The sequence below is a fragment of the Anomaloglossus baeobatrachus genome, chromosome 4 (genome assembly GCF_048569485.1).
Source record: "Anomaloglossus baeobatrachus isolate aAnoBae1 chromosome 4, aAnoBae1.hap1, whole genome shotgun sequence".
Classification (NCBI taxonomy): domain Eukaryota; kingdom Metazoa; phylum Chordata; class Amphibia; order Anura; family Aromobatidae; genus Anomaloglossus; species Anomaloglossus baeobatrachus.
This window is the reverse complement of record NC_134356.1, coordinates 677987440-678131618: the sequence shown is the minus strand read 5'-3', so window position 1 is coordinate 678131618 and position 144179 is coordinate 677987440. Positions and strand designations below refer to the sequence as shown.

The 144179-nt window shown below is 47.3% G+C and overlaps 2 protein-coding genes and 9 non-coding genes across 15 annotated transcripts; 6 read left to right on the top strand and 5 right to left on the bottom strand.

The window, feature by feature from the left end:
* The first annotated feature begins 13691 nt into the window (after positions 1-13691).
* Positions 13692-30229, top strand: LOC142302115 (transcription factor HES-7-like). Its single transcript, XM_075343203.1, has 5 exons — positions 13692-13756; positions 22458-22583; positions 25267-25353; positions 27885-27972; positions 29571-30229. Exons 1-5 carry the CDS (start codon positions 13706-13708, stop codon positions 29951-29953), a joined length of 735 nt encoding a protein of 244 aa, XP_075199318.1. The 5' UTR covers positions 13692-13705; the 3' UTR covers positions 29954-30229.
* A 15864-nt stretch (positions 30230-46093) lies between these two features.
* Positions 46094-46178, bottom strand: TRNAR-UCU (transfer RNA arginine (anticodon UCU)). The gene is given in 2 exon segments: positions 46094-46129; positions 46142-46178. It is a non-coding gene; the product is annotated as a tRNA-Arg (tRNA).
* A 2330-nt stretch (positions 46179-48508) lies between these two features.
* Positions 48509-48593, bottom strand: TRNAR-UCU (transfer RNA arginine (anticodon UCU)). The gene is given in 2 exon segments: positions 48509-48544; positions 48557-48593. It is a non-coding gene; the product is annotated as a tRNA-Arg (tRNA).
* An 8596-nt stretch (positions 48594-57189) lies between these two features.
* Positions 57190-57274, bottom strand: TRNAR-UCU (transfer RNA arginine (anticodon UCU)). Its single transcript is given in 2 exon segments — positions 57190-57225; positions 57238-57274. It is a non-coding gene; the product is annotated as a tRNA-Arg (tRNA).
* A 2393-nt stretch (positions 57275-59667) lies between these two features.
* Positions 59668-59752, top strand: TRNAR-UCU (transfer RNA arginine (anticodon UCU)). Its single transcript is given in 2 exon segments — positions 59668-59704; positions 59717-59752. It is a non-coding gene; the product is annotated as a tRNA-Arg (tRNA).
* Positions 59753-66563: 6811 nt separating this feature from the next.
* Positions 66564-113656, top strand: TMEM107 (transmembrane protein 107). Of its 5 annotated transcripts, none has more exons than XM_075346698.1 (6): positions 66564-66652; positions 97758-97849; positions 98354-98421; positions 99241-99341; positions 102561-102657; positions 110824-113656. In XM_075346698.1, exons 1-6 carry the CDS (start codon positions 66574-66576, stop codon positions 110891-110893), a joined length of 507 nt encoding a protein of 168 aa, XP_075202813.1. In that variant the 5' UTR covers positions 66564-66573; the 3' UTR covers positions 110894-113656. The 5 variants fall into 5 exon arrangements, with proteins under 5 accessions (XP_075202813.1, XP_075202812.1, XP_075202809.1 ...); XM_075346697.1 differs by lacking the exon at positions 102561-102657 and adding an exon at positions 102382-102478; XM_075346694.1 differs by lacking the exon at positions 110824-113656 and adding an exon at positions 108979-110329.
* Positions 69374-69458, bottom strand: TRNAR-UCU (transfer RNA arginine (anticodon UCU)). Its single transcript is given in 2 exon segments — positions 69374-69409; positions 69422-69458. It is a non-coding gene; the product is annotated as a tRNA-Arg (tRNA).
* On the bottom strand, positions 71242-71326 carry TRNAR-UCU (transfer RNA arginine (anticodon UCU)). The gene is given in 2 exon segments: positions 71242-71277; positions 71290-71326. It is a non-coding gene; the product is annotated as a tRNA-Arg (tRNA).
* A 3227-nt stretch (positions 113657-116883) lies between the features above and the next one.
* On the top strand, positions 116884-116957 carry TRNAT-AGU (transfer RNA threonine (anticodon AGU)). The gene has a single exon. It is a non-coding gene; the product is annotated as a tRNA-Thr (tRNA).
* Positions 116958-121097: 4140 nt separating this feature from the next.
* Positions 121098-121232, top strand: LOC142304871 (U8 small nucleolar RNA). Its single transcript, XR_012753515.1, has one exon. It is a non-coding gene; the product is annotated as a U8 small nucleolar RNA (small nucleolar RNA).
* Positions 121233-126380: 5148 nt separating this feature from the next.
* TRNAI-AAU (transfer RNA isoleucine (anticodon AAU)) lies at positions 126381-126454 on the top strand. The gene has a single exon. It is a non-coding gene; the product is annotated as a tRNA-Ile (tRNA).
* The last annotated feature ends 17725 nt before the right edge of the window (positions 126455-144179 follow it).

The following is a 144179-nucleotide window of genomic DNA, read 5'->3' as shown; positions in this document are numbered from 1 at the left end:
GACACATCTGCAGGTTTTTCCCTCCACTCTCTATAAAGACACATCTGCAGGTTTTCCCTCCGCTCTCTATACAGACACATCTGCAGGTTTTCCTTCTGCTCTCTATACAGACACATCTGCAGGTTTTCCCTCCTCTCTCTATACAGACACATCTGCAGGTTTTTCCCTCCGCTCTCTATACAGACACATCTGCAGGTTTTTCCCTCCGCTCTCTATAAAGACACATCTGCAGGTTTTCCCCTCTGCGCTCTACAAAGTCACATCTGCAGGCTTTTCTCACTATCTAACATGAAATCACAATAAACCTTTCCCGTTTTAGGTCAGTTAGGAACCAAAATTATTTCTATTTGTCAAATGCCAGAATAATGAGAGAGAGAGAGAATGGATTCAGGTATTTTTTATTACTTTCTGCAAAGTGAAGTTTCCATACATTTCTGCTAGCGCATTAAGACGAACAGCTGTCTGCAGCACAACAAACATCCAACAACTACACCACAAACGAGGGGAAACACCATAACAATGGTGGGCCCTGGCGCTAGTGAGAGGGTAGATGGACACCCCCTGCCTAATTCTGGCACTGTACCCTTTTTTTTTTGTAGGCCAAATCAGCTAACAATATTATTATAATCGTGTAACAACTATTTTCTTAATGTAATTCAACTTTTAAAGATGTAAAATAAAACTTTTATATAAAAAATACTTATAATTGCCAGTAGGGGAGCATCTTCCTGTGTACACATCAAAAAGCTATAGTAATCCTTAGTAGAATTAGGATAGCGGCAAATTTGGGCAGTCACTAGATGACATGCCTATTCTCCTCCCCTTTTGGGTGTTACACTGCACCCAAAAGGGGAGGAGGTGTATTTCATAGTAATGTGTTGCCATTTTCTGGGTGACTGTATATGAATTGTACAGCTCCACCCGGAAGTAAAGTGGAAACACATTTATACATATATATATATATATACACCTGTATGTATATATATATATATATATATATATATATATATATATATATATATATATATATACACAGACTGCGGTCATCGGATCCTCCCGGTACCGCCACCGCTGCTTCAATCTCCCGTGCGGCCGCAGGCCTGCTCCCGTGCGGGAGATGAAGCAGCTGCGAAATCAAACGTGAACAGTAGAAAAAAAAATACCTGTCTGCAGACTCCCGGTGCCATGCCCGCTCCCAGCACCTCTTCCGGTACCGCTGCTCCGACTGTGTGCCGGCTCCAAGGCTCATCCGATGGATGCAGGACCTGGCGGAGGATCACCTGATGCAGTCACCTGACGCATCAGCTGATAGCAAGTCTCGCGGTGATGCTGGCTTTTTACCGCCCGGCTATCAGCTGATGCCGTCAGGAGACTATCAGCTGATCACCAGCAACTCCTGCAGCGATCGGACAGGAGCCAGCACGTAAGTGTGTAGGTTTTTTTTTTTTCACTGATGCATCAGCTGATTGTATAAAAGCAGTTTATACAATCAGCTGCTGTGTCATGTGATTCCGGCCTGTGAACCTGACACATCTGATCGGTATGCCTTCCAGAAAACCGATCAGATGATATTGGACGGCGCGGGACCCTTGACCCAGGATTATTGCGGAGGGGGGTTCTTTATTTCAATAAAGATGGAGTCACTAATTGTGTTGTGTTTTAATTCTAATTAAAATATTTTTCTGTGTTGTGTTTTTTTATTTTATCTTTACTAGAAATTCATGTTGGCCATGTCTAATATTGGCGAGACACCATGAATTTCGGGCTTAGGGCCAGCTGATAATATAAAGCTAGCCCTAACCCCATTATTACCCAGTGAGCCACCCATCACCAGGGCAGCTGGAGGAGTTGGATACAGCGCCAGAAGATGGCTCTTCTATGAAAGCGCCATTTTCTGGGGTGGCTGCGGACTGCAATACGCAGCGTGGGTGCCCAGAAAGCTTGGGCACTCTGCACTGCATATTCCAATCCCCAGCTGCCTAGTTGTACCTGGCTGGACTCAAAAATTGGGCGAAGCCCACGTCTTTTTTTTATTTTAATTATTTCATGAAAGTCATGAAATAATTAAAAAAAAGGGCTTCGCTATATTTTTGGTTCACAACCGGGTACAAATTGGCAGCTGGGGGTTGGGGGCAGCCCGTACCTGCCTGCTGTACCTAGCTAGCATACAAAAATATGGCAAAGCCCATGTCATTTTTTTGGGGGACAAAAAACTCCTGCATACAGTCCTGGATGGAGGATGCTGAGCCTTGTAGTTCTGCAGCTGCTGTCTGCTCTCCGGCATACACTATTGGATGAAGCAAGCTGAGCCTTGTACTTCTGCAGCTGTCAAAATCTGCATAGTGCACACAGCATTTTTTTTCCCATAGGTTTTGCTGGTGAATCACTGCAGAGATGTTATGAACGTTTTCTGCAGCGAAACATGCAGCAAATCCGCAGGAAATCCACGGCAAAAACTGGCAAGTGCAAACAGAGCCTTACACATATATACAGTGACTGTTACACATATATTTATACAGACTGCGGTCATCGCACCCACATATATACACTGACTGTTACACATACAGTATACGCTGTATGGCACTGTATGGTGGCTCAGTAGTTAGCACTGTACAGTGGCTCAGTAGTTAGCACTGTACGGTGGCTCAGTAGTTAGCACTGTACGGTGGCTCAGTAGTTGGTATTGTATGGTGGCTCTGTATGTTGGCTCAATAGTTAGCACTGTACGGTGGCTCAGTAGTTGGCACTGTATGGTGGCTCAGTAGTTGGCACTGTAACACACACACGAACGTGGACGGGGATAGCGCAGGGAGGGGCTTTCATTGCATACGGTAACGTCAGGGGGCTGGTGAGAGCAGAGGGAGGACACACACACACACCGGCGGCTGCCTGAACGGGGCTGGGGACAGCGGAGGGAGGGGCTTTCATTACAGACGGTAACGGCAGGGGGCGGGGGATGGTGAGAACAGAGGGAGGGAGGGGGTGTCATCGGTAACGGGGGGAGGGGAGGCGGCCAGGATTCACATCCCGGCGGTTGACAGGTGTAAAGTGGAGAAAAAAGCATGGCTTGAATCTCCACAAAAATGGCGCTTGCTTTCCTCCGTCTGCTGTGATCTGGACAGCCCAGGGGGTGCGTCCAGGTCACAGCATACGCCCACTGTAACGTTACACATAGGGTCGGATAGCGACCACTATTCTCTATGCACAGGGGCTGCCATAAAGGAGTGTGGAACTGTCGTTACACACACAGCAAATCCAACACAGCCCCCAGTGCATACAGTAAAATTAGAATAACAGAAAAAGTAAATAAGCTACGATTTTCATTTTGTATTAAAAATACTTCATTTCAGAATCACTATTTTTAATACAAAAATAAAAAAACACGATACTGTCCCTTAAAGGATGAATCCTCAGCAGCTCCTTCACCAAAGGGGGCCAGCATACAAATGGCTTTGTATAATCTGCAAGGCTTGCTGGGAAACCTAGCTATTTAAACACAAGGGGGGGGGGGCATCAGAACAGCTACAGCTGACCTAAACTGCAGAAGAGCTGCTGGTAGAAAAATTGATATTAACTACTTCACAACCAAAGGAAACGAAACAAATGAAGGGAATTTTGTTTACTTACCGTAAATTCCTTTTCTTCTAGCTCCAATTGGGAGACCCAGACAATTGGGTGTATAGCTACTGCCTCCGGAGGCCACACAAAGCAGTACACTTAAAAGTGTAAGGCCCCTCCCCTTCTGCCTATACACCCCCCGTGGGATCACGGGCTCCTCAGTTTTAGTGCAAAAGCAAGAAGGAGGAAAGCCAATAACTGGTTTAAAAAACAAATTCGATCCGACGAAACATCGGAGAACTGAAACCATTCAACATGAAACAACATGTGTACCCGAAAAAACAAAAATCCCTAAGAAAACAGGGCGGGTACTGGGTCTCCCAATTGGAGCTAGAAGAAAAGGAATTTACGGTAAGTAAACAAAATTCCCTTCTTCTTTATCGCTCCTAATTGGGAGACCCAGACAATTGGGACGTCCAAAAGCAGTCCCTGGGTGGGTAAAATAACACCTCGTGATAGGGCCGTAAAAACAGCCCTTTCCTACAGGTGGGCAACCGCCGCCTGAAGGACTTGTCTACCTAGGCTGGCGTCCGCCGAAGCGTAGGTATGCACCTGATAATGCTTGGTAAAAGTGTGCAGACTCGACCAGGTAGCCGCCTGGCACACCTGCTGAGCCGTAGCCTGGTGCCGTAATGCCCAGGACGCACCCACGGCTCTGGTAGAATGGGCCTTCAGCCCTGAGGGAACCGGAACCCCAGCAGAACGGTAGGCTTCAAGAATTGGTTCCTTGATCCACCGAGCCAGGGTGGATTTGGAAGCTTGCGACCCTTTACGCTGACCAGCGACAAGGACAAAGAGTGCATCCGAGCGGCGCAGAGGCGCCGTGCGGGAAATGTAGATTCTGAGTGCTCTCACCAGATCCAACAAATGCAAATCCTTTTCACATTGATGAACTGGATGAGGACACAAAGAAGGTAAGACGATATCCTGATTGAGATGAAAGGGGGATACCACCTTAGGGAGAAACTCCGGAATTGGGCGCAGAACCACCTTATCCTGGTGGAACACCAGGAAGGGAGATTTGCATGACAGCGCTGCTAGCTCGGACACTCTCCGAAGAGACGTGACCGCTACTAGAAAAACCACTTTCTGTGACAGGCGAGAAAGGGAAACATCCCTCATAGGCTCGAAAGGCGGCTTCTGGAGAGCAATTAGAACCTTGTTCAGATCCCAGGGCTCTAACGGCCGCTTGTAAGGAGGGACGATATGACAAACCCCTTGCAGGAACGTGCGTACCTGAGGAAGTCGTGCTAGGCGTTTCTGAAAAAATACAGACAGCGCTGAGACTTGTCCTTTAAGAGAGCCTAGCGACAAACCTTTTTCCAAACCGGATTGCAGGAAGGAAAGAAGAGTAGGCAATGCAAATGGCCAGGGAGAGACTCCCTGAGCAGAGCACCAAGATAAGAAAATCTTCCACGTCCTGTGGTAGATCTTGGCGGAAGATGGTTTTCTAGCCTGTCTCATGGTGGCAATGACCTCTTGAGATAATCCTGAAGACGCTAGGATCCAGGACTCAATGGCCACACAGTCAGGTTCAGGGCCGCAGAATTCTGATGGAAAAACGGCCCTTGGGACAACAAGTCTGGTCGGTCTGGAAGTGCCCACGGTTGGCCTACCGTGAGGTGCCAGAGATCCGGGTACCACGACCTCCTCGGCCAGTCTGGAGCGACGAGGATGGCGCGGCGGCAGTCGGACCTGATCTTGCGCAGCACTCTGGGCAACAGTGCCAGAGGTGGGAACACATAAGGTAGCCGGAACTGCGACCAATCTTGAACTAAGGCGTCCGCCGCCAGAGCTCGGTGATCGTGGGAGCGTGCCATGAAAGCCGGGACCTTGTTGTTGTGCCGGGACGCCATTAGGTCGACGTCCGGCATCCCCCAGCGGTGACAGATCTCCTGAAACACGTCCGGGTGAAGAGACCATTCCCCTGCGTCCATACCCTGGCGACTGAGGAAGTCTGCTTCCCAGTTTTCCACGCCTGGGATGTGAACTGCGGATATGGTGGATGTCATGTCTTCCACCCACGTCAGAATCCGCCGGACTTCCTGGAAGGCTTGCCGACTGCGTGTTCCTCCTTGGTGGTTGATGTATGCCACCGCTGTGGAGTTGTCCGACTGAATTCGGATTTGCTTGCCTTCCAGCCACTGCTGGAAGGCTTGTAGGGCAAGATACACTGCTCTGATTTCCAGAACATTGATCTGAAGGGTGGACTCTTGCTGAGTCCACGTACCTTGAGCCCTGTGGTGGAGAAAAACTGCTCCCCACCCTGAAAGACTCGCGTCTGTCGTAACCACCGCCCAGGATGGGGGTAGAAAGGACCTTCCTTTTGACAATGAGGTGGGAAGAAGCCACCACCGAAGAGATTCCTTGGCCGCCTGAGAAAGAGAGACGTTCCTGTCGAGGGACGTCGACTTCCCGTCCCATTGGCGGAGAATGTCCCATTGTAGTGGACGCAGATGAAACTGCGCGAAAGGGACTGCCTCCATTGTTGCTACCATCTTCCCTAGGAAGTGCATGAGGCGTCTCAAGGGGTGTGACTGGCCTTGAAGGAGAGATTGCACCCCTGTCTGTAGTGAACGCTGTTTGTCCAGCGGAAGCTTCACTATCGCTGAGAGAGTATGAAACTCCATGCCAAGATATGTTAGCGATTGGGTCGGGGTCAGATTTGACTTTGAAAAGTTGATGATCCACCCGAAACTCTGGAGAGTCTCCAGCACAACGTTCAGGCTGTGTTGGCATGCCTCGTGAGAGGGTGCCTTGACCAGTAGATCGTCCAAATACGGGATCACAGAGTGACCTTGAGAGTGCAGGACTGCTACTACTGCTGCCATGACCTTGGTGAAGACCCGTGGGGCTGTCGCCAGCCCGAAAGGCAGAGCTACGAACTGAAGGTGTTAGTCTCCTATAACGAAGCGTAGAAAACGCTGATGCTCTGGAGCAATCGGCACGTGGAGATAAGCATCCTTGATGTCTATTGATGCTAGGAAATCTCCTTGAGACATTGAGGCGATGACGGAGCGGAGGGATTCCATCCGGAACCGCCTGGTTTTCACGTGCTTGTTGAGCAGTTTTAGATCCAGAACGGGACGGAAAGACCCGTCCTTTTTTGGCACCACAAACAAATTGGAGTAAAAACCGTGACCTTGCTCCTGAAGAGGAACAGGGGTCACCACTCCTTCTGCCTTTAGAGTGCACACCGCTTGCAGAAGAGCATCGGCTCGGTCGGGAGGTGGAGAAGTTCTGAAGAATCGAGTTGGAGGACGAGAACTGAACTCTATCCTGTACCCGTGAGACAGAATGTCTCTCACCCAACGGTCTTTGACCTGTGGCAGCCAAATGTCGCCAAAGCGGGAGAGCCTGCCACCGACCGAGGATGCGGAGAGAGGAGGCCGAAAGTCATGAGGAAGCCGCCTTGGTAGCGGGTCTTCCGGCTGTCTTTTTTGGGCGTGACTGAGCCCGCCAAGAATCTGAGCTCCTCTGATCCTTTTGAGTCCTTTTGGACGAGGAGAATCGGGACCTGCCCGAGCCTCGAAAGGACCGAAACCCCGACTGTCCCCTCCTCTGTTGGGGTTTGTTTTGTCTGGGCTTAGGTAAGGATGAATCCTTACCCTTGGACTGTTTAATGATTTCATCCAAACGCTCACCAAACAGTCGGTCACCAGAAAATGGCAAACTGGTTAAGCACTTTTTGGAAGCAGAATCTGCCTTCCATTCCCTTAACCACAAGGCTCTGCGTAAAACCACGGAGTTGGCGGACGCCACTGCCGTACGGCCCGTAGAGTCCAGGACAGCATTAATCGCGTAAGACGCAAATGCAGACATTTGAGAGGTTAAGGATGCCACCTGCGGAACAGATGTACGTGTGACCGTGTCAATCTGTGTAAGACCAGCTGAAATAGCTTGGAGTGCCCATACGGCTGCGAATGCTGGAGCAAACGACGCGCCGATAGCTTCATAGATGGATTTCAACCAGAGCTCCATCTGTCTGTCAGTGGCATCTTTAAGTGCAGCCCCATCTTCAACTGCAACTATGGATCTAGCCGCAAGCCTGGAGATTGGAGGATCCACCTTGGGACACTGGGTCCAGCCCTTGACCACGTCAGGGGGAAAGGGATAACGTGTATCCTTAAGCCGTTTGGAGAAACGCTTATCTGGATAAGCGTGGTGTTTCTGGACTGACTCTCTAAAGTCAGAGTGGTCCAGAAAAGTACTTAATTTACGCTTGGGATACCTGAAATGGAATTTCTCCTGCTGTGAAGCTGACTCCTCCACTGGAGGAGCTGGGGGAGAAATATCCAACATTCTATTGATGGACGCTATAAGATCATTCACTATGGCGTCCCCATCAGGTGTATCCAGATTGAGAGCGGTCTCAGGATCAGAATCCTGATCAGCTACCTCTGCCTCATCATACAGAGAGTCCTCCTGCTGGGACCCTGACCAGTGTGATGAAGTCGAGGGCCGCTCATAGCGAGCTCGCTTAGGCTGTCTGGGACTGTCGTCCGTGTCAGAGCCTTCACCCTGGGATGCATGGGACACCCCCGGAGCCCGGAGCTGTTCCAACTGAGGGGGACCAGGGAGCAATGATTCAACAGTGCCCATGGTCTGAGTTACTGGTCTAGACTGCAAAGTTTCTAGAATTTTAGTCATAGTCACAGACAATCTTTCCGCAAAAACTGCAAACTCCGTCCCCGTCACCTGGACAGTATTCACAGGTGGTTCTCCCTGGGTCACCTCTAGCGGAGGCCCCGGCCGAGCAAGTGCCACAGGGGCTGAGCACTGCACACAATGGGGGTCAGTGGAACCTGCAGGTAGAGTAGCCTCACATGCGGTGCAAGCAGCATAGAAAGCCTGTGCCTTGGCACCCTTGCTTTTTGCGGATGACATGCTGTTGTCTCCTCTGAGTAATCTAGGAGGGTATATAGCCAAGAATCACCAGCGACCGTACAGTGCAATGTATTGCATGCAAGCATAAAAATACACATGTACACTTCGGCACTAGTGGGGTCAGCACCAGAGGTGCCGCTTACCGCCCGCGGAAACGCGGGTGTGTGGTCGCCAGAATCCCGTGTCTGGGTCTCCCAGAACTTGTCTCCCCTCTCCAGCTCAGACTGCACACAGGAATGGCTGCCGGCGTTCTGTGAAGAGGGGCGGACCGTGGGCGTGCCTCAGACAAAGTGCGGGAAACTGGCGTCCCACTGTGTCCAGTGTGAGGGCTGGAGTATGTAAAATAGACTCCAGCCCCCTGCGCTGATGTTCTGTACAGCGTCCCGCCCTTCCCCTGACTGGCAGGCCTGGGGGCGGGAACGAAGCGAAACTAGGCCGCAAAAGCCGGGGACTCGAGTAATAAGCGCGGCCGTCATATATGCACGGCCAGCGCGGAAGTCCCCGGCGCACCACAAGTCCCAGCCGTGCCGCAGTGTAAACTGACAGCAGCGGCCGGCGCGGCAGTTCCCAATACATTAACTCACTCAGCAGAGCTGTAGTGAGTAGTGGCACAAGCGCGCAGCGCTGTTGTCCCTGGCGCACTAACACACCCAGCAATGCTGCAGTGTGTCTGCGCGCGGTCTGTACGGGGACACAGAGTACCTTGACGTAGCAGGGCCATGTCCCTGACGATACTCAGCTCCATATCCAGCAGATTCCCCAGGGGCTGTGGACGGAGCACGGTCTCTGTGCCTGGAGACCTGTAAGATCCCACTTCACCCAGAGCCCTAAGGGGGATGGGGAAGGAAGCAGCATGTGGGCTCCAGCCTCCGTACCCGCAATGGGTACCTCAACCTTAACAAACACCGACGACAAAAGTGGGGTGAGAAGGGAGCATGCTGGGGGCCCAAGTATGGGCCCTCTTTTCTTCCATCCGACATAGTCAGCAGCTGCTGCTGACTAAACAGTGGAGCTATGCGTGGATGTCTGACCTCCTTCGCACAAAGCATAAAAACTGAGGAGCCCGTGATCCCACGGGGGGTGTATAGGCAGAAGGGGAGGGGCCTTACACTTTTAAGTGTACTGCTTTGTGTGGCCTCCGGAGGCAGTAGCTATACACCCAATTGTCTGGGTCTCCCAATTAGGAGCGATAAAGAAAAATGCAGAATCCCATATCAAGATGAGGGGTTCCAGTCAAAAAGCTGTCATAGTCTCCAAAAACAAGGAGACGACAGTGACAGTACCCCCACTTTAACGACAGGCCTTAGTACTCTCAAGACTGGCAATATCGTTCACCTTAAATGTGAACAGGTCGCTCAGATTACCAGTAGGAGGCACCACACGTTTCCGGAGCAAGGACCTGTGGACTACGTCATGGGTGTTAAGTGCTGGGGGTAGCGCCAGCCGTACAGCCATAGGGTTAAGGATGTCAGTAACTTTAAAGGGACCGATAAGGCTGCTTTCACACATCAGTTTTTTGGCATCAGGCATGATCCGTTGAAAAAACTGATGCGATGGATCCGGCGAAAAAACGGATCAGTTGCATCAGCTTTTTCCATCAGTTCCTTCAGTTTTTTGACAGATCCGGTGTGATTCTGAGCATGCTCAGTTCAAAAAAACGGATCCGGCAGCCAGATCCGTTTTTGCCGCATTACGCCGGATCCGGCGTCCATAGGCTTCCATTATAAAACACGATCCATTTTTTTGCCGAACACAAAAACGTTCACTTCAACGTTTCATCTGGCCGCCGGACAAGAACATTTTGCCGGATCCGGCAAAAAAACGGATGAAACGCAAGGCCATCCGGCACAATCCAGCACTAATGAAAGTCTATGGGGTAAAAAATGGATCCGGCGGCAAAAGACGCCGGATCCGTTTTTTCATGTTTTTGCCGGATTGTGCCTGATGGCAAAAAACTGATGTGTGAAAGCAGCCTAAGGCGGGCTTTGCACGCTGCGACATCACTAGCCGATGCTTGCGATGCCGAGCGCGATAGTACCCGGCCCCGTCGCAGCAGCGATATCTTGTGATAGCTGCCGTAGCGAACATTATCGTCCACAAAGCCTCCATACCCAATGACTTGTAGGGAGGTCTCCATGAGGTATCGCTTCACGTCCGCAGCCTTGTGAGCTTTACACGTTCTAATCATAGCTTTTCTGTATGCAAGGTGTCGATTCGTATTGAATTGATGATGCCCTACAACTTTATAATTCACTTTTTTTCTCTATCTCGTTCCATTTTTCAGATAAAAATGCTAACTCTGTTGTTTTCCACCAGGTGGCGCTATAGGTGGTTTCATTGTGTAGCGCATGGCTACTTTACTATTCCTAGACACCACTTCCATGCCTATAGCTGCCGCCGTTCTCAAGTTAATGGCGGTGGACAGGATATGGGTGGACACACTGTATATTCTCACAGGAGAAGCTGGGGCATATACATCATATCACATGCTGGAGGAATATACATCACAGGAGAGTCTGGGCGACTATGCATCGGAGAAGCTAGGGCATATACATCATAGGATGGACTGGGGCATAAACGTCACTAGGAAGGGCCGAGGCAGGAGCTGGGGCATATACATTATTCGGGAGCTTGGGGGGCATATACATTACTGGGAGTATATACAACACAGGGAGGCATAGACATGGCTTAAGGGTACAGACCGCACTGGGGCATATACATCACAGGAGACGTTGGTGCATATACATCACAATAGATGCTGGAGGAATATGCATAACAGGAGAAGCTGGGCCATATACTTCAGAAGAGGAGCTGGGACATATACATCACAGGAAACAATGAGGTATATACTCCACAGGAGACGCTGGGGCATATACATCACAGGAGACACTGGGGAGAATATACATGACAGGAGATGCTGGGGGGCATATACATCGCATGAAGGTCTGGGTGAATATACATCACAGGAGATGCTGGGGAATATACATCACAGGAGATGCTGGGTGAATATACATGACAGGAGATGCTGGGGGAACATACATCACAGGAGATGCTGGGGGCATATACATCACAGGAGATGCTGGGGGCATATACATCACAGGAGATGCTGGGGGAATATACATCACAGGAGATCCTGGGGGAATATACATGACAGGAGATGCTGGGGGAATATACATCACAGGAGATGCTGGGGGAATATACATGACAGGAGATCCTGGGTGAATATACATGACAGGAGATGCTGGGGGCATATACATCACAGGAGATGCTGGGGGAATATACATCACAGGAGATCCTGGGTGAATATACATCACAGGAGATGCTGGGGGAATATACATCACAGGAGATGCTGGGGGAATATACATCACAGGAGATGCTGGGTGAATATACATGACAGGAGATGCTGGGTGAATATACATGACAGGAGATGCTGGGGGAATATACATCACAGGAGATGCTGGGGGAATATACATCACAGGAGATGCTGGGGGAATATACATCACAGGAGATCCTGGGTGAATATACATGACAGGAGATGCTGGGGGCATATACATCACAGGAGATGCTGGGGGAATATACATCACAGGAGATGCTGGGGGAATATACATCACAGGAGATGCTGAGTGAATATACATGACAGGAGATGCTGGGGGAATATACATCACAGGAGATGCTGGGGGAATATACATCACAGGAGATGCTGGAGGAATATACATCACAGGAGATGCTGGGGGCATATACATCACAGGAGATGCTGGGGGCATATACATCACAGGAGATACTGGGTGAATATACATGACAGGAGATGCTGGGGGGAATATACATGACAGGAGATGCTGGGGGGAATATACATCGCATGAGGGTCTGGGTGAATATACATCACAGGAGATGCTGGGGGCATATACATCACAGGAGATGCTGGGGGAATATACATCACAGGAGATGCTGGGGGAATATACATCACAGGAGATGCTGGGGGAATATACATCACAGGAGATGCTGGGGGAATATACATCACAGGAGATGCTGGGGGAATATACATCACAGGAGATGCTGGGGGGAATATACATCACAGGAGATGCTGGGGGTAATATACATCACAGGAGATGCTGGGGGAATATACATCACAGGAGATGCTGGGGGGAATATACATCACAGGAGATCCTGGGGGGAATATACATCACAGGAGATGCTGGGGGAATATACATCACAGGAGATGCTGGGGGAATATACATCACAGGAGATACTGGGGGGCATATACATCACAGGAGATGCTGGGGGCATATACATCACAGGAGATGCTGGGGGCATATACATCACAGGAGATGCTGGGGGAATATACATCACAGGAGATGCTGGGGGGAATATACATGACAGGAGATGCTGGGGGGAATATAGATCACTTGGAGACTATACATCACAGGAGATGCTGGGCCATATACATTACAGGAGGGGCAGGGGGCATATACATCATAGGATGGACTGGGGCATATACGTCACTAGGGAGTGTCAGGGTAGGAGCTGAGGCATATACATAACAGGAAGGGCAGAGGCATATACATCAAAGGATGGACTGGGGCATATATGTCACTAGGGAGGGCAGGAGCTGGGGCATATACATTACTCGGGAGCTTGGGGGGCATATACATTACTGGGAGTATATACACAACACAAGGAGGCATAGACATGGCTATGGGGCACAGATATCTCCGGGGAACACAGAGAGCACAGAAGCATATACATCTCAGGAGACGCTGGGGCATATACATCCCAGGAGGGGCTGGAGCAGATACATCACAGGAGGGGCTGGAGCAGATATATCACAGGAGGGGCTGGGGGGTCTAAACATCATTGAGAGGCATAGCTATGTCTGGGGGGGGAGAACAGACATTTATGGGGGATGGACAGGACATATCTGGGGGTTATAAGCTTCCCTGGGGGGCACAGCAGCAGCGGGGAGACATGTCCAGCGCTGGGGACGGTGAGGCTGCCGCATCGCGCGCTCCCCCGCCCACAGAGGTCAGACTCCTCCAGTGTATGTGCCGCTGCCCGGAGCTGCAGGAGAGGTGATCGCGGTATGGAGGCTCCGTCCTCACCGCCGCTCTAAACCACGAGGAAGCGGGGGGCGGGGTCTTTCTATATTTGGGGGCGTGGCCCATAGTGGGGTATTTCACCCTTGAGCCGGCTCCGTCCAGGTGCAATGGTCGCGATGTCGGGCACGGAGTGGTCGGTGGCGGGCCCGCCCCGGAAGGTAGGAGCCGCCGAGTCTGCGCTCTCCGGAAGTCGCTCGTGATTGTACACAGATCAGGTCTCTGCCGCCGTCCTGCGTGGCCGCTTTTCTGGCTGGACGCGTTTAGTCTTGGACCTTTTGCTTCTCCATGTTGCCCTCTGTCGGCAGACTCTGCCCATCAGCGGATTAGTTTCCTAGCCTGGTGCAGACCCGAATCCTTCACCTTCCCGTGCTCCGGGACTGCAGGACGTCAGGTGCTCGGTTACCGCTGCAGCCGATCATTGTGAGAATTGAGGCAGATCGCAGCCTGTGAACACCGCCTGAGCCCGCTCCCTGCGCTGTGATCTCTCCTTCTCTTGTAGCACTGAATTGAGTCTGCGGAGCGTCTGACCTTTTTTCTCCATGCCCCTATGACAACTCTTCCTGCCTCTGAGCCCTCACTGATCAGTGTTTTCTTGGACATCTTGATCCTCGGTGTTATCAAAAGCAGATTGTCACTGTGATTTGTTCCCAAATATTACATACAGGTCTTCTGAAAGCTTTCCCCATGACAGTTCTGCTGGGCTGGTGAAATTTAGACTTCTGGTTTCATGGAGTCATGTTTGCAGCTTTCTGAATCCTGATTGTTGTGTGGTTCTCCCCCATTTTTTTTTTATTTATTTATTTTTTTTATATTCACTAGATCTTGGTATTATTATTCACTATTGGATGTGATTATATAAAATGTTCCTGGGGTGAGAATAATCTTATATGTGTGTCCCTGCTGTGTACTGTGTAATGGCTGTGTCTGACCGTACAGGGACATGGTCTGATCATATCACATCTGGACCGAGGAGAATGCAAAAGCGTATACAGACATTACAGAATAGGATCATGGATGCTTTCTGTGAGGTAAAACCTTTTTCCTGTTTTTTTAAAAAAAAATAAAAAAAAATTTTACCTCACAGAATAATTTGTGATTGTGTGCTTTTACACCCTCCCCGGTCCAGGAGGTGTGGTATGATCAGACCATGCCTCTGTATAGTCAGACACAGCCATTACACAGTACACAGCAGGGACACATATATGATTATCTCAGCACAGGAACATTTTAGATCGCCTCAAATTGTGGAAATTATTACTTCTGGATGAATTGGTTAAAATGCACTTTATGAGGAGACCTTTTTTTTTTTTTTGTTAGGGTTACTTGTCTCCTGCTCCGTCATTGTCTGTGCAGCGCTCCGTTATTCCAGCAGTCCCATAGACAATGAATGGAGCAGAGGCCGAGCGTAGCTGGACACAGGGAGCCCTGATCTGAGGATCCAGACTTATTAGCAGGGTGTCCCCTCTTCATGCTAGGCTATGTGTGCACAGTACACTTTTCGTGGTGTTATTGCGTGTTTTTCGGGTGCGGTTTTTGGGGTCAAAACTGCATGAATTTCTTTCCCCAGCAAAATCCAGGAGCTTTCATTTTTTTGATGTCTGCACACTTTTTTTTTTTTTTTTTTTTTTTTTAAGCTGCATTTTTGAGTTGAGAAAAAAAAATGTACATGTCAATTCATTTCTGCGCATTTTACTATTTTTTTTTTTTTTTTTTTCCTCCACCCATGCAATGCATTGCAAAAACGCAGAGATCAAAAACCCACCGAAACGCGGTAAACACACGTGTTTTTGCCGCAGGTGCGTTTTTCTGTGTTTTTAGTGGTCAAAAACGCTGTATCTTTGTAGTCACAAAAAATGGCAAGATGCGCACACAGCCCTATAGGGGTTAACTTGGTGTCTTGAGGAATAACCCTGTAATAAAACAGGTCACTGGGAGTTTTTCCTTCCCAAAAATAGTCCAGTTATTCCCCAACTGTGCTGGTGAGTGGCGGCCGGACTGCCGGGAGACGCAGCAATCCCAAACATGAGTTCAGAATGAAGGGGTGTCGACCCCTGCCCAAACTGGCTGTACTCCGCAGCCCCATTGACTATGAATGCAGTCAGCCCCCCCTTCCCTCCCCCCTCTACTCCAGTCTAGGCCCAGGAACCTCTATCTTTGGGCTCCGGAGTCCTGTTTTTGGGGTCACCAGGGGTGGTGGCACTTGGATCCTAAAGGGGGCTTTACACGAGACGAGCTATCGTGCGATGCATCGTCGGGGTCACGGTTTTCGTGACGCACATCCGGCTTGGATGGCGACGTCGTCCTGTGTGACTCCTCCGAGCGACGCAGTATCCTCACAAATCGTGAGTCGTGTACTCGGCGCTCGGTTTTAAAATATTGTTTATTTTTCATGGCGCCAGTTGTTCATTGTACCCCGGGTAGCACACATCGCTCCGTGTGACACCCCGGGGACGATGAACTCGGCTTACCTGCGTCTTGTGGCTCCCGCCAGCTATGCGGAAGGAAGGAGGTGGGCGTGTTTACATCCCGCTCATCTCCGCCCCTCCGCTTCTATTTGCCGTGTGGCACCGAACGTCCCTCCCCCTTCAGGAAGAGGATTTTCACAGCTCCCTGATGACCTCGCTGTGGGCAAAGTATGTGTGACATGGGCAGCGATTTTCCCGTGACTCTCACACGACGGGGGCGGGTATGATCACAAATGTGACCGCACGATAGATCGCATTGTGTAAAGCAGGCTTAACCATGGGGACATAAACCTTTAAGTTCCATCTACGCCCTCCACTTGATGCTTCCACCTTACCAAAGAGGCCCTGTCTGACCAAGGAAATGTCTATCTATCGTACCCGGCGTTGCCCAGGATAGTGTCTGTCTCCCTCCCTGTCGGTCTGCTCATTGACATCATTTTACCTCACACAGAAGCTTCTTATACTTACAATGTTCTTTGTTCCCATCGCAACCAATCTCTGCTGCTTTAAAAACCTATACCTCGAAGCTCCATTTACTTGAATGGATGCAGTTTTTTGGAGAGTAACTGTAAAGCGCGGGGTTAAATGTTCCTCTCAAAACAGTCTATGATGTTCCCTGAGTCACATGAGGTGTCTGTGCAAAATACCGAGATTGTAATTGCGACTGTGCGGATTCCTTTAGCGGCTATGCAAATAGATAGACAGAGGGATATATATATATATATATATATATATATATATATATATATATATATATATATATATATATATATATATATATATATATATATATATATATATATATATATATATATATATATATATATATATATATATATATATATATATATATATATATATATATATATATATATATATATATATATATATATATATATATATATATATATATATATATATATATATATATATATATATATATATATCTCTCTATCTCTATCCTGTATACAACCAGCTGAGTTTGAGACCCCTGCCTTAGACCACTTCACACGCACGTGTCTCTGGTACATGTTTGGTCCGTTCCTGCACGTACCGGAAACACGTCCACACGTACTCCAATGTTAACAAATGTATGGGGTTACACGTGCGTTTTTGCATACTTGTGAGATACATGTGTGTGTCTGTTTTCGGCTAGTTTCACACTTGCGTTGAACGGTATCCGTTGCATTGCGTTGTGTGACGGATGCAATGGATGTGTTGCATATAGTGGCGCAACGGATGCTGCAAAACAACGCAATTCTTTGTTTGTGTTTTTTTTTTTTTTTACAGTTTTACCGTCGGCAGACTATTGTGAACGATCAGCTGATCGCTCAACAGTAGCCGGCCGCCGGGTGATCAGCCGATCGCTCACAGTAGCCGGGTGATCAGCCGATCGCTCACAGTAGCCGGGTGATCAGCCGATCGCTCACAGTAGCCGGGTGATCAGCCGATCGCTCACAGTAGCCGGGTGATCAGCCGATCGCTCACAGTAGCCGGCCGCCGGGTGATCAGCTGATCGTTTGGTCGCTGACAATGTGTGTGGGGGCGGGAGCGCGGTGGGTGGAGCCGAGCAGGGCCATGGCTGAAGACGTCAGTGCCGCGTGGACTGCATCGCTGGGGACAGGTGTGTGTGTGTGATTGTGTGATTGTGATTGTGTGTGTGATTGTGATTGTGTGTGTGATTGTGATTGTGTGTGTGATTGTGATTGTGTGTGTGATTGTGATTGTGTGTGTGATTGTGATTGTGTGTGTGATTGTGATTGTGTGTGTGATTGTGATTGTGTGTGTGTGAGAGATTTTGTGTGTGTGTGCGCGCGCGATTGTGTGTGTGTGTGTGTGTATACATACGGAGTGCGGGGAGGGAAGTGTCGGGCTCCCAGCACACGTAACCAGGGTTCCTTGGTTACCCGATGTGTACCCTGGTTACGGGTGGAGGGAGCCAGAGAGAGCATGCGCAGTGAAATAAAAAAAACGTTACATGCTGCGTTCCTTCCGCCCGACGCAGCGTCAAAATAACGACGACGCGTCGTACGGCGGATGCATCGCTGACACTTGCATTACAGTGCGTCATCCATACAAGTCTATGGAGAATAGCGCAGTGCGGTAACGGACTGCGCTATTCTCCATAGTGACGGACTCCGCTTAACGCAAGTGTGAAACTAGCCTTACACGGATGCATGTCCGTTTTCGTCACGGAACACGGACACACGCACCCATTAAAGTCTGTGGTTCCGTGAGCACATGTACGTGACATGGATGCATCTCCGTATGGTCCGTATCCGTTTTGTGCTTTTTTTTTTTTAAGCGATGTCGGTCATTCTTTTTGTTCTGTGTATGTCAATCTCCCTTTGTCAGTCGATCAGTCTCTATTCGCTCTGACAGTCCCCCCCCCCCCCTCTCATATACTCACCGTTCCCCGATCACCGGTGCGGCGCTGCACAGCTGTTAAAAATACTCCGGTATCTTTTTCTATTTTGAAAATGCCGGCCGCTCATTATTCAATCTCGTATTCCCTACTTTCCCTGCCCACCAGTGGCTATGATTGGTTGCAGTTAGACACGCCCCCACATTGAGTGACAGCTGTCTCACTGCAATCAATCACAGCCGCTGGTGGGCGGGTCTATATCGAGCTGTAAAAAAATAAATAAAAAAAAAAACGGCGTGCGGTCCACCCCAATTTGGAAACCAGCCAGATAAAGCCATACGGCTGAAGGCTGGTATTCTCAGGATGGGGAGCTCCACGTTATGGGGAGCCCCCCAGCCTAACAATATCACACAGCAGCAGCCCAGAATTGCTGCATCCATTAGATGCGACAGTTCTGGGACTGTACCCAGCTCTTCCTGATTTGCCCTGGTGCGTTGGCAATTGGGGTAATAGAGTTAATGGCAGCCCATAGCTACCAATAAGTCCAAGATTAATCATTGCAGGCGTCTGAGATACCTTCCATGATTAATCTGTAAGTTAAAGTAAATAAACACACACCGTTAAAAAATCCTTTATTTGAAATAAAAATCAATTACAAATACCCTCGTTCACCACTTTATTAAGCCCCAAAAAACCCATCCAGGTCCAGCGTAATCCACGGAGGTCCCGCGTTGCTTCCAGCTCTGCTACATGAAGGTGACAGGAGCTGCAGTAGAACACCGCCGCTCCTGACAGCTCCATGCAGCAACTGAAGAGTCGCGCGATCAGCTGTGACCTCATTCAGGTGATCCTCCAACAGTGACAGCAAGTCGCCCGAGTGACTGAAGTGAGCTCCGTGAGCAGCGATGAAGTCACAGGTGAGTTGCGGTCTCGGGTGGAGGACTCCAGCTGGCCGCGGGTAGCTTGAGTGACGGCAGCGCTAATCGTGCTGCTCACTTCAGTCACTCAGGGGATTAGCGGTCACCGGTGAGTCCTTCACGGGTGACCGCTAATCAGTACGCGACACACAGAGCCTCGGTATGAGGATGAAGTCGGGTGAAGTTCATCCGAGTTCATTCTCAACGCGCAACCGTGTGTCTGCTGTCAGCGGGTATGTAGCAATGACATTGTGCATCACACACGGACATTCCACACGCACACACGGCGAGCATACGCCATCACACGGATGTCACACGTACCAGAGAAACGGACATAAAATACGGAACATGGACCTGAAAAACTGAATGAAGACACACACGTCAGTTTTATCATAGTGAACACTGAGTAAAATATCCCAAACACAACTATGCAATCGCACTTTTTTTTTGCAACTTCACTGCACTTGGAGTCTTTTTTTTTTTTTTTTTGTTGTTTTTCAGTACACTATATGGTAAAACTAATGGTTTCATTCAAAAGTAGAATTCGTCCTGCAAAAAATAAGTGAGCGAATACAAGCAATTTTGTTCTTCGTGTTCATATTGTCTTATAACTGATGTCATGGGGCTCAGCTAACCCTGATGGGCGGGGAGGTTTCACATTTCTACACACACCCCTGCGGCTCTCGTTGGTGCATGGTAATTTCTTTGTTTGAGGTACTATATAAGCTGGTCACATGATGTAAGAAAGCAGAAACTTTCAGTACATCGTAGAGCGTTTGTGCTGCTTTGATTTGCCCAAGTGCTTGTAAAACAAATCTTATTAATTTGAAGTTCCAGAGACACGGGAGTATATATTACTCAAATTAGCCCTCATATGGCAAGATTGACAGAAAAATAAAAGTTATGGGGCTCGGAAGAAAGGGAGCGAAAAAAAATGGAAAACCACCTGGGGTTGAAAGGGTTAAGACGCGACCATTATATGCATAGACTATATGTATTAATATGAAAAGCACTAGATCAGGCCTCTTACTCAATGCTTGCGGATCCCTGGTCTGTAAATGGTAGATCCCTTAGGATCCTCCTATGGTCTCCGTGGTTGGAAATGTAACTTTTTTTTTTTTTTTTTTCTCCACCCCCTTAATTTTACACATTGAGTCCCCCCCCCCTTCACCCATTATGCACTTGTTGTTTTTTTTTTTTGTTTAGCGGCATCTGATAAATGTCTGTGGATCTGGACCCTCGGCCTTGACTACTGTAACTCTCTATTAATTGATCTCCCCCTAACTAGACTCTCTCCTCTACAGTCCATCCTTAATGCAGCACCAGGGTCACCTATCTGGCCAACCGCTACTCGGATGCCTCTGCTCTGTGCCAGTCATTGCACTGGCTGTCCATATATCACAGGATCCAATTCACACTGCTTGTTCTCACCCACAAAGCTCTCCACAGTGCGGCACCCCCTACATCTCCACCCTCCTGTCTATCACCACAAAGCTCTCCACAGTGCAGCACCCCCTACATCTCCACCCTCCTGTCTATCACCACAAAGCTCTCCACAGTGCGGCACCCCCTACATCTCCACCCTCCTCTCTATCACCACAAAGCTCTCCACAGTGCGGCACCCCCTACATCTCCACCCTCCTCTCTATCACCACAAAGCTCTCCACAGTGCGGCACCCCCTACATCTCCACCCTCCTCTCTGTCTATCACCACAAAGCTCTCCACAGTGCAGCACCCCCTACATCTCCACCCTCCTCTCTATCACCACAAAGCTCTCCACAGTGCGGCACCCCCTACATCTCCACCCTCCTCTCTGTCTATCACCACAAAGCTCTCCACAGTGCAGCACCCCCTACATCTCCACCCTCCTCTCTATCACCACAAAGCTCTCCACAGTGCGGCACCCCCCTACATCTCCACCCTCCTCTCTATCACCACAAAGCTCTCCACAGTGCGGCACCCCCCTACATCTCCACCCTCCTCTCTATCACCACAAAGCTCTCCACAGTGCGGCACCCCCCTACATCTCCACCCTCCTCTCTATCACCACAAAGCTCTCCACAGTGCAGCACCCCCTACATCTCCACCCTCCTCTCTATCACCACAAAGCTCTCCACAGTGCGGCACCCCCCTACATCTCCACCCTCCTCTCCATCACCACAAAGCTCCCCACAGTGCAGCACCCCCTACATCTTCACCCTCCTCTCTGTCTATCACCCCACTCGTTCTCTACGCTCTGCAAGCGACTTTCGACTAACATCCACACTAATTCGAATCTCCCACTCCTGGATCCAAGACTTCTTCCGAGCTGCACCCACCCTCTGGAACGCTCTACCCCAAGTAGTTAGGACAAATCACAATTTACTCAGCTTCAGACGCACCCTAAAGACGCATCTTTTTAGGGCGGCCTATCACACCCCCTAATCAGATTCGATTCACACAGTCCCTCTACAACTTCTCACATAACTCCACAACAATCTCCATGGCACCAAAAGGCATCTCAAGGCTCTGGCCAACTGGTTGAGGAAACCACTATCTAGCCCCCATTTCCGTGAGATGGCTGGATTGTCATTGTAAATAAGCACTTGTACCTTGCCTCTCCCCCCCCCATCTCATTATAGATTGTAAGCTCTCACGAGCAGGGTTGTTTTTTTTGTATTTTTTTCTTCTAAATATTGTATTTCTATAACTGTTACTTGTTTGTATATTATCCTCCTGAATTGTAAAGCGCTGCGGAATATGTTGGCGCTAAAGAAATAAAGATTAATAATAATATTTTCTTGGCGACCTTGTGTGTACCTGGCTCTTCTTTAGGGATTAGGGGGCTCTTCTTTAGGGATTAGGGGGCTCTTCTTTAGGGATTAGGGGGCTCTTCTTTAGGGATTAGGGGGCTCTTCTTTAGGGATTAGGGGGCTCTTCTTTAGGGATTAGGGGGCTCTTCTTTAGGGATTAGGGGGCTCTTCTTTAGGGATTAGGGGGCTCTTCTTTAGGGATTAGGAGGCTCCTTTTCTTTAGGTTAATTTCTTGGTCTTCACTTACTGAATCTGTTGCACGGTTCCATGGATGGATGGCTTAACTAACTGAATCTGTTTCTATCTTTACAACATCCAGAGCGGACCACATGACCACACCCACTTGGCTAAAATACCACATTACTATACAGGAAAAAGTGGCCATATCTCTGGAACGCAGGGGTGCAGAAAAAGAAAAACAGAAAATCAGCAAAATTTACGAAAGGTAACAAAAATGTGTTTATTGCACTGACTCCTGAGCGGGAAGGATGGTACATTGCTGGCCAAAAGTATTGGCACCCCTGCAATTCAGTCAGATAATGCTCAGTTTCTTCTTGAAAATGATTGCAGTCACAAATTCTTTAATATTATCTTCATTTATTTTGCTTGCAATGAAAAAAACACAAGAGAATGAAACAAAAATCAAATCCTTGATCATTTCACACAAAACTCCAAAAATGGGCCAGACAAAAGTATTGGCACCCTTACCCCAATACTTGGTTGCACAACCTTCAGCCAAAATAACTGTGAACAACCGCTTCCGGTAACCATCAGTGAGTTTCTTATAATGCTCTGCTGGAATTTTAGACCATTCTTCTTTGGCAAACTGCTCCAGGTCCCTGAGATTTGAAGGGGCCTTCTCCAAAGTGCAATTCTGAGATCTCTCCACAGGTGTTCTATGGGGTTCAGGTCTGGACTCATTGCTGGCCACTTTAATAGTCTCCAAAAAGCACTAGAAAATGGTTTGAGAGAAAGCACTGAAGTGTGTTTTGGGTCATTGTCCTGCTGGAAGACCCATGACCTCTGAGGGAGATCCAGGTTTCTCACACTGGACCCTACATTATGCTGCGAAATTTGTTGGTAGTCTTCAGACTTCATAATGCCATGCACACGGTCAAGCAGACCAGTGCCAGAGGCAGCAAAGCAACCCCAAAACATCAGGGAACCTCCGCCATGTTTTGACTGTAGGGACCGTGTTCTTTTCTTTGAATGCCTCTTTTTTTTTTTTCCTGTAAACTCTATGTTGATGGCTTTTCCCAAAAAGCTCTACTTGTGTCTCATCTGACCAGAGAACATTCTTCCAAAACGTTTTAGGCTTTCTCAGGTAAGTTTTGGCTTTTTTTATGTCTATGGGTAAGAAGTGGGGTCTTCCTGGGTATCCTACCATACAGTCCCTTTTCATTCAGACGCCGACGGATAGTACGGGTTGACACTGTTGTAGCCTCGTACTGCAGGGCAGCTTGAACTTGTTTGGATGTTAGTCGAGGTTCTTTATCCACCATCCGCACAATCTTGCGTTGAACTCTCTCGACAATTTTTCTTTTCCTTCCACATCTAGGGAGGTTAGCCACAGTGCCATGGGCTTTACACTTCTTGATGACGCTGCGTGTGGAGACACAGGGCTCAGTGGGTGCTCTTGTCCACTAAAACCCGCTGCCTTTAGAAAGACAGCGTGGCTCAGCGTGGCTCAGGGCTCATCCCAACTGAACGCCGGCCTCCTTAACCATGGGCGTAACACTACTCAGACAACACAGGGTGACGGAACCACAATAATTAGACTTTATTGGATCCCCAAACAATTAACGGCACATAACACATAACCAGCAAAACACAAATGTAACAGGCAAGTGTTTCACCCTTCCGCTGGCTCACCAGGGATTAGAGTGTCCATGCCTCAGAGGTTCCAGGGCTATTTACTCCAATCCAGCAGCACCCCGCTTTTGGCGGGCACCCATCGAGAAAGGAATAATGCCAGATTCAGGAAGCTGTGTGAGGTCTGCAAAGTCTGTAACAGGTGACTGAACTGTCCCAACCGGAGTGTCCTCCTTAGGTAGTCCTGGTATGATGTTACAATCCTGGCAGCCGGAGTCGAAATCCCTAGGCTGTGGATATGGTCTCCAACCGGAACCGGAGTCCCTAGATTGAAGCCATAAGTTATCCTGATCCTCTAGTCGGCTCCAAAGAGCTTAGACTGGATCCATCAGCATCCCATCAACAACCTGGTGGCCTAAAGAAGTCCCTTTTATAGCCACAGCCTTCCACTTAGATACACTGCGTCCTCATCGATTGGTTGGAGAAGAGCGCCTCTCCCATTGGATGAATCTCAAGCTGCATGGACAATGTTCATCCAAATGATGTCTACAGAAAGACTGAGGGTATACATGTAGTCTGGGAGTCACCGACTAGACAATGGCTACTAAGGTAATCACATTCGCAATACACAACTACAATACAATGATTACTGGAAACGTCTGGAGAAACAATGCGTCTGGCTTTCAGTGGCCAACACAATTACATGAGTCAACAAGAGTCTTGTAAAAACAATGAGGGACTTATCCCCCGTCTATAAACAATCTGTCATCCTGTCTGGCTGAATTTTAAGAAACTTTAACCCATGAGAGTCCATGTCGTCACACTGCGCACCGTAGACACAGGAACTTTCAGGTCTTTGGAGATGGACTTGTAGCCTTGAGATTGCTCATGCTTCCTCACAATTTGGATTCTCAAGTCCTCAGACAGTTCTTTGGTCTTCTTTCTTTTCTCCATGCTCAATGTGGTCCACACAAGGACACGGGAAAGAGGTTGAGTCAACTTTAATTCATGTCACCTGCTGCAAGTGTGATTTAGTTATTGCCAACAGCGCCAATACTTTTGTCCACCCCCTTTTTATGTTTGGTGTGGAATTATATCCAATTTGGCTTTATGACAATTATTTATTTAATTTATTTATTTATTTATTTTTTTTCATTGAAGACAAATTAAATGAAGATAATACCAAAGAATTTGTGATTGCAATCATTTTCAGGAAGAAACGAAGTATTATCTGAAAGAATTGCAGGGGTGCCAATACTTTTGGCCAGCACTGTATCTTGCGCCTTAAGTAACTGGTGCGTCTTCTCCTCTTCTAGCATGTGCTGGAAAAGCATCGACGGGATCGAATAAATCGGAGTCTGGAGGAAATGAGGGTCCTGCTTCTCAATCTCACGGGAAATGAGGTTCGTGTATAAAAAAAAAAAAAAAAAAAAAAAAAAAAAAATCCTTCCGTAATCCCACCAGATCAACAGATCAATTTCTTCAATTGGCCATCCAGTAAATCCGAAAATCCTCTAGGCCGGCATTTTTATTTTTTTTTGTGCGTCCAGTAATCTAGAATATCTGATAATCCCGCTACTCTTCTATATTGGAGTCTTCATGTAGACAACACTGCCCCCAGTGGCTGCATCGCTTGTTTGCCGGCCTTTATTGTGGTTTTCGAAACTGTACACTTCACAGTCCAGTAATCTGGCAGATTTAATACGAATTAAAGGAATTTTCAGTTAGAGGAGGTTTGTTTTAATTTTTAAATGTTTTCTCCAGAGAACAATGTCAAGTTAACCGCACATTGTCACCCTTACAAAAAAAAAAACAGGTGAGCGCTCCATAGATGGGAAGTATTGGCTTTATTATTGAGTGTCTCCAACATATTACGGGATATAAAGGTGTTTCCCTTTAAGACAGTGACTGTCATAGAGCTGCCGCGTCCACTGGATGCAGGGACTTATTCAGTCCTTAATTATTCTTCTGAATCAATTCATCGACCAGACTGTACAAGGTTCTGGCCTGAGACAAAGTCCGAAGTGTAGTGATGGGCGATCCCGAACTGTAAAGATCGGGGATCGTACCGATCACATAGTGATCATGCACACTGTCCCGAACACGAGCTTTTCTGGGAAGCTCGTGTTACAGGTCTGGTCCAAATCGGGTCCAGGGGCTGTAAAGAAAAAACAACAAAAGAAAACCCACACTATTAAACATTATGATCACACTTACAGGTCCCGCGACACATCCTGCAGACTCCATCTCCCAGCCGCTTCTGCTTCCGGGTCCGATCATTGCTGTGCCGCCCGTTAAGCACCACTGCCTAAAGGACCTTGCATGACATCATAGCCATGTGACCAGTCTGGTGTGAATTTTGTACAGACGTTGGCTTACAGACTGGTCACATGACTATGACGTCATCAAAGGTCGTGCAAGTGCAATCATACCCTCACTGTCTGCCTGCTGCTTGCTCTGTACAGATGTTCTCTGCTTCTCTGTAGATGCGCATGTCTTTACAGAGTGATGAAGCAGAGCTGACATTGCTCTCCCTGTGGATTACATCGGACAAAAGATTTTTTTTTTTTTTTTTTTTTATAATAGAGGAAGTCTCTCAAATTGTTTTATTTCTATTTTTTTTTTCTTCATGGTAGCAGTGTCTAATTTTGGTATGGGCTCCCGCTGTATTTTGATTGCCAGTCAGGTAAAGCCAGGCAGCTGGGGGCTGGCATGCTCTGCAGCCACCCCTGTAAATGGCGCCATTTCCAGGTGCTTTACCCGGCTCGACCAGTGGCCCGGGTGGCTCGCTGGGTAATGAAAGGATTAATACCAGCTTTGTATTCTCAAATTGTACTAGGCCTGAAATTCATGGTGTCATGCCAAATTAGACATGGCCACCATGAATTTCTAGTAAACAGTAAAAAAAAAACAACTTTTTTTTTGACTCCTTTTATTATAAAAGCAATTTAGTCCGACGTAATCCACAGGGACAGCAATGTCAACTCTGATTCATCATTGTACAGACAGTCTATACAAAGTGAGAAGCAGGCTGACACTTGCGTATGACCTTGTGCTGTCTTGTATGGGCATCACCCCGCACGGACTGACACTCTCAGGACACGAGCGCCTGAGCTGCATGGAAAGACATGCAACCGACCGCTCCTGTCATCAGTGTGCGGCCATACCAGGTGATGCCGATGCGACACGAGCACAGTGACAGTCAAAGGTCCATTAACAGGACCTTCGATAACGTCATAGTAATGTGCCCAGTCTGTAAGCCAATGTCTGTACAACATTCACGCCAGACTGGTCACATGGCTATGACGTCACGTAAGGACCTATAACTCGGGGGCACAGCAATGATCGGAAGCAGAAGCGCTAGGAGACAGTCTGCAGGACGCTTTGCTGGACCTGTAAGAATAATAATGTTTAACTATATTCTTTATTTTACTGCTCCCCCGCCCCATCCCATAACTGTAAAGTCCAAGATCGGTGATGGGACGCATGTTTGTGTTATCTCGATCCCGATCTCTATCTTTACAAAACGATGGGGCGAGGCTCCTGATCCTGACCATCGTGGGGATCACCCATCACTTCCAAAGTGCCCTTTACATAAGGAGGTACACAAAGCTATTCTCACCACATTGCCACAGTATGGCTGGAGGTCTCCTAACCCAAACTCAAACTCAACCCTAACCAAACTCAAAAAGCAGCTTTATAGGCAGATGTTAAAGGGTGAGAAGACCCACGACCGGCCCATAGTGGGAGTTTGAAACAAGGACATGTGAATCCAACCTTTAAATGAGATTTGTACGAAGCCTTTAGTATTTTTTAGGGACTCTGTCCCCACCGATCCCTTGAGAGCTGAGGTAGGGCTACCTGAAACTAAACCACAGAGCAGTAGACTTCTGGTCATGGTATCTTCTCAATCTCTTTATCTTGTCATACACAGATACTTCAGAATCCTAAAGTGGAGAAGACGGAGATCTTGGAGCTTACCGCGTCGTATGTCCAGAATGTGATGCAAAAGAAAACACACGGTATAAGTCATTCCAGTCATGTCCTGTTAATGTGTATGTGAGACCCTAGATTGTCATGGACACTCGCTCCCCTTTCACTTTCTGGTAGGACCTTTAAGGTGGTGTCACACACAGCGACAACGACGTCTCTGCGAAGTCACCATTTTCTGTGACGTAGCAGCGACGTCCTGTTGCTGTGTGACATCCAGCAACGACCTGGCCCCTGCTGTGAGGTAGCCGGTCGTTGCTGAATGTCCTGCTTCATATTATTTTTTTTTTTTTTTTTGGACGTTCCTCTCCTGCTGTGAAGCACACATAGCTGTGAAGCACACATAGCTGTGAAGCACACATAGCTGTGAAGCACACATAGCTGTGAAGCACACATAGCTGTGAAGCACACATAGCTGTGAAGCACACATAGCTGTGAAGCACACATAGCTGTGAAGCACACATAGCTGTGAAGCACACATTGCTGTGTGTGTGACAGCGAGAGAGCGACAAACTGAAGCGAGCAGGGAGCCTGCTTCTGGCAGCCCGCGGTAAGCTGTAACCAAGGTAAACATCGGGTAACCAAGCGAAGTGCTTCGCTGGTTACCCGATATTTACCTTAGTTACTAGCGGCTGCCGCTCTCAGGCTGCCCGTGCCGGCTCCCTGCACGCGTAGCCAGACTACTCATCGGGTAAATAAGCAAAGGTTTGCTTATTAACCCGATGTGTACTCTGGCTAGGAGTGCAGGGAGCCAGCGCTAAGCGGTGTGCGCTGGTAACAAAGGTAAATATTGGGTAACCAAGAGAAGTTCTTTGCTTGGTTACCCGCTATTTACCTTAGTTACCAAGCGCAGCATCGCGTCCACGTGTTGCTGCTGCTGGCTGGGGTCTGGTCGCTGGTGAGATATTCCTGTTTGACAGCTCACCAGCGACCATGTAACGACGCAGCAGCGATCCTGATAAGGTCAGGTCGTCAGTCGTGATCGCTGCTGCGTCGCTACATGTGACCCCAGCTTTAGACAACACTGATTTAGGCCTATCGGAATAGAATAATTGCCTCTTTCCACTGTGGGAATGTGAGTTAATTATCAGACTCAGAAGTAATGTTACCATCGTGCGGCTGTAAATCTTTAATGAGTCCACCAAGACCAATTGTCCAACCTAACATGAGGCTGCCTTGGTGTAGGAGGATTGTTGAGGTTCTCTATGGATTACTTTTCGAGTAGTCCAGTCCTTTCATATTGGTTCACGGTGTAGAATGTTACAACTGCCAATGATTGGAGAAGTCATAGATGATCCAGTTACAAGACCGAGGTGTATTTCCTGGGTTTCTGTATTGACTTTCGTATTGGTTTTCCAAGGGGGACTAGTTCACATGAACAGGTTCTTCTGCTCATATGGTGAACAGGAGTAACCAACAAAGGTAGGGTGGCGGTATCCTTTAAGGGGTAGATAGTGAGGTTTACTGACATTTTTTAATGCCAATAGACCAACTCTTTGGTAAATGGGTGTTCAAAGGAAGGGGCCACTTATTTACTTTATGCGAACAGAAAGAATACTGGCTACTATTGAAAAGTTGTCTAAGCCACCATTTTGTCTTTATAATCTTTCACGTTCCTTTCTTCTACCAGAACAACAGCGATGGGTGTCTCCTGCTGAAAAGTGTTACCTCTCAGGGTTTAGAGACTGTTTGAACCGCACGGAAGACTTCATTCAATATATCCCGCCAGCTACTAAAGCCCGCTTCTTGGCTCAGCTCGAGACCCATCTTGAACACCGGCTAAGCGTCCCAAAACCATTGAGCCCGTGCAATCAAGTGAGACGACGAGAGGAGGACTTATCTTCTGATGGCAACGTCTCTCCGCACTCTATCGGGGGCGCTGTAAGCCCATACTCCCCGTCAGTGACCGGCTCAGAGACTTCCAGTCCACCAAGTTGGGAATCTTCAAGTTCAGGAGGGTTTCAAAATGACCCAAATCATGGCAAGCCCTTTTTCTGGAGACCTTGGCCTTAGGATCGAGAATGACTATTCCGATTCTTTTGCCTAATATTCCACATATTTAATGTACATAGAGATGTCAATAGTAGATTGCATATGTATGTGAGTGGCGCAGTCCTTGAAGATGTTGCCCTCAGAATACATTATTTCTTTTTTAGGCCTATCAAGGATGAGTATGTATAGCTGCTTATATACAGTATCTGTATGAGATTCCCCTGTATGTTGTGCATATGTATTCACGCCCTGATTTGCCAGTATATATCTCATTCACCTGTGTGTTTTTTGTTTTTTCACTGTTGAATAAAGGTTTTTATAAATTTTTGGGGTGAAATGTAATATTTTGCACCCTTTATACAAAGTGTTGCCAGTTATTGCAGACGGTCTAAGCTATGTTCATTCATGAATAAGCAGTGGATTTTGGCAAAGATTTGTTAATAGGCGCCATGAGAAGTCTGATCCTAACCATATGTGACTGTAGAAATTATCTTCTAGCGCCGTATATAAAATGGTTAAATAAAAAATATACAAATGTCTGAGGATCACCTGCTGGATGGGAAGGTATGAAAGGAAGGGATGTTTATACAACCGGCATGCATGATCCAGTCCTCCTCTTAAGAGCTCACACGAGAGTATATCGCAGGTGAGGGTTAGCCAATCTTTTATAGGATGGCGCTTGGACCAATGTTATACTATGAGGCAGTGACTGTTGTCTCATGGCAATTTGTCGTCAGACAAATCCCAGCATGCTGCGAGTGGCGGTGTATATATGATGAGGAGCCCATTCAGGTCTATGGGTGTGGACATCATCAGAGTGCAGTCCAATTTACGTGGACACAGCTGGAAGAGCTGGAGAAACTAAGTTTGTCTTTGCCCGGACAGAGGAAGTGCCCCCATGTCTTAAACATGAGTCTTGTTTTGACCATACTTGTTGTATGGGCGATTTATGCACTTACACAAACAAAAAATTTACGTGTGTGTGTGTGTGTGTGTGTGTATATATAAAACTGTCTGCTGAAGGAATCTGCACTGTCTCATTTACAATCACAAAATTTTGCACAGACGCCCCATGTGACTCAGAACATTATAGACTAAGTTTTGATGGGAAAATGTAACCCTTCGCTTTACAGTTACACTCCAAAAATCCTGCCTCCATTAAAGTCAATGGAGCTGTGAGCTATTAGGTCAATAGGAGCTGTACTTGGTATAGCAACCAACAATTTATTTTGTTCCTGTAACAAGCTTGTGTGCGGTAATAAAATGTTGGTGGGGAAAGAAACAGACACAATTACTACCCCGGGCAACGCCTGGGTACTACAACTAGTATGTATTGTATGACATTTTAGAGGTCTTTTCTCAAGACTATAAAATATATTATTCTATTTCCTTAACAGCTTTTGTATATTTTCAGCCTTCCTTACCTTGGCCATGTCCCCGAGTATGGCACACCTTGTGCTTTTTGATACTCTAGTGACGTTGCAGCTCTGAAATATGGCCAAACTTATGGCAAATGGCATCTTGGCAGCTTCACGCTTGATTTTCCTCAATTCATGGGCAGTTATTTTGTGTCTTTTTTTTTTTTTTTTGCCCAACACGCTTCTTGCGTTCCTGTTGGCTATTTGCCATGAAACGCTTGATTGTTCGGTGATCGCGCTTCAAAAGTTTGGCAATTTCAAGACCGCTGCATCCCTCTTCAAGACGGCGCACAATTTTGGACTTTTCAGAGCCCGTCAAATCTCTCTTCTGACCCATTTTGCCAAAGGAAAGGAAGTTGCTTAATAATTAAGCACACCTTATATAGGGTGTTGATGTCATTACACCGCACCCCTCCTCATTACAGAGAGGCACATCACCTGATTTACTTAATTTGTAGTTGGCTCTCAGCCTATACAGCTTGGAGTAGGACGACACTTTTTATACATGTCGTGATCAAAATATGCATTTGCCTAATAATTCTGCACACAGTGTATGAGGGCCTGCCAAGTAGTCCCCACAGTTTGATAGCCAACTACATTAGCTCCCTTGCTACAATCTAACCCCCACATTACTTCCCACGCTGTCGAAGGGCCCACATTCAGTGGCATAACTACAGTCTGAGCCTTGGTGCAAGATATGGATATCATATGACCCCATGCATGTTGGCCAACTGTATGGGCCATTGTAGCATTTTAAATCCTATAAAAATATACGAGTTGCTCCCCATCCCTCTTCATTATGGAGTAATGGGCCCCTTTCTTAAATATATATCTATATATCCCCATCCTGGTATCCATGTCCCCCATCATAGGCCCCTCCTGGTATACAGTACAGACCAAAAGTTTGGACACACCTCATTCAAAGAGTTTTCTTTATTTTCAGGACTCTAAAAATTGTAGATTTACATTGAAGACATCAAAACAGAATTAAAACATGTGGAATGAAATACTTAAAGTGTGAAACAAGTGAAAATATGTCTTATTCTAGGTTCTTCAAAGTAGCCACCTTTTGCTTTGATTACTGCTTTGCACACTCTTGGCATTCTCTTGATGAGCTTCAGGAGGTAGTCACCGGAAATGATCTTCCAACAGTCTTGAAGGAGTTCCCAGAGATGCTTAGCACTTGTTGGCCCTTTTGCCTTCACTCTGCGGTCCAGCTCACCCCAAACCATCTCGATTGGGTTCAGGTCTGGTGACTGTAGAGACCAGGTCATCTGGCGTAGCACCCCATCACTCTCCTTAGTCAGATAGCCCTCACACAGCCTGGAGGTGTGTTTGGGGTCATTGTCCTATTGAAAAATAAATGCTGGTCCAACTAAACGCAAACCGATGGAATAGCATGCCGCTGCAAGATGCTGTGGTAGCCATGCTGGTTCAGTATACCTTCAATTTTGAATAAATCCCCAACAGTGTCACCAGCAAAGCACCCCCACACCATCACACCTCCTCCTCCATGCTTCACGGTGGGAACCAGCCATGTAGAGTCCATCTATTCACCTTTTCTACAAAGACACGGTGGTTGGATCCAAAGATCTCAAATTTGGACTCATCAGACCAAATCACAGATTCCACTGGTCTAATATCCATTCCTTGTGTTCTTTAGCCCAAACAAGTCTCTTCTGCTTGTTGCCTGTCCTTGTGGTCTCCTAGCAGCTATTTTACCATGAAGGCCTGCTGCACAAAGTCTCCTCTTAACAGTTGTTCTCGAGATGAGAAGATGTGTCCAAACTTTTGATCTATACTGTATATAATATGTTTGGGCCCCATTCTGATGTACAGGTCTCCCATCCTAGATTTCTATTAATCCCATCCACTATGATTTAGCTGTAAAACACTGTAGATTTGGCGCAGTGAAAATACGCAGTAACTCGTAGGCCCAGAGCGAGTACAGGCGTACCAGTCCCTGCCGCAGCAATGTAATTTCTCATTGATATTACTATCTCTGTATGTATGTGTATTATGTATCTGTGTGTGATATATATACACAGTGCCTTGCGAAAGTATTCAACCCTCTTGAGTTTTTAAACCTTTTACCACATTTCTGGCTTCAAACATAAAGATAAAAAATGTTGTTGATTCTTCACCATAATATTAAGTGGACACAATTGTGAAGGTGAACGATATTTATTGCTTATTTTAAACTTTTATAAAAAATAATAAACTGAAAATTGGGGCGTGCAATATTATTTATCCCCTGTCAGTTAATACTTTGTAGCGCCCCCTTTTGTTGCGATTACAGCTGCAGTCGCTTGTGGTATGTGTCCATCAGTTTTGCACATGGAGAGGCTGAAATTCTCGCCCATTCTTCCTGTGTAAACAGCTGGAGCTGAGTGAGGTTGGATGGAGGCGTTTGTGAACAGCAGTTTTCAGCTCTTTCCACAGATTCTCGATTGGGTTCAGGTCTGGGCTGTGACTTTGCCATTCTAACACTTGGATACGTTTATTTGTGAACCATTCCATTATAGATTTTGCTTTGTTTGGGATCATTGTCTTGTTGGAAGACAAATCTCCGTCCCAGTCTCTAGTCTTTTGCAGACTCCAACAGGTTTTCTTCAAGAATGATCCTGTATTTGGCTCCATCCATCTTCCCATCAATTTTAACCATCTTCCCTGTCCCTGCTGAAGAAAAGCAGGCCCAAACCATGATGCTGCCTCCACCATGATTGACAGTGGGGATGGTGTGTTCAGGGTGATGAGCTGTGTTGCTTTTATGCCAAACCTATCGTTTGGCATTGTGCCCAAATAGTTTGATTTTGGTTTCCTCTGAGCAGAGCACCTTCTTCCACATGTTTGGTGTCTCCAGGTGGCTTGTGGCAAACTTTAAACAACACTTTTTATGGATATCTTTGAGAAATGGCTTCTTCTTGCCACTCTTCCGTAAAGGCCAGATTTGTGCAGTGTAGACTGATTGTTGTGCTATGGACAGACTCTCCCACCTCAGCTGTAGATCTCTGCAGATCATCCAGAGGGATCATGGGCCTCTTGGCTGTATCTCTGATCAGTCTTCTCCTTGTGTGAGATGAAAGTTTGGATGGACGGCCGGGTCTTGGTAGATTTGCAGTGGTATGATGCTCCTTCCATTTCAATATGATCGCTTGCATAGTGCTCCTTGGGATGTTTACAGTTGTGGAAATCTTTTTGCAACCAAATCTGGCGTTAAACTTCTCCACAACAGTATCATGGACCTGCCTGTTGTGTTCCTTGGTCTTCATGATGCTCTCTGTGCTTAATACAGAACACTGAGACTATCACAGAGCAGGTGCATTTATACGCAGACTTGATTACACACAGGGGCTTATATTTATCATCATCAGTCATTTAGGACAACATTGGATCATTCAGAGATCCTCAATCAACTTCTGGAGTGAGTTTGCTGCACTGAAAGTAAAGGGGATGAATAATATTGCACACCACAATTTTCAGTTTATTATCTTTTACAAAAGTTTAAAATAAGTAATACATTTCGTTCAACTTCACAATTGTGTCCACTTGTTGTTGATTCTTCACCAGAACATTAATTTTTTATTATCTTTATGTTTGAAGCCTGAAATGTGGGAAAAGGTTGAAAAAAAATCAATGGGGCTGAATACTTTTATAAGGCACTGTATGTGTGTGTGTATATATATATATATATATATATATATATATATATACACACATTTGTATATTTTTGCTTGTAGTAAATGGCCGCCCTTTACACAAAAGCATATAACTGTAGCCGGCCTCCATCTGTACTGTCTGAAAGGGGAACTGTCTTTGTTGCCCACAACAACCAATCAGTGCGCAGCTTTCATTTAAAAAATGGCTCTAGTGAGATGAAAGCTGTGCTGTGATTGGTTGCTATGGGGAACAAGAAGCCAGGAGAGCACACACTGTGAAAAATATGTCTAAAACACACATTTATATATATATATATATACATATATATATATATATATATATATATATATATATATATATATATATATATATATATATATATAAAATTATGGAGGATTATACTAAATATTTGTGGCTTATTTCCTGTCAGCTGTGCCCGGGCTAATAGAAGATCAGAGGCCTAGCTACTGGCAGCTAGGCCGGGAGCCTGGAGGGGAAGCAGGGTGCGCATGGGAAATGTAGTTCACTGTGGTCACATGATCCGAGGGACCACCCACTTCAAGTTCAAACTGAGCAGAGTCACAGCTATGGAGGAGCTGGAGCCGGAAAGAGGAGTAAAGATATAGTGTAGTCCAAGTATCTAAAGCCATAGCTTGGATCGTTTAAAGAGGTTAATAACCTACAGGGAGTTTTAATATAAAAATAAAGTTTTTGGAATACCCCCTTTTAATTCATGACAATATCCTGTCGGCTGTAGAAGCCCCTAATTAACATTTAATGGTGTTATTTAGTCTGTGATCTGATTGAAGAAAAGGGGGGAAGGGCACCACCTGATGGGATCTCCGGGTATACAAGTACGTATGCCAAGAAGAAGAAAAAGAGTATACCCAAAAAAGGGATCACCAAAAAATTATAAAATTAGAAAAACTTTATTACAAAATAGGAGTACATATAGGACTCCACACTGGGAGTGAACACACCATGGACAATTAAAAACATTTAAAACATACACATATCCCCTAAGCCAAAGCACATGTGAAATTAGTACTAGGTAGGTAAATATTAAATAACACCCCTTTAGTAGGTACAACCAACAATACTATGACTTGTTATACAATGTACACAATGATATTAGTTATGATGTTAAAAAATAATATACATTGTACCAGCATCACATTAGCCGATGCTGAAAAAATATTAGTCAGATTACAGATATATTAAGCACTTCTATAACATCTATAGATGCAACAGGGCTAGAGTAGTATACGTCAGGCTTCAGGTTCGGCGTGTAATAAATCACACAAGAAATAACCCTGAACTATAGAGCCTAGACCACACGATAGTATTAATAAGACTTCTGAAAAAAGGCTTGGCTATATTCAATGAGGTGTATAAACAGGGTTAGACATACCATCCATGCAACAATGGAATAGATAAATAAGATATATTTGACCGGTTCAAATTATCTATATAGATCAACCCTGCACAGACAGTCAATTTCTGAAAGTTAGTGCATCCACTGGGGCATATACACAGCACATAAGGCATAAGATAAGACTTGCACATGGAGGGATAGCACAATAAACACGTGCTGTTGCTAAGTAAGCTAACCGAATAGAAAAACCAAAAACCTCTTCAGTAGCCCAGGTGTTACAGAAGGCTCATACTCACTATCCTAAAATACCAAGGAGCACAGGCGTAAACCAGGTTGTATGAAGGGGTGAAATGCTTTGGCAAAGTTACCCCACGCGTATCGCCTCCAAACAGGAGGCTTCCTCAGGGGAAGAAAAATAGACAGTGTATAGTCCAGAGTGTGTCATATTTAAGTCATAACAAATTAGAGAATCACTCACCAGCTTGCAGCTTTAGAGAGTGCAGCGTTATAGTACATAGTGTTTCTGCATGGCGGCCGCCATTTTGGCCGAATCACATGGTTCGGCTGAAAGTCCTCCCTAAGTCTCTACGGCGCATGCGTCCACAAAACGGTACTGTCCGTAGTCAAAACTCATCTTACTTAGATGTATAAGTCCTAACAGGTAGAGCATAACTGTATACAGATAAAAAAGTACAGTTTTTATTGAGTAAAATAGCTTTTCAACAATAAGGTATATCAGACTCGGCGGCGCATGCGCAGTATCAGTTTGTTAGGACTTAGTGCATAGCTTGAGATATCACAGCACACTTTCACAGGGAATACCGGAGGCCACCACAATAAAACCCTAATCATATAGCATGCTTGTTTATGCTTATTCTAGAGCCCCAATTGAAAATATATAGGGTATTATAAATTACACCCAGCGGTATATAGGTAGGATTAGTCCAATTCTGTCCGAATCACATGATTCGGCCTAAAATCCTCCCTAAATCTCTACAGCGCATGCGTCCATAAGACCGCGCTAATCGCGAAACTCATCATACTCAAATGTATAGGTCCTTACAGGTAAAACATAATGGCATACAAGTAGACCAATACATTTTTTGAGTAGACTAACTCTACAAAGATAAGGCATGTCAGACTCGATGGCGCATGCGTAGTAGCGGTTCTTTGGGACTTAAAGCATAACTTAGGATGTCACAGCACACTTATAAAAGAGATACCGGTAGCCACCACCATAGATCCCTATTGGTACAAAATACTTATTTATGCCTATTTTAAATGTATAGGGTATTATAAATAACACCCAACAATATATAGATAGAATTAGTATAATTTCGTTCCATAAAGGTGCAGTCTGCCATCTTGTGCACCAAATGTGCAATAGTACCTTTATTGGGACCAAATGCATGACTTATAATAGCACCGCACACCATGTGCAGGGAATACCAGTTGCCAACACTGAAATACCCCAGTCACAAGGGAAGCTCATTATATAGCCCCATTAGACCTCTAAGACAAGAGATATTTTAGGAATCAATTACAGTCCGATATCACTCGAAGTACACAATCTTAGGGGAATGAGACTGGAAGAAAGCATCCTCCAATCCCATACAAAATAACGCTCTAATACAATGCTATCCGTAAGATCTTAAATGCTTTAGGGAAACATGTAGTATAAATACAGACGATGTTAAGGCCCCCATACGAAGGCTAAAAAGGTATCAATAACAGAGATAAATGTGTACCAATCACCCACATTGAAAGTTATTTGACAGCTTGAAAAAATTATTATAGAGCGATCCACAGAACTATTCTTGAGAGGAATATTAGTAAAGCGTCCGGGGCTCACAAACATAAGATTGTCAGCTGACCTCGACATAGACATAATATGGATACAGCCAACAAGGAATTAGTTGTAACGTCCAGAGTAGTATCCCATTACTGAGGCTCGAAGTTTAAATTTAAATTCTGACGGCCCACAAATTTTCATTATATTGTCCAAAAGGAAAAGAGGCATATCATCTGATATTCTTCATTCGGAATTCCAGGATCCACAATTCCAAATGGAGTCCTTCTTATCAAGCTGACCTCACTTAGTCAAGAGTACTGTAAAAATTCATCTTCACTCTTTCCATGGCCAGAGAACATCCCTTGCAGATATAAACAAGCGATGGAATGCTTCCAGGACCATCACTTTGTTTGAGAAGCCTCGAATACTGAAAGGCAAAGAACAAGAGTTTACACATGGTCAGGGATCACAGGTCTTTATAAAATCCAGTATATAGCAGCTCCTCATTTAGTCCATGTGGAGCCAGGCTTCTAAGGTTGTAAATCCTTTTCGACTCCTTTTGCAGTAGCTCCTTAATGGGGTTTCCTCCCCTAATGCTTGTTTTGACTGAGTCTACAACCATAACTCTCGCATTGGTATAGCGACCCCCATGGTGTATTAGAAAGTGTGAGGCCACCGAGGTAAGTGTCTTCCCTTTCTTCAGATCTGTATTAGCTGTATTTATATTGGAGAAATGCTGTTGGATTCTCTTTCTTACCTCTTGACTTGTCTGGCCTACATACAGCTTTGGGCAATCACAGATGAGTACGTAAATCGCATTTCTGGAACGGCAATTGAAATAGGAACTACTGGAAATCCGCCTGGGGAAAATCGATAAAAGGACATGATCACTCGCCTGCATATGCGGACACACTGAACAAGAACCATAGGGAAAGGTGCCTCTCAATCTGGTGCCCGTCCCCAGCCTCTGTATCGGTCTTTTAAAATGGCTACTGGAGAGGATACCCCCCAAATTTAGGGCCATCCTTGCCACCAAACTCGGTTTTTCTTCCAAAAAAGGGACCAATTTTTTATCGCTACGTAGAATGTCCCAATTTGATTGAAAGAGTTCATAAAGGTCCTGCCACTGATTATTAAAGGCAGTGATCATACTCACTTTTGCACCTCTTTGTCGTACTTTTGGCTGTAGTAGAGTCTCCCGTGTTAGAGCCTTGCAGTCCTGCAAGGCACTTGAAACCACGTTCCTCGGGTAACCTCTCTTCCGAAATCTATTGGACAGGTCAAGAGCATGTGACTCAAAATCAGTAAGCCTGCTGCAGTTCCTTTTAACCCACATAAATTGGCCCTTCGGTATACCATTTTTTACGTGGGCCGGATGGAAGCTATTATAGTGAAGCAGGCTATTCGTAGCCGTGGGTTTGCGGTACAGAGTAGTACAGATTCTGTCCTCCTCTCTAGACACTCGAAGATCCAAAAATTCAACTGAATCTTGCGAGATATTCGAGGTCAGCTTGATATTTAGATTGTTATCGTTCAGATTGAGTATAAAGTTCTCACACTCTTCCACTGAACCAGACCAGAGGAACAGTACGTCATCAATGTACCTGTACCATCTAATGACGTTGATTTTAAAGTTGTCCATAGTGTAGACCTGTGTCCCCTCCCACCACCCTAAAAAGATATTAGCATAAGGTGGTGCACAGCACGCCCCCATTGCTGTGCCAGACGTCTGGCGATAGTAGGTCCTATCGAACACAAAATAATTCTTGTCCAAAACCAGATGAAGTAAGTCTAGTAGGAAAGAATCATGTTTTCTATTGCCAGTTGTCTTCTGATCCAAAAAGAAGGAGACGGCCTGTAAGCCTAGGGTGTGTCGAATTGAAGTGTAGAGTGACTCTACATCCAACGTGACCAGAAGGGTATTGGGGGGAACCCTAAGACTGGCCATCTGCTCTATCAGGTGTGTAGAGTCCCTAACATACGAAGGAGAGGACTGCGCCAGTGGTTGGAGGTAGAAATCTAAATAAATGCAAGGTCTTTCAAATAAACCACCTATTCCCGAAACTATCGGCCTACCGGGAGGTTCCGACCTACCTTTATGTATTTTAGGTAACATGTAAAAGGTCGGTGTGACCGGATACCGTGTAGTGAGAAATTTCCTCTCTTTCAAGGATATAATGCCCTGGCCATGGGCTGCAGAGGTAAGTCTATCCAAACTCTTTTTGAAGATAGCAGTAGGGTCTGAGGGCAAAGCTGTATAGCACTCATTATTGGAAAGTTGTCGTTTGGCCTCTCTGATGTACATGTCTGTTGGCCACAGGACAACATTCCCCCCCTTATCTGCTTCTTTTATGAGGAACTCCTTGTTCTCTTTAAGTTTTGTTAGGGTCCGTCTTTCCTCTGATGTTAGATTATTGGCCCTGTTGTCTAAACGAAGCCCCTCAATCTCCCTGCAGACTTTGTTGAAAAAGATGTTAATGGCCGGGCATAATGAAAACGGTGGTGTTGCCTGGGACAGTAGTCGTCCAGAAAAGGGTATCTTCTTACCTTGTACATTTTCATTCTCCTCCAAGAGGCCCAAAAGATCTTCAAAGACTTGTCTGTCCTCAGATGGCAGTGTGTCCACAAGCTCTGGTTGGCTATACAGATATTTGAACGTGAGCTGCCTACAGAATAAATAAAGATCCTTCGTCACTGTGAATTTATCAAGCTTGTTCATCGGGGCAAATGATAATCCCTTAGAAAGTAACGTACATTCCACCTCAGATAGTTGATAACTAGAAAGGTTAACAATCTGTAAATCGAATTCGTTACCTACTACCAATTCCGCCTCCTGCTCCTCGTCTCCCTTTGTGGTGGGTTCTGCCATAACCGATTCCTCCTGCCTCTTCTCCTTGGGTTTGGGTTTACGGCGGCCCCTCCTGGTACGCCGTCCGCGTCGCTTGAATCCGTGGATAAAAAATCACTTGATGACGGCTCGGTTGTCACTTTAGCTGCGTCCGGTGCCCGATTTACTGGTCGGCGTTTATTCCCACGATGCGTCCACCTGAAGGCCCTATTCTCAGCGTAATCGCTCTTATCCCGCTGAAATTTGTTTTTCTTTCCCTTAATGATGTCTTTTTCGAACACATCAAGGATACTTTTCAGCCTACTCTGAAAAGGGGTCACTACCGTTACAGTATCTAATTGAAGCAGAATGTGCTCCTTATTCTTAATTTCCTCCTTCAGTTCTATCAGGAGAGAACGGTCATGTTCGATTAACATGTCCATTAGAATAAAGGAACATGTTTGTAGGCCCTTCTCCCAGGTAAGTCTGAACTGTCCATCAGTCTCCCAAGCTGGGAATATCTGGATACGTAATCCCCTTGGAGTGATTTTCAGCTTTTTATATTCTTCTAGTGTCCTCACATTCCACCATGTCTTAACTACCCTTTTGTGTAAATCGATTAATTCCTGCAAAAGCTGCTGGTTCTCATCACGTGAATCTGATGAACCACCTGCTACACCCGTATCTGGAGCTGCACCAAATACATCCAAAGATTGATTGGACCAATATTGTTCTCTCGCTGCTAGGTCCATATATTCACACAATATTATACCGTAATGACGTCAAAAATAAATAAATTTGCTTAGGCGTGCCTCCTTCCAGAACGGTGACAGAGTGCACCAAGGAAGAACACTGATTGAAGAAAAGGGGGGAAGGGCACCACCTGATGGGATCTCCGGGTATACAAGTACGTATGCCAAGAAGAAGAAAAAGAGTATACCCAAAAAAGGGATCACCAAAAAATTATAAAATTAGAAAAACTTTATTACAAAATAGGAGTACATATAGGACTCCACACTGGGAGTGAACACACCATGGACAATTAAAAACATTTAAAACATACACATATCCCCTAAGCCAAAGCACATGTGAAATTAGTACTAGGTAGGTAAATATTAAATAACACCCCTTTAGTAGGTACAACCAACAATACTATGACTTGTTATACAATGTACACAATGATATTAGTTATGATGTTAAAAAATAATATACATTGTACCAGCATCACATTAGCCGATGCTGAAAAAATATTAGTCAGATTACAGATATATTAAGCACTTCTATAACATCTATAGATGCAACAGGGCTAGAGTAGTATACGTCAGGCTTCAGGTTCGGCGTGTAATAAATCACACAAGAAATAACCCTGAACTATAGAGCCTAGACCACACGATAGTATTAATAAGACTTCTGAAAAAAGGCTTGGCTATATTCAATGAGGTGTATAAACAGGGTTAGACATACCATCCATGCAACAATGGAATAGATAAATAAGATATATTTGACCGGTTCAAATTATCTATATAGATCAACCCTGCACAGACAGTCAATTTCTGAAAGTTAGTGCATCCACTGGGGCATATACACAGCACATAAGGCATAAGATAAGACTTGCACATGGAGGGATAGCACAATAAACACGTGCTGTTGCTAAGTAAGCTAACCGAATAGAAAAACCAAAAGACCTCTTCAGTAGCCCAGGTGTTACAGAAGGCTCATACTCACTATCCTAAAATACCAAGGAGCACAGGCGTAAACCAGGTTGTATGAAGGGGTGAAATGCTTTGGCAAAGTTACCCCACGCGTATCGCCTCCAAACAGGAGGCTTCCTCAGGGGAAGAAAAATAGACAGTGTATAGTCCAGAGTGTGTCATATTTAAGTCATAACAAATTAGAGAATCACTCACCAGCTTGCAGCTTTAGAGAGTGCAGCGTTATAGTACATAGTGTTTCTGCATGGCGGCCGCCATTTTGGCCGAATCACATAGTTCGGCTGAAAGTCCTCCCTAAGTCTCTACGGCGCATGCGTCCACAAAACGGTACTGTCCGTAGTCAAAACTCATCTTACTTAGATGTATAAGTCCTAACAGGTAGAGCATAACTGTATACAGATAAAAAAGTACAGTTTTTATTGAGTAAAATAGCTTTTCAACAATAAGGTATATCAGACTCGGCGGCGCATGCGCAGTATCAGTTTGTTAGGACTTAGTGCATAGCTTGAGATATCACAGCACACTTTCACAGGGAATACCGGAGGCCACCACAATAAAACCCTAATCATATAGCATGCTTGTTTATGCTTATTCTAGAGCCCCAATTGAAAATATATAGGGTATTATAAATTACACCCAGCGGTATATAGGTAGGATTAGTCCAATTCTGTCCGAATCACATGATTCGGCCTAAAATCCTCCCTAAATCTCTACAGCGCATGCGTCCATAAGACCGCGCTAATCGCGAAACTCATCATACTCAAATGTATAGGTCCTTACAGGTAAAACATAATGGCATACAAGTAGACCAATACATTTTTTGAGTAGACTAACTCTACAAAGATAAGGCATGTCAGACTCGATGGCGCATGCGTAGTAGCGGTTCTTTGGGACTTAAAGCATAACTTAGGATGTCACAGCACACTTATAAAAGAGATACCGGTAGCCACCACCATAGATCCCTATTGGTACAAAATACTTATTTATGCCTATTTTAAATGTATAGGGTATTATAAATAACACCCAACAATATATAGATAGAATTAGTATAATTTCGTTCCATAAAGGTGCCAGCTGTAGAAGCCCCTAATTAACATTTAATGGTGTTATTTAGTCTGTGATCTACAAGCACAACCAGATCCTTCTCGACCAGTGACTCTCCTAGTTTTGCTCCCCCTTGGACATATGATAGCGGCATAGTATTAGTGCCCATGTGCAGAACTTTACATTTCTCAATGTTGAACCTCAGTTACCAAACCTGAAACCTCTGACCATCTTCCACACATCGCACCGTCCTACATGGCTGCTCCTCATCTGCACAAATAGAAATCACACTATTCATCTCGTCTTCTATATCAATAGTGAGGTGAATAATAGCAGATAAGCAAGGAACCCTGGGGTCACCATTTTTATTCAGAATAGCAGTCAATCACCATCTGTCACGCTAAGGACCGAGAAGTACCAAGCCAACAGCGAAAGCTAAGGGAAACCCTGAGTCTAGCGAAGGGGGAGATGGTACCACCTGACCAAACCTACCACAGGGCCCTGGCTTCACTCACTGCCCTAGATAGGTTACGCACCTATGCGCCGAGCAGGATACCTGACCCTGATCTGGGCCCTACGTAGGAAGCGGATGGGATTAGCTCTTCCTCAACCCCACTCAGCACTAAAGAACACAGGGATAACAAGGGAAGGAAAGACCAACTTATCGCCAGATGCCTCAGGGAGAGGAACTGAAAACAACCAGGTTACACCAGAAGAATGCGAGCCAACTGCTTGCACTGTAACTGAAGACCTGTAAAGGATAGAGGACTTATCACCAGCACTGAGAATGGGAAAATAAAGATACATATATAGACACCAAGGAAGTGCTAATGATTAATAGCTGAAAGAGTGAGGAACTCCGCAGGGTCCTAAAGGGATGAAAATAAAGCAGAGGAGATACATAGGATACCAAATAATAATAATAATAATAATCTTTATTTCTATAGCGCCAACATATTCCGCAGCGCTTTACAATTCAGGAGGCTCATATACATATCCATATCATATACATAAACATATACAAACAAGTAACAATTATAGAAGATACAATATTTAAAGGGAAAAATAGCAACCCTGCTCGTGAGAGCTTACAATCTACAATGAGATGGGGGGAGGGGCAAGGTACAAGTGCTTATTTACAATGACAATCCAGCCATCTCATGGGGGATAGATAATGGCTTCCTGGACCAGTTGGCCAGAGCCTATGATGCATTTGGGTGCCATGGAGTTTGACGTGGGGTTATGTTCTGAGAAGTTGTAGTGGGATTAGGTGAAACTAGTTTGGCTAGGGATTGTGATAGGCCACCCTAAAAAGATGCGTTTTTAGGGAGCATCTGAAGCTGAGTAAGTTGTGATTTGTCCTAACTTCTTGGGGTAGAGCGTTCCAGAGGTTTGGTGCAGCTCGGAAGAAGTCTTGCAGGAATGATAGAAGGTCAGGGAGCAGTTTGTGCAGTCGAACGCTGTAACCTTCAACTGCTGGACAACATATATCTGTCACCCATGACACCCTCGTGACACCACCACCCTGCATGCACTCTCTGAGACAGTTTTCGATCTATTAATGACCCTTACTTTCCAATCTTGTTCAGTTTAATTTATCTATTGTCGTGAGTGTGTAGCATTCACAGGTTGCCTTTGGGGGGATCTGGGATTAGGATATCTCAACATTTAATTGATTGCAGGCTCTCTGTAGAGCCTACTTGACTGTTTTCCAGTATTGGAGTGGTTTTACTTTCATTAAATGGTGAACAGGTTAAGGACCCTTTACCTTCTGGTTGAGATTACTCATAGCCCTAATTGCAATTGTAACATTTTCTCATCACTCCCTTCTGCGATATTTACCCACTCCTTGCTTCACTCCATGCCAGTTATAGATCCTCTATACTGATCACTTTGAAGGTGCCTGTCACTGGGGAAGCTCAGGTGTTCGTTTGTGTTGCAGCTGACAAGTTTTCTGCTGGAGAGGCCATAGAGTACTTTTTTTTGTGTCTTTACTCACCTTTTTTTCTTACCTTCCTTTTCTTGTTTTATTGCAGTAGCGAGACTAGTGTATTGATGGCCTACGCACTGGTTAGGGTGAGTTCAAGGGCCTAGGCATATGACGGCACATGGGGGGAATGACCCATCTAGGGATGTTGGGGAGTGCATGGATCAGACTCAGGTGTTAGGGGGTGACCTCGCTTCACGCACTGTTCCCATAGACAGTGAAAGCTAACCGTAACTATAATTGTAGGATATTTACTACGTGTAGTTTATATAGTATACTGCTAGCTGTATGGACATGTAGTGTATGCATTATGTTACTATATCTAGGTGGAGAGAGTAACAAAAAGCGACTCTGGTGGGACTCGAACCCACAACCTTTGAATGACTGCACCAGCTAGAAGTCCAATGCGCTATCCATTGCACCACAGAGCCAGTTACATATACTATGCTGAGTATATTTCTAGCAGTAGGTGATATACTGAGTGTAGTAATGTTACTAGCTGTTGATTATGTACCATTTACAGTATAATATACATGAATGCTACATAATGGTACAATGAAGTCGGGTGAAGTTCACCCGAGTTCATTCTCATCGCGCAACTCTGTCTGCTGTCTGCCGACATGTATCAACGACATTGTGCAACACACACACACACACACACGGATCATTTCACACGGGCAACACACACACGTCAGTTATTTCACTCACGCACACACGGACATTCCACACGCACATACGGCTAGCATACGGGATACACACGCAGGCCACACATACCATAAAAACAGACCTAAAAAACGGAAAACGGACCCGAAAAACGGCCCGTTTTACACGGACGTGGTTTTCACGGATGTGGGTTTTAGGCCTTATGTGTAGTATATTACTAGCTGTAGGATATGTACTATGTGTAGTATATTACTAGCTGTAGGATATGTACTATGTGTAGTATATTACTAGCTGTAGGATATGTACTATGTGTAGTATATTACTAGCTGTAGGATATGTACTATGTGTAGTATATTACTAGCTGTAGGATATGTACGATGTGTAGTATATTACTAGCTGTAGGATATGTACTATGTGTAGTATATTACTAGCTGTAGGATATGTACTATGTGTAGTATATTACTAGCTGTAGGATATGTACTATGTGTAGTTTATTACTAGCTGTATGATATGTACTATGTGTAGTATATTACTAGCTGTAGGATATGTACTATGTGTAGTATATTACTAGCTGTAGGATATGTACTATGTGTAGTATATTACTAGCTGTAGGATATGTACTATGTGTAGTATATTACTAGCTGTAGGATATGTACTATGTGTAGTATATTACTAGCTGTAGGATATGTACGATGTGTAGTATATTACTAGCTGTAGGATATGTACTATGTGTAGTATATTACTAGCTGTAGGATATGTACTATGTGTAGTATATTACTAGCTGTAGGATATGTACGATGTGTAGTATATTACTAGCTGTAGGATATGTACTATGTGTAGTATATTACTAGCTGTAGGATATGTACTATGTGTAGTATATTACTAGCTGTAGGATATGTACTATGTGTAGTTTATTACTAGCTGTATGATATGTACTATGTGTAGTATATTACTAGCTGTATGATATGTACTATGTGTAGTATATTACTAGCTGTAGGATATGTACTATGTGTAGTATATTACTAGCTGTAGGATATGTACTATGTGTAGTATATTACTAGCTGTAGGATATGTACTATGTGTAGTATATTACTAGCTGTAGGATATGTACTATGTGTAGTATATTACTAGCTGTAGGATATGTACGATGTGTAGTATATTACTAGCTGTAGGATATGTACTATGTGTAGTATATTACTAGCTGTAGGATATGTACTATGTGTAGTATATTACTAGCTGTAGGATATGTACTATGTGTAGTTTATTACTAGCTGTATGATATGTACTATGTGTAGTATATTACTAGCTGTAGGATATGTACTATGTGTAGTATATTACTAGCTGTAGGATATTTACTATGTGTAGTATATTACTAGCTGTAGGATATGTATTATGTGTAGTATATTACTAGCTGTAGGATATGTACTATGTGTAGTATATTACTAGATGTAGGTTATACACTATGGTAGTATATTATCAGCTGCATTTCATGTCTTATACAGTGTGTCCACCCATATCCTGTCCACTGTCATTAACTTGAGAACAGCGGCAGGTATAGGCATAGAAGTGGTGTCTAGGTATAGTAAAGTATCCATGCGCTACGCAATGAAACCACCTATAGCGCCACCTGGTGGAAAACAACGGAGTTAGCATTTTTATCTCGAAAACGGAACGAGATAGAGAAAAAAGTGAATTACAAAGTTGTAGGGCATCATCAGTTCAATTAACACCAATAACTTGCAGGGATCTGAAGTTGTTCTCTAATTTTGATCAGTCTTTTTCATTTATCTCATTTACATTTTTATTTGCTTTACAATAAATAAAATTTATGAAATAAGTGGAAAATCCTGCGCGTTTCCTCATGTTAGGATATAATCACATAGGATGACACAATGACCGCAACACTTAGGAATTTGTGCGTTGTTCTCAAATTTTGTTTTCAATAGTATTTCTGGGTGGAGAGAGTAACAAAATGTAATACATTACAGCTGCAGGACATGTACTATATTGTATAGTTCTATGTAGGATACTGCTATTTGTACGGACATGTAGTGTATATATTATATTACTATATCTTGGTGGAGAGAGTAACAAAAAGCGACTCTGGTGGGACTCGAACCCACAACCTTTGAATGACTGCACCAGCTAGAAGTCCAATGCGCTATCCATTGCGCCACAGAGCCAGTTACATATACTATGCTGAGTATATTTCTAGCAGTAGGTTATATACTGAGTGTAGTAATGTTACTAGCTGTTGATTATGTACAATGTGTAATATATTACTATCTGTAGCTTGTGTAGTATATTACCAGCTGGAGCTTATGTACTATGTGTAGTATATTACTAGCTGTAGGATATGTACTATGTGTAGTATATTACTAGCTGTAGGATATGTACTATGTGTAGTATATTACTAGCTGTAGGATATACAATATGTGTAGTATATTACTAGCTGTAGGATATACACTATGTGTAGTATATTACTAGCTGTAGGATATACACTATGTGTAGTATATTACTAGCTGTATTATATGTACTATGTGTAGTATATTACTAGCTGTAGGATATGTACTATGTGTAGTATATTACTGGCTGTATATGTACTATGTGTAGTATATTACTAGCTGTAGGATATGTACTATGTGTAGTATATTACTAGCTGTAGGATATGTACTATGTGTGGTATATTACTAGCTATAGGATATGTACTATGTGTAGTATATTACTAGCTGTAGGATATGTACTATGTGTGGTATATTACTAGCTGTATGATATGTACTATGTGTAGTATATTACTAGCTATAGGATATGTACTATGTGTAGTAAATTACTAGCTGTATGATATGTACGATGTGTATTATATTACTAGTTGTATGATATGTACGATGTGTAGTATATTACTAGCTGGATGATATGTACTATGTGTAGTATATTACTAGCTGTATGATATGTACTATGTGTAGTATATTACTAGTTGTATGATATGTACGATGTGTAGTATATTACTAGCTGTATGATATGTACTATGTGTAGTATATTACTAGCTGTATGATATGTACTATGTGTAGTATATTACTAGCTGTATGATATGTACTATGTGTAGTATATTACTAGCTGTAGGATATGTACTATGTTGTTAGGTCCGGGTGATGGTGGATCCTCTGGGCCGTGCACCTGACTCCCCCAGTGAGGCAACCTGGAGCTAACCCCTATACAGGGACTGTCCGGTCACCCCACCAGAGGGCCTAGGTACACGGTAGCCGGAGTACTAGCGGGACCGGGATAGCGTCCCTCAGGGAACGGGAAGAACGGAGTCTTTAGAACCACAGAGTTCTTGGAGACAATTAAGGGAGTCCGGTACGGGTGCTGGTTAGGAAGCTCAGACGGGATCCGGGTTAGCTGGATGTGACGGGGAGGCAGCCGGGTGAAGCCGGGGATCACAGACAGGCACAGCCAGATGTAACGGTGGTGGGATTCCCCGCTGACGGACACCGGAGGACCTCTAGGCAAACCCGGATTCAGGAGCCGGTTACGGAAGCACAGCAGACTCTACGAAAGAGACAGAGTTAGCACAGGCAAGGCACATGGGGACCTGGACTCCTAGCTTGCAGAACTTGACGAACAGGCGACGCCCTCCAGGCAGGGAGCTCCTAATATACCTGACCCTGACTGATGTAATATCCTGTTTAGGGAGTGCAGGGCCTTTAAGAGGAAGTCAGTGACCGCGCGCGCGCCCTAATGCACATGCGTGACGCCCGGGTGCCGGAGGCCAGAGCAGGGAGCGGTGTCGAGGAGGACGTGTGGCTGGAGGCAGGGGACCCGGGGACCGGAGCGGTGAGTAAGAAACGACGTCGGGACCCGGGGAGCGTGACAGTACCCCCCCCCAGGCCCCCCTCCCCGCAACCGGGACAGAAAGGCACGAATCAGAGGAGTACCCACATTCTCCCGGGGTTCCCAGGACCTATCCTCTGGACCATAACCTGCCCAATCGACCAGGAAGTACTGCCGTCCCCTGACGGTCTTCATGGCCACGATATCTCTTACCGCATAGATGTCATCATCGGCTATGGGAGGAGGAGGACTGGCATCAGAAGAGAAGGGACCGAGGACAACAGGTTTCAGCAAGGACACATGGAAGGAGTTGGGTATCCGCATGGAGGGCGGTAGCTGCAACTTGTAGGACACCTCGTTGATCTTCCTGAGGACCTTGAAGGGACCGATGTACCGCGGACCCAGCTTGTACGAAGGAATCTTGAGTCGGACGTACTTGGAGGCAAGCCAGACCAAGTCCCCAGGAGAGAAGCAAGGAGGATCAAGACGTCTCTTGTCCGCATGTTTCTTCATTCGTGCAGCAGCATGTCCCAGGGAGGTCTTGACTGAGGCCCATATAGCGGAGAAGTCTCTGGCCAGGGCATCTGCTGCAAGTACATCGGAAGCTGGAGAAACTGGTAACGGCACAGAAGGCTGAAGACCATAGACAACATGGAAGGGAGAACTGGAGGTGGATTCGCTGACCTGGTGGTTATGAGAGAATTCAGCCCAAGGAAGGAGCGTGGACCAGTTGTCCTGGTGGACATTGACGTAGTGACGAAGGAAGGTGGTCATGATCTGGTTGACTCGTTCCACTTGTCCGTTTGACTGAGGGTGGTAGGCAGAGGAAAAGTCCAGAGACACCCCCAGGTGTTCACAGAGAGCCCTCCAGAAGCGTGAGGTGAATTGGGTTCCTCTGTCGGACACGATATGGGCAGGAAAGCCATGCAGCCGGAAGATGTGCTGTATGAAGGCGTCTGCAAGCTCTTGAGCAGAGGGCAATCCGGCCATAGGAACAAAATGAGCCATTTTCGAGAATCGGTCCACCACGACCCAGATGACCGTATGACCGGAGGACAAGGGCAAGTCCGTGACAAAGTCCATGGCTATGTGTTGCCATGGAATGGAAGAAGTCGGCAGAGGGAGAAGAGGACCAAAAGGCAGGTGCTTAGGCGTCTTGTTCCGGGCACAGGAGGAACATGCAGAGACGAAGGCGGTGACATCCGTACGAAGAGACGGCCACCAATAGTGACGGGCGATGACGCCCCAGGTTTTCTTCTGGCCGGCGTGTCTGGCCATTTTTGAGGAGTGTCCCCATTGGAGGACCTTGAGTCGGTCGGTCTCCGTGACGTACGTCTTCCCAGGAGGAATCTGTGCCAGGGAGACGGGAGCCACCGGGATGACCTTGCTAGGACAGATGATGGGCTGGCTTGGCTCCTCCTCTTGGTCTACCGGAACAAAGGACCGAGACAGGGCATCTGCCCGTACGTTCTTGTCCGCAGGCCGATAGTGTAGCTGAAAATCAAACCTGGCGAAGAAGAGAGACCAACGTGCTTGGCGCGGATTCAGCCTTTGAGCGGAGCGTATATACTCCAGGTTTTTGTGGTCAGTATAGATGATCACCGGGTAAACCGCTCCCTCCAGGAGATATCGCCATTCCTCCAACGCCATCTTAACGGCCAGGAGCTCTCGATCACCAATGGTATAATTGCGTTCTGGGGCTGAGAAGACCTTGGAGAAGAAGCCGCAGGTGACCATCTTCCCGGTGGCGGATTTCTGCATAAGTACGGCTCCTGCCCCTGCGGAGGAGGCGTCAACCTCCAGGGTGAATTGGCGGTTCAACTCAGGACGGTGAAGGACGGGAGAAGAAGCAAAGGACCGCTTCAGAGAGCAGAAGGCGGCTTCGGCCTCGGGTGTCCAAGCCTTCGGATTGGCCCCCTTCTTGGTCAGGGCGGAGAGCGGAGCAGTTAGGGTCGAGAAGTGAGGGACGAACTGGCGATAGTAGTTAGCAAAACCGAGGAAACGTTGGATGGCTTTTAGTCCCGAAGGAGGAGGCCAGTCGAGGATAGCAGAGACCTTCCCGGGATCCATCTGCAGTCCGGTGTCCGATATTACATAGCCCAAAAAGGGGAGAGATGATTGTTCGAACACGCACTTCTCGTGTTTGGCGTATAAGCGATTCTTCCTCAGCCTCTGTAGCACGATTTGCACATGCTCTCTGTGGGTACGTAGGTCTGGGGAGTAGATTAAGATGTCGTCCAGGTATACGACTACACAGACATAGAGGAGGTCCCTGAACACGTCGTTCACCAGCTCCTGGAAGACTGCCGGAGCATTGCAAAGGCCGAAGGGCATCACGCAATATTCATAGTGCCCGTCCCGGGTGTTGAAGGTGGTCTTCCACTCGTCCCCGGAGCGTATGCGAACCAGGTTGTAAGCCCCACGGAGATCCAATTTGGTGAATATACGGGCTCCCCGGAGCCGATCGAAGAGTTCAGGGATGAGAGGCAGGGGGTATTTGTTTTTCACTGTGATCTGGTTTAGTCCCCGGTAATCGATACAGGGCCGTAGGTCGCCTTCTTTTTTCTTGACGAAGAAGAAGCCCGCACCAGCCGGGGACGAGGACCTGCGAATGAACCCCCGTGCCAGGTTCTCGGTGATGTATTCAGACATGGCCCGGGTCTCAGCAGGGGACAAAGGGTATATCCGTCCCCGAGGGGGTGTGGTTCCTGGCAGAAGGTCAATGGCACAGTCGTAGGGTCGATGTGGAGGCAATACCTCCGACTCCTTTTTATCGAACACATCCGCGAAGGACCAATAGGCTGGAGGAAGACCAGGTAAGGAGTCCGGGGCCAGAGGACGACGGACGGGCTGTACTGACTGGAGGCAGTTCTCATGACAAGACGGGCCCCAGCGGATGATTTCTCCAGTACGCCAGCTGACCGTAGGTTCATGTACCCGTAACCAGGGTAAACCCAGCAGAAGTGGATGAGACATGCGTGGTAGAACATAGAAGGCGATTTCTTCGGTGTGTAGCGCACCGATACGCAGTTTCACAGGTTTAGTGACGAACAGGACGGAATCAGAGAGGGGTTTCCCATCCACAGAGGCTATCACAAGCGGTGTCTGCAGCGGGGTGACAGGTAACTGGTACTTGTCTACTGTGGCCTGGTGGATGAAGTTACCCGCTGCCCCGGAGTCGAGATATGCCTCTGCCGTGAAGCGGGTTTCTCCTGTTGTCACCTGTACAGTCCATGTCACTGGGTCAGAGAGCTTCCCAGTACCTAGGGTGGCCTCTCCTACCAACCCTAAGCTTTGGAGTTTCCCGGTTTCCCTGGGCAGGCACGCACCTGGTGTGCGCCATCTCCACAATAGAAGCAGAGACACATGGTGGCTCGTTCCGCTCGACGCTGCTCGGAGGACCGTAGCCGGTCCACTTGCATGGACTCCATGGGCTCATGGATGGAGGAGCCAGAGAGCCCGGATGAGGAGAGGATAGGCTTCTGAGGAGAAGCGGAGTGCCTTACAGGGCGCCGCTCGCGGGACATTTCCTTAGACCTTTCTTGAAAGCGGAGGTCTATCCGGGTTGCGAGGGCGATCAGGGAGTCCAAGGTGGAGGGGACGTCTCGGCCGGCCAGCTCGTCCTTGATACGACCGGTGAGCCCCTCCCAGAAGGCGGCAGTCAAGGCTTCATTGTTCCACCCCAACTCAGATGCCAGCGTGCGGAACCGGATGGCATACTGACCAACTGTCAAAGTTCCTTGGCGTAGCCTGAGGAGGGATGAGGCGGATGAAGAAGCACGTCCGGGTTCATCGAACGCGGTGCGGAAGGTGTGCAGGAAGTCCTGGATGTTGGTGGTTACTGGATCTTCCCTCTCCCACAAGGGGTTCATCCATGCCAGTGCTTCACCCTCCAGATGAGACATGACGAAGGCAACCTCAGCTTGGTCGGAAGCGAAGAGATGTGGGAGCAGTTTGAAGTGCAGCGAGCACTGGTTCAAGAACCCACGGCAGTTCTTGGGGTCCCCGGCAAACCGAGGCGGAGAGGCTAGTCTCAGTTGCGAGGTCGCAGAAGTTATCCCTACGGAAGCCGTGGATGTGGCGGAAGTGGACAGGGACGTGGCTGTGGATTGCAGTGTGTTCAGGCGGGTGTCCACTAACGTCATGAAGGCCAACATACGGGATTGGGTCTCTCGCTGACGTACCAGCTCCTGCTGCAATCCGGCCAGTTGGGATGCTAGTGCTTCGGCGGGATCCATGGCCTGTTCGTTCTGTTAGGTCCGGGTGATGGTGGATCCTCTGGGTCGTGCACCTGACTCCCCCAGTGAGGCAACCTGGAGCTAACCCCTATACAGGGACTGTCCGGTCACCCCACCAGAGGGCCTAGGTACACGGTAGCCGGAGTACTAGCGGGACCGGGATAGCGTCCCTCAGGGAACGGGAAGAACGGAGTCTTTAGAACCACAGAGTTCTTGGAGACAATTAAGGGAGTCCGGTACGGGTGCTGGTTAGGAAGCTCAGACGGGATCCGGGTTAGCTGGATGTGACGGGGAGGCAGCCGGGTGAAGCCGGGGATCACAGACAGGCACAGCCAGATGTAACGGTGGTGGGATTCCCCGCTGACGGACACCGGAGGACCTCTAGGCAAACCCGGATTCAGGAGCCGGTTACGGAAGCACAGCAGACTCTACGAAAGAGACAGAGTTAGCACAGGCAAGGCACATGGGGACCTGGACTCCTAGCTTGCAGAACTTGACGAACAGGCGACGCCCTCCAGGCAGGGAGCTCCTAATATACCTGACCCTGACTGATGTAATATCCTGTTTAGGGAGTGCAGGGCCTTTAAGAGGAAGTCAGTGACCGTGCGCGCGCCCTAATGCACATGCGTGACGCCCGGGTGCCGGAGGCCAGAGCAGGGAGCGGTGTCGAGGAGGACGTGTGGCTGGAGGCAGGGGACCCGGGGACCGGAGCGGTGAGTAAGAAACGACGTCGGGACCCGGGGAGCGTGACATATGTGTAGTATATTACTGGCTGTATATGTACTATGTGTAGTATATTACTAGCTGTAGGATATGTACTATGTGTAGTATATTACTAGCTGTATGATATGTACTATGTGTAGTATATTACTAGCTGTAGGATATGTACTATGTGTAGTATATTACTAGCTGTAGGATATGTACTATGTGTAGTATATTACTAGCTATAGGGTATATGTACTATGTGTAGTATATTACTAGCTGTAGGATATGTACTATGTGTAGTATATTACTAGCTGTAGGATATGTACTATGTGTAGTATATTACTAGCTATAGGATATGTACTATGTGTAGTATATTACTAGCTGTAGGATATGTACTATGTGTAGTATATTACTAGCTGTAGGATATGTACTATGTGTAGTATATTACTAGCTGTAGGTTATACAATATGTGTAGTATATTACAAGCTATAGGATATGTACTATGTGTAGTATATTACTAGCTGTATGATATGTACGATGTGTAGTATATTACTAGCTGTATGATATGTACTATGAGTAGTATATTACTAGCTGTAGGTTATACACTATGTAGTATATTACTAGCTGTAGGTTATACACTATGTAGTATATTACTAGCTGTAGGATATGTACTTGTGGTGCCCCTGTGGTTAGGCAATACAGGGGAATACAGCACCTTAACATCAAGGTGCAGTGCCCTTTGGTCACAGGTGAAAGAGAGAAGAAATGCAGAGTCTTATATTAGATTGAGTAACATTGACTCAGCAGCCCCTACCTTCATATTCCTGGGACTGTTTATATAGTAGGTCCATAGGGGGGTGGAGCCTGGCTGAGCGTGAGATGCGACGTGATTGACAGGACGACTGGGTGACAGTTCATCAGTTAACAATCAGTCAGAAAGGAGTGACAAGAAGAGACGAGAGTAAATTGATGACTGAAAGAAGGGCTAGAAATAACATAGGCCCGACGTCCTGAGCAAGGGTACCCCAAAAGAAAAGAAAGACACAGAAAAAAGGGGTAACCCAGACGGAAAGGGGACGCTTTAGGTCTGGCGAGAGCCGGCTGAAGAGTTCAGATCGACACCGGTATAACGGGACCGAGGAGGTTTGTCAGGTTTATCCCCAAACCATTGACCATTAACCTGGGATCTTAAATAAGAGGAGTCTGGGTACCCATCAAGAGTCTGACTACTAACCCCAAGCTGAGTTCACGACGAGTGGGTTAAAGAGGGAGTCACAGAGCCCTCAGAGCAGGGACCGACAAAGAGACAAGGAAAGGTTACCTCAGAGAGAGACTCTGTCATTAATCTCCGACAAAACTTGTGACCATTGGCCTTTTGGTAACCGAACTGTTTCTGCTGTGAACTTTTTGAAACAAACCAGATGCTAGTAAAAAGGACTTGTTTGAACTGATGTGGACTCGGTGTGTTGTGTCTCCGCCGTTCGACAGGACCCTGCGACGTCAGAGAAAAAGGCAGCCATCACTGCTCGGTCGCTTCCCTCCTGGTCAGCGACCCGCCGCCCTGAGGTAAGAAATCTCCACCTGTGGGGAGCTGAGAGATCTTATACTGCTGTCACCATCGCCTCAGAGGTCGGCCGCGGGCAGCGCTGGTATATCCCGCTTACCCTACACCACAGGTAGCATCAGGTATATCCCCAAAATCATCCCTGTACACCATACCACAGCCGCAGAGTGAGCGCCCAGGGCACGAAGCCGGTACCGACTACATGTGATAACCCCATTGAGAGTAAAGTAGCCGTAGTCCCGGCACCAGAGTACCCCCCTATCGAAAGCACTGATGGTCGACTCATACTATGTGTAGTATATTACTAGCTGTAGGATATGTACTATGTGTAGTATATTACTAGCTGTAGCTTGTGTAGTATAGTACCAGGATACTTCTAGTTGTACGACATGTAGTTTATATATTATATTACTATGTCTAGGTGGAGAGAGTAACAAAAAGCGACTCTGGTGGGACTCGAACCCACAACCTTTGAATGACTGCACCAGCTAGAAGTCCAATGCGCTATCCATTGCGCCACAGAGCCAGTTACATATACTATGCTGAGTATATTTCTAGCAGTAGGTGATATACTGAGTGTAATAATGTTACTAGCTGTTGATTATGTACAATGTGTAATATATTACTATCTGTAGCTTGTGTAGTATATTACCAGCTGGAGCTTATGTACTATGTGTAGGATACTACTTGCTATTGGATATGGATATGTACTATGTGTAGTATATGACTAGCTGCATGTTATGTCCTATGTATAATGTATTACAAGCTGTAGGTTTTATCATAAATGTAGTATATTACTAGTTGTATGATATGTACTATGTGTAGTATATTACTAACTGTAGGTTATATACTAAGTGTAGTATATTACTAGCTGCAGGATATGTGTATGTATGTAGTGCATAACTTACAGCTAGTAATATACTACACATTGTACATATCATACAACTAGTAATATACTACACATAGTACATATCATACAGCTAGTAATATACTACACATAGTACATATAATACAGCTAGTAATATACTACACATAGTACATATCATACAGCTAGTTATATATTACACATAGTACATATACTACAGCTAGTAATATACTACACATAGTACATATCATACAGCTAGTTATATACTACACATAGTACATATCCTACAGCTAGTAATATACTACACATAGTACATATCATACAGCTAGTTATATACTACACATAGTACATATCATACAGCTAGTAATATACTACACATAGTACATATCATACAGCTATTTATATACTACACATAGTACATATCATACAGCTAGTAATATTCTACACATAGTACATATCCTACAGCTAGTAATATACTACACAAAGTACATATCATACAGCTAGTAATATACTACACATAGTACATATCATACAGGTAGTAATATTCTACACATAGTGCATATCATACAACTAGTAATATACTACACATAGTACATATCATACAACTAGTAATATACTACACAAAGTACATATCATACAACTAGTAATATACTACACATAGTACATATCATACAACTAGTAATATACTACACAAAGTACATATCATACAACTAGTAATATACTACACATAGTACATATCATACAGCTAGTAGTATACTACACATAGTACATGTCGTACAGCTAGTAATATACTACACATAGTACATATCCTACAGCTAGTAGTATACTACACATAGTACATATCGTACAGCTAGTAATATACTACATTTAGGATAAAACCTACAGCTTGTAATACATTATACATAGGACATAACATGCAGCTAGTCATATACTACACATAGTACATATCCATATCCAATAGCTAGTAGTATCCTACACATAGTACATAAGCTCCAGCTGGTAATATACTACACAAGCTACAGATAGTAATATATTATACATTGTACATAATTAACAGCTAGTAATATTACTACACTCAGTATATAACCTACTTCTAAAAATATACTAACTATATTATACTAGTTGTACTACCCGGCTTCGCCCGGGTTAATAACTGTTGTTAACAAAATAAAATGTATTAACATTCCCGGGATAGAATGTATAAATAGAATGTATTAACGCCCGGGATAGTAACTGTCTCTCTGTTTCTCTCCCATTCTTTGTCTGTCTCCCAATCTGTATATATCTCTCTGTCTCTCTCTCTATCTCTTTGTCTGTCTGTCTGTCTGTCTCTCTCCCTGTCTGTCTCTGACTGTCTCTGTCTCTTTCTCCGTCTGTCTCAATCTCTTTCCCTGTCTGTCTATCTTTGTCACTTTCCCTGTCTGTCTCGTTCCCTGTCTGTCTCTTTCCCTGTCTGTATCTTTCTCTCTCTTTCCCTGTGTGTCTCTTTCCCTCTTTCCCTTTGTCACTTTCCCTGTCTGTCTCTTTACCTTTCTTTGTCTGTCTTTTACCTTGTCTGTCTCTTTCCCTTTCTTTCCCTGTCTGTCTGTTTCCCTGTGGCTGTCACTGTCTCTTTGTCTGTGTATGTCTCTTTCCCTGTCAGTCTGTCTTTTTGTCTGTGTCTGTCTCTTTGTGTCTGTATCTTACTCTGTCTGTCTGTTTCTTACCCTGTCTGTGTCTGCCTCTTACCCTGTCTGTGTCTGTCTCTTTCCCTGGCTGCATTGTGACACGCCAACATTCCATATAAGGGCGTGGCTGCGCATTCTTCTGAAGTTCTGGCTGCACTGTGGCTCCCAGCTCCATTCGCTTTAATGGAGGCAGGTTTTTTGGTGAATAACTGTAAAGAGCGGGGTTAAAATTTCCCCTCAAAACATAGCCTATGACACTCTCGGGGTCCAGAAGTGTGAGTGTGCATAATTTTGTGGCTGTAGCTGCGATGGTACGGATGCCAATCCCGGACATACATACACACATACGCACACACACACATACAGCTTTATATATTAAATGTAACTGGCTCTGTGGCGCAATGGATAGCGCATTGGACTTCTAGCTGGTGCAGTCATTCAAAGGTTGTGGGTTCGAGTCCCACCAGAGTCGCTTTCTGTTACTCTCTCCACCTAGATATAGTAATATAATACGTACAACTACCGTAGAAGTATCCTACATAGAACTATACAATATAGTACATGTCCTGCAGCTGTAATGTATTACAGCAAGTAATAATCTACACATACTACATATCCTACAGCTACTAATATTGCTACACACAGTATATAGCCTACACCTAATAATATACTACGCAGTACAAAATCTACAGATAGTAATATATTATATATAGAATATAACATGCAGCTAGCCATGCACTACACATAGTGCATATCATACAACTAGTAATATACTACACATAGTGCATATCATACAACTAGTAATATACTACACATAGTGCATATCATACAACTAGTAATATACTACACATAGTGCATATCATACAACTAGTAATATACTACACATAGTACATATCATACAACTAGTAATATACTACACATAGTACATATCATACAACTAGTAATATACTACACATAGTACATATCATACAGCTAGTAACATACTACACATAGTGCATATCATACAACTAGTAATATACTACACATAGTGCATATCATACAACTAGTAATATACTACACATAGTACATATCATACAGCTAGTAATATACTACACATAGTGCATATCATACAACTAGTAATATACTACACATAGTGCATATCATACAACTAGTAATATACTACACATAGTGCATATCATACAACTAGTAATATACTACACATAGTGCATATCATACAACTAGTAATATACTACACATAGTACATATCATACAACTAGTAATATACTACACATAGTACATATCATACAGCTAGTAATATACTACACATAGTGCATATCATACAACTAGTAATATACTACACATAGTGCATATCATACAACTAGTAATATACTACACATAGTACATATCATACAACTAGTAATATACTACACATAGTGCATATCATACAACTAGTAATATACTACACATAGTGCATATCATACAACTAGTAATATACTACACATAGTACATATCATACAACTAGTAATATACTACACATAGTACATATCATACTAGCTGTATGATATGTACTTTGTGTAGTATATTACAAGTTGTAGGATATGGACTTTGTGTAGTATATTAATAGTTGTATGATATGTGTAGTATATTACTAGCTGGATGTTATGTCCTATGTATAATGTATTACTAGCTGTAGGTTATATACTATGTGTAGCATATTACTAGCTGTATGATATGTGTATGTATGTATGTGTACGTAGTGCATATCATACACCTAGTAATATACTACATATAATACATACAGTGCCTTGCGAAAGTATTCGCCCCCCTTGAATTTTTCAACCTTGTCCCACATTTCAGACTTCAAACATAAAGATAAAAATGTTAATGTTCTGGTGAAGAATCAACAACAAGTGGCACAATTGTGAAGTTGAACGATATTTATTGCTTATTTTAAACTTTTACAAAAAATAATAAACTGAAAATTGTGGCGTGCAATATTATTCATCCCCTCTAAGTTAATACTTTGTAGCGCCCCCTTTTGCTGCGATTACAGCTGCAGTCTCTTGGGGTATGTGTCTATCAGTTTTGCACATGGAGAGGTGAAATTCTCGCCCATTCTTCCTTTGTAAACAGCTGGAGCTGAGTGAGGTTGGATGGAGGCGTTTGTGAACAGCAGTTTTCAGCTCTTTCCACAGATTCTCGATTGGGTTCAGGTCTGGGCTGTGACTTGGCCATTCTAACACCTGGATACGTTTATTTGGGAACCATTCCATTGTAGATGTTGCTTTATGTTTGGGATCATTGTCTTGTTGGAAGACAAATCTCCATCCCAGTCTCAGGTCTTTTGCAGACTCCAACAGGTTTTCTTCAAGAATGGTCATGTATTTGGCTCCATCCATCTTCCCATTAATTTTATCCATCTTCCCTGTCCCTGCTGAAGAAAAGCAGGCCCAAACCATGATACTGCCACCACCATGTTTAACAGTGGGGATGTTGTGTTCAGGGTGATGAGCTGTGTTGCTTTTACGCCAAACATATAGTTTGGCCTTGTGCCCGAAAAGTACGATTTTGGTTTCATCTGACCAGAGCAGCTTCTTCCACATGTTTGGTGTCTCCAGGCGGCTTGTGGCAAACTTTAAATGACACTTTTTATGGATATCTTTGAGAAATGGCTTTCTTCTTGCCCCTCTTCCATAAAGGCCAGATCAGTGTACGACTGATTGTTGTCCTATGGACAGACTCTCCCACCTCAGCTGTAGATCTCTGCAGTTCATCCAGAGGGATCATGGGCCTCTTGGCTGCATCTCTGATCAGTCTTCTCCTTGTGTGAGATGACAGTTTGGATGGACGGCCGAGTCTTGGTAGATTTGCAGTGGTATGATCCTCCTTCCATTTCAATATGATCGCGTGCACAGTGCTCCTTGGGATGTTTAAAGTTGTGGAAATCTTTTTGTAACCAAATCCTGCTTTAAACTTCTCCACAACAGTATCATGGACCTGCCTGTTGTGTTCCTTGGTCTTCATGATGCTCTCTGCGCTTTACACAGAACCCTGAGACAATCACAGAGCAGGGGCATTTATACAGAGACTGGATTACACACAGTATCAAAAAATCCATAAATCAAAATAGGAGCTTAAGGGTTAATGCCCCATATAGCACACTCTGAAGCACAAATTAAAAAACAGGAGGAAAACACAGAGTATGGTGCAAAAATTACAAATTTATTTTGGGGAACTGGCAGCGGAATAGAAAGGCAGAATAGTCCATGGACAAAAGTGCGGTAACGAATGTACAAATACAATACAATCGTACAGTGAATATAATCAAAGGTACAAGCACGAAAAATAAGCGGACATGGAAATAAATCCCAACCACATGGAAGGATGATTATTTTTGCTGCAAAACGGGTGAAAAACTATATGTGATAAAAATCACCAGTGGTGCATGTATATAGTAGTATAACATACCCCTATATCAACTATATAGTGTATGATCATTGCACATAACCCTACCAACATGGTATAGCAGCATATGTAAGCATTATAAGTTAATCGTGCCAGTGTGGCCTCACACAATCATTATGCACGTGAACAGATTTGTTACAATTGCATAGAAAGATGAAACACATAGAGCCACACAGTGGCTATTACACAGATTATAATGGAAAGCCTGTGCAGGGGTTAACAAATAGGGGTAAAGTTAACACGCACTGAATATTGCACAATGCCCTAGCAGCATTCACATGGTAGGGAAAATCCCCAAAATGACATATAAAGCCATACCTATTAGTGTACGCACAAAGGTCCAATGGACGTGGCAGAGAGGTCCCCCAATACCTGAGACCCCGACGTACGTTTTACGATACTCAGGTAAGATGATTTCATCGCAGGGGAATACGGAACTGCATAGTGTCTATGTTTAAATATGGCGCTGGACCGCCCCAAACCATCCGACGTCAGTACAGACGCGAGTGCGCCAGCCAGGCACCAGTTTCCCATGAGACACAAGCCATCAACGCCCATGTGCGCAAGCGCGCGAGCGGGGACGCGTCACCAAGCCCGTGCGCCTGCGCAGGAGCGATTCAGATGCCGGGGAACTCAGGGACAAGAAACCAGAAAGCGCAGCCGCGTCTACATCACATCCCGGAAATCTGTATACAGTCCAAAAGGGAATCTATATCAGGAGTCAATCCATAGTAAGTATTCTGCCATATACCGGCATGGGCAACAAGTGCAGTATTCCAAAAAAGTGCCAAAAAGAGAAAATATTTAAAAAAACAAAAATAATACAATAATAGAAAAAAATAATATACTTATTTAATACAAATAATCAAAAAAATATATTAAAATTAAAAAAGAGACGTAAAAAACAAGGCACAGAGTATCAGGACAAATGGAAGGATATGAGTCAGCGCAGAAAAGGTGCAAAGCTAGGGGTTTCATTTAATCCCTTTGGCGACATTGTCCCCAACATATAAATCCAGTGTGTTTCCCGCTGGGCTAGAATCTTGTGTATATTGCCACCCCTTGTAGCCCCATGGATAACATCAATACCTCTAACTGAGGGATGTCGGATCACACCCATGGAATGTGCGGAAGTGGCGCGGGATTGTCTTAAGAAGGGTGATATCCACCACTGCCGCAGCAATGTCCCTCACATGCTCCCTCTCTTTTACGCAGCTCCCTGCTGGTAAGCCCAACATATATCATCTGGCAACCACACGTGGCATAATATACCGCGTTAGTGGTGCCACAAATATATATATTGCCTAATGTCATAGCTGCACTGTCCATCAGTTGAAGTGAAGGAAAATGTGCGGAGGACATTGCTGCAGGCCAGACAGTGGCCACAAGGAAAACAGCCCTTTAAAGGGCTCCCTAGATCCAGAAAGGTTTTTGGCTGTCATGGGACATAGTGGCTCCTGACAAGTATATTGCGTAGATTTCGTGACCTACGTGCTGTCATGAGGGTTTGTTTTTTTACAAGAGATCCCCAGAACAGGATCGGACTGCAGAACTCCCCAGTGCCTGTCTAAAATGGATCGCATAGCGGACCATTCGTGATTAAAGGTGGTAATGTAACGAATTTGATCCAGACACGAAGATCTGTCAGGTTTAGTCTCATTATTGTACAGAAGGGAGGAACGAGAAGTATATTTTGCCCGTAAATAGGCTTTCTTAATACTCTATTACTATAGCCCCGCTGTTGAAACCACCTGAGATCCGCCGCCTGCTCTTCAAACATATCGTCAGAAGAGCAAATGCGTTTCATACGCAAGACTGCCCGATCGGGATGTCGCGAATAGTAGATCCATCATGAGCCGATGAAGCATGTAATAGCGAGTTATCTGATGTGGCTTTACGAAAAACATCAGTTTGGATTTGATATCCAACATCAATCTGAATGTTAATATCAAGAAAATCCACTTATTTGGCATTACTTTGATGTGTCAGCTTAATATTGAATGGATTCTCCCGCAATCGGCTCATGAAATAGTCAAGTTGCTCCGTCGTGCCACCCAAATAATAAACAAATCGTCAATATATCGTAGCCAGCACTGCACATGGGCATCGGCCGGCTCGCCACCGTCACAGAGCAAACCCCTCTCCCAGAAGCCGAGAAAGAGGTTCGCGTACGAGGGCGCGCAGGCCGCGCCCATCGCAGTGCCACACTCCTGTAGATAATAGACATCCTTAAATAAGAAAAAATTGTGGGTGAGGACAAAACGGAGTAACTTAAGTATTAGATCACATATCGCAACATTACGACCGGAGTTCAGCAAGAAAAATTGAGTGACTTTCAGGCCATCCTCGTGGCGGATGCATGTGTACAGGGACTCAACGTCTGTGGTAACAAGTAGTGTGCTTGGATCCACAGAGATGCTATCTACCCTCCCGAGAACGTCCGTCGTATCATGAACATATCAGCGGAGCGTCTGAACCAGAGGTTTTAGATAGTAATCAATAAATTGACATACCGGTTCACATAGCCCCTCAATGCCGGACACGATAGAACAACCCGGGGGTCAAAGAGCGTCTTTGTGGATTTTTGGTAGCAACTAAAAAGTTGGTATTTTCGGAAACCGCACTGTAAGTCCCTCAACTACTTGTTTATCAATAATGACACCTGGCTAGACAATAGAGAAATGGGGACCTTCGAATGTGGGAACTGTTCCTTTTGCAAATTCATCACCCCATCGAAAGAATTTGCAAGTGTCAGCACAGGGAGGACATATAAAAATAGAAACTTTGCCAATTGCAGGACAGAAGGTGTGGTTTACCTTTGCACATGTACATGCCCACTCAACTATGCAGGCAAGACCAAAATGAAGTTTAGAACTAGAATTAGCGAGCATCTAGGGGACGTGAGGAACAAAAGAGACACCCCCATTGCTCGCCATATAAATAGCTGTCATGGCGGCGATGTGGGAGCTCTCTCGTTTAAGACCATCGAGACACTCCCCATCTCTGTAAGGAGAGGAGATTTGGACAAAATGATCATCCAAAGGGAGACTCGATGGACTTTTTGGCTGTGAACTACACATCCAGAGGGGCTCAATGAGCAGTTGAGGTTTGTGAGCTTCATCTGATCAACGTAATTATGGGCATAATCCAGGAAACACATAAGTCTCCTTCCATGGGAAGGAGAGTGTTCTAATTTAGGCTACAGGGAATAGGTAGCCAACAATGTTACCATCTTATTGTATAAGACCAAATGTATAAATGCAGGTTGAGCTTAATGTTTAGACAATAGTTTTATACAAAATGAGTGGACTGTTTCTACCATAGAGTTCCCCCCTTCTCTTTAGGTTAAAAGGTCAAAATTATGTAGATGGATGGGGTGTAGAGAGTGATGGTTCAGTCTATAGGTAGTCCCTGGTGGGGTGACATATATACGATTTAATGGGATTACAGTGCAGAGTGTGAGGTGATTGGGTCTCAATACACGGAGTGTCTCAGTTAGATCCCTGATTGAATACTTCTTTTGGAATCCTGAGGTAAGAATAAGAAGGGACTATTTATTTCATTCTAAGTCCCAGGACTGGAAACCATGCAGTTCTCCTTTAAAAGGAAAGAGGGCAAAATGACGTGGTGTTTAGCATATGCATGACTTGACTGCCAGTAGCGGAAGTGAAGCAATATGACGCCGCTCTCATATGAGCGGTTTGCTGACAGCGGGGACCGCTAGTAAAATAGTCTAATGCCCCTTTCATGATGTGGACCAGTTAACTACAAAGACTGGAAATGGGGCGGAGTAACAAGACTCTGACCTCCGAGACCGGAAGTGGTGAAATCCCACGGGAGACGTAACAGATGACAAATGAGACCGGATGTGCGGCATTGAGCGTCGCTTATGGGAGAGATCAGCTGACAATCAAGTACCAGGGACGAGGTAGGTTAACGCCTCCTCCATAGCGTGCTCTTCACTAAGAAATAGACCGGAAGTGAGGCAATATGACGCTGTCCCTGGAGGGAGATTTAAATCAATCAGCGTCCTGAATGAATCAGGCGCCATTACACTCCATACCATCGGCATGCGTCCTACCTACATACCCAGTGAGACATATGAGTGAGTATTACTGGAGATGGGACTTGTTTTTGACCAATGAGAAGCAGGGTTGATATATATGTATGTATTTATCTATTGGTTCACAGCTAATTACAGCACCTCATTGGAGGATCGGTTTATGTTTGGTGGCACAAACAAAGTGTGTACAACTGGGCAGTGAAATGTCTAAATAAGTACGGCTGGAAATGGAACTTTATTGAATTCAATGAGAAATATGTGATGGGCTTATACATTATATGTTGATTTACAATTAAATACAGCACCTCATTGGAGGATCAATTGATTATTCATGGCACAATAACAATGTGAGTAATGGATTATCTGTGGAATACTATATTTGTGACTCTATGGAAAGGTGATCAGTCCTCTAACGTAGACACATTAATGTTTCACTCTGCCATCTATGCGATTTCGCTATGGACAGCCCCTGATGAACCTCCGTTCGATTTATGGTCCGGGAGGAGAAACGCGTCGGGCAGTGAGCTACGCGCAGTAGCGAAGCAGTAGCCATTTGGCTACACCATTCATGAGTGACATCTAGAAGTTTGGTGCATAGGCGACATGGACTGTGCCTTTTGGCTGGAGAAACTGATTATATGTCTCATACAATATTGGATATGAAAAATGTAATATAGTAAGGGGTAGAACCTGGAATATCGATCCAATATAGGTCTCTTTGGAGTGTCTGAATGGATGTGTGAGAATCTCACCAAGATACTATGTAAAGGCCCATACAGAGATCGGCAGCACTAATAAGACTGTCAGGATAGGGTTTGAAGGGTCACTCCACGTCGAGCGGGGGCGCCACGGCGTGCATTAAAATAGGGTGCCAACCCCCGCGGTCAGGAAGGGGGAGAATAGGGAATTTGCCCAGGACTATCCCTGTGACCTGAATATGCACTCTAAACAACATTGTTTTTAATTTGCACTTTGTTTTGATTAATAAAGTATTTGAATTTTATGTTTTGTTTTTTTTTAGGTATTAATACTTGTTTATCATAAATGCCCTGCTCACATGCTCTGCCGAGGATGGCCTGAAGTTGGGCGTAAAAGGTATTAGCGGGGCTATAGTGGAGTCTAGTATAAGTAGACTTGTCTCGTAGCTGACAAAGTGCCTCCCTCTCATACATAATGGGTGGCCAGATCACGATATTTCCCCCCTTGTCCGCGGGTTTAATTACAATATCATCAAGTGTCTCTAGATCTTTGACAATCTCTCTTTATGAGTGAGATTGTCCTGCTGACGTCTCTTAAAAAATTACTCAAAATCATTACAAACTAACTTGATGACGATATCCACTGCAGGACACACGGACAAGGGGGGAAATCTGGTAGATCTGGGTATAGCACAGGGTGGAAACCCACCTTGGTTATCAGGTGCGACCTCGTTCAACAGATCCTCAAGGTCATGGATGGCATCCTGCTCTGCACGATCCAATGGTCCACTGTATGAAGTACGTTTGTAGTGGAGCCTCCTGAGAATGACCTTACGGGCAAAAATATACAAGTCCTTCACTGCTGTAAAGCAGTGAAAGGAATTAGTTGGTGAAAATGACACACCTTTTGATAAGACATCGATCTGAGTCATGGAGAGAGAATGGGTAGATAGATTAATCACCTGTAGGTTCCTTCCTTGTGGAGATTTTTGGATTTAAGACGAGTAACAACTCCAGTGGCATGAATGGGTTCCAGATCAGATTCATCCGTGTCACTGGGACCTGGATTAGCTCGTCCACGATCCATGCTGATGTTTCGTGATGTTCTAGAATAGGATCTAGATCGGGAGCGTGACCTCCCTACTTTTGATCTCCACCTGTATACATGGTCTTGATTGAAGTCATTCTGATCCCTTTGGAATTTTTTTTATTTTCAAAGCTTTAATATTGATCACACACAGGGGCTTATATTTATCATCATCAGTCATTTAGGACAACATTGGATCATTCAGAGATCCTCAATCAACTTCTGGAGGGAGTTTGCTGCGCTGAAAGTAAAGGGGATGAATAATATTGCACGCCACAATTTTCAGTTATTTTTTTACAAAGTTTAAAATAAGCAATACATTTCCTTCATCTTCACAATTGTGTCACTTGTTGATTCTTCACCAGAACATTAACATTTTTATCTTTATGTTTGAAGCCTAAAATGTGGGAAAAGGTTGAAAAATACTAATTGTATGATGTGCACTATGTGTAGTGCATGGCTAGCTCCATGTAATATTCTATATATTATATATTACTATCTGTAGATTTTGTAATGCGTAGTATATTATTAGTTGTAGGATATGTACTATGTGTAGTAATATTAGTAGCTGTAGGATATGTATTATGTGTAGTAATATTAGTAGCTGTAGGATATGTACTATGTGTAGTAATATTAGTAGCTGTAGGATATGTAGTATGTGTAGATTATTACTTGCTGTAATACATTACAGCTGCAGGACATATACTATATTGTATAGTTCTATGTAGGATACTTCTAGTTGTACGTATATGTAGTGTATGCATTATGTTACTATATCTAGGTGGAGAGAGTAACAAAAAGCGACTCTGGTGGGACTCGAACCCACAACCTTTGAATGACTGCACCAGCTAGAAGTCCAATGCGCTATCCATTGCGCCACAGAGCCAGTTACATATACTATAGTTAGTATATTTCTAGCAGTCGGTTATATACTGAGTGTAGTAATGTTACTAGCTGTTGATTATGTACAATGTGTAATATATTACTATCTGTAGCTTGTGTAGTATATTACCAGCTGGAGCTTATGTACTATGTGTAGGATACTACTAGTTATTGGATATGTACTATGTGTAGTATATGACTAGCTGCATGTTATGTCCTATGTACAATGTATTACGAGCGGTAGGTTTTATCCTAAATGTAGTATATTACTAGCTGTATGATATGTACTATGTGTAGTATATTACTAGCTGTATGATATGTACTATGTGTAGTATATTACTAGCTGTATGATATATATTATGTGTAGTATATTACTAGCTGTATGATATGTACTATGTGTAGTATATTACTAGCTGTATGATATATATTATGTGTAGTATATTACTAGCTGTATGATATGCTCTACGTGTAGTATATTACTAGCTGTATGATATGCTCTTCGTGTAGTATATTACTAGCTGTATGATATTCTCTTCGTGTAGTATATTACTAGCTGTAGGATATGTACTATGTGTAGTATATTACTAGTTGTATGATATGTACAATGTGTAGTATATTACTAGCTGTATGATATGTTCTTCGTGTAGTATATTACTAGCTGTATGATATGCTCTATGTGTATTATATTACTAGCTGTATGATATGCTCTACGTGTAGTATATTACTAGCTGTATGATATGCTCTTCGTGTAGTATATTACTAGCTGTATGATATGTTCTTCGTGTAGTATATTACTAGCTGTATGATATGTACTATGTGTAGTATATTACTAGCTGTATGATATGTACTATGTGTAGTATATTACTAGCTGTAGGATATATATTATGTGTAGTATATTACTAGCTGTATGATATGTACTATGTGTAGTATATTACTAGCTGTATGATATGTACTATGTGTAGTATATTACTATTTGTAGGATATGTACTATGTGTAGTATATTACTAGTTGTATGATATGTACAATGTGTAGTATATTACTAGCTGTAGGATATGCTCTTCGTGTAGTATATTACTAGCTGTAGGATATGTACTATGTGTAGTATATTACTAGCTGTATGATATGCTCTACGTGTAGTATATTACTAGCTGTATGATATGCACTATGTGTAGTATATTACTAGTTGTATGATATGCACTATGTGTAGTATATTACTAGTTGTATGATATGTACTATGTGTAGTATATTACTAGCTGTATGATATGTACTATGTGTAGTATATTACTAGTTGTATGATATGCACTATGTGTAGTATATTACTAGCTGTATGATATGTACTATGTGTAGTATATTACTAGCTGTAGGATATATATTATGTGTAGTATATTACTAGCTGTATGATATGCACTATATGTAGTATATTACTAGCTGTATGATATGCACTATGTGTAGTATATTACTAGTTGTATGATATGCACTATGTGTAGTATATTACTAGCTGTATGATATGCACTATGTGTAGTGCATGGCTAGCTGCATGTTATATTTTATATATAATATATTACTATCTGTAGATTTTGTACTGCGTAGTATATTATTAGTTGTAGGCTATATACTGTGTATAGCAATATTAGTAGCTGTAGGATATGTAGTATGTGTAGATTATTACTGCCTGTAATACATTACAGCTGCAGGACATGTACTATATTGTATAGGTCTATGCCTGTAGGATACTTCTAGTTGTATGTATTATATTACTATATCTAGGTGGAGAGAGTAACAAAAAGCGACTCTGGTGGGACTCGAACCCACAACCTTTGAATGACTGCACCAGCTAGAAGTCCAATGCGCTATCCATTGCGCCACAGAGCCAGTTACGTGACACTCCAGACGGCCGGGTCTTTAAGAACAGAGCAGGTCCTGCCCCAGGGTGGAGTATGGGTGGAGTATGGGTGGAGGAGTTTCCTTCCCTCGCCTTCCTCCCTTCTCTTGTCTATCTTCAGGTTGGCAGAGTTTTCTGGTGTTTTCTCTGAGCTCATGGTCTCAGTAGTGAGGCTCCAGCCAGTTGTTCTTCAGGCCCCAGTGGAAATAGTTAGAGAATTTCTGCTCTGGAGAGTGCTGAGGGCAAACGGGGAGGGGCCGTGGAGAGAGGACACAGACCTGTCCCACACAGCACAGCTTACCAGACTGTTTTTTCTACTTTGGCCTCACCATCTGTAGTAGAAGTCCATGATAAAATAAAAATAGTCCTTAACCTTCCTTCTTTTGTCTCCAGATCTCAATAGAACATTCAAATCAGTACAAAATAAGCCAATTATGGTATAATATTAGACTTAATATTTCACGAATACCTAGAGGAGGCCTCATAGTTTAAGAGGTTCTGCTGTAGAGAGTGCAGGGGGACATAGAGGAGTGCAGGGGGACATAGAGTGGACATAGAGGAGTGCAGGGGGACATAGAGGAGTGCAGGGGGACATAGAGGAGTGCAGGGGGACATAGAGGAGTGCAGGGGGACATAGAGGAGTGCAGGGGGACATAGAGGAGTGCAGGGGGACATAGAGTGGACATAGAGGAGTGCAGGGGGACATAGAGGAGTGCAGGGGGACATAGAGGAGTGCAGGGGGACATAGAGGAGTGCAGGGGGACATAGAGGAGTGCAGGGGGACATAGAGGAGTGCAGGGGGACATAGAGGAGTGCAGGGGGACATAGAGGAGTGCAGGGGGACATAGAGGAGTGCAGGGGGACATAGAGTGGACATAGAGGAGTGCAGGGGGACATAGAGGAGTGCAGGGGGACATAGAGGAGTGCAGGGGGACATAGAGGAGTGCAGGGGGACATAGAGGAGTGCAGGGGGACATAGAGTGGACATAGAGGAGTGCAGGGGACATACAGGAGTGCAGGGGGACATAGAGGAGTGCAGGGGGACATAGAGTGGACATAGAGGAGTGCAGGGGGACATAGAGGAGTGCAGGGGGACATAGAGGAGTGCAGGGGGACATAGAGGAGTGCAGGGGGACACAGAGTGGACATAGAGGAGTGCAGGGGGACATAGAGGAGTGCAGGGGGACATAGAGTGGACATAGAGGAATGCAGGGGGACATAGAGGAGTGCAGGGGGACACAGAGTGGACATAGAGGAGTGCAGGGGGACATAGAGGAGTGCAGGGGGACATAGAGGAGTGCAGGGGGACATAGAGGAGTGCAGGGGGACATAGAGTGGACATAGAGGAGTGCAGGGGGACACAGAGTGGACATAGAGGAGTGCAGGGGGACATAGAGGAGTGCAGGAGGACATAGAGGAGTGCAGGGGGACATAGAGGAGTGCAGGGGGACATAGAGGAGTGCAGGGGGACACAGAGTGGACATAGAGGAGTGCAGGAGGACATAGAGGAGTGCAGGGGGACATAGAGGAGTGCAGGGGGACACAGAGTGGACATAGAGGAGTGCAAGTGGGCATAGAGTGGCCACAGAGAAGTGCAGGGGGACAAAGATTGGACATAGAGGAATGCAGGGGGACATAGAGGAGTGCAGGGGGACACAGAGTGGACATAGAGGAGTGCAGGGGGACATAGAGTGGACATAGAGGAGTGCAGGGGGACATAGAGTGGACATAGAGGAGTGCAGGGGGACATAGAGGAGTGCAGGGGGACACAGAGTGGACATAGAGGAGTGCAGGGGGACATAGAGGAGTGCAGGGGGACATAGAGGAGTGCAGGGGGACATAGAGGAGTGCAGGGGGACACAGAGTGGACATAGAGGAGTGCAGGGGGACATAGAGGAGTGCAGGGGGACATAGAGTGGACATAGAGGAATGCAGGGGGACATAGAGGAGTGCAGGGGGACACAGAGTGGACATAGAGGAGTGCAGGGGGACATAGAGGAGTGCAGGGGGACATAAAGTGGACATAGAGGAGTGCAGGGGGACACAGAGTGGACATAGAGGAGTGCAGGAGGACATAGAGGAGTGCAGGGGGACATAGAGGAGTGCAGGGGGACATAGAGTGGACATAGAGGAATGCAGGGGGACACAGAGTGGACATAGAGGAGTGCAGGGGGACATAGATTGGACATAGAGGAATGCAGGGGGACATAGAGGAGTGCAGGGGGACATAGAGTGGACATAGAGGAATGCAGGGGGACATAGAGTGGACATAGAGGAGTGCAGGGGGACATAGAGTGGACATAGAGGAGTGCAAGTGGGCATAGAGTGGCCACAGAGAAGTGCAGGGGGACATAGATTGGACATAGAGGAATGCAGGGGGACATAGAGTGGACATAGAGGAATGCAGGGGGACATAGAGTGGACATAGAGGAATGCAGGGGGACATAGAGTGGACATAGAGGAATGCAGGGGGACATAGAGGAGTGCAGGGGGACATAGATTGGACATAGAGGAATGCAGGGGGACATAGAGGAGTGCAGGGGGACATAGAGTGGACATAGAGGAATGCAGGGGGACATAGAGTGGACATAGAGGAATGCAGGGGGACATAGAGGAGTGCAGGGGGACATAGATTGGACATAGAGGAATGCAGAGGGACATAGAGGAGTGCAGGGGGACACAGAGTGGACATAGAGGAGTGCAGGGGGACATAGATTGGACATAGAGGAATGCAGGGGGACATAGAGGAGTGCAGGGGGACACAGAGTGGACATAGAGGAGTGCAAGTGGGCATAGAGTGGCCACAGAGAAGTGCAGGGGGACATAGAGTGGACATAGAGGAGTGCAGGGGGACATAGAGTGGCCATAGAGGAGTGCAGGGGGACATAGAGTGGACATAGAGGAGAGCAAGTGGGCATAGAGTGGCCACAGAGAAGTGCAGGGGGACATAGAGTGGACATAGAGGAGTGCAGGGGGACATAGAGTGGACATAGAAGAGTGCAGGGGGACATAGAGGAGTGCAGGGGGACATAGAGTGGACATAGAGGAGTGCAGGGGGCCATAGAGTGGACATAGAGGAGTGCAGGGGGACATAGAGGAGTGCAGGGGGCCATAGAGTGGACATAGAGGAGTGCAGGGGGCCATAGAGTGGACATAGAGGAGTGCAGGGGGACATAGAGTGGGCATAGAGGAGTGCAGGGGGACATCGAGTGGACATAGAGGAGTGCAGGGGGCCATAGAGTGGACATAGAGGAGTGCAGGGGGACATAGAGGAGTGCAGGGGGACATAGAATGGGCATAGAGGAGTGCAGGGGGACATAGAGTGTACATAGAGGAGAGCAAGTGGGCATAGAGTGGCCATAGAGAAGTGCAGAGGGACATAGAGTGGACATAGAGGAGTGCAGAGGGACATAGAGTGTACATAGAGGAGAGCAAGTGGGCATAGAGTGGCCATAGAGAAGTGCAGAGGGACATAGAGTGGCCATAGAGAAGTGCAGAGGGACATATAGTGGACATAGAGGAATTTAGGGGGACATAGAATGGACATAGAGGAGTGCAGGGGGACTTAAAGTAGACATAGAGGAGTGCAGGGGGACATAGAGTGGACATAGAGGAGTGCAAGTGGGCATAGAGTGGCCACAGAGAAGTGCAGGGGGACATAGATTGGACATAGAGGAATGCAGGGGGACATAGAGTGGACATAGAGGAATGCAGGGGGACATAGAGTGGACATAGAGGAATGCAGGGGGACATAGAGTGGACATAGAGGAATGCAGGGGGACATAGAGGAGTGCAGGGGGACATAGATTGGACATAGAGGAATGCAGGGGGACATAGAGGAGTGCAGGGGGACATAGATTGGACATAGAGGAATGCAGGGGGACATAGAGGAGTGCAGGGGGACATAGAGTGGACATAGAGGAATGCAGGGGGACATAGAGTGGACATAGAGGAATGCAGGGGGACATAGAGGAGTGCAGGGGGACATAGATTGGACATAGAGGAATGCAGGGGGACATAGAGGAGTGCAGGGGGACACAGAGTGGACATAGAGGAGTGCAAGTGGGCATAGAGTGGACATGGAGGAATTTTTAGGGGACATAGAGGAATTCAGGGGGACATAGATTGGACATAGAGGAGTAAAGGGGGACATAGAGTAGACATAGAGGAATTCAGGGGGACATAGAGTAGACATAGAGGAATTCAGGGGGACATAGATTGGACATAGAGGAGTAAAGGGGGACATAGAGTAGACATAGAGGAATTCAGGGGGACAGAGTGGACATAGAGGAGTGCAGGGGGACATAGAGTGGACATAGAGGAGTGCAGGGGGACATAGAGTGAACATAGAGGAATGCAGGGGGACATAGAGTGGACATAGAGGAATTCAGGGGACATAGAGTGGACATAGAGGAATGCAGGGGGACATAGAGTGGACATAGAGGAATTCAGGGGACATAGAGTGGACATAGAGGAATGCAGGGGGACATAGAGTGGACATAGAGGAATTCAGGGGACATAGAGTGGACATAGAGGAATGCAGGGGGACATAGAGTGGACATAGAGGAATGCAGGGGGACATAGAGTGGACATAGAGGAATGCAGGGGGACATAGAGGAGTGCAGGGGGACATAGATTGGACATAGAGGAATGCAGGGGGACATAGAGGAGTGCAGGGGGACATAGATTGGACATAGAGGAATGCAGGGGGACATAGAGGAGTGCAGGGGGACACAGAGTGGACATAGAGGAGTGCAGGGGGACATAGATTGGACATAGAGGAATGCAGAGGGACATAGAGGAGTGCAGGGGGACATAGATTGGACATAGAGGAATGCAGGGGGACATAGAGGAGTGCAGGGGGACACAGAGTGGACATAGAGGAGTGCAAGTGGGCATAGAGTGGACATGGAGGAATTTTTAGGGGACATAGAGGAATTCAGGGGGACATAGATTGGACATAGAGGAGTAAAGGGGGACATAGAGTAGACATAGAGGAATTCAGGGGGACATAGAGTAGACATAGAGGAATTCAGGGGGACATAGATTGGACATAGAGGAGTAAAGGGGGACATAGAGTAGACATAGAGGAATTCAGGGGGACAGAGTGGACATAGAGGAGTGCAGGGGGACATAGAGTGGACATAGAGGAGTGCAGGGGGACATAGAGTGAACATAGAGGAATGCAGGGGGACATAGAGTGGACATAGAGGAATTCAGGGGACATAGAGTGGACATAGAGGAATGCAGGGGGACATAGAGTGGACATAGAGGAATTCAGGGGACATAGAGTGGACATAGAGGAATGCAGGGGGACATAGAGTGGATATAGAGGAATTCAGGGGACATAGAGTGGACATAGAGGAATTCAGGGGACATAGCGTGGGCATAGAAGAATGCAGGGGGACATAGAGTGGACATAGAGGAATTCAGGGGACATAGCGTGGGCATAGAAGAATGCAGGGGGACATAGAGTGGACATAGAGGAGTGCAGGGGGATAGAGAGTGGACATAGAGGAATTCAGGGGGACATAGAGTAGACATAGAGGAATTCAGGGGGACATAGAGTGGACATAGAGGAGTGCAGGGGGACATAGAGTGGACATAGAGGAATGTAGGGGGACATAGAGTGGATATAGAGGAATTCAGGGGACATAGAGTGGACATAGAGGAATGCAGGGGGACATAGAGTGGACATAGAGGAATTCAGGGGACATAGAGTGGACATAGAGGAGTGCAGGGGGACATAGAGTGGACATAGAGGAATGCAGGGGGACATAGAGTGGACATAGAGGAGTGCAGGGGGACATAGAGTGGACATAGAGGAGTGCAGGGGGACATAGAGTGGACATAGAGGAAGTCAGGGGGACATAGAGTGGACATAGAGGAATGCAGGGGGACATAGAGTGGACATAGAGGAATGCAGGGGGACATAGAGTGGACATAGAGGAGTGCAGGGGGACATAGAGTGGACATAGAGGAATGCAGGGGGACATAGAGTGGACATAGAGGAATTCAGGGGACATAGCGTGGGCATAGAAGAATGCAGGGGGACATAGAGTGGACATAGAGGAGTGCAGGGGGATAGAGAGTGGACATAGAGGAATTCAGGGGGACATAGAGTGGACATAGAGGAATTCAGGGGGACATAGAGTGGACATAGAGGAATTCAGGGGGACATAGAGTAGACATAGAGGAATTCAGGGGGACATAGAGTGGACATAGAGGAGTGCAGGGGGACATAGAGTGGACATAGAGGAGTGCAGGGGGACATAGAGAGTGGACATAGAGAGAACTTGTCTTGTAGAGAGTGAAAAGGGTATACAGGGAATATGGGTTGGAAATAAAACAGAGCATATTTTTCCACCACCTCATTCAAATATTAACCAAACTTAAAACCAAACTTAAAGAGGGTGTATGGTCAAAAAATAAATGTTCCCTACAGCCTGTGATTGGCTACAGCTCATCAAGTCACCCGGCTGCTGCAGTCAATCATAGGCCTCAGTGGCCTGCTGCTGCTGGTGGAATGGTAATGCCTCCTCTTTCTGTGTCAGCGCAGACCCTAGGGCGGGAGGCCTGTCCTTGATCCAGGTAGGTGAGTAAAATAAGTTTTTTAGATCTAAACCGCTGAAAAACTTTTCTTTTTGCCCGGATAACCCCTTTAACAATCACCTCCAATGGCTCTACTATTTCCCAATTCTTCCAAGCGCACTGTCTCAGGGCTTGGTGTGAACCTGGACTCCACTCTGTCCTTCAGACCTCAAACTCAAACCACCTCCTGCCATATCCAACTTTTCCGATTCTGTACTTTTCCCAACTATGACTTGGCAAAAATGTTAGTATATGCCTTCATCATCTCCTCACTGGACTGCTGTAACATGTCCTCTATAGCCCACCCCCACTCAACACCCTTGCACAGCTCCAATCTATCTTTAACTCTACCGACCTATTAATCCACCTCTCCTCTCGCTACTCCTCCAACTCTATCCTCTTCTAATCCCTCCAGTGGCTTCTCACTGACCAGAGATACAATTCAAAATACGAATAATGATTCACAAGGTTGTCTATAACCTCTCCCCTGACCACATCTCCGAGCTAATCTCCCTCTAATTCCCCACACGTAATCCCCAATCCATATCCTGTCCCCCTCCACACATCTCTGACCTAACCTTCTGCTGCTACCTCCACACTAATAATGTCCAATCCATAACCTTTCTTCTTCATACATCACCACACATTTCCGATCTACCACTACCTTCCCACATATAATAATCTCCTGTCCTTAACCTGTCCTCTCCATATGTCTCCGACCTAATTTGCTACTGCCTCTCCACTTGTAGTGTTCAATCCATAACTGCTCCCCTACACACCTCTCTGACCTAATCTATCACTGCTTCCCCACATGTAATCTCCAGTCCATAACCTCTTGTCCACACATCTCCTACTGCCATTACTTCCCCACATATAATCTTCTGTCCTTAACCTGTCCTCTCCATATGTCTCAGACCTAATTTACCAATGCTTCTCCATTTGTAGTCTCCGGTCCATAACTGCTCCCCTACACACATCTCTGACCTAATCTATCACTGCTTCCCCACATGTGATCTCCAGTCCATAACTTCTCTTGTTCATACATTTCCTACTGCCATTGCCTCCCTACATATCTTCTGTACTTAACCTGTCCTCTCCATACGTCTCCAACTTAAGTTACTACTACCTCTCTACTAGTAGTCTCCAGTTCATAACCGTTCCCCTACACACATCTCCGACCTAATCTACCACTGCTTCCCCACATGTCTCATATCACATATCTCCAACATAAAATCCTGCTACTTCCCCACATATAATCTCCGGTCCTCTCCATACGTCTCAGTCTTAACCCACCACTACATCCCTACACCTAGCCTCCAGTCTTCACAAGATCTCATTTTCTGCTTATGTGTTCCTCACATCCGTTCCACCAGGATTTCTCCCGTGCTTCCCTGTACTCCGGAATTTGTTTTCCCAACTAATCAGGCTCTACTGATCTTTGAAGTCTTAAAAAGCAACCTGAAGACCCACCTCTTGAAGAAGGCCTTCAACCACCCGCAATAACCTTTTTACCATATTAGCAGCTTCTATTGTTTTCTCTTTTATCCTATCCCCTTCCCTAGTAAATGGTCAGTCCTCTTGGGCAGGGTCTTCCCTCCCATTGTACCTGTCTGTTGCATAGCCATGTTTAGGAAATACTTATTTACTGGAAATAAGGGCATTATCAAATACTTTGTCATAATATGGATGTATGTGTAGAGTAGTACGGGGCGGTAATCATGGGCGAGGGATGGACTCCGGATCATGCTTCAAGAAAAGTGTGTTTGTGGCTGGGTGTGTGGATTTGTGTGGTACAGGTCATACTTCTTAGCTGGCCACATGTCGAAATTGCCTTTAGCAGGCCAGGACCAGAGAACAGTGTAGACTGACATGGAGGCCGACAGTTCTTATTACATCACAGACTTTTACAAAACAGCCTGCACAGTTCTTTAGGTACAACGTTATACGTGAGATAGCGGGCACAAAGCATAAGTTCCAGTTTCACAGCTCAGCATCAGACTCCGTTCTAGTTCTCGCTGGGTTGTTTCCAACCCCAGCCTTTGAAAGGTCCTCTTCCCATTTAGCGGATCCACTATTCTTCCCTCCCATAACAGAGTCTCCAGGAGGTTGGACCACCAAGGCAGGAATGAAGCAGCAGGCTCCCCAGACACTTCAAGTGGAGGTCTCTTCTCCTCGTAGGGGTGGGAGGTAGGGGATTTGCTATAGTGCTAACGAAGAGCCTTATGCTCGCGAGGATTCTGCCCGAGATAGTGAAACACGGTCACATGCCAGTGACGATAATCCGATACCTTGACAGCTAAAGGGCATGTCCATTCATTCGTACTTTGGTTTCTTATAGAGCGTAGATGTCTAGCCCTCCAGTTATTTTTATCTGATGCTTCAGTAACACACGAGGATCACGCTATCTCACTCGAGTTACCCACTACATGAAGCCTTGACGACCTGTCCGACTCATATGTCTGTACTAGTCACTAGTTGTGCCCTTTCAGATGTTCTAGAAGGAAACAGTCACCTACCCTGGAGAGATTATATATATATATATATTGTGAGGTAGCGTCGTCGGCTGCGCTGCAGAAGACACGGGATCCAGGCACCAAGGTTCACAGCACACGGTTTATTCCAAAGAAAAAGTCCATAATATTACATATGTGCCTTTCCGGCAGAGAACTCAGGGAGATGTGATCACTCCCTCACACCCGGCACACCTGCCCTTGTTCCTGAATCTATTTATCCCTCCCTTCAGCCTGTAGGGAAAACAGCATTAACCCTATAGTGGATTATCATAGAGTGAGCACAACCGGGGCGAGACATACCGGCCGTCATAGATAACCCCGGTCACAGTCTCACATACCCCCCCCCTCAGTTCAAGCGTGCGGGGTTGAACTCCTGCCATCAAACACGGGCCGCGGGACAAGGCATCGGCGTTGCCCTGCAACCTACCGGCCCGGTGTTCAACCGTAAACCGGAAGTTCTGCAGAGAAAGGAACCACCGGGTAACCCGGGCATTCCGTTCCTTGGCGGACCTCATCCAGACCAGTGGAGAGTGATCCGTCACCAAGCGAAACTGACGTCCCAGCAGGTAATAGCGTAGGGACTCCAAGGCCCACTTGATCGCCAGGCACTCCTTCTCCACTACGCTATAATTCCGCTCGGGAGGGGTGAGCTTCCTACTTAAGAAGGTGACGGGGTGTTCCACCCCCTGAACCACCTGAGACAGCACTGCCCCCAGGCCGACCTCCGAGGCGTCAGTCTGTACTATGAACTCTTTCCGGAAATCAGGGTTTACAAGAACGGGCTGTCCGCACAGGACCCCCTTCAGGGCCCGGAAGGAGTCCTCGGCCTGCGGAGTCCAGTGCACCATGACGGACTTCTTGCCTTTGAGAAGGTCCGTCAAGGGGGCTGATAGTCCCGCAAAATCTTTTACAAACCTCCTGTAGTACCCCACGATACCCAGGAAGGCCCTAACCTGCTTCGTGGTCAGGGGTCTAGGCCACTTCTGGATCGCCTCAACTTTGTTAATTTGGGGCTTAATCACTCCTTGGCCTATTACGTAGCCCAAGTAGCGGGCTTCCGTGAGCCCCAACGCACATTTCTTGGGATTGGCTGTCAATCCGGCTGTTCGAAGCGCGTCCACCACCGCTTGTACCTGTTCCAAGTGGGTCTGCCAATCGGAGCTGTAAATAATGATGTCATCAAGGTACGCTGATGCATACGCCTGGTGGGGTTCCAGCACTAAGTCCATCAACCTCTGGAACGTGGCCGGAGCGCCATGTAACCCAAAAGGCAAGACAACATAGTGGAAGAGACCCTCCGGCGTAACAAAAGCGGTTTTCTCCTTGGCGGACTCCGTTAGTGGCACCTGCCAGTACCCCTTGGTCAGGTCGAGCGTGGTAAAATATCGCGCCTGTCCCAGCCTATCAATCAGCTCATCCACCCGGGGCATGGGGTAGAGATCAAACTTGGATATTTCGTTCAATCTCCTAAAGTCATTGCAGAACCTTAAGGAGCCATCGGGTTTTGGTATTAGGACAATCGGACTAGCCCATTCACTCCGGGATTTTTCGATGACCCCCAGGCGTAACATTGACTTTACTTCCTCTGATATGGCTTGTCGTCGAGCCTCCGGTACCCGGTATGACTTCAGGCGTACCTTCAGGTGGGGCTCGGTGACAATATCATGTCGTATCAGACTGGTCCTACCGGGCAGCTCGGAGAAGACATCGGGGTTCTGCTGAACCAACCGTCTGGCCTCTCGCCTCTGTGTCTTGGTGAGGGCTTCTCCAATCCTTACTTCCGGTTCGTCCTCTCCGGAGGTCGCTGGAGCCGGATGTGAACGACCCGAAGAGGAGGGAGGTGGGGAAAAAACAGCCATCAGGTTTTCCCGTTCCTGCCAAGGTTTTAATAGGTTGACATGGTATATTTGTTCAGGTTTCCGCCTACCGGGCTGCAACACTTTATAGTTAACCACCCCGACTCTTTCCTTTATCTCGTAGGGGCCTTGCCACTGAGCCAGGAATTTACTCTCTGCCGTGGGAATCAATACCAACACCCGATCCCCGGGATTAAAGGTCCGCACGGTGGCTTGTCTATTGTAGCGGCTGCTTTGCGCGGCCTGAGCCTCCTGTAAATGCTCCTTCACAATTGGCATGACCGCGCTTATGCGGTTCTGCATACCCAAAATGTGTTCAATCACACTTTTATGGGGGGTGGGTTCCTGCTCCCAGGTTTCTTTTGCCAGGTCCAACAATCCCCGGGGATGTCGCCCGTATAACAATTCAAAAGGCGAAAACCCCGTGGATGCCTGTGGCACCTCTCGTATGGCAAACATCAAATAGGGAAGCATCATATCCCAGTCTTTCCCGTCTTTGGAAATCACCCTTTTGAGCATGGTTTTCAGGGTTTTATTGAATCGTTCCACTAAACCATCCGTCTGAGGATGATACACAGACGTACGCAACTGCTTGATCTGGAGTAGCCGGCATAGCTCTTTGGTCACTTTAGACATGAATGGGGTCCCCTGATCCGTAAGGATCTCCTTGGGCAACCCCACCCGGCAGAACACAGCAAACAACTCCCGAGCTATAAGCTTGGCTGCAGTATGTCTGAGAGGTATCGCCTCTGGATACCGGGTGGCATAGTCAACGATCACTAGGATATGCTGGTGCCCTCGAGCAGACTTTACGAGGGGCCCCACCAGATCCATCCCTATCCGTTCAAAAGGGACTTCTATAATGGGTAACGGTACCAACGGACTGCGAAAGTGGGTCAGGGGTGCGGTAAGCTGACACTCCGGGCAGGTTTCGCAGAACCGTTTTACCTCCCCAAAGACCCCGGGCCAATAGAACCTTTGCAATATTCGCTCCTGCGTTTTCTTGACCCCTAGGTGACCACTCATCAGGTGTTTATGAGCCAAGTCGAGGACCCGCCGGCGATACGGCTGGGGCACCACCAACTGCTCTACCCCTACGCCCCGTATTTCATCTACCCGGTAGAGTAAATCCTGCTTAAGAGCGAAATGGGGGTATCTTACCTGGGCACCAGGCAGCTGTGCTACCCCGTCAACTACTGTCACCCGACTCCGGGCATGTATTAATGTAGGGTCCTGGAGTTGGGCTGTCCCAAACGTATCCGGGGACGCCTCCAACTCCGGGATGGGCTCGACCGTCTCAGCCTCTCCTGCCAATACCTCTAGGGGCGACCTATCAGGTTCACATCCTGTCCCTATCATGGGGACCCCTACGGCAGGCGTCCCGGATTCAGGATTGTAGGGCTCAGGTCCCGGACTGACCAATATCTGAGGGGACTTAGGAGGTCCCTTCCATAAAGTCCAAAAATAGGGCAGATCCCTTCCTAGGATCACATCATAGGGAAGAGTATTAATAAGTCCCACCTCATGTTGCACCTGACCGCAAGGTGCTGTGATGGTGACTATCCCCGTGGGATAGTCTCGGCGGTCCCCATGTATGCAAACCACCCCCACGGTACGTCCGGTGGCCTTTACTTTAGCCCTTAAGGTTGATCGCACAAGGGTCACTAAGCTTCCGGAATCCAACAAGCCTGTAACCGGACATCCATTCACCTGAATTTGGCACAAGTGGGGCTCAGTCTCTGGGTAGACCAGGTCAGCGGTACACACCACCTGAGCATACATTGAACCCCGCCGGGTAACCCCACAATCCATGGGCTCCGTGGTGAGTGGACACTGGGATTCCATATGTCCCACCCGCTGGCACCGCCAACATCTAATAGGGAAGGACACCCCCTTGACGAGTTGTCGTTTAGGGTACATAGTTTTCCGGACCTCAGGGACGGAGGGTGCGGCTTCAGACGGGACGGTAGCGGACTCCCGCACCGGTGTCAGCGGTGGGTCCTTGGCCCTAGGCTTGGAGGGGCCGGACCGACGGGCGGTACGCAAAGTCTCAGTGTCCCGTATCAAGTCCTGCGTAGCCACATGCCGCTCTACCAGGGACACTAATTGGTCCAGGGTACTCGGGTCACCCTGTCCGACCCACCGTTGAACGGTGACGGGTAAAGTGCGCACAAAACGATCCACTACTACCCTTTCCACCATTTGCGCCGGGCTCAGAGTGTCAGGCTGCAACCACTTTTTTACAAGATGTAACAAGTCATAGGCCTGGGAGCGTACGGGTTTGGCTTCCTCATAGAACCACTGATTTACCCGCTGAGCCCGTACATAGGTATTCACCCCCAACCGAGCCAGTATTTCGGCTTTCAGGGTCACATAGTCAATGGCGTCCTCGGTACAGAGGTCCAGGTATGCTTTTTGGGGTTCCCCCGTCAGATAAGGTGACAATACCTCAGCCCACTGCGGGGTCGGCAGCTTTTCCCGCTCGGCCACCCGTTCAAACACCGCCAGGAACGCTTCCACATCATCACCCGGGGTCATCTTTTGCAACGCTTGTCTCACCGCTTTCCGGACGCTGCCGTCGTCACCCGGTCCCTGGGTTGTTGCTGCCGGTCCGGCACGGATCGACTTGGCCAGGAGAACCATCTGTTCTTGGTGCCTTTTTTCCTGCAATTGCAAGGCTTGCTGCTGACGTGCATTGGCCTGATCCATCTGTTCTTGGAATTTTTTTTCCTGCACTTGCAAGGATTGGAGCAGGTGTGCATTGGTTTGTAGCTGCTGTGCATTAGCCTGTTGCTGCTGTGCATTAGCCTGAGCCAAATGCTTTATTATGTCCTCCATGGCGTCGCCGGGTTTGGGCTGTAGTATAGCCGCTCGAATCCAGGACATGCGCAGCTGGGTCACCAGGGATGAATGCTACACCTCACCGGCTGTCATGCCCGCATTCTCCACCATATGTGAGGTAGCGTCGTCGGCTGCGCTGCAGAAGACACAGGATCCAGGCACCAAGGTTCACAGCACACGGTTTATTCCAAAGAAAAAGTCCATAATATTACATATGTGCCTTTCCGGCAGAGAACTCAGGGAGATGTGATCACTCCCTCACACCCGGCACACCTGCCCTTGTTCCTGAATCTATTTATCCCTCCCTTCAGCCTGTAGGGAAAACAGCATTAACCCTATAGTGGATTATCATAGAGTGAGCACAACCGGGGCGAGACATACCGGCCGTCATAGATAACCCCAGTCACAGTCTCACAATATATATATATATATATATATATATATATATATATATATATATATATATATATATATAAAAATATATATATACACATATACGGTGTCTTGCAAAAGTATTCGGTCCCTTGGATTTTTTAACCTATTCCCACATTTCAGGCTTCAAACATAAAGAAAAATATTTTAATGTTCTGGTGAAGAATCAACAACAAGTGGGACACAATTGTGAAGTTGAACGATATTTATTGCTTATTTTAAACTTTTGTCAAAAATAATAAACTAAAAATTGTGGCGTGCAATATTATTCATCCCCTTTACTTTCAGTGCAGCAAACTCACTCCAGAAGTTGATTGAGGGTCTCTGAATGATGCAATGTTGTCCTAAATGACTGATGATGATAAATATAAGCCCCTGTGTGTAATCAAGTCTCCGTATAAATGCCCCTGCTCTGTGATAGTCTCAGGGGTCTGTTTAAGGCTTGAAACACACATCCGTGAAACACGTGCGTGTTTGGTCCGTTTCCGTGTATACTGGAGACACGGCCAAACGTGCACCAATGTTACTATATCTCAGCGGTTACAATTGCGTTTTTGGTTATGTCCGTTAGTCCGTCTCCGTGATGCGTTTTTTGGTCCGTGTCTCACGCCAGCATGTCCGTTTTCTGCACGCAACACGCAGCACGGACCCAATGAAAGTCAATGGGTCTGTGCGCACGTCCGAGTGACACGGACGCATCTCTGTTTGCTCCCTGTACGTTTTGTGCTTTTTTCATGTGATGTCGGTCTTTTTTCTTTTTCTGTTTCGTTCTCTCCCTCAGCCCGTCGGTCGGTCTCTATGTCTGTCGGTCGGTCTCTCTGTCTTATCTGTCCCTCTAGCTGTCTGTCGGTCAGTTTCCCCCCCTCTCTCATACTTACCGCTCCCCGATCTCCGGCGCGGCGCTGCACTGCTGTTATAAAAACTTCGGCGGCTTTTACTATTTTGAAAAAGCCGGCCGCCCATTAATCAATCTCGTATTCCCTGCTTTACCCGCCCACCGGCGCCTGTGATTGGTTGCAGTCACACACGCCCACCACGCTGAGTGACAGCTGTCTCACTGCACCCAATCACAGCAGCCGGTGGGCGTGTCTATACTGTGCAGTGAAAAAAATAAATAAATAATTAAAAAAAACGGCGTGCGGTCCCCCCCCATTTTAATACCAGCCAGATAAAGCCATACGGCTGAAGGCTGGTATTCTCAGGATGGGGAGCTCCACGTTATGGGGAGCCCCCCACCCTAACAATATCAGTCAGCAGCCGCCCAGAATTGCCGCATACATTATATGCGACAGTTCTGGGGCTGTACCCGGCTCTTCCTGATTTACCCTGGTGCGTTGGCAAATCGGGGTAATAAGGAGTTATTGGCAGCCCATAGCTGCCAATAAGTCCTAGATTAATCATGTCAGGCGTCTAGGAGACACCCTCCATGATTAATCTGTAAGTGACAGTAAAAAAACACACACACCTGAAAAAATCCTTTATTAGAAATAAAAAACACAAACAAATTCCCTCATTACCAATTTATTAACCCCGACAAACCCTCCATGTCCGGCGTAATCCACGGACCTCCAGCGTCGCTTCCAGCTCTGCTGCATGGAGGTGACAGGAGCAGCAGAAGACACCGCCGCTCTGGTCACCTCCACGCAGCTAATGAGATGAGTAGCGCGATCAGCTGCTGTCACTGAGGTTACCTGGATCCAGCGGTGGATCCAGCGGTGGCCGCGAGTTACCTGACTGACAGCTGCTGATCGCGCTACTCATCTCATTAGCTGCGTGGAGGTGACCGGAGCAGCGGTGTCTTCTGCTGCTCCTGTCACCTGCATGCAGCAGAGCTGGAAGCGACGCTGGAGGACTGTGGAGTACGCCGGACATGGAGGGTTTGTCAGGGTTAATAAATTGGTAATGAGGGAATTTGTTTGTGTTTTTTATTTCTAATAAAGGATTTTTTCGGGTGTGTGTGTTTTTTTACTGTCACTTACAGATTAATCATGGAGGGTGTCTCATAGACGCCTGACATGATTAATCTAGGACTTATTCGCAGCTATGGGCTGCCAATAACTCCTTATTACCCCGATTTGCCAACGCACCAGGGTAAATCGGGAAGAGCCGGGTACAGCCCCAGAACTGTCGCATATAATGTATGCGGCAATTCTGGGCGGCTGCTGACTGATATTGTTAGGGTGGGGGGCTCCCCATAACGTGGAGCTCCCCATCCTGAGAATACCAGCCTTCAGCCGTATGGCTTTATCTGGCTGGTATTAAAATGGGGGGGGACCGCACGCCGTTTTTTTTAATTATTTATTTATTTTTTTCACTGCACAGTATAGACACACCCACCGGCTGCTGTGATTGGGTGCAGTGAGACAGCTGTCACTCAGCGTGGTGGGCGTGTGTGACTGCAACCAATCACAGCCGCCGGTGGGCGGGTAAAGCAGGGAATACGAGATTGATTAATGGGCGGCCGGCTTTTTCAAATTAGAAAAAGCCGCCGAAGCAGTGTGAACGCCGTGCAGCGCCGGTGATCGGGGAACGGTGAGTATGAGAGAGGGGGGGACACTTCAGTCACTCGGGGGATTAGCGGTCACCGGTGAATCCTTCACAGGTGACCACTAATCAGTACACGGCACACAGACAGAGCCGCAGCATGACTATGAAGTCGGGTGAAGTTCACCCGAGTTCATTCTCATCCCGCTACTCTGTCTTCCGACATGTAGTAACGACATTTTGCATCACACACGTACATTTCACACGGACAACACATACACATGTCAGTTATTTCACTCACGCACACACGGACATTCCACACGCACATACGGCTAGCATACGGGATACACACGCAGGCCACACATACCATAAAAACGGACCTAAAAAACGGAAAACGGACCCGAAAAACGGCCCGTTTTACACGGACGTGGTTTTCACGGATGTGTGGCGGAGCCCTAAAGCACAGAGAGCATCATGAAGACCAAGGAACACAACAGGCAGGTCCGTGATACTGTTGTGGAGAAGTTTAAAGCCGCATTTGGATAGAAAAAGATTTCCACAACTTTAAACATCCCAAGGAGCACTGTGCAAGCGATCATATTGAAATGGAAGGAGAATCATACCACTGCAAATCTACCAAGACCCGGCCATCGCTCAAAAATGCCATCTCAATCAAGGAGAAGACTGATCAGAGATGCAGCCAAGAGGCCCATGATCACTCTGGATGAACTGCAGAGATCTACAGCTGAGGTGGGAGAGTCTGTCCATAGCACAACAATCAGCCGTACACTGCACAAATCTGGCCTTTATGGAAGAGTAGCAAGAAGAAAGCCATTTCTCAAAGATATCCATAAAAAGTGTCGTTTACAGTTTGCCACGAGACACCAAACGTGGAAGAAGGTGCTCTGGTCAAATGAAACCAAAATCAAACTTTTTGGGCACAATGCTAAACCATATGTTTGGCGTGAAAGCAACACAGCTCATCACCCTGAACACACCATCCCCACTCCCCACTGTCAAACATGGTGGTGGCAGCATCATGGTTTGGGCCTGCTTTTCTTCAGCAGGGACAGGGAAGATGGTTAGAATTGATGGGAAGATGGATGAAGCCAAATACAGAACCATTCTTGAAGAAAACCTGTTGGAGTCTGCAAAAGTCCTGAGACTGGGACGGAGATTTGTCTTCCAACAAGACAATGATCGGGCTCACAATTTATCCTCAAACCCTTAATAAAATATAAGTTTATTAGTAAATTCTTTAAAATAATCCTTAACATCATTAACAAACCAAGGTCAGGTGACCCCTCAATAAATTGATACCAATACAAGGGGACGGAAATAAAAATGGAATGGGGGAGGGGAGGAATGCCCTGATAACCCTCAACAAATTCTGTGTCCTTACCTAACAATGGATGGTGTGACACCTAAAGTAATCTCTACAACCTCCTGATTCTGCAATCAGTAATTACCTTAGTATCATCACTGTGTGTGAGATACTAAGGAGGTGTCATCACTGTGTGTATACTAAGGAGGTATCATCACTTTGTGTATACTAAGGAGATATCATCACTGTGTGTATACTAAGGAGATATGATCACTGTGTGTATACTAAGGAGATATCATCACTGTGTGTATACTAAGGAGATATCATCACTGTGTGTATACTAAGGAGATATCATCACTTTATGTGGGATACTAAGGAGGTATCATCACTTTGTGTGAGATACTAAGGAGATATCATCACTGTGTGTATACTAAGGAGATATCATCACTGTGTGTATACTAAGGAGATATCATCACTTTATGTGGGATACTAAGGAGGTATCATCACTTTATGTGGGATACTAAGGAGGTATCATCACTTTGTGTGAGATACTAAGGAGATATCATCACTGTGTGTATACTAAGGAGATATCATCACTGTGTGTATACTAAGGAGATATCATCACTTTATGTGGGATACTAAGGAGGTATCATCACTTTGTGTGAGATACTAAGGAGATATCATCACTGTGTGCATACTAAGGAGATATCATCACTGTGTGTATACTAAGGAGGTATCATCACTGTGTGTGAGATACTAAGGAGGTATCATCACTGTGTGGGGGATACTAAGGAGATATCATCACTGTGTGTATACTAAGGAGATATCATCACTGTGTGTATACTAAGGAGATATCATCACTGTGTGTATACTAAGGAGATATCATTACTGTGTGTATACTAAGGAGGTATCATCACTGTGTGTATACTAAGGAGATATCATCACTGTGTGTATACTAAGGAGATATCATCACTGTGTGTATACTAAGGAGATATCATCACTTTATGTGGGATACTAAGGGAGGTATCATCACTTTGTGTGGGATACTAAGGGAGGTATCATCACTTTGTGTGGGATACTAAGGGAGGTATCATCACTTTGTGTGGGATACTAAGGAGGTATCATCACTGTGTGCGGGATACTAAGGAAGTATCATCACTTTGTGTGGGATACTAAGGAGGTATCATCACTGTGTGTGGGATACTATGGAGGTATCATCGCTGTGTGAATACTAAGGAGATATCATCACTGTGTGTATACTAAGGAGGTATCATCACTGTGTGTGGGATACTATGGAGGTATCATCGCTGTGTGAATACTAAGGAGGTATCATTACTGTGTGGGGGATACTAAGGAGGTATCATCACTGTGTGTATACTAAGGAGATATCATCACTGTGTGTATACTAAGGAGATATCATCACTGTGTGTATACTAAGGAGATATCATCACTGGGTGTATACTCCTTAGTATCATCACTGTGTGTATACTAAGGAGATATCATCACTTTGTGTGGGATACTAAGGAAGTATCACTTTGTGTGGGATACTAAGGAGGTATCATCACTGTGTGCGGGATACTAAGGAAGTATCATCACTTTGTGTGGGATACTAAGGAGGTATCATCACTGTGTGCGGGATACTAAGGAGGTATCATCACTGTGTGCGGGATACTAAGGAGGTATCACTGTGGGCGGGATACTAAGGAGGTATCATCACTGTGTGTGGGATACTATGGAGGTATCATCACTTTGTGTGGGATACTAAGGAGGTATCATCACTGTGTGTATACTAAGGAGGTATCATCACTGTGTGTATGCTAAGGAGGTATCATTACTGTGTGGGGGATACTAAGGAAGTATCATCACTTTGTGTGAGATACTAAGGAAGTATCATCACTTTGTGTGAGATACTAAGGAGGTATCATCACTTTGTGTGGGATACTAAGGAGGTATTATCACTGTGTGCGGGATACTAAGGAGGTATCATCACTGTGTGCGGGATACTAAGGAAGTATCATCACTTTGTGTGGGATACTAAGGAGGTATTATCACTGTGTGCGGGATACTAAGGAGGTATCATCACTGTGTGCGGGATACTAAGGAGGTATCATCACTGTGTGTATACTAAGGAGATATCATCACTGTGTGTATACTAAGGAGATATCATCACTGTGTGTATACTCCTTAGTATCATCACTGTGTGTATACTAAGGAGATATCATTACTGTGTGTATACTAAGGAGGTATCATCACTGTGTGTGGGATACTAAGGAGGTATCATCACTTTGTGTGGATTACTAAGAAGGTATCATCGCTGTGTGTATACTAAGGAGGTATCATTACTGTGTGGGGGATACTAAGGAGGTATCATCACTGTGTGCGGGATACTAAGGAAGTATCATCACTTTGTGTGGGATACTAAGGAGGTATCATCACTGTGTGCGGGATACTAAGGAGGTATCATCACTGTGTGTATACTAAGGAGATATCATCACTGTGTGTATACTAAGGAGATATCATCACTGTGTGTATACTCCTTAGTATCATCACTGTGTGTATACTAAGGAGATATCATTACTGTGTGTATACTAAGGAGGTATCATCACTGTGTGTGGGATACTAAGGAGGTATCATCACTTTGTGTGGATTACTAAGAAGGTATCATCGCTGTGTGTATACTAAGGAGGTATCATTACTGTGTGGGGGATACTAAGGAGGTATCATCACTTTGTGGGGGATACTAAGGAAGTATCATCACTTTGTGTGGGATACTAAGGAGGTATTACCACTGTGTGTGGGATACTAAGGAGGTATCATGACTGTGTGTGGTATACTATGGAGGTTTCATCACTTTGTGTGGGATACAAAGGAGGTATCGTCACTCTGTGTATACTAAGGGGGTATCATTACTGTGTGGGGGATACTAAGGAAGTGTAACGGGGTGCCAGGGGTGCCTCTGGCCTTGTAGTCGTGGCCCTTGCAATCAGGCTTACCCCTGGTTCCACCGTCACTATGGGGACAGGAGATGACTTGGTGGGGCAGAGTGTGGTGGTGATGCAGATGTTATCCGGCGCACAAACACTCTTCAGGCAGGGTTCAATGCAATGAACAAACATTCTTTTATTCTTCACAAAGTCCCAAACACAGCAATAAAGGTGATGATACGCTTTCTTAGCTGGGGGAAGCCTGTCCTTGCGTCCCCTCCAGTGGGGATGTGCCTGACTACTCCACTTCGCCCGGCTCCCACTTCTGGCTACCCACAGCCCGGACCCACACCGGACTGCTTCACACTATGAGGTTCCGCCCGTTCCTTTTCTCACCGGCTTCCCTGCTTTCCAGCTCCCACACTCTGCCCCGGCTCTGCTGCTCCGCTCCTGTCCCCGAGACGACTGCTCCCTTGATCTAATCTTTTTTTCCTCACACCCTTGCTCTCTCCTCCCCTTGTCTCTGCCGGCTCCTCCTCCCCACTGTGGTGACAGCCGTCCCACCCGGCCACTAGGGGTACCCTAACACAATACACATGCACATACAAATAAAACATTTTTATTAATAACATTTCCGGGTTAACTATGCTCCCTTTTGCAGGGGGTCTGCTCACCCACTGCATACCTCCCCTCTTAAAACCCGAGCCTCCCGGCACGGCTCTTACTTAAAACACACAGAAGCACGTAAAGTCTGCAATACCGTCCACAATAGGCGCAGCACCCACACAGAGGGCTCCAGTGTGCCCAGTTCTCCTCCTCTGGACGGCCACCAGTGTGCGCAGCTCTCCTCCTCTGGACGGCCACCAGTGTGCGCAGCTCTCCTCCTCTGGACGGCCAGCAGTGTGCCCAGTTCTCCTCCTCTGGACGGCCACCAGTCCCGCGCAGCACTCCTCCTCTGGACGGCCACCAGTGTGCGCAGCTCTCCTCCTCTGGACGGCCACCAGTGTGCCCAGTTCTCCTCCTCTGGACGGCCACCAGTCCCGCGCCCGGCGGTTTCTGCAGCGCTCCCGGTCCTTCTTTCAACTAGCGCCCGGAGGCTCAACAGCGCTCCCGGTCTTAGATGGGCGCCCGGAGGCTTGGCAACAGCGCTCCCGGTCTTAGATGGGGCGACTGCCCGTACAAACACACAGAAGGGAGCTCGTCCCGTGAAACTTTAAAAGAACTTCTGCCGGCTAAACGGCGCCGGACTTAAACAACAGATCAGCAGTGGTGACTTACTCTGGGGGCCAGGCCCTCTTCCATTCCTCCGCTTGGGCCTGGATGTATGCCCCCAGGGATTGTCCCGGCTGCTGACGGATCCTCTGGAAGGACGCAGGGGCGTAGGGTGGCTCCACAGGCGCAGCTGCTGCAGCTCCTCTCGGTGGTGAAGGTGTCGCTGCCCCTGACAATCTTGCTGGTAACGGCGGCGGTGTCAATGCTGAGACTGGGTAGAGTGGAGGCGGGTCCTCGTTTCCCGCTCTTAAACAGACTCCACCCCCAGCCCCACGCATCATCTTGACTCCTCCGCTGAGGTACTTCTTTTTCTTCTTCTTCCATGCCCTGGAGCTGGCGCCTCCCCTCTTTGGGCGGAGTACTCCATGCTTTCTCTTCGGCACCGGCCAGCCCCAGGCTCTTCTTTCGGCGCCAATTCTGCGCGCGCCTTCTGTGTCTTCACAGACAACGGCCATCTTGCCGCCATCTTGTGCCCGGTCCTTCACCTCAGGCACCGTCTCCTCTTCCCACCATGGGACTGCAAATCTTCGCTGAGAGTCCGGATCAGGGGCCCTCGGCACCACTTGGTCTCCATCTTCTTGGAGCGGGTCCCCTGGCGTACGATCCGGATCCTGCCGACTACGCCACATGTAACGGGGTGCCAGGGGTGCCTCTGGCCTTGTAGTCGTGGCCCTTGCAATCAGGCTTACCCCTGGTTCCACCGTCACTATGGGGACAGGAGATGACTTGGTGGGGCAGAGTGTGGTGGTGATGCAGATGTTATCCGGCGCACAAACACTCTTCAGGCAGGGTTCAATGCAATGAACAAACATTCTTTTATTCTTCACAAAGTCCCAAACACAGCAATAAAGGTGATGATACGCTTTCTTAGCTGGGGGAAGCCTGTCCTTGCGTCCCCTCCAGTGGGGATGTGCCTGACTACTCCACTTCGCCCGGCTCCCACTTCTGGCTACCCACAGCCCGGACCCACACCGGACTGCTTCACACTATGAGGTTCCGCCCGTTCCTTTTCTCACCGGCTTCCCTGATTTCCAGCTCCCACACTCTGCCCCGGCTCTGCTGCTCCGCTCCTGTCCCCGAGACGACTGCTCCCTTGATCTAATCTTTTTTTCCTCACACCCTTGCTCTCTCCTCCCCTTGTCTCTGCCGGCTCCTCCTCCCCACTGTGGTGACAGCCGTCCCACCCGGCCACTAGGGGTACCCTAACACAATACACATGCACATACAAATAAAACATTTTTATTAATAACATTTCCGGGTTAACTATGCTCCCTTTTGCAGGGGGTCTGCTCACCCACTGCATAAGTATCATCACTTTGTGTGGGATACTAAGAAGGTATCATCGCTGTGTGTATACTAAGGAGGTATCATCACTTTGTGGGGGATACTAAGGAGGTATCATCACTGTGTGTATACTAAGGAGGTATCATCACTGTGTGTATACTAAGGAGGTATCATCACTGTGTGTATACTAAGGAGGTATCATCACTGTGTGTATACTAAGGAGGTATCATCACTGTGTGCGGGATACTAAGGAGGTATTACCACTGTGTGTGGGATACTAAGGAGGTATCATGACTGTGTGTGGTATACTATGGAGGTTTCATCACTTTGTGTGGGATACAAAGGAGGTATCGTCACTCTGTGTATACTAAGGGGGTATCATTACTGTGTGGGGGATACTAAGGAAGTATCATCACTTTGTGTGGGATACTAAGAAGGTATCATCGCTGTGTGTATACTAAGGAGGTATCATCACTTTGTGGGGGATAGTAAGGAGGTATCATCACTTTGTGGGGGATAGTAAGGAGGTATCATCACTTTGTGGGGGATACTAAGGAGGTATCATCACTGTGTGTATACTAAGGAGGTATCATCACTGTGTGTATACTAAGGAGGTATCATCACTGTGTGTGGGATACTAAGGAGGCATTACTACTGTGCAGAGATTGTTATGCCACATGAACGCTGCAGCCAATCAGCGGTCACTGCAGGACTGCACTTTAAGTTCTCACACTCCCTTCGGACACCTTAGGAAAAAAAATAGCAAAGCAGCCAATCAGTGACCGCTGACGTATAGATTTTAGGAAGGGGCAGTGTCAGTAGTGGAGGCACTGTTAGTATCCCTGGGCATTAAGCTGGCGTTATTACTGTGAGGGGGGCACTAAGAGGGCGTCATCACTGTGAATTACAGAAAGATGGGGAACAACATGGCACTATTACTGTGGGGGCAGTCAGGTGGCATTGTTAGTGAGTGCAGCACAGAGGAGGGCACTGTTAGTGAGTGCAGCACAGAGGAGGGCACTGTTAGTGAGTGCAGCACAGAGGAGGGCACTGTTAGTGAGTGCAGCACAGAGGAGGGCACTGTTAGTGCGCGTTCACACTGAGAACGTCTGTGTATCATGGAGGGTTAGAGGAGCGGCCTAATCTGCAGTAGTCACTGCACTGATGTGGAGTCACCCGTGTATGTACAGATACATTCACTGCCGTCTCTGGATTTCTTTTTGTGTACTGCCCCTTTAACGACCTTCCAATCTCCTGACACTCTGTGACGTCACCTGGAGCCGCTGATGATCCCATAGAGTCCTAGCACACAGCCAGTACGGTAGCGTGGCCGAGCGGTCTAAGGCGCTGGATTTAGGCTCCAGTCTCTCTGGAGGCGTGGGTTCGAATCCCACCGCTGCCAACTGGATTTTTTTTATTTTTTTTTCCTTTATATCTGCGCATAGAGGTGATACTGAGAAACACCCGGTGAGTATTTACAAGTGATCCCTAATGTTTTATTAATCAGCTTTGTGTCTTTCTCACGGTCTTATACAGCGCGGCGGCCATTTTGGTGAAGCCTCTATAGCAACCAATAGAATGTCTCCGGCGCTTAAATGACGTCACTGCCATCCTATTGATTGTTAGGCGAGCTCACGCTCTTGCGTCATTTCAGACCGCGGCAACGGCGGCTGGTTGCTTAGTAACGCGAAAAGATTGGGCCTGAGAGCAGGTAATGGTGTACATGCGGTGTATAATGCAGGGTGACGGTAATGCGCTGTTATTTCACTGGGCAGACATGGCTGCAGGGGCAGGGGCAGCTATACTTCACTATGGATGTGTCTAGAAGGTATACAATCAATTATACCACTGATTTCCAATCTGCTGAGGCAAAACTACAACTCCCAGCATGCCCAGATAGCTGTTAGCTGTGTGGGCATGCTGGGAGTTGTAGTTTTGCAGATTTTGTCCAGCCCCAGGTTGGAGGCTAGTGACTGTAATCATGGAAGAGCAACTGTCACACCGCTGCAGCTCGTTACAATGTGTCCAGACCCTCCGGACGATGGCGGAGCAGCCGCCTGACCAAATGGCCTCGTAGGTGGACATGACGGTGTCAGTCCTGATCACAGGGTAGTACCGGGACTTATATCTACAATACAGACGAGAAAAGCGCACGGTGGGCAGGTGTCTGGCGCCGTGGACAGGCGGTGGGCAAGGGTTGGACGCGGTGGGCAGGTGTCTGAGGCGGTGGGTAGGTATCTGACGCAGTGGACAGGCGGTGGGGAAGGGTTGGATGCAGTGGGCAGGTGTCTGAGGCGGTGGGCAGGTGTCTGAGGCGGTGGGCAGGTGTCTGAGGCGGTGGGCAGGTATCTGACGCAGTGGACAGGCGGTGGGAAAGGGTTGGATGCAGTGGGCAGGTGTCTGAGGCGGTGGGCAGGTGTCTGAGGCGGTGGGCAGGGGTCGGATGCAGTGGGCAGGTGTCTGACGCAGTGGACAGGCGGTGGGCAAGGGTCGGATGCGGTGGGCAAGGGTCGGATGCGATGGGCAGGTGTCTGACGCAGTGGACAGGCGGTGGGCAAGGGTCGGACGCGGTGGGCAGGCGATGGGCAAGGGTCGGACACGGTGGGCAGGCGATGGGCAAGGGTCGGACGCGGTGGGCAGGCGATGGGCAAGGGTCGGACACGGTGGGCAGGAGTCACACGCGGCGTTCAGGAGCTGGACACTGCGTGGTTTTTAATATTATTTGATAATCTTTGTTTTCTAGTTTTTGATTCCAGCAGATACTATTGTAGGACGGCCCACCTAAGCTCCTCCCACTCGGGATGAGCCCCGCCTTCCTATTATGCAGCGGACGCTTTGACCTCATGATCCTCCACGTATCAGAGATGATAGCCCCTGAGTGTCCTCTCTTCTGTTTGCAGAGATCATGCCGGTGGTCAGCAGCCTGGTGCCCGCCCGCTTCCTCACGCTGACGGCCCACCTGGTCATTGTCATCACCATCTTTTGGTCACGGGTAAGAGCCCCACTGCCATCAGTTCTTCCATAACCGAGAGACCGGCAGCGTCAACTTTCTATCATATATTTATCCTGTTGTCACCATTGTGATGGTCTCTGCTTCTTGTCAGTGAATGGGAAAAGTAATTGGTTTTTTTTTTTTTTACAATATAAGCCTTGCTTCCAGTCACTGACGCCAGCAGGAGGATTTTAAGCACAGAATATTATGCAAAGTTGCAGATTTTAGTTAAAAAAAGCCCCTGATAATTGATGCTGTGTGTGATCCGTGTACACACGGGAGTATGAGATATTCCGATTTACTAGATGCCAGATTAAAAGACTTGATTGTCTTATTGGCTCCAGGGACACAGCACATTACGCTCAGCCTCATCCACACACGTCAGTGGTCGCAGAAACCAAACCCCCACAGATGAGTGTCCAACAAGTAACATTATGTGGGTGGTGGGGAGGTGATCGGACCGAGTGAGGATGTACACATCACCTGTAATGTCTACTGTCCTAGGAAAATAATGTCCTCGCCTGTCTGCCCCTGGAGTATACTCAAGACCAGTACAAGGCCGCCGATACCGAGTAAGTACCAAGATGGGCAGGGTGATACAGAGAGGAGGAGCTATGAGTCTCCTCCCCCTGCAGGGTGATACAGAGAGGAGGAGATATGAGCCTCCTCCCCCTGCAGGGTGATACAGAGAGGAGGAGCTATGAGTCTCCTCCCCCTGCAGGGTGATACAGAGAGGAGGAGCTATGAGTCTCCTCCCCCTGCAGGGTGATACAGAGAGGAGGAGCTATGAGTCTCCTCCCCCTGCAGGGTGATACAGATAGGTGGAGCTATGAGTCTCCTCCCCCTGCAGGGTGATACAGATAGGAGGAGCTATGAGTCTCCTCCCCCTGCAGGGTAATACAGAGAGGATTAGCTATGAGTCTCCTCCCCCTGCAGGGTGATACAGATAGGTGGAGCTATGAGTCTCCTCCCCCTGCAGGGTGATACAGAGAGGATTAGCTATGAGTCTCCTCCCCCTGCAGGGTGATACAGGTAGGAGGAGCTATGAGTCTCCTCCCCCTGCAGGGTGATACAGATAGGAGGAGCTAGAAGTCCCCTCCCCCTGCAGGGTTATACAGATAGAAGGAGCTATGAGTCTCCTCCCCATGCAGGGTGATACAGGTAGGAGGAGCTATGAGTCTCCTCCCCCTGCAGGGTGATACAGAGAGGAGGAGCTATGAGTCTCCTCCCCCTGCAGGGGGATACAGATAGGAGGAGCTATGAGTCTCCTCCCCCTGCAGGGTGATACAGGTAGGAGAAGCTATGAGTCCCCTCCCCCTGCAGGGTGATACAGATAGGAGGAGCTGTGGTCGCCCGTCCTCCATGTATAACCCGCTCTCTCTCTCCTGCAGGCTGATTGTGGCCCTGTCGGTGACGTTGGGGATGTTCGTGATTGAGCTGGCTGGATTCTTCTCTGGGGTTTCCATGTTCAACAACACCCAGAGCGTCCTCTGTATCCTTCTGTCGCCCCTTTGCAGATATTAGTGGGTCTCCCATATTATCATCAGACGTGCTGCACGGCCTGCTGGGAATCTTTTTTTTCATTGGGTCGCCCTAGGTGACATCACTGGGATTACAACTGTGATGTCATCATCTATATACCTGGAAAGCTGTGAACCTCTGGCCATTGTTGCACCTTACAGCTGTCTCATAGCGCCATCTGCAGGCAGCCATCACACAGCACCATCTGCAGGCAGCCATCACACAGCGCCATCTGCAGGCAGCCATCACACAGCGCCATCTGCAGACAGCCATCACACAGCGCCATCTACAGGCAGCCATCACACAGCACCATCTACAGGCAGCCGTCACACAGCGCCATCTACAGGCAGCCATCACACAGCGCCATCTGCAGGCAGCCGTCACACAGCGCCATCTACAGGCAGCCATCACACAGCACCATCTACAGGCAGCCATCACACAGCACCATCTGCAGGCAGCCATCACACAGCACCATCTACAGGCAGCCATCACACAGCACCATCTGCAGGCAGCCATTACACAGCGCCATCTGCAGGCAGCCATCACACAGCACCATCTACAGGCAGCCATCACACAGCACCATCTGCAGGCAGCCGTCACACAGCACCATCTGCAGGCAGCCATCACACAGCTCCATCTACAGGCAGCCGTCACACAGCGCCATCTACAGGCAGCCGTCACACAGCGCCATCTACAGGCAGCCGTCACACAGCACCATCTACAGGCAGCCATCACACAGCACCATCTACAGGCAGCCGTCACACAGCACCATCTACAGGCAGCCATCACACAGCACCATCTACAGGCAGCCATCACACAGCACCATCTACAGGCAGCCGTCACACAGCACCATCTACAGGCAGCCGTCACACAGCGCCATCTACAGGCAGCCATCACACAGCGCCATCTACAGGCAGCCGTCACACAGCGCCATCTGCAGGCAGCCATCACACAGCACCATCTACAGGCAGCCATCACACAGCACCATCTACAGGCAGCCGTCACACAGCGCCATCTACAGGCAGCCGTCACACAGCACCATCTACAGGCAGCCGTCACACAGCGCCATCTGCAGGCAGCCGTCACACAGCACCATCTGCAGGCAGCCATCACACAGCACCATCTGCAGGCAGCCGTCACACAGCACCATCTGCAGGCAGCCGTCACACAGCACCATCTACAGGCAGCCGTCACACAGCGCCATCTACAGGCAGCCGTCACACAGCACCATCTGCAGGCAGCCGTCACACAGCGCCATCTACAGGCAGCCATCACACAGCGCCATCTGCAGGCAGCCATCACACAGCACCATCTACAGGCAGCCATCACACAGCACCATCTACAGGCAGCCATCACACAGCACCATCTACAGGCAGCCGTCACACAGCACCATCTACAGGCAGCCATCACACAGCACCATCTACAGGCAGCCATCACACAGCACCATCTACAGGCAGCCGTCACACAGCACCATCTACAGGCAGCCATCACACAGCACCATCTGCAGGCAGCCGTCACACAGCACCATCTGCAGGCAGCCGTCACACAGCACCATCTGCAGGCAGCCGTCACACAGCACCATCTACAGGCAGCCGTCACACAGCACCATCTACAGGCAGCCATCACACAGCGCCATCTACAGGCAGCCATCACACAGCACCATCTACAGGCAGCCATCACACAGCACCATCTACAGGCAGCCGTCACACAGCACCATCTGCAGGCAGCCATCACACAGCACCATCTGCAGGCAGCCGTCACACAGCACCATCTACAGGCAGCCGTCACACAGCACCATCTACAGGCAGCCATCACACAGCACCATCTACAGGCAGCCATCACACAGCACCATCTACAGGCAGCCGTCACACAGCACCATCTACAGGCAGCCGTCACACAGCACCATCTGCAGGCAGCCGTCACACAGCACCATCTGCAGGCAGCCGTCACACAGCACCATCTGCAGGCAGCCGTCACACAGCACCATCTACAGGCAGCCGTCACACAGCACCATCTACAGGCAGCCATCACACAGCGCCATCTACAGGCAGCCATCACACAGCACCATCTACAGGCAGCCATCACACAGCACCATCTACAGGCAGCCATCACACAGCACCATCTACAGGCAGCCGTCACACAGCACCATCTACAGGCAGCCATCACACAGCACCATCTGCAGGCAGCCATCACACAGCGCCATCTACAGGCAGCCGTCACACAGCACCATCTACAGGCAGCCGTCACACAGCACCATCTGCAGGCAGCCGTCACACAGCGCCATCTACAGGCAGCCGTCACACAGCGCCATCTACAGGCAGCCGTCACACAGCACCATCTACAGGCAGCCGTCACACAGCGCCATCTACAGGCAGCCGTCACACAGCACCATCTACAGGCAGCCATCACACAGCACCATCTACAGGCAGCCATCACACAGCACCATCTACAGGCAGCCATCACACAGCGCCATCTACAGGCAGCCATCACACAGCGCCATCTACAGGCAGCCATCACACAGCACCATCTGCAGGCAGCCGTCACACAGCACCATCTGCAGGCAGCCGTCACACAGCACCATCTACAGGCAGCCGTCACACAGCACCATCTACAGGCAGCCGTCACACAGCGCCATCTACAGGCAGCCGTCACACAGCACCATCTGCAGGCAGCCGTCACACAGCACCATCTACAGGCAGCCGTCACACAGCGCCATCTACAGGCAGCCGTCACACAGCACCATCTACAGGCAGCCGTCACACAGCGCCATCTACAGGCAGCCATCACACAGCGCCATCTACAGGCTGCCATCACACAGCAACGTTACATCAGAGGTGACATCACCGATCCCATGTCGCGCTCTGTCACAGTTTATCATGCAGCGCCATCTAGTGGCCGGTGTGGTAATTCTTTGTGCAGTAAGCAGCATCTGTCAGCAGGGGGCGTTCTCGGTTCTTTCTTGCTGTGGTGAGTGGTTACTGTCATTGTTTGTCCATAACCCCTTCCTGCAGCCATCGGGGCCCACTCCAGCGCCGGCGTGGCCCTTCTGTTCTACCTCTTTGAGGCCTGGACGTGCGCCGTGTACTGGTGGATATTTGCTTTCTGCAGGTAAGTGCCGAGGACACCGCTTTGTGTAGCTTTATAGACCCTGTCGCTGCTGCTGCTGCCTTCCTTGACTCTCTGGTGTCAGCCCTGGCCGCCCACTGCTCGGCATCGGTCAGCCTCTCCTTGTTTGTCACCCAGAAGTGGGAGTGCGCCACCTATTGGTATATCTTTGGCTTCTGCAGGTACACAGAGGGCTGGGGGAGGTGACGGATGGGGGAGAGGAAGATGACAAAGGGATAAGAGGAACAATGAAGAGGGAGCACCGGATTTAGGAATGGCTGTCCCCATGTGGAGTGAAAGGGAGGCCATTATCTGGTGTGGTCCGCGCGCCCTCTGCTGGACAGTAATGGCATTACCTCTATCTACAGTTGTAATCTAACCATTCTAACTTTGGTTTGTCAGCAAAATCTCCAAACTTTCTGCTCTTTCCAATACACTGAAGGGGAGAGCAGAACGCAACTAAGGCTATGTGCACACGCTGCGTTTTTGTCCGCTAAAAACGCACCCGCGGCAAAAAAACGCAATTTGGTGCGTTTTTGGCTGCGTTTTGCTGCGTTTTTGATCTCTGCGTTTTTCCAATGCATTGCATGGGGGGAAAACGCAGGAAAGAATTGACATGTCCATTTTTTTTTTTTAAGCTCAAAAACACAGCTTAAAAAAAAAGTTGTGTGCGGACAGCAAAAAATGAAAACTCATAGACTTTGTTGGGGAAACAAAGTCATGCAGTTTTGAGGCCAAAAACGCCGCGAAAAACGCACTGTGTGAACTTACCCTAATAGAGAATAAGCGGTTTCTCCAAACTCGGGACTGTTAGCAGCGGGTTAATCAGTGTGATGTCCACAGCGAGCAACAGAGAATATTCATTTATTGAGAATGAAGAATATCTAGCTTACAACATGAGAATAGGATCAGTCTGGTTTCTGGGAGAGAGAAATCATCTGCTGTGACCTTCAGCTTCCAGCTCCACACTAGAAAGAACACACCGGGAGAAACAAGGTCACAATAAGCAAAGATGTGGGGATTGATGAAAACCTCGTGTCACCCGAGTTTTATGACATTATGCCAGTAGTCCAGATGAAGCAACAACAACAATCTACGACACCAGACTGATCCTATTGTCATGTTGTAAGCTGGATGTTCTTCATAGTATCATAGTTTTTAAGGTTGAAGGGAGACTCTAAGTCCATCTAGTTCAACCCGTAGCCTAACATGTTGATCCAGAGGAAGGCAAAAAAACCCCCCAATGTGACAAACAAGCTCCAATGGGGAAAAAATGTCCTTCCTTCGTCCACATCCGGCAATCAGACTAGTTCCCTGGATCAATACCCTGTCATAGAATCTAATTTACATAACTGGTAATATTAAATTTTTCAAGAAAGGCATCCAGGCTCTGCTTAAATGTTAGTAGTGAATCACTCATTACAACATCATGCGGCAGAGAGCTCCATAGTCTCACTGCTCGTACAGTAAAGAATCCTCCTCTGTGATTATGATTAAACCTTCTTTCCTCAAGACGTAGTGGATGCCCCCGTGTTCCAGTCACAGGCCTAGGTGTAAAAAGATCTTTGGAAAGGTCTCTGTACTGTCCCCTCATATATTTATACATTGTGATTAGATCCCCCTAAGCCTTCGTTTTTCCTGTCTTGGTATTGCAGCCCCCCCATTCCTCTAATAATCTTGGTCGCTCTTCTCTGCACCCTCTCCAGTTCAGCTATGTCCTTCTTATATATCGGTGACCAGAATTGTACACAGTATTCTAAGTGCGGTCGCACTAGTGACTTGTACAGAGGTAGAACTATATTTTTTTCATGAACACTTCTACCTCTTTTAATACATCCCATTATTTTATTAGCCCTGGCAGCAGCTGCCTGACACTGGCCACTAAAGTGAAGTTTACCATCCACCCATACACCCAAGTCTTTTTCTGTGTCTGTTTTACCCAGTGTTCTACAATTAAGTACATAATCATAATTGTTATTTCCTCTACCCAAGTGCATGACCTTACATTTATCTACATTAAACTTCAATTGCCACTTCTCAGCCCAATCCTCCAATTTACATAAATCTCCCTGTAATATAAAATTATCCTCCTCTGTATTGATTACCCTGCAGAGTTTAGTATCATCTGCAAATATTGAAATTCTACTCCGCATGCCCCCAACAAGGTCATTAATAAATATGTTGAAAAGAAGCAGGCCCAATACTGACCCCTGTGGTACCCCACTATGAACTGAGACCCAGTCCGAGTACGTACCATTAATAACCACCCTTTGTTTCCTATCACTGAGCCAGTTTTTAACCCAGTTACACATATTTTCCCCTATCCCCATTATTCTCATTTTATGTACCAACCTTTTGTGTGGCACCGTATCAAAAGCTTTTGAAAAGTCCATAATAGTCCTTACTTCTCAATAAATGAATATTCTCTGTTGCTCGCTGTGGACATCACGCTGATTAACCCGCTGCTAACAGGGAGAAATTCCAGAATCCTTCATCGCTGCAGGTGTCTTTTAGTACTTAGTAGAGCCCCTCTGGCTGTTATGACCTGCTGCAGACGCTCTGCATAGCCAGAAACCAGCCCGTGGCAGCGTTTCTGAAGGATCTTAGCCCATCCATCATGAGCAGTGGCCTCCAGGTCACTGATAATCTTGGGTTGTGGCCCAGAAAGATAACGTACATGTGAGAAAGACGCCAGCCCGGCCCTATCTATAGGAGGACTGGCGCTGACTCACTGCGGAGGTGTACTGGGGAAGGGAGGTGCATAGCATTCAGGCCTGTAGATAATCAGTGGCAGTCACTACCAACGATAAAACATCCACTTTATTCAAATCTTCTTAAGGCTATGTGCACACGCTGCGGTTTTTTTGACGCTGCGATTTTGTGCGTTTTTTGGCCGCTAAAAACGCACCCGCGTCGAAAAAACGCATCAAAACGCATGTGTTTTTACCGCGATTTGGTGCATTTTTGGCTGCGTTTTGCTGCGTTTTTGATCTCTGCGTTTTGCTGCGTTTTTCCAATGCATTGCATGGGGGGGAAAACGCAGAAAAAACGCAGGAAAGAATTGACATGTCCATTTTTTTTTTTCCCAACCTCAAAAACGCAGCTTAAAAAAAAAGTTGTGTGCGGACAGCAAAAATGAAAACTCATAGACTTTGCTGGGGAAGCAAAGTCATGCAGTTTTGAGGCCAAAAACGCACCCGAAAAACGCACTGTGTGCACATAGCCTAAAACCACAGTCAGCAGAAGTAGGAGCGCACCACAATCATAAATAGATAAATACAAAATCACAAAACAGGGTGCAATCTGTTGCGGTAAGAAGGTATGTAACAACACAAGAGGAGAAGCTGCTGCACATGGATCAGATGCACACCAATTCCTTATAATTAAGAAAACACCTTTATTATGGACCAACATGTTAAAACCATTTAAAAGTAGGTGCAACAAACACACAAAAGGGCGGTCCGTTCACCCTGAGCATAAAGAACCCCAAACATAACATAGATGGTAAGTACAACCTAAGTAATGATTACAGTAACATGTAGCCCTGTGCCAGCATACAATGCTGACTATGGAGAATTCGTAAGCAGCGAGCCGAAGCCCAAAGGTGAACAGGAAAACGTCCTGTCAGTATATCAATGACCGGAAATAAATATAGAGGGGGCAGAGATGATGCATTATGCAAACCAGTGTGCGTGCCGAGATACAAGCACCCATATCTCAACTAAGGGTGGCTTTACACGCTGCGACATCGCTAGCCGATACTAGCTATGGCGAGCGTGATAGCACCCGCCCCTATCGTTATGCCGATATGGGAAGATCGCTGCCGCAGCGAACATTACCTGCTCGGTGACGTCGCTGTGACTGATGAACCACCTCCTTTCTAAGGGGGCGGTTCGTTCGGCGTCACAGCGACGTCACTAAGCGGCCGCCCAATCAAAGCGGAGGGACGGAGATGAGCGGGACGAACATCCTGCTCACCTTCTTCCTTCCTGATTGCTGGCGTTTGGCAGGTAAGGAGAGGTTCCTCGTTCCTGCGGCGTCACACGTAGCGGTGTGCTGCCGCAGGGACAAGGATCAACTTCACCCCAGCGACAGCAGCGATATTTGAGAATGGACCCCCATGTCAACAAGGAGCAATTTTGGACGTTTTTGCAACGATCCAAAATCGCTCCTAGGAGTCACACACAACGAGATCGCTACAGCGGCCGGATGTGCGTCACAAAATCCGTGACCCCAACGAGATCACTACAGCGGCCGGATGTGCGTCACAAAATCCGTGACCCCAACGAGATCGCTATAGCGGCCGGATGTGCGTCACAAAATCTGTGACCCCAACGAGATCGCTACAGCGGCCGGATGTGCGTCTCACAATCCGTGACCCCAACGAGATTGCTGTAGCAAATTCATAGCGTGTAAAGCCCGCTTAAGTCAATAAGATGTATAATGGCAAGCACAAGAGGCAGTGATAACTTCCCCTGAGGAAGCCGCTTAGGCGGCGAAACGCGTTGGCCCGCTCGCCCTGAGCATTTTCCTTCTACCCCACCTGTGCCTAACCTCTGATCCCTGCATTGTAGTCCTGTGACCCACGTTACCGCTCCTGTCACCTGCTTATATGGTATTTTACCTGTGTCTAGTGGTACCTCATTTTTAGTATATGCTGTTGTGGGCACGGGGCACTTGGGACAGCCAGTGTGCTCCATACTCTAGGCACACAAGAGGTTTTCTCCCCTGTGAATCTCTGCACGGATTCACTTTAGGTGGTTACTATTTCCAATTTACCTTCACCGCTGCCTCTTGTGCTTCCCATTATACATCTTATTGACTTAAGCAGCCTTTACACGCTACGATTTCGCTACAGCGATCTCGTTGGGGTCACGGATTTTGTGACGCACATCCGGCCGCTGTAGCGATCTCGTTGTGTGTGACTCCTAGGAGCAATTTTGTATCGTTGCAAAAACGTCCAAAATCGCTCTTCGTTGACATGGGGGTCCTATCCCAATTATCGCTGCTGTCGCTGAGGCAAAGTTGATCCTCGTCCCTGCGGCAGCGCACATCGCTACGTGTGACGCCGCAGGAACGAGGAACCTCTCCTTACCTGCCGCCGGCCACAATGCGGGAGGAAGGAGGTGGGCGGGATGTTCGTCCCGCTCATCTCCGCCCCTCCGCTTTGATTGGGCGGCCGCTTAGTGACGTCACTGTGACGCTGAGCGAACCGCCCCCTTAACAGCAATGTTGCAGGGCAGGTAAGTACGTGTGACGCTGCTGTAGCAATAATGTTCGCTACGGCAGCGATCGTCACATATCGGCATAACGATAGGGGCGGGTGCTATCACACTCGCCATCGCTAGTATCGGCTAGCGATGTCGCAGCGTGTAAAGCCACCCTTAGTTGAGATATGGGTGCTTGTATCTCGGCACGCACACTGGTTTGCATAATACATCATCTCTGCCCCCTCTATATTTATTTCCGGTCATTGATATACTGACAGGACGTTTTCCTGTTCACCTTTGGGCTTCGGCTCGCTGCTTACGAATTCTCCATAGTCAGCATTGTATGCTGGCACAGGGCTACATGTTACTGTAATCATTACTTAGGTTGTACTTACCATCTATGTTATGTTTGGGGTTCTTTATGCTCAGGGGGAACGGACCGCCCTTTTGTGTGTTTGTTGCACCTACTTTTATAATGGTTTTAACATGTTGGTCCATAATAAAGGTGTTTTCTTAATTATAAGGAATTGGTGTGCATCTGATCCATGTGCAGCAGCTTCTCCTCTTGTGCCTGTTATCTTCTTAAAACCAGTCACATATTGGAGACCACAGCCACGGGGAGACAGGAAAAGTGACAGGTGCAGCCGCACAGACCACGGCCGTGTCATGCAGACCCATAAGCCTGCTTTACACGTTGCAATTTCGCATACGATATCGTATGTGATTTGCAACGCCCCCATCGTATGTGCGGCACATTCAATTTGTTGCCAGTGCCGCACAAACGATTAACCCCCTCCTCCATACGACCTCGATGTGGGCAGCGAACGTCCACTTCCTGGAGTGGGAGGGACGTTCGGCGTCACATCGACGTCACGCGGCAGCCGGCCAATAGAAGCGGAGGGGCGGAGCTGAGCGGGACGTAAACATCCCGCCCACCTCCTTCCTTCCGCATTGCCGGCGGGAGCCGCGGGACGCAGGTAAGATCTGTTCATCGTTCCCGGGGTGTCACACACTGCGATGTGTGCTGCCTCAGGAACATTGAACAACCTCACGTGCAATTTATGAGGAATGAACGACGTGCGTGCGATGAACGGATTTTCGTGCAATCGCACGTACCTGTCACACACTGCAACATACCTTACAATGCCGGATGTGCGTCACTTACAACGTGACCCCGCCGACACATTGTAAGATATATTGTAGTGTGTAAAGCAGGCTATCGAAGTACACACCAGAACGAAATGGCCATCGTCTGAGCTGCTGCACCTGTCACTTTTTCCTCTCTCCTCCCAGCTGTGATCCCTTCAGTGAAGCTCGGCAGTGGCCCTGTGATCCTTACAGTGAAGCTCGGCGGTGTCTCTGTGATCCCTACAGTGAAGCTCGGCGATGGCTCTGTGATCCCTACTGTGAAACTCGGCGGCGGCTCTGTGATTCCTACAGTGAAGCCTGGTGGAGGCTCTGTGATCCCTACAGTGAAGCCCGGCAGGGGCTCTGTGATCTCTACAGAGAAGCCCAGCGGGGGCTTGGTGATCCCTACAGTGAAGCCCGGCGGGGGTTCAGTGATCCCTACAGTGAAGCTCGGCAGGAGCTCTGTGATCCCTCAGAGAAGCTCAGCGGGAACTCTGTGATCCCTACAGTGAAGCCCGGCGGGGGCTCTATGATCCCTACAGTGAAGCCCGGCGGGGGCTCTGTGATCTCTACAGTGAAGCCCGGCGGGGGCTCTGTGATCCCTACAGTGAAGCCCGGCGGGGGCTCTGTGATCCCTACAGTGAAGCCCGGCGGGGGCTCTGTGATCCCTACAGTGAAGCCCGGCGGGGGCTCTGTGATCCCTACAGTGAAGCCCGGCGGGGGCTCTGTGATCCCTACAGTGAAGCCCGGCGGGGGCTCTGTGATCCCTACAGTGAAGCTCGGCGGTGGCTCTGTGATCCCTACTGTGAAACTCGGCGGCGGCTCTGTGATTCCTACAGTGAAGCCCGGCAGGGGCTCTGTGATCTCTACAGAGAAGCCCGGCGGAGGCCTGGTGATCCCTACAGTGAAGCCTGGTGGGGGCTCAGTGATCCCTACAGTGAAGCCCGGCGGGGCTCTGTGATCTCTACAGAGAAGCCCGGCAGGAGCTCTGTGATCCCTACAGTGAAGCCCGGCGGTGGCTCGGTGATCCCTACAGTGAAGCTCGGCAGGAGCTATGTGATCCCTCAGAGAAGCTCAGCGTGAACTCTGTGATCCCTACAGTGAAGCCCGGCGGTGGCTCGGTGATCCTTACAGTGAAGCTCGGCAGAAGCTCTGTGATCCCTACAGTGAAGCTCGGCAGGAGCTCTGTGATCCCTACAGTGAAGCCCGGCGGTGGCTCGGTGATCCCTACAGTGAAGCTCGGCGGGGGATCTGAGATCCTTACAGTCAAATACGGTGGGTGCTTGGTGATCTGTACAGTGAAGCCCGGCGGGGGCTCGGTGATTCCTACAGTCAAGCATGGCGGTGTATTGGTGATGACTACAGTGATGTCTATGACTGCTTTGCTTCCTCTATAATCCCGCAGCATGTGGAGGGCAAGATAGAATCCATCAAATATCCGAAAATCCTAGGAGAAAACGTCCTGCGTGTTGTGAAGAGGCAGAATCTCGGACGTCATTAATAGGGATGATCGAATACCACAAATATTCGGCTTCGCGAATATTTGCCAAATAGGTCGCCGATATGCGAATATTCGATGCGTAATGTAAGTCTATGGGAAACCTGAATAACAACTATTTGGGTTTCCCATAGACTTACATTGCACATCGAATATTCGCATATCGGCGACCTATTTATCGGATATTCGAGAAGGCGAATATTCTGGTATTCAACCATCCATAGTCATTGACCTTCCAGCGGGACAATCATCCCAGCACCTCACAGGCCAACAAGGTTTACTGTGGGGGTTAAATGATTTTGATTGCAGCTGCATATTGTCTGAGACAAGACAACAATGGCTCCAGGCCTCGAGTAAATGTGTTTATTCATTGACAGCAGACGGAGATCTTCAAACCTTGGCCCAAAGAGCGTCTTTGTGTATCTGAGTGAATGTGAGAGCGTGAAAGGTAGAGATAGAACAAGGGGCGAGGGGGTGAGATGGAGACTAACCCTGATGTGTTCTCTTCCCAGCGCCCTCCCGGCCTTCACAGAAATCATCATCTTCATCGCTGTGTTAGGAATGAAGCGAAAGCCGTTGTGATGTCAGCACCAACCCTCTGCTATCAGCACTGACCCTGTGCTGTCCTCACCAACCCTGTGATGTCCTCACCGACCCTGTGATGTCCTCACCGACCCTGTGATGTCCTCACCGACCCTGTGATGTCCTCACCGACCCTGTGATGTCCTCACCGACCCTGTGATGTCCTCACCGACCCTGTGATGTCCTCACCGACCCTGTGATGTCCTCACCGACCCTGTGATGTCCTCACCGACCCTGTGATGTCCTCACCGACCCTGTGATGTCCTCACCGACCCTGTGATGTCCTCACCGACCCTGTGATGTCCTCACCGACCCTGTGATGTCCTCACCGACCCTGTGATGTCCTCACCGACCCTGTGATGTCCTCACCGACCCTGTGATGTCCTCACCGACCCTGTGATGTCCTCACCGACCCTGTGATGTCCTCACCGACCCTGTGATGTCCTCACCGACCCTGTGATGTCCTCACCGACTCTCTGATATCAGAACCGACCCTGTGATGTCAGCACCAACCATCTGATGTCATCCCTAGCCCTCTGATGTGAGCATTGGGCCTGTGATGTCATCCCCAGCCCTCTGACTTCACCACCGCCCCTATGATGTCAGCACTGGTCTTGTGGGGCCAGTTCCAGCCCCCTACAGCACTAAAGTCACGCATGGTGGCTCTCATAGATACAAGTGTCTCCTCCGCTGCTTCCACATAGCCCAGACTAATAAAACCACCATCTTGGAGATTGGGAACGGGGACATCCAGTAACAAGAACTTCCCATGTATTCCCATCTTACACCTTTATGGCACAACCCATCCGAGAGATGGGGCCCACATCTACCAGGCATGTCTGGAGCATCCTGTGGATGTGCCTTCAATGTCCGAGATCGGAATAACCCCTGGACGCCCTGCTGCTGCTGTTCTTTGATGAGGGTCGATCTAGAAGGATCACAAACAGCGTAGTCCTCCTTATTGCCCCTCACCATTTTGACCCTTGCTGTTCAGGTACTGAGCCGGCTGGTCGTCAAACATCACTGTCAGCCGGGCAGCCTAACGTGGAGGCCTGAGGGATCTTACATTCATAGTGTATCATGTCTACTGACCAGTTAGAGAGAAACCACAGTTTGCCAGGGCATGCTGGGAGTTGTAGTTTCACCTTAGCCAAAACGACATAATATGGAGACCAAGGAGTCATCCCACGAGCAGAAGTACATTTTAATCCATAGATGTTGGCCTATTAAGAAGTCTTGCTGACGGCTGTGTCCTGTGCACCTGGAGGTGCTTCAGCCGATGGTCGCGCATACACAGCTCCTGTCAGGTGGAGGGAGGAGGCATAAGGGTATGTACACATAGCGACTAACTAAGAGAAGTGACCTGACCCTTCTTCAGGCGGCTTCTGTCCAAACCTGCTTACTAATTATACATATAGGTAAGAAAAAGAAACGTCGGCGGCACAAGACATGAAAGAATCTTCACCACCGAATGTCTCCTAAAGCTTCTATTGCGGGTACACCTCCCTCAGTCACGGGCAATGCATTTTCAGCTGCTGCTTTATGTGAGGTAAAACATTCCCGTCAGTTCTATCAGAAGAGCAAGCCTATCTGCTGTTTTGCCGGTTGAGGGATCGAATCCACATAATGCCAGTGGCCAACCGGACACAGCTCACCACTGTATGGAAAGCTGAGACGTCACTGAGCGCAGAGAGAAGGTGTCGGGGAGAAGTCCGTCAACATTGCCGTACTTTTCGTTTTATAAGACGCACCCCAAATTTAGAGAAAAAAAAAAAAAGGTGTATTTCATAATCCGGTGCTGTCTTACCGGAGGGAGGGGCACATGAGGCAGGGGTGATGGTGGAGCGAGGGGCACAGGAGGCAGGGGCGGTGGTGGAGCAGGGTGATGCTGCGGGTGGTGCAGAGGGTGTCCCAGATGCTCGCTGCGGGCGTTGTGAAGCATGAGGAGCATCCAGAATTTGTCGGCGGTGCGGGCTTCAAAGAAATGGCTCCCAGGGTCGGCGCGTGCGCAGATATAGCTCTCGGCTCAATGTCAAGTCGAGACGTCATCTGCACACACGCCATTTTCCTTAAGGCCGCTGCAGGGAGATCAATGGGTCGGAGGTGTGGCGTGCGCAGATGAGATCTTGGACCAAGAGCTTCATCTGCGCACGCGCCAACTCCGGGCACCATTATTTGAAGCCCGACATTTTCAGAATGGCCCCTGCCTTACCGTCCACAGCGCCCGCAGCATCTCCTCTGCCCACTCTATACCTCCCCCGGTAAGCCACATTCGGATAATAGGACGCACTCCTCATTTTCCTCCCAAATTTTTGGGAGTAAAAGTGCGTCTTATAATCCAAAAAATACGGTATGTGCACATATGCTTGGTGCCCTGCAGCAGAGAGAGTAGTTACATCGCTGACTCCGGAGCTGCGCTCAGTGAGGTGTCACTATACTGATAAGCTGTGTGCTCCGCTCAGGTGTCCGGTCTCCCGCGGTCGGGCGCAGACCGTTACAGAGGACACGGCAGCGGCTCCGTTATAAGATCATCTCAGCATGTTATAGTCCACATCCACTCACGATCTATGCATGGAGTTGTCCTCTTGTTCATCGGACGCCGCTCTCCTGCACAGACTGACGCAGCGTTCACACACGAGGTTACAACACACTTTATACTCTTTCTATGACACATTCTTTATATATTTTATTTTTACCTTTTTTGTATTTTTTAAGTATTTTGTGTGACATAAAATTAACGATTGACTTTTGTATGATTTTTATAATAATGATTTCATAAATATATTTATTACAAGATTCATGTCTTTTGTGTATTGCTATGTAATAACATATCCTGCAGTGCAAGCGCTAGGGTGTTTACATGAAAGCGGGATTTAGAAATAGATTTTACATAAAATGAATTAATCGTATCTTATACCCCAGAGCTGCACTCACTATTCTGCTGGAGCAGTCACTGTGTACATACATTACATTACTGATCCTGAGTTACCTCCTGTATTATACTCCAGAGCTGCACTCACTATTCTGCTGGAGCAGTCACTGTGTACATACATTAAAGAAGAAAATGGCACTTCCTTCGTTTGTATAATTTCAAAGGATGCTGGGGTGCACTTCAGGTTCCAAGGCCATGTAAACAAGAAGTAACAAGGCACTCCCAGAATGTGATGAAAGATATATTTATTAATGTGCTTGACAACAAGAACGCTTTCGGCCCAAAATTGGACCTTCCTCAGTAGCACATATGTGAGGAGGAACGTAGTGTGGACTACAGGCGCGGAATCCACCGCTGCATGGGGGCTGCCATGACATGCCTGCAGTCCACACTACGTTCCTCCTCACATATGTGCTACTGAGGAAGGTCCAATTTTGGGCCGAAAACGTTCTTATTGTCAAGCACATTAATAAATATATCTTTCATCACATTCTGGGAGTGCCTTGTTACTTTTTGTTTACTGTGTACATACATTACATTACTGATCCTGAGTTACCTCCTGTATTATACTCCAGAGCTGCACTCACTATTCTGCTGGTGCAGTCACTGTGTACATACATTACATTACTGATCCTGAGTTACCTCCTGTAGTTTACTCCAGAGCTGCACTCACTATTCTGCTGGTGCAGTCACTGTGCACATACATTACATTACTGATCCTGAGTTACCTCCTGTATTATATTCCAGAGCTGCACTCACTATTCTGCTGGTGCAGTCACTGTGTACATACATTACATTACTGATCCTGAGTTACCTCCTGTAGTTTACTCCAGAGCTGCACTCACTATTCTGCTGGTGCAGTCACTGTGCACATACATTACATTACTGATCCTGAGTTACCTCCTGTATTATATTCCAGAGCTGCACTCACTATTCTGCTGGTGCAGTCACTGTGTACATACATTACATTACTGATCCTGAGTTACCTCCTGTATTATACTCCAGAGCTGCACTCACTATTCTGCTGGTGCAGTCACTGTGTACATACATTACATTACTGATCCTGAGTTACCTCCTGTATTATCCTCCAGAGCTGCACTCACTATTCTGCTGGTGCAGTCACTGTGTATATACATTACATTACTGATCCTGTATTATCCTCCAGAGCTGCACTCACTATTCTGCTGGTGCAGTCACTGTGTACATGCATTACTGATCCTGTATTATACTCCAGAGCTGCACTCACTATTCTGCTGGTGCAGTCACTGTGTACATACATTACATTACTGATCCTGAGTTACCTCCTGTAGTTTACTCCAGAGCTGCACTCACTATTCTGCTGGGGCAGTCACTGTGTACATACATTACATTACTGATCCTGAGTTACCTCCTGTATTATCCTCCAGAGCTGCACTCACTATTCTGCTGGTGCAGTCACTGTGTACATACATTACTGATCCTGAGTTACCTCCTGTATTATACTCCAGAGCTGCACTCACTATTCTGCTGGTGCAGTCACTGTGTACATACATTACATTACTGATCCTGAGTTACCTCCTGTATTATCCTCCAGAGCTGCACTCACTATTCTGCTGGTGCAGTCATTGTGTACATACATTACTGATCCTGTATTATACTCCAGAGCTGCACTCACTATTCTGCTGGTGCAGTCACTGTGTACATACATTACATTACTGATCCTGAGTTACCTCCTGTATTATACTCCAGAGCTGCACTCACTATTCTGCTGGTGCAGTCACTGTGTACATACATTACATTACTGATCCTGAGTTACCTCCTGTAGTTTACTCCAGAGCTGCACTCACTATTCTGCTGGTGGAGTCACTGTGTACATACATTACTGATCCTGAGTTACCTCCTGTATTATACTCCAGAGCTGCACTCACTATTCTGCTGGTGCAGTCACTGTGTACATACATTACATTACTGATCCTGAGTTACCTCCTGTATTATACTCCAGAGCTGCACTCACTATTCTGCTGGTGCAGTCACTGTGTACATACATTACATTACTGATCCTGAGTTACCTCCTGTAGTTTACTCCAGAGCTGCACTCACTATTCTGCTGGTGCAGTCACTGTGTACATACATTACTGATCCTGAGTTACCTCCTGTATTATACTCCAGAGCTGCACTCACTATTCTGCTGGTGCAGTCACTGTGTACATACATTACTGATCCTGAGTTACCTCCTGTATTATACTCCAGAGCTGCACTCACTATTCTGCTGGTGCAGTCACTGTGTACATACATTACATTACTGATCCTCAGTTACCTCCTGTATTATACTCCAGAGCTGCACTCACTATTCTGCTGCTGGAGTCACTGTGTAAATACATTACTATATATTACAATGCATTATAATATATTACAATACATTACATTATTTTCCGCTCTGATTTTCCATTATACTTCAGAGCTGCACTCATTATTTTGATGGAAGAGTCAGCACCATCCATTATACTCCAGAGCTGCACTCATTATTTTCTTGGAAGAGTCAGCACCATCCATTATACTCCAGAGCTGCACTCATTATTTTGGTGCAGGAGTCAGCACCATCCATTATACTCCAGAGCTGCACTCATTACTTTGGTACAGGAGTCAGCACCATCCATTATACTCCAGAGCTGCACTCATTACTTTGGTACAGGAGTCAGCACCATCCATTATACTCCAGAGCTGCACTCATTACTTTGGTGGTGGAGTCAGCACCATGCATTATACTCCAGAGCTGCACTCATTATTTTGGTGCAGGAGTCAGCACCATCCATTATACTCCAGAGCTGCACTCATTATTTTGGTACAGGAGTCAGCACCATCCATTATACTCCAGAGCTGCACTCATTACTTTGGTACAGGAGTCAGCACCATCCATTATACTCCAGAGCTGCACTCATTACTTTGGTGGTGGAGTCAGCACCATGCATTATACTCCAGAGCTGCACTCATTATTTTGGTGCAGGAGTCAGCACCATCCATTATACTCCAGAGCTGCACTCATTACTTTGGTGGTGGAGTCAGCAGTGTGGCACCAGCTGGCGCTGTGGCTTAGTTGGTTAAAGCGCCTGTCTAGTAAACAGGAGATCCTGAGTTCGAATCTCAGCAGTGCCTAATTTTTTTTTGTGCGTTTTTTTTCTTCTATTGAATGATGTAAGTGCTGAGATCTCTTGCCAAAAAGGAGGAACATGAACAATGATTTGTTTTTGGCAATGTGTTACATTCCTGCATTTGGCACCTTATTACAGCACATTCCGGCCGATATCAGCCGATGCTCAGTGGTTTACAATACACCCAGAAATTAGAATTATACCACCCCATTGCTGGATTCCTTTGCAGATTGGGAAGGGGTTAAAATAAATACATTATACCCCACTATTCTTGACCTCACCTGATTCCACTCCCCAATTCTCTGCATGGTCTTTGTTTTTCCCATTGTGCTCATGTGGGCAGTGTCTCACATTATTGACGTCAAGTGCCTACGTGAACCTAGGTATCAGAAGAACATCCAGATTGCGTAGACCTCGGTGCCATAAAAATGACCGTGGGGACGAGACGTCTCACCCACTGACTGCATGCACCTCAAATCAAGGAGAATGACCAGAGAAAGGAGACGTCAATAATGAATGTCGCCCATAAGTGACTGCATGCACCTCAGCAGCGTCAGAAGAACGACCGGAGAGAGTAGATGTCAATGATGTGCGTTGACCCCAAGTCACTGCATGGACTTCAGCGTCAGAAGAACAACCGGAGAGAGTAGATGTCAATGATGTGCATCGACCCCAAGTCACTGCATGGACCTCAGCATCAGAAGAACAACCGGAGAGAGTAGATGTCAATGATGTGCATCGACCCCAAGTCACTGCATGGACCTCAGCATCAGAAGAACAACCGGACAGAGTAGATGTCAATGATGTGCGTTGACCACAAGTCACTGCATGGACTTCAGCGTCAGAAGAACAACCGGAGAGAGTAGATGTCAATGATGTGCATCGACCCCAAGTCACTGCATGGACCTCAGCATCAGAAGAACAACCGGAGAGAGTAGATGTCAATGATGTGTGTCGACACCAAGTGACTGCAGGGAATGGACCACAGAGCCAGAAGTACAACTGGAGAGAGTAGATATCAATGATGTGCATCACCCCAAGTGAGTGTATGGACCACTGAGCCAGAAGAATGACCGGAGAGAAGAGACATCAATGGTGTGCTTTGCCCCCAAGTGACTAAATGGCCCTCAGACCCAGAAGTACAACTGGGGAGAGTACAAATTTATGATGTGTGTTGTCCCCAAATGACTACGTGGATCTCAGAGCCAGAAGAATGACTGGACGGAAAAGACGTCAATGATGTGCATCACCCTCAAGTGACATGCATGGACATCAAAGCCAGGAGATTAACCAGAGAGAGGAGACGTCAATTACCATGCGTGCCCCCAAGTGGCTGCATGGACCTCAGCACTAGAAGAACGACCAGAGAGAAAGAGACATCAATGATGTGCATCGCCCCCAAATGATTGCATGGACCTCAGAATCAGAAGAACAACCGGAGAGAGGAGACGTCAATGATCTGTGTAGCCCCCAAGTGACTGCATGGACCTCAGAACCAGAAGAATGACTGGCGTGGAGAGGAGACGTCAATCATGTGCATCACTCTCAACTGACTGAATGGACCTCAGAGCCAGAAGAATGACTGGTGAATGAATACATCAATGATGTGCGTCACCCCCAAGTGACTGCATGGACCTCAGAGCCAGAAGAGCAACCAGAGAGAGGAGATGTCAATGATGTGCTTTGCCCCCAAGTGGCTGTATGGACGTCAGAGCCAGAAGAATGACCGGACAGAGGAGACATTATGTGTGTGTCCCGCAAAAGACTGAATGGACCTCAGATCCAGAAGAATGACCGGGGAGAAAATGTCAATGATGTGTCACCCCCAAAGTGGCTGCATGGACCTCAGAGACAGAAGAGCAACCAGAGAGAGGAGATGTCAATGATGTGCTTTGCCCCCAAGTGGCTGCATGGACCTCAGAGCCAAAAGAATGACTGGACAGAGGAGACGTTAGTTATGTATGTCTCCCGCAAGTGACTGCATGGACCTCAGATCCAGAAGAATGACCGGAGAGAAGACGTCAATGATGTGTCACCCTCAAAAGTGACTGCATGGACCTCAGAGCCAGAAGAGCGACCAGAGAGAAGACGTCAATGATGTGCTTTGCCCCCAGGTGGCTGTATGGACCTGAGATCCAGAAGAATGACCGAAGAGAAGACGTCAATGATGTGTCACCCCCAAGTGACTACATGGACGTCAGAGCCAGAAGAATGACTGGAGAGAAGACGTCAATGATGTGTCACCCCCAAGTCACTACATGGACCTCACAGCCAGAAGAGTGACCAGTGATAGGTTTTGTCAATAATATGCTTTGCCCCCAAGTGGCTGTATGGACCTCAGATCCAAAAGAATGACCAGAGAGAAGACGTCAATGATGTGTCACCCCCAAGTGGCTGCATGGCACTCAGAGCCAGAAGAACGACCGGGGAGCGGAGGTGGTGTAATGCGTCCAGTGAGGGCCCGATACAGATGAGATGATTATAGATTTTTTTTTTTACTATTTTAACCCCTTCCTTCCCCTCTGTTTGGGGCCTGGAGTGACTTCAGATTACACTAACCACCATATCATGAAAATCGAGGCACTTTCTATTTGGACTGAATTTTATTTGCCCCGAAGTGAGTCCTCCGACCGACTACAGCAAATCTGCCCAAAAGATATTGCAAGAGATGTAATAATATCACTCCCTTAGATATATCGGGATTCTGTCAGCAGAGTGCAGGCTGCCATATTGTCCGCTGCAAAAGGAGCTGTGGAGAGAGAAGGCGCAATAGGGTCTTACCCGGTATGACACAATGGGGTAAATGCAAATGAGAGCACTCACCTGGTAGGGTTGTGCCAGTCCCTTAGCAAGCATGTATGTAGCGTGGAAGGCAGCGGTCCTGCAGCGTGGAGATATGTCAGATAACAGGAGAGAAGCAGGTTTAAATACCGCGCCAAACCACAGGAGTCCAGATGATGTGATAAAATTCTTCCCTTTATTTTCACAGGTCTACGCGTTTCGAGGACATGTCCGTCCTCTTCCTCAGGACAGTGGGCAGAGAATACTATAGCAAAGGGGGGGCCACAGGCTCCCATATATATGTTACAAACAAGCCACGTATTCACTATGACGCAAATAGTGAATACGTGGCTTGTTTGCAACATATATATGGGAGCCTGTGGCCCCCCCTTTGGCGCGGTATTTAAACCTGCTTCTCTCCTGTTATCTGACATATTGTCCGCTGCGACACCTCAGCCCTCGGCCAGACCCCGAGGGTCGTTTTGCTCTGCGGCCCCCATCATAGGTGGGGACTGCGGGACACACTGGAAGAGCCTGACCAAAAGGGATGCTACAGAGTGACAACCAATCAGAGTGCTGCTTTCATTCTACAAGGGGTGTCTGAGAGATGAGAGCTGATACCTGATTGGTTGCTATGGAGGAATCCATGTTTCAAAAAATACCCCTTATGCGCAAGTGTCTGTGTTATACGTCGTCGGCTGCCAAAACTTGCAACTAGGTGGCGCCATTGTACCTGACGATCGCTAAGGGCAACCATTCTGAGAAAATGGCGCAGACTACAGGGCGACAAGACATTTTACTAAGGTGCTTATATTGTGTCATCACTAATCCTGTCATTGGGAGCTGTTACACTACAATTCCCAGCATGCCCTGGAAGCCACAGTTTACAGACCACATCTATATTATTTAATATATATTTCTATATACACATTTACATCTGTAATATACATTCAAAGACAGGTGAAATCCGTTGCCTAGATACCTATCCACTAATAAAGAATAATGCCCTTACATAAGATGGCGGAACGCACGTCACAGATAACAACCGCAGCGATCATGCCCTTTTTAAAAATGGCCGAGGCAGCAGCGATGCGTTAGCACCCAGGTGACGTAATGACGCTAACGACGGCAGACGGTTGTATGCAAAATAACAAGTCCCGGTGCATTATGGGTATAAAGATACCGACGACAAAATCTTACATTATATCATTATGAGACGAGGCAGGGATGAGGTAGGAGTCACGTGACCGGACCTGGCACGTAGCAGTAAATTCATAAGTGATGGCTACACATTTATAGCGGCTCCATAATGTTAATGAAAAGCGCGGGAAGGGCGGCCGCTGCCTGATGCCGAGTGGCGGTATCGTCAGTGAGGTTAATCCTTACCTGTTCCTCCTCCGGGAGAAACAGACATGATGAATGGAGGGGGCTGAGTGTGTGATTACTCCGAACTCCCGCACCGCCCTGACTGACAACTCAGGGTGCGTGATATTCTGAGACGATCCTCTGACGATCACATCGTAGAAAGACAGATATCGATCAAGAAGATCAGATTGATTTGCTTACATATCATGGGATTACTGTGGCAGCCATGTTATTTATGCTGTGGGCATTTCTCACTTTTCATGGTTATCTATGGTAGCCATGTTATTGCTCTCTCCTCTTATCATTGCATGATTTTTCTGTGGTAGCCCATATTATTGCCCCACGTGAGCGTTCACTCACTTTTTTACCACACATTTCGTAGATTATATGTGGTAGCCCATGTTATTGCTCCACATGGGCATTCTCTCACTTTTTTACCTCACATTTCATCGAATTTCTGTGGTAGCCCATGTTATTGCTCCACGTGAGTGTTCGCTCATTTATTTACCTCACATTTCCTCGAATTTCTGTGGTGACCCATGTTATTTCCCCACGTGAGCGTTTTCTAACTTTTTTACCTCACATTTCCTCGAATTTCTGTGGTAGCCCATGTTATTTCCCCACGTGGGCGTTCTCTCCCTTTTTTTACCTCACATTTCATCGAATTTCTGTGGTAGCCCATGTTATTGCTCCACGTGGGCGTTCTCACTTTTTTTTACCTCACATTTCATCGAATTTCTGTTTTAGTCCATGATATTGCTCCACGTCGGCATTTTCTCACTTTTTTTACCTTACAGTTCATTGAATTTCTGTGGGAGCCCATGTTATTGCCCCACGTGGGCGTTATCTCACTTTTTTACCTTACAGTGCATTGAATTTCTGTGGTAGCCCATGTTATTGCCCCACGTGAGCGTTTTCTAACTTTTTTACCTCACATTTCCTCGAATTTCTGTGGTAGCCCATGTTATTTCCCCACGTGGGCGTTCTCTCACTTTTTTACATTACAGTTCATTTAATTTCTGTAGGAGCCCATGTTATTGCTCCACGTGGGCGTTCTCTCAGTTCTTTACCTCACATTTCATCGAATATTTGTGGTCATCCATGTTTTTGCGCCACCTGATTGTTCTCTCACTTTTTTTTACCTCATATTTAATCATTTTTCTGTGGTAGCCCATGTTATTGCTCCACATGGGCGTTCTCTCCCTTCTTTACCTCACATTTCATCAATTTTCTGTGGTAGCCCACGTTATTACTTCATGTGAGCATTCTCTCTTTTTTTACCTCACATTTCATCAAATTTCTGTGGTAGCCCATGTTATTGCTCCACGTGGGCATTTTCTCACTTTTTTTACCTCACATTTCATCGAATTTCTGTGGTAGCCCATGTTATTGCTCCACGTGGGCATTTTCTCACCTTTTTACCTTACAGTTCATTGAATTTCTGTGGTAGCCCATGTTATTTCCCCACGTGGGCGTTCTCTCCCTTTTTTTACCTCACATTTCATCGAATTTCTGTGGTAGCCCATGTTATTGCTCCACGTGGGCATTTTCTCACTTTTTTTACCTCATATTTCATCGAATTTCTGTGGTAGCCCATGTTATTGCTCCACGTGGGCATTTTCTCACCTTTTTACCTTACAGTTCATTGAATTTCTGTGGGAGCTCATGTTATTGCCCCACATGGGCGTTCTCTCACTTTTTTACCTTACATTTCCTCGAATTTCTGTGGTAGCCCATGTTATTGCTCCACATGGGCGTTCTCTCACTTCTTTACCTTACAGTTCATTGACTTTATGGTAGCCCTTGTTATTGCTCCACGTGAGCGTTCTCTCCCTTTTTTTACTTCACATTTCATCGAATTTCTGTGGTAGCCCATGTTATTGCTCCACGTGGGCATTTTCTCTCTTTTCTTTACCTCACATTTCATCAAATTTCTGTGGTAGTCCATGATATTGCTCCACGTTGGCATTTTCTCACTTTTTTACCTCACATTTCATTTAATTTCTGTGGTAGCCCACGTTATTACTCCACGTGGGCATTTTCTCACTTTTTTACCTTACAGTTCATTGATTTTCTATGGTAGCCCATGTTATTGCTCCACATGGGGGGTTCTCTCTCTTCTTTACCTCACATTTCATCGAATTTCTGTGGTAGTCCATGATATTGCTCCACGTGGGCATTTTCTCACTTTTTTACCTCAAATTTCATTTAATTTCTGTGGTAGCCCATGTTATTGCTCCATGTGAGCGTTTTCTCACTTTTTTTACCTCACATTTCATTGATTTTCCTGTGGTAGCCCATGGTAGGCTATATTCACACAGACCATTTTTTCAGCGTTTTTGCAGCATTTTTTTGCATGTTATTTTTATCTTGGTTTTATACGAATCCATGATAAGGCTACTTTCACACATCCGGTTTTTGCTCTGCGGCACAATATGGCGTTCTGCAGAAAAACCGCAACCATTTTTTTGCCGCCGGTTGCGTTTTTTTTTGCATAGACTTACATTAGTGCCGTATTGTGCCGCATGGGCTTGCGTTCGGTCCGGTTTTTGCCGCATGCGGCAGATTTAGCCGATGCCGCGGCCGGATGGAACGTTGCCTGCAACGTTTTTTGCTCCGGAAAAAAAAACTGCATCGCGCCGCATCCGGCCGCTGCGGCGCATTTTCAATGCATGCCTATGGACGCCGGATGCGGCGCGATGCGGAAAAAAACGCATCCGGCCGCCGCATGCGGTTTCTTCCACTGCGCATGCTCAGTAGCCTGCCGCAACCGGAAAAAACGGACCGGCCGCATGTAAAAACTTATGCAAAGGATGCGGTGTTTTCGCCGCATCCGTTGCATAGGTTTCACAGTCGGATTGAGCCGCAGTGCTCAAACCGGATATGTGAAAGTAGCCTAATAAAACGCTGTTTTTACAGTACCACCAAAGCCTCATAGATTCCTGACATCTCATGCACACACACAAAAATTTGCATTTTTTTCCTTACTGAAATGGCAGCCCGCTTGTTTTTTCCTGCATGTTTGAAAGAAGCAAATTGTCTCTTTAGGGAGGAAGGAGACAAACTCTAGTGCCACCAGTGGTGGACATATAGCCGGTGCAGCCACACAAGGGCCCAGAGGGGAGGGATGCCCATTACCTGGCGAGCCCCCTGTGCTTCATATAGAGGGGCCCCGCCGCCGGTAACCGCGGTTGTTAGAACGGGCCCATGGCCCATCAATTGTCAGTGTTATGCGCGGAGCACTGACGTCACTATGCAGCGCATAGCAGTGACGTTTAATGGCCTCTGGTCTATCAAAGGTCGTGCATATTAGCGAGCGGCCTCTGATAGGCCGACGGCCATTAAATGTCACTGCTATGCGCTGCATGGTGACGTCAGTGCTCGATGCATAGCATTGACAATTGATGGCCTTTGGGCCCTTTCTAACAACCGCGGTTACCGTCAGCGGGCCCCCTCTATATCAAGCACAGGGTCTCGCCAAGGTATTGCTATGTTCCTGGAACTGCCAACACTGCTTACTGTTGTGCCGCGGAGGCTGCAATCAGTGGGCAGCAGGCTGCAGAGACTGTGAGTGCACACAATGGGGCGCACAGTATTTAAAAGTGAAGGAACAATATGAAGAAGGGGGAAACTGTATAGAGAGGTAAGAACTTGAGGGCACAGTATTTATGGGACCATGGACGGCAGTATAGATAAGTAGCAGCACAGGGGGGCATTATAGATAAGTGGGAGCTTAGGGGGGACAGCATGGATAAGTGGGAGCATAGGGGGGGACAGTGTGGATAAATGGAAACATGGGACAGTTTGAATAAGTGGGAGCATTGGAGGAGTATGGATAAGTGGTATCTTAGGGAGTTAGTATGGATAAGTGGGAGCATAGGGGGGACAGTATGGATAAGTGTGAGCTTAGGGGAGACAGCATAGATAAGTGTAAGCTTAGAGGGGACAGCATGGATAAGTGGGAGCACAAGGGGGCAGTATGAATAAGTAGGAGCATAGGGAGCAGCATGGATAAGTGGGAGCATAGGGGGCAGTAGGGATAAGTGGGAACATTGGGAGGATTGTATAGATAATTGGGAGCATTGGGTGAACAGCATGGATAAGTGGGAGCATAGGGGGGATTGTATGGAGTAGTGGGAGTGTAGGGGGAGGTATGGATAAGTAGGAGCATAGGGGGGGATTGTATGGAGAAGTGGGAGTATAGGGGGCAGAATGGATAAGTGGGTGCATAGGGGGAACAGTATGGATAAGTGGGAGCATTGGGGGAGAGTGTATGGAGAAGTGGGAGTGTCACCAGATTTGGTGACTATAAGCTGTGTCCGCCACCACTGAGCTCTTATCTACTGTATTCCTGAATGCTGTATATAAGATCCCAGGCTGGGCTGCATAACATAAAAGTATAAGTCCCCTTACTGACAGCCAGACTGTTTTGTCAGGTCTCCATAAAGAGAATAGTCTTCGCCATGGTCCCCACATAGCTTCTCATAAGCCAGATCAGATACCCACACTTTGCACTGATGAGGGGCAATCACCCTGAAACACCGTGCTGCAAATTGGAATTCTGATCTGGTAAATAAATCATAAGTCTTATGTTTAAAAAGCCACATTTGACTTTTAGGATTGCTACTTCCAATAGGTGGCGCTAGAGTTTGTCTCCTTCCTCACTGGAGGGACAATTTGAATAATTCCCAGAGGGACATTGCAGCTATAAGTCCCCTATTGACAGCCAGACTGGTTTGTCAGATCTCCATAAGGAGAATAGTCTTCCCCGTGGTCCCCACATAGCTTCTCACAAGCCAGATACCCACACTTTGTACTGCCGAGGAGCAATCACCCCAAAACACCGTGTTTGAAAATTGGGTTTCTGATCTGGCATGAATCCTAAGTCATATGACAAGACTCATTAAAGGGCCACTTTTGACTTTTAAGATTGCTACTTCTAAAATGTGACACTAGAGCAGTTAATCTATTTCCTCCCTAAAGAGACAATTTGCATATTTCCCAGAGGAGCATTGCAGCTATACGTCTCCTCACTGGCACACCAGATTGGTGTGTCAATCTCAGCAAGGAGAAAAGTTTCCCCTTTAGACTCCAGCTTTGAAAAATGCAGCATGTCAATTTTTTCAGCGCTTTTGCTCTATGTGGGTGTTTTCACACTTTTTTTTTTTTTTTGCACCTCCCCTTTAATTGTTTTTCTTTGGAAGCCAGTGTTAATGTATTATGTGGATGTTCTCTCACCTTTTTACCTCATGTTTCATAATTTTTGAGGAAATCTTCAGTTGGCCGGTTAGCTCAGTTGGTTAGAGCGTGGTGCTAATAACGCCAAGGTTGCTGGTTCGATCCCCGTACGGGCCAGACAAGCTTTTTTCATTCCTAATTTATTTTTATTATTATCATTAATCAGTCATTTTCCATTTTAACTTATTTAATACTACACATGCATTTTTAAATCAATAAAGAAATTGTCCAGGCTTTTCACAAAAGTCTGAAGTCACACTATCTCTCTACAGACTTGTGAATCTTCACATTGTGCATGGTGTGCACTGTGAGGATTCTCCAGTGCCAACAGCGAGAACACATGATCATTTGAACTCAAGAATGCAATATAAGTACTCGCCACCACAATGCAAGAGAAATGAGCGAGTCCGCAAGCATCTAGTAGTAATCTGGTCAGGAGTATGTATATTGCATAATCTCATGACCACTTGGTCTTGCCACCAGCACCAGAGAATTCTCACAGTGCGTATTGTGCGTGATATGAGGTGTCGCAAATCTGCAGTCACATAGAGTGACTGCAGACTACTGTGAATAGCCTGACAATCCCTTTGACAACCACTGATATACACCCTTTTAACCCCTTCAGCCCCAAGCCTATTTTGACCCTAAAGACCAGGACATTTTTTGCAATTTTGACCAGTGTCACTTTATGAGGTTATAACTCTTGAACGCTTCAACGGATCCCGGTGATTCTGAGATTGTTTTCTCGTGTCATATTGGGCTTCATGTTAGTGGTAAACTTAGGCCGATATTTTTTGCGTTTCTTTGTGAAAAAAAATGGAAATTTCGCGAAAATTTTGAAAATTTTGTAATTTTCAAACTTTTAATTTTTATGCTCTAAAACCAACGAGACATATGACACAAAATAATTAATAAATAACATTTCCCACATGTCTACTTTATATCAGAACAATTTTGGAAAAAAAAAAAAAAATTAAGGAAGTTATAGGCTACATGCGCACGCTGCTTCTTTTTCGTGTTCACAAACTGCAGCCAAAACTGCACCTTGTCAGAGAGAGCCTGGAAATGTCACAAAAAATGTATGTGCTTTTTTGGTGCGTTTTTGCTGCTTTTTTGGTGCGTTTTTGGCTGCAGTTTTGTCAACAATTGTTTCATGTATTTTTCAGTTCAAACAAGCCCATAAAGCTTGTTGAATTGAAAAAAAAATTTAGAAATAAATAATTAAAAAAAACTGGCGTGCGGTCCCCCCCCAATTTTAATACCAGCCAGATAAAGCCAAACGGCTGAAGGCTGGTATTCTCAGGATGGGGAGCTCCACGTTATGGGGAGCCCCCCAGCCTAACAATATCAGTCAGCAGCCGCCCAGAATTGCCGCATCCATTAGATGCGGCTGTTCTGGGACAGTACCCGGCTCTTCCTGATTTGCCCTGGTGCGTTGGCAAATCGGGGTAATAAGGAGTTATTGGCAGCCCATAGCTGCCAATAAGTCCTAGATTAATCATGTCAGGCGTCTCCCCGAGATACCTTCCATGATTAATCTGTAAATTACAGTAAATAAACACCCACCTGAAAAAATCCTTTATTAGAAATAAAAAACACTAACAAATTCCCTTGTTCTCCCATTTAATAAGCCCCAAAAAGCCCTCTATGTCCGGCGTAATCCAGGATGGTCCAGCGTCGCTTCCAGCTCTGCTGCATGAAGGTGACCGGAGAAGCAGCAGACACCGCCGCTCCGGTCAGCTCCACGCAGCAACTGAAGAGAGCTGCGCGATCAGCTGAGCTGTCACTGAGGTTACCCGCGGCCACCGCTGAATCCAACGGTGGCCGCGAGTAACCTCAGTGACAGCTCAGCTGATCGCGCTACTGCGTGAAGCTGACAGGAGCGTGGAGGACGGGACTATCAGCGGCGGCGGTGGCAGCGAGAGGGGTCCATCATCTCCCCTGTGCATGCATGCTGGGGACAGCAGTACTTCGGGGAACACGTGGAGGACGGGACTATCAGCGGCGGCAGCGAGAGGGGGATGGACATTGGCAGCTGAAAACATTGATTTTTCCCTCTCGCTGCCGCCGCCGCTGATAGTCCCGTCCTCCACATCATCTCCCCTGTGTGTACACGCTGGGGACAGCGGTACTTTGGGGAACACGTGAAGGACGGGACTATCAGCAGCGGCGGCAGCGAGAGGGAAAAATCAATGTTTTCAGCTGCCAATGTCCATCCCCCTCTCGCTGCCGCCGCTGATAGTCCCATCCTCCACGTGTTCCCCAAAGTACCGCTGTCCCCAGCGTGCACACACAGGGGAGATGATGTGGAGGACGGGACTATCAGCGGCGGCGGCGGCGGCGAGAGGGGGATGGACATTGGCAGCTGAAAAGATTGATTTTTCCCTCTCGCTGCCGCTGACGCTGATAATCCCGTCCTTCACATAATCTCCCCTGGGGACACCGGTACTTCGGGGAACACGTGGAGGATGGGACGTGACCACTTGCCTGTTACCTCACTTCCTGACAAATCACCTACTTTTTTGGTACCAAAAACGCAGGTAAAAGGCAGGTAAAATGCACCACTTTTGATTAGCATGCATTTTTCCTGTGTTTTTGATGCCCTCATTGATTTCAATGGGTGACAAATGTTGACAAAAACACAGGAAGAATGAACATGCTGCATTTTTTTTGTCACGAACTTTTGACAAAAAAAATGCTGACAAATAAACTGCAATGTGCGCATGACAAATCTGACTTCTCATAGACTTTGCTGGAAGTCAAATGTCAGAAAGTTCTGCTGACAAAACTGCAGCCAAAAAAGCAGCAAAAAAAGCAGCGTGCACATGTAGCCATAGGGGTTCAAAGTTTATGAGCAATTTCTCATTTTTACAACAAAATTTACAAAGCCACTTTTTTTAGGGACCACATCACATTTGAAGCGATTTTGAAAGGTCTGCATGACACAAAACACCCAAAAGTGACACCATTCCAAGAACGGCACCTCTCAGGCTACTCAAAACCACATTCAAGAAGGTTGAACCCTTCAGGTGCTTCACAGTAACTAAAGCAATGTGGAAGGAAAAAATGAACATTTTACTTTTTGCAACAAAAATGTTAATTTAGCCTCAAATACTGCATATTCACAAGGGTAGCAGGATTAAATGAACCCCCAAAATTTGTTGGGCAATTTCTTCTGAGCACGCAGATAGCTTATATGTGGCGAAAAACCACTGTTTGGGCGCACGGCAGGACTCGGAAGGGAAGGAGCGTCATTTGACTTTTTGAACAGAAAATTAGCTAGAATCGTTAGCCGCACCATGTTGCGTTTGGAGAGCCCCTGAGGTGCCGAAACAGTGGAGCTCCCCCACATGTGACCCCATTTTGGAAACTAGACACCTCATGGAATTTATCTAGATGTTTATTGAGCACTTTAAACCTCTGGGGGCTTCACAAAAGTTAATAGAGTTGAGCCGTGAAAATAAAAAAAATTTTTTTTACCACAAAATTGTTACTTCAACCAGGTAGCTTTTTTTTTTCCACAAGGGTATCAGGGAAAATTGCACCATAAAATGTATTGTGCAATTTCTCCTGAGTACACAGACACCTCATATGTGGTGGAAATCAAATGTTTCGGCGCACAGCAGGGCTCAGAATGCAAGGAGCGTCATTTGACGTTTCAAACGCAAAATTGTCTGGGATAATTAGCGTATTCCATGTTTTGTTTGGAGACTCCCTGAGGTGCCAAAACAGTGGAGCTCCCCCACATGTGACCCCATTTTGGAAACTAGACCCCCATGACATAGAAAAAAAAAAATAGGGCGCACGGACAAATGTTCTGCTAAAAAGGGGGGGACTAGGTGGGATGGAAAAAAGAAGTCCTGTCCAAAGTAGAGTACGACTGCAGGACGATTGCTGATCAGGTACCTAATTGTTCAAGTTTTTTTTTATTTGGGGTGCACAAAAAAAAGCAAAAACTAGAGCAACAATTATGTACCTGATCAGCCAATCACATAGCTGATCAGCACTTGGCGGCAAGCAGGTGGGGGTGGAGGGGGGGGGGAGAGGGAGTGGAAGATGCGATTGGGGATAGTTAGAAAAGAGCCACGAACAATACTTACAGGATGGATCAGAACTGCGGCAGATGGGGGGGGCGGCAGATGGGGGGCAGCGGCATATAAAGGGAGCATCTGTGAATGTGAGACGGCGGCGGCTGGGATAGGGTGGGGGCAGATGGGAGAGGGCGCAGTGGATGCAGGAGCGGCAGAGGATGGGGGGATGGAGGGGGATGGGAGAGAAGGGGAGTGGGAGGTGATATTGGGGATAGTTACCCTACAGGATGGATCTAGCCAGCAGGATCACAGGAGATGAAGGAGGCAGCAGATCAGGGAGGGTGAGAGGTGGGAAAGGGAGCGCAGCGCAGATCACGGGGGAGACAGGTGAGCAGAGCACAGATCACGGGGGTGAGAGGTGGAGGGAGAGCGGACAGCAGATAACGGGAGTGACAGGTGAGGGAGCACAGATCACGGGGGTGACAGGTGAGGGAGCACAGATCATGGGGGTGACAGGTGAGGGAGCAAAGATCACGGGGGTGACAGGTGAGGGAGCACAGATCACGGGGGTGACAGGGGAGGGAGCACACATCATGGGGGTGACAGGGGAGGGAGCGCACATCACGGGGGTGACAGGGGAGGGAGCGCACATCACGGGGGTGACAGGGGAGGGAGCGCACATCACGGGGGTGACAGGGGAGGGAGCGCACATCACGGGGTGACAGGGAAGGGAGCGCACATCACGGGGGTGACAGGGGAGGGAGCGCACATCACAGGGGTGACAGGGGAGAAAGCGCACAACACAGGGGTGACAGGGGAGGGAGCACACATCATGGGGGTGACAGGGGAGGGAGCGCACATCACGTGGGTGACAGGGGAGGGAGCACACATCACGGGGGTGACAGGGGAGGGACCACACATCACGGGGGTGACAGGGGAGGGAGCACACATCACGGGGGTGACAGGGGAGGGAGCACAGATCACAGGGGTAACAGGGGAGGGAGCACAGATCACGGGAGTGACAGGGAAGGGAGCACACATCACGGGGGTGACAGGGGAGGGAGCACACATCACGGGGGTGACAGGGGAGGGAGCACACATCACAGGGGTGACAGGGGAGGGAGCACAGATCACGGGGGTGACAGGGGAGGGGGCGGGTAGCCGATCACGGGGGTGAGAGGTGGGGAGGAGCGTGCAGCACATCACGGAGGAGAGGGGGCGGGCAGCCAATCACGAGGGGAAGGGGCCGGGCTGCACATAACGGAGGAGAGGGAGCGCGCAGCACATCACGGAGGAGAGGGGGCGGGCAGCCAATCACGAGGGTAAGGGGCCGGGCTGCACATAACGGAGGAGAGGGAGCGCACAGCACATAACGGAGGAGAGGGGACGGGCACCAATCAGGAGGGGGAGGCGCCGGGCAGCACATAATGGAGGAGAGGGAGCGCGCAGCACATAACAGAGGAGAGGGGGCGGGCACCGATGACGAGAGGGAGGGGCCGGCAGCAGATCGGGGGGAGCGGTGGCACTGTGGCAGATGGAGGGCGGCGGCGGTGGCAGATCGGGAGGTTTTTCGCCGGTTTCATACAGTGCAATGGCAGCACGGCAACTTCCGGGTCCCATGATCCGGTCACATAACAGTATGGGACCGGAGCTTGTCGCCCTGCCATTGCATTGTATACACTCACTGTGCTGGCGTGCTGCAGGGACCGACAAGTGAAGCTGATGGGGGCGGTCACCGGCAACAGGTCCACTGTGATTGGAGAGATCGGTCACAAGGCCGATCTCTCCAATCAGAGCTACTGGAGCTGGGGGAGGGTGATCCAGTGAGGTCACCCAGCTCCAGCCAATGGCCAGTGCTACCGCTGCACTGACCATGGCTGGATTTCAATGTTTCAGTCACTTTAAATGGCTGGAACATTACAGTGGCTGTGATTGGTTGAGCAGCGTTCGTCAGCCAATCACAGCCTCCGTAGGTCCGGGGAGGAGGCACCACCCCTCCTGAGGTCAGGTACAGGTCCCCTCCTCCCCGAATCTGCGGTTTGTGTTAACCGATCGCAGTCACCGGAGACTCCGGTGCCGCGATTCCGCCATGACGGAAAGATCCGTCCTTGGTCTCTAAGGCCCAGGGCACCATGACGGATCTTTCCGTCCATGGTCGTGAAGGGGTTAAAGGGAATCTGTCAGTAGGTTTTTGTGTGTACTCTGAAAATCTGAAGACAGCATGCTACAAATTCAGGGCTGCCTGTCTTGTCAAAGTCTGATCTGTTGTTTATCTGCTATGTTTGTTTAAGCAGCAGGACACTTATTGCTCAGACTACAAAGTAATGCGCACAACAGTTCGGCATGCCCCCTCTTGTGATTGACACCACACTCACTGTCAATGTAAAATCTCTATAGAGATCCTGATGTGGGCAGGATTGATTTCTCAGCTTTGCTCTGTTGCCAAATCTAAAAATTCTGATTGTGTCAGAATAGTTGCCCCCAGTGATCTAAGGGATACATTGTAAGATTCAGGATCTCTTTGCCTACATCATGCTGCTCTCAGATGAAGTAGGAAAAATCTGCTGACAGATTCCCTTTAAGGCAGGGGTGGGGAACCCCCCATATATATCACATCAGGGGATGTGACCTTTTCTGCGGCCCCCGGGAATCTGCCGGCAGCAGAGTTTTGCCCTTTAAATCCCCATATGCGCTGCGAGGACGCGCATTTAGTGTTCACTACTGAATGCTGGTCAGTGCTTGTGTGCGAAAGACCAGCAGCAGTTTCACGGCTTCTAGCGCTGTGTGCCCGCTCCGGCTGTGCTTTGTTCCCACTTCCCCTGTGCGCGCTCTGGCTGTGTTGTGTGCCCGCTTCCCCTGTGCGCGCTCCCACTGTGCTGTGTGCCCGCTCCCCCTGTGCCTGCTCTGGCTGTGCAGTGTGCCCGCTTCTCTTGTGCATGCTCCCACTGTGCTGTGTGCCCGCTTTCCCTGTGCCTGCTCTGGCTGTGCAGTGTGCCCGCTTCTCTTGTGCGTGCTCCCACTGTGCTGTGTGCCCGCTTCCCCTGTGCATACTCCCACTGTGCTGTGTTCCCGCTCTCCCTGTGCCTGCTCTGGCTGTGCTGTGTACCCGCTTCCCCTGTGCTTGCTCCGGCTGTGCTGTGTGCCTGCTTCCCTTGTCCACGCTCCCATTGTTCTGTGTGCTCGCTCCCCCTGTGCCCGCTCCGGCTGTACTGTGTGCCCGCTTTCCCTGTGCGTACTCCCACTGTGCTGTGTTCCCGCTCCCCCTGTGCCCACTCTGGATGTGCTTTGTGCTCACTCCCACTGTGCCCGCTCCGGCTGTGCTGTGTGCCCGTTCCCCCTGTGCCTACTCCAGCTGTGCTGTGTGCCCACGCCGGCTGTGCTGTGTGCCTGCTTTCCCTGTGAGCGCTCCTACTGTGCTGTTTGCCCGCTCCCCCTGTGCCTGCTCCGGCTGTGCTGTGTGCCCGCTTCCCTTGTGCGCGCTCCCACTGTGCTATGTGCCCGCTCCCCCTGTGCCCGCTCCGGCTGTGCTGTGTTCCTGCTCCCACTGTGCGAGCTCCTACTGTGCTGTGTGCCTGTTCCCCTGTGTACGCTCCCACTTTGTTTCATGCACGCTCCCTCTCCGTGCGCTCCCACTGCTGTGTGCCCGCTCCCCCTGTGCACACTCCCACTGTGCTATGTGCCCACTTCCCAAGAGCTGTATGCCCACTCCCCCTGTGCCACCCACCAGGGTTGTGTGCCCCCCTCCCCCACCAGGGCAATTTGCCTCCCCTTTAGTGCTGTGTGCTCCCTTCCCCTTGGACTGTGTGCCCCCCTACCCTAGGGCTGTGTGACTCCCCCATTGCTGTGTACCACCCCCAATGCTGTGCCCCCCATGTCTATGCGTTCCCATGCTATCTGTGCTCCACAAGTGTTTCCCCCAGTGCCCCCTAGTGCTGTCCATGCCCCCTAGTGCTGTCCATGCTCCCTAGTGCTGTCCGTGCTCCCTAGTGCTGTCCGTGCTCCCTAGTGCTGTCCGTGCCCCCTAGTGATGTCTGTGCTCCCCCAGTGATGTCTGTGTCCCCCAGTGATGTATGTGCCCCCAAATGCTGTCTGTGCCCCCAAATGCTGTCTGTGCCCCAAAGCCATATCTATGCCTCCCAGTGATGTACATGCTCTCAGCCTCTCTTGGGATGTATATGCTCTCAGCCCCTCCTGTGATGTATATGCCCCAGTGGCTCCTGTGATGTATATACCCCCAGTGTCTCCTGTGATGTATATATCACAGGCAGGGCTGGAGCATATACATCACATTAGGGGCTGGGGCATATACATCACATGAAGGGCTGGGGCATATACATCACTGGAGGGGCTGAGGCATACACTTCACTGGAGAGGCTGGGGCATACACATCATGTTGGAGATGCTGGGACCATATACATGACAGGAGGGGATGGGGCGGATACATCACATTGGAGATGCTGTGGGCAAACACATCAGAGGCGAGGCTGGGGCATATACATCACAGGAGGGGCTGGGTCATACAAATCAAAGAAGGGGCTGGAGCATCTCCTGTAATGTATATACAGCAGTCCCAGCGTCTCCTTATGTGATGTATATACAGCAGTCCCAGCGTCTCCTATGTGATGTATTTGTCCCCAGCCCCTCCTGTGATGTATGTACAGCAGTCCCAGTCTGTTATGTGATGTATATGATTTACCAATCTTATTATCACAAAGAGTTGACTGCGCTCCAGACCGAGACAATCCTGGAAAAGCAGTTGTGAGAAGCAACATGATTAGTGTCACTGAAAATTAACCGCCGCACTAAAGAGAAGCAGCTATGGCCACCACAGTAGGGGTGAGTTAATTAAATCCTTGACCAAATGTAGCCGGGAAATTTTCACATTGATAATTTTGTGCGGCCCCCGAAGGTTGGTAGAAATTTTCAAATGGCCCGCGGCAGTAAAAAAGTTCCCCACCCCTGCTTTAAGGTGATGATTAACCAATTCAGGCCCAGGACATTTTTTCCCCCTGCTAGTTCATGGCTAGTCACATTTTCAAGCTATTTCATACTTGTGGTTTTAGGACCCAGTTTCTTCTTTCAGTTGTTCAAGTAATTTTTACCTCTTTCTTTTCATGATACCTAAGATGTAATTTTTCTTTCATTATCATATTCACTTTATATTTTTTTTAATGGTATCGGTGGAAAAAGAAAGGCGGTACCTGTGTTTCCCCAAAATTTGACACTATTATTTTTTGCCCCGAAAAATGCGCTAGAGCTTTCGGGGGTAGGGCTAATTCTGGGGGAAACACAAGTTGGGAGTAAGTTTACCCCCCTCCAACAAAGCAGACCCCCCCTTCCCAGGAGAATCATACTTACCAGATCTCGGACGTCTGCGTTACTCCCAGGTCTTCCTGCGATCTTCGACGAGCACTCCCAGTTGGTATACTCTACAGCAGTTCTCCCCTGCTTCTGGCCGACACACACATCAGATGACACACACACTCATATACACACTAGACATGAGCGAACCGGCCGTGGTTCGGCTCGAGTTCGGTTCGTCGAACGGAGGTCTCGTTCGAGTTCGGTTCGGCGAACGTTCGACGAACCACTCTAACCGCATAGGAAACAATGGCAAGCAATCACAAACACATAAAAACACCTAGAAAACACCCTCAAAGGTGTCCAAAAGGTGACAAACAACTCACAACACAACACAAACACATGGGAAAGTGACAAGGACATACAGTGCCTACAAGTAGTATTCAACCCCCTGCAGATTTAGCAGGTTTGATAAGATGCAAATAAGTTAGAGCCTGCAAACTTCAAACAAGAGCAGGATTTATTAACAGATGCATAAATCTTACAAACCAACAAGTTATGTTGCTCAGTTAAATTTTAATACATTTTCAACATAAAAGTGTGGGTCAATTATTATTCAACCCCTAGGTTTAATATTTTGTGGAATAACCCTTGTTTGCAATTACAGCTAATAATCGTCTTTTATAAGACCTGATCAGGCCGGCACAGGTCTCGGGAGTTATCTTGGCCCACTCCTCCATGCAGATCTTCTCCAAGTTATCTAGGTTCTTTGGGTGTCTCATGTGGACTTTAATCTTGAGCTCCTTCCACAAGTTTTCAATTGGGTTAAGGTCAGGAGACTGACTAGGCCACTGCAACACCTTGATTTTTTCCCTCTTGAACCAGGCCTTGGTTTTCTTGGCTGTGTGCTTTGGGTTGTTGTCTTGTTGGAAGATGAAATGACGACCCATCTTAAGATCCTTGATGGAGGAGCGGAGGTTCTTGGCCAAAATCTCCAGGTAGGTCGTGCTATCCATCTTCCCATGGATGCGGACCAGATGGCCAGGCCCCTTGGCTGATAAACAGCTCCACAGCATGATGCTGCCACCACCATGCTTGACTGTAGGGATGGTATTCTTGGGGTCGTATGCAGTGCCATCCAGTCTCCAAACGTCACGTGTGTGGTTGGCACCAAAGATCTCGATCTTGGTCTCATCAGACCAGAGAACCTTGAACCAGTCTGTCTCAGAGTCCTCCAAGTGATCATGAGCAAACTGTAGACGAGCCTTGACATGACGCTTTGAAAGTAAAGGTACCTTACGGGCTCGTCTGGAACGGAGACCATTGCGGTGGAGTACGTTACTTATGGTATTGACTGAAACCAATGTCCCCACTGCCATGAGATCTTCCCGGAGCTCCTTCCTTGTTGTCCTTGGGTTAGCCTTGACTCTTTGGACAAGCCTGGCCTCGGCACGGGTGGAAACTTTCAAAGGCTGTCCAGGCCGTGGAGGGCTAACAGTAGTTCCATAAGCCTTCCACTTCCGGATGATGCTCCCAACAGTGGAGACAGGTAGGCTCAACTCCTTGGAAAGGGTTTTGAACCCCTTGCCAGCCTTGTGACCCTCCACGATCTTGTCTCTGATGGCCTTGGAATGCTCCTTTGTCTTTCCCATGTTGACCATGTATGAGTGCTGTTCACAAGTTTGGGGAGGGTCTTAATTAGTCAGAAAAGGCTGGAAAAAGAGATAATTAATCCAAACATGTGAAGCTCATTGTTCTTTGTGCCTGAAATACTTCTTAATACTTTAGGGGAACCAAACAGAATTCTGGTGGTTTGAGGGGTTGAATAATAAATGACCCTCTGAATAAACTTTTCTCAATTTAAAAAAAAAAAAAAAAAAGAAATAACATTCTTTTTTGCTGCATTTCACACTTCCAGGCTGATCTACAGTCCAAATATCACAATGCCAAGTTAATTCCGAATGTGTAAACCTGCTAAATCTGCAGGGGGTTGAATACTACTTGTAGGAACTGTATACTCATGCGAAAACAAAACAACTGGACAAGGAAAAAGAGGAGGAGACACAGATATAGGCATGGCACACCCTTCTAAAATCATGTAAAACACCGCAAGGTGACTCCAAGCGGAGTGCTCCCTTTTTTCCAAAAATTGGGCCACACACACACCCACCCCTTCAGTGGCAGCACTTGTGCCCCAGTTGTACACTTCACAGCTAGATTTGCATCATGCACATTCAAAAATACGCCATCCTTAACCGTCCCCAGGAGGACACCGGGGTAGGTAGCAAAGTCTTTGCTGAACCATGACTTGTTCATCTTGGCTCCTTTTAAAAAACACAGCAAGCAAGGGTTACTCCAAGCGGAGTCTCCCTTTTTTTCAAAAAATTGGGCCACACAGACACTCACCCCTTCAGTGGCAGCACTTGTGCCCCAGTTGTACACTTCACAGCTAGATTTGCATCAAGCACATTCAAAAATACGCCATACTTAACCGTTCCCAGGATGACCCCGGGGTAGGTAGCAAAGTCTTTGCTGAACCATGACTTGTTCATCTTGGCTCCTTTTAAAAAACACAGCAAGCAAGGGTTACTCCAAGCGGAGTCTCCCTTTTTTTCAAAAAATTGGGCCACACAGACACTCACCCCTTCAGTGGCAGCACTTGTGCCCCAGTTGTACACTTCACAGCTAGATTTGCATCAAGCACATTCAAAAATACGCCATACTTAACCGTCCCCAGGATGACACCGGGGTAGGTAGCAAAGTCTTTCCTGATCCCAGCTCTGTTCATCTTGGCTCCTTTTAAAAAACACAGCAAGCAAGGGTTACTCCAAGTGGAGTCTCCCTTTTTTTAAAAAAATTGGGCCACACAGACACTCACCCCTTCAGTGGCAGCACTTGTGCCCTAGTTGTACACTTCAGAGGTAGATTTGCATCAAGCACAATCAAAAATACGCCATACTTAACCATTCCCAGGATGACCCCGGGGTAGGTAGCAAAGTCTTTGCTGATCCCAGATCTGTTCATCTTGGCTCCTTTTAAAAAACACAGCAAGGGTTACTCCAAGCGGAGTCTCCCTTTTTTTTCAAAAAATTGGGCCACACAGACACTCACCCCTTCAGTGGCAGCACTTGTGCCCTAGTTGCAAACAGGATGTTTTGATTTGCATCAAGCACATTCCAAATCCACAAGCATTTACTCTCCCCAGGATGACACAGGGGTAGTAAATTCCTTGTGGATCCATGACTTGTTCATTTTGATGAACGTTAGTCTGTCCACATTGTCACTGGACAGACGCGTGCGCTTATCTGTCAGCACACACCCAGCAGCACTGAAGACACGTTCAGAGACAACGCTGGCAGCTGGACATGACAAAATCTCCAAGGCGTAAGTGGAGAGCTTGGGCCATTTATCAAGATTTGAAGCCCAAAATGAGAAAGGCTCCATTTGCAAAGTCATGGCATCGATGTTCATTTGGAGATACTCCTGTATCATCCTCTCCAGCCATTGACTGTGTGTCAGACTTGTTGTCTCTGGTGGCCTTGCAAAGGAGGGGCTAAAAAAATAATGAAAAGATTCAATAAAATTGCTGTTACCAGCACCAGTTACGGTCCTACTGGTACGGGTAGACTGTTGAAGATGACGAGACCGTCCCATGTTTGTCAAGTTACAACTGGGAGATTCACTCCCTGCACCTGCACGGTTGTTTGGTGGAAAAGCCGAGCAAAGATCGAGTAACAGCTTCTGCTGATACTCCTGCATACGTGCGTCTCTTTCTATGGAAGGAATTATGTCACAAAATTTGGACTTGTACCGGGGATCTAATAGTGTGGCAAGCCAGTAGTCATCATCACTTCTAATTTTGACAATACGAGGGTCATGTTGGAGGTAGTGCAGCAAGAAGGCACTCATGTGTCTTGCGCAGCCATGCGGACCAAGTCCACGCTGTGTTTGTGGCATAGAGGTGCTACCCGTTCTTTCTTCCTCTGACATCTCCCCCCAACCTCTTTCAACTGAAATTTGACCAAGGTCTCCCTCATCCGCTGAGTCTTCCATGTCCATGGACAGTTCGTCCTCCATTTCTTCATGTTCTCCTGCACCTTCCTCAACATTTTGCCTGCTACCATGCGCCCTTGTTGATCCCTGTCCCCCATGGTCCCATGCCTGCCGCGTTGGTGATGATGAACGTCTGGACCTTGGTGATGTTGTTGTCTCTTGCGCATATGAATCCTCCTGTAGTTCCTCCCCTTCCTGATGTCCCACCCCCTGACTCCGAATAGTGTTTAGCGTGTGCTCCAGCATGTAAATGACTGGAATTGTTATGCTGATAATGGCATTGTCAGCGCTAAACATATTCGTCGCCATGTCGAAACTGTGCAGAAGGGTGCATAGGTCCTTGATCTGAGACCACTCCATCAGGGTGATCTGCCCCACCTCTGCATCTCATTGGCCCAGGCTATACGTCATGACATATTGCACCAGGGCTTGGCGGTGCTGCCACAGTCGCTGTAACATGTGGAGAGTCGAATTCCAGCGTGTCGGCACATCGCATTTGAGGCGAAGAACCGGGAGGCCGAAAGACTTCTGGAGCGATGCAAGTCGCTCAGCAGAGGTGGTTGAATGGCGGAAGTGAGCAGACAGTTTTCGTGCCCTGTTCAGAAGGCCATCTAGGCCGGGATAGTATGTTAAAAATTGCTGGACAACAAGGTTCAACACGTGAGCCATACAAGGCACGTGTGTCACCTTGCCCTGGCGAAGGGCCGCACCCAGGTTTGCAGCATTGTCGCACACGGCCTTACCAGGCTGCAGGTTAAGTGGAGACAACAATTTATTAAACTCAGTCTCCAGAGCTGCCCACAACTCAGCCACTGTGTGACTCTTATTTCCAAGACATTTCAAGCTAAAGACTGCCTGATGCCGTTGCGCTCCGCTGCCAGCATAGTAATGAGGGGTGCGTGATTCCTTCTGCGCAGTGAGAACACTGGTGGCCTGACCAGGCAGGCTTGGGGTGGAGGTGGAGGACCCAGATGAGGTGGAGGAGGCAGAAGCAGTGGCGGAACTTGGACAGACAGAGGATTGACACACAAGTCGTGGGGACGGCAAGACTTGTGCAGCAGACCCTTCACCATCTATCACCATAGTTACCCAGTGCCCAGTCAGCGACATATAACGTCCCTGTCCATGCTTACTGGTCCAAGTATCGGTGGTGAAATGCACCTGTTCACACACAATGTTTCTCAAGGAAGCGGTGATGTTGTGTGCGACATGCTGGTGTAGCGCGGGCACACCTTTCTTAGAGAAGTAGTGGCGACTGGGCATCTGGTACTGGGGCACAGCGACAGACATAAGGTCTCTAAAATCCTGTGTGTCCACCAGGCGGAAAGGCAGCATTTCGGTAGCCAAGAGCTTACAGAGGGATAAAGTCAACCTCTTAGCTTTGTCATGGGTCGCAGGAAATGGCCTTTTATTTGTCCACATCTGAGGGACAGACATCTGGCTGATGTGGGTAGACGGTGTTGAGTAGGGTGTCCCTGGAAAAATGCAGGTTTGTGAGGAAAGTGCAGGCGTAGCCACTTTTAGGATGCCACTAAGTTTACTCAGTGTTTGGTATTATAATGGCTTTGTAACAATGAGCTTCAGTGTGTAATGCAGAGGTGCTGCAAATATCTTTGCACTAGTGGGACAATAATGAAGTCCAACAGCCACTTTTAGGATGCCACTAAGTTTACTCAGTGTTTGGTATTATAATGGCTTTGTAACAATGAGCTTGAGTGTGCAATGCAGTGGTGCTGCAAATATCTTTGCACTAGTGGGACAATAATGAAGTCCAACAGCCACTTTTAGGATGCCACTAAGTTTCCTCAGTGTTTGCTAGTATAATAGCTTAGTAACAATGAGTTTGAGTGTGCAATGCAGAGGTGCTGCACATAGATTTGCACCAGTGGGACACTAATGGAAGTCCAACAGCCACTTTTAGGATGCCACTAAGTTTACTCAGTGTTTGCTAGTATAATAGCTTAGTAACAATGAGTTTGAGTGTGCAAAGGGCAGGAGGGTACAGTGGCAGGGTTGTGGGTCTGGGTAGGGGAAAGGAAGCTTCCCTTTCTATCCCTCCTAATGGGGAAATGCAGCGAGGAAATCCCTGACCTTAGCTACACAGACGCTGTCATCTTGTGTAGCTTTTAAAATCTGTTTTCACGGACCTGACTGGAGACAGGAGCTACACCAGCGGTGACTGACACCCAGACGCAGAAGGCAGATAATGGCGTGCTGGAGGAAAATGTCCGTTTTTATAATGCAGGGACATGTGACATGGACATCCTATCACACATACCGTTGCTTCTCTGGCTAAAAGTCCACTTAGCTGTGTGTGTCTGGGATTGGCTATCATGCTGGCCCGCCCCACTACACGCACGCGCTTAGGGAAGGAAGACAAGGAAAAAAAAATAAATGGCGATCGCCATTATCCAAACAGCAGTGATCTGAATGCGCTGTTCCCGCACACTATACACTGAAATTTCATATTAGTGTGAGTCACAGAGTGACTTACACTATTACAGCGGAAAGCCAGCTAGTAATTAGCTTGTCTTTTTGCTGCTAGAACCGTTCTCGAACGTATCTAGAACTATCGAGCTTTAGCAAAAAGCTCGAGTTCTAGTTCTATCTAGAACAGCCCCCAAAATCACTCGAGCCGCGAACTGGAGAACCACGAACCGCGAACCGCGCTCAACTCTAATACACACACATCACATCGTACACAGAATCACACATCAGATCACACACACATACACAACATCCAGAATCTGGCGCTTAAAAATGGTGGTAGAATCGATAGGGGAATTGGAGCAAGCGCGATGAACTGGCTGTAACTGTTTCTGTGGCTGTTCATTATTGCTCAATACTGCTTCCACCGGCAGTTCTGGCATCTGTGATTGGTTGCAGTCAGATGCACCCCCAGCCTTTGTGGCAGTGTGTCTGGCTGCTTGCAATCACAGACCCTGTCTGTGGGTCATTGTAGATTGGAGTAAAAATAAATAAAAAAATTGTCGTAGGGTTCCCCCGTATTATGATAGCCAGCACAGATAAAGCTTACGGCTACAGGCTGCAGCCCCCAGACATGTGCTTATCTTGGCCGTGTATCAAAATAAGGGGAACTGCATGCGGCTTTTTTAAAAAATAAATTATTTAAATAAATAATTTTAATAAAAGGCATGTGGTTTTCCCCAATTTTAATACCCAGCCAAGATAAATCCTCGACACCTGGGGGCTGGTATTCTCAGGCTGGGGAGACCCATGCTTATTGGTGTTCCCCCAGCCTAAAAATAGTAGTGTAAAAATTTAATCACCAAATTTGAATCCGTTAGCCCAAAAATGGTTTTGACGCAATTTCGGTGCAGGTTTCTTCCAGGAGGTGCAAATTTAGTGCTGAAATGTCTGCACTAGATTTCAGCACCAAATTTACACCTCCTGGCAGAATAAACGTTTTTTTTTTTTTTTCCATTTTTAGCCCAAGAGATGCAAATTTGGTGATGAAATTTTTACACCATATTCATGAACCCAGTCTACACCTGGCAAAAAACGCATCAAAACCACATGTGGTATGATGTGATAGTGTTGTGTTTTTTTGCCAGGAGGTGTAGATTGTGTGCAGGAATATGGTGTAGAAGTTTCAGCACCAAATCTGCATCTTTTGGCAAATATCCACCCGGTTTTCTGTCAGGAGATGCAGGTTTGGGAACCTGAGTTTACTGAGGTCAGTTTACCTGTGATCACAGATGGAGGACCGTGGGAACCTTCAGTTATGACCCCCAAATAGCTTGAGTTACATCACCGGTCATCGCACTTCTTAGACATTCTCTGCCTGAAGCTCACAGCTGGCGGTCATGTTTTGTGACTTCAGATGTAGCAGAGCTGGAATTCTAATGGGACTTTATGTAGATTATCTTGGATCTGGGTGTTTTTCGGGTTAATAAAGGTGTGAAAGAGGGTGTTTTTGTGTTTTTTTTCAAATGAAGGATTTTTGGGGAGTTTCTGATTATTTCTTTTCACTTACAGATTAGCAAAGGGGGCCTCATAAACGCCTCACATTACTAATCTAGGGCTTAGTGGCAGCTCTGAGCTGCCATTAACCCCTTATTACCCCGATTGTCACCGCACCAGGGCAATCAGTAAGAGCTTGGTAAAGTTCTGGGACTGCCACATCTAAAGGATGCAGCATTCCTGGGCAGCTGCAGGCTGCTATTTTTAGGATGGGGCAGTAACTATGGGTTCACCCCAGCCTGAGAATACCAGCTTCTAGCTGTTGGGCTTTATTTTGGCTGGGTATCAAAATTGATGAGGGGGACCACACTGTTTTTTAAAAAAATATTTAAATAATTAAAATAAAAAAAAAAGCTGCATTCAGTTCCTCTTATTTTGATACACAGCCAAGATAAGTGCATAGCTGAGGGCTGCAGCCTGTAGCCCTATGCGTTATCTGTGCTGGTATCATAATATGGGGGAACCATACTCCA

Coding starts and splice junctions, on each gene's coding strand:
- LOC142302115 (XM_075343203.1), top strand. CDS start 13,706: ATGGTCGCGATGTCGGGCACGGAGTGGTCGGTGGCGGGCCCGCCCCGG. Junction 22,584..25,266: donor ATCAGCAAAATTTACGAAAG/GTAACAAAAATG, acceptor CTCCTCTTCTAG/CATGTGCTGGAAAAGCATCG. Junction 27,973..29,570: donor GATGCAAAAGAAAACACACG/GTATAAGTCATT, acceptor TTCTTCTACCAG/AACAACAGCGATGGGTGTCT.
- TMEM107 (XM_075346694.1), top strand. CDS start 66,574: ATGACAAATGAGACCGGATGTGCGGCATTGAGCGTCGCTTATGGGAGA. Junction 97,850..98,353: donor TCACCATCTTTTGGTCACGG/GTAAGAGCCCCA, acceptor CTACTGTCCTAG/GAAAATAATGTCCTCGCCTG. Junction 99,342..102,560: donor CAACACCCAGAGCGTCCTCT/GTATCCTTCTGT, acceptor CTCTGGTGTCAG/CCCTGGCCGCCCACTGCTCG.